The sequence below is a fragment of the Panthera tigris genome, chromosome B3, assembly GCF_018350195.1.
Source record: "Panthera tigris isolate Pti1 chromosome B3, P.tigris_Pti1_mat1.1, whole genome shotgun sequence".
Lineage (NCBI taxonomy): Eukaryota > Metazoa > Chordata > Mammalia > Carnivora > Felidae > Panthera > Panthera tigris.
The window spans coordinates 54844337-54988515 of NC_056665.1; the positions used below are offsets into that span (position 1 = coordinate 54844337).

The 144179-nt window shown below is 37.5% G+C and overlaps 1 protein-coding gene and 1 long non-coding RNA gene across 11 annotated transcripts; both read left to right on the forward strand.

Annotated features, from left to right (window-relative positions):
- Positions 1 to 355: 355 nt before the first annotated feature.
- On the forward strand, positions 356 to 91944 carry CEP152 (centrosomal protein 152). 10 transcript variants are annotated; one of them, XM_042988920.1, is made up of 29 exons: positions 857 to 949; positions 1107 to 1255; positions 6120 to 6213; positions 13957 to 14060; positions 14264 to 14336; positions 14417 to 14695; positions 16060 to 16225; positions 18527 to 18667; positions 19982 to 20121; positions 23704 to 23904; positions 27905 to 28052; positions 29685 to 29776; positions 30614 to 30777; positions 45234 to 45438; positions 53041 to 53169; positions 53760 to 53869; positions 54605 to 54733; positions 54880 to 55015; positions 59292 to 59477; positions 61083 to 61364; positions 63973 to 64104; positions 68692 to 69342; positions 71977 to 72118; positions 76415 to 76582; positions 79972 to 80068; positions 81277 to 81380; positions 83787 to 83943; positions 84193 to 84296; positions 90587 to 91944. In XM_042988920.1, the coding sequence occupies exons 3-29, from the start codon at positions 6127 to 6129 to the stop codon at positions 91621 to 91623; spliced, it is 5364 nt and encodes a 1787-aa protein (XP_042844854.1). In that variant the 5' UTR covers positions 857 to 949; positions 1107 to 1255; positions 6120 to 6126; the 3' UTR covers positions 91624 to 91944. The 10 variants fall into 10 exon arrangements, with proteins under 10 accessions (XP_042844856.1, XP_042844855.1, XP_042844854.1 ...); XM_042988922.1 differs by lacking the exons at positions 857 to 949; positions 1107 to 1255 and adding an exon at positions 356 to 415; XM_042988921.1 differs by lacking the exons at positions 857 to 949; positions 1107 to 1255 and adding an exon at positions 402 to 490.
- A 2228-nt stretch (positions 91945 to 94172) lies between these two features.
- Positions 94173 to 104089, forward strand: LOC122239227. The gene is made up of 3 exons (XR_006218182.1): positions 94173 to 94221; positions 99251 to 99359; positions 103979 to 104089. It is a non-coding gene; the product is annotated as an uncharacterized LOC122239227 (long non-coding RNA).
- Positions 104090 to 144179: the final 40090 nt, after the last annotated feature.

Here is a 144179-nt window from a genome sequence, read left to right on the forward strand (position 1 = left end):
GGGGAACCAGGTGGTGAAGGAAGGGGCAACCGGCCCCGGACAAGACCAGGTTCTTCCTCGCCAAAGGCCTGAGGCCAGGCGCCTGGGCGTTTCTAAGCAACCATAAGCCCGCCCGCTCCATAGTCAATCATTTCGTAATTGGCTCACGAATCCACCAATGGGAGCACAGGAGGAGCTTCCCGCCACCGCTGGCGCCCGCTTTCAAACAGCCATACATTTGCAACTGCAGGTGGACTTCTCAACTAAGCTTGAGAAAGGCGGAGACTTCCGCCTCTGCGCCCCGCCCCGAGCCGGCATGGCCCCGCCCACCAGAGCAGGTTCTAGCAGGCGATTGAAGGACGAGGCTGCTCATCAATGGCCTCAGCACTTCTGAGTTCGGTTGGGACGAGGAAGGAGCTAGTAGATTAGATCCCGGGTAAGGGGGTTTGTTAGAAGTCGGTCTTTGGCCGGGGCTAGGGTTTCCCCGTGGTGATAGCATCCGTGGCCTCTGGTGAGTTTCGCTTCTCAGCTGGGCTTGGAGCTGGGGTTGGAGCAGGTGCGGTGTCCTCAGGATTCTGGCTGAGGCTTTCCGAGGGCTGACCCGCCCCCTCCTCAAATCCGGTGGTGGTGGACTGTCCGCGGGTTGCGGGACTCAGGCTTTGACTCTGAAGTGTCATCGAGATCCCAAGTTCCTACTAATAAGTGGCGTGTGGGAAGCCCTCCTCGCGTCCTCCAGGCTGTTGGGGTAACCCTGAGACCCTATCCTGGGGACCCCCGCTGTGTCATCCTGGCGTCGCGCCTGGCTCACAGTGGGTGCCCTGTACACGTGTGTTGACCGAGTGCACGTGACGCTGGCAGCCAAAGCCAGCCAAAGCCTGCAGCCCCAAGGCGGCCTGTGCAGGCATTCTGCAGCTTCACTCTCGCAGTACCTAGTTATTGTGCTGTAATTGACCCTAAACGGAGTTCCTTGGTAAGGCCACTGATTTCTTGCGTCGTTCAGCCTGTTGGGTGCACTTGCTGCAATCTTCAGGCGCCCTGAATCGACTTGTCCAAGCTTCTGTCATTAGCACCGATCGCAGATTATTGCCATCATTTGTGTAAAAGCCTGTTCTCTTTTCCTCCACCAGGTCATGTTAAATTTTGTAATCTTGAACGGGGCTTGGCAAATAATTGTTGAATAAATGACTAGGCCTCTTAAGCCTGGCTTGGCAAGTCTAAAACAGGCTAGCGTGTTCTGGCTATGTTCATTCTTGAAAGGAAGCTAGCATCTAAGCAAGTAAGTAGATTTTCTTAGGGCATTTATAAATTCCCTTTGTGCCAGTTAACCTTTCCTATCTTATAGTCAGGAACTTAAGTCCGGTTTAAGCTGAATTTCACCATATCCTTCAATGAATGGCAATTTATATGCACTTGCTAGATATGTAAATGCACTCAACTAAGTGAGAGGCTGAAATTGAAGCCATAAGAAAAGTATAAGAAACATATAGTCTGGAAGTGCAAAAGAGTGACTAATGCCATAGGGGAACAGGAGTGGAAGGATATCTTCATCGGAGAAGAGGTTGCATTACTTGAAGTAAGGTTTCCCACAGGCTGCCCATTTACCTTTCTCAGAGGTACTGAATGGTCTTTGTTTAACCTCTTCTGTAGCTGCAGACTCCCATTCATCGGTGATAATGTTTTAATAATAACGAAACTGAAATGAATTGATTGGTACATAGTGCTAAGCACCTTATGTTCATAATTAGTGAATATTCATAATCTTTGAGGTAGGCACTATTTTTACCCACATTTTATTAATGAAACAATGGAAACCGAGTGCTCAAGTTTGCACAGGTGATAAATAGAAGAGCCAGAATTGAGCCCAGGTTGTCTGCACGAGTGCCCTTATTCTTAACCACTGACAGCAGTATTGTGCTTTGCAATCTAAAGTCTTTTCTTTCTGTGAAATTTCTCTCAGCCTTTCTTCCTAATTTGTGCTTTACACTCTCCTCTATTGTAGAACTTATTACTATGTATCATTGTAACTGTTAATTTATATCACTGTTTCTCTAAGGGACTGTAAGCTCCCCATGGCTGATATCATATCTTAGATACATCTAGGATATAAATGGGCACACAGTAGGTGTTGAGTAAAATTTTATTGAAATAATGAATCCTATAAGGCCACATGAATGTATCATTCATTCAACAAATATTCCTTGTGTGCCTACTATGTGTAAAACATGGGGATCAAGCATTTTATTCTGCTCTCAGCTTATAGGTTTTTGGATGAGACAAAAACAAGTGCTTTTGGTTTTTAATATTTTGTCCAACTAAACACTCATTGGTTTTCCTTCTCATTGCAAGGAGGGCAAAGAAAACAACCAGGGATGACAAAATGAGTACTGAGATTGAGACCTTCTGATCTGAGTGTTTAAAAAAAAAAAGAAAAATACAGAACATAGTCTCATAGTCTTGTTAATAGGTTCAGAAAGAGTGATCTAGGGGCGCCTGGGTGGCTCAGTCAGTTGAGCGTCCAACTTCAGCTCAGGTCATGATCTCATGGTTTGTGAGTTTGAGCCCCACATGGGGTCTGTGCTGACAGCTCAGAACCTGGAGGCTGCTTCAGATTCTGTGTCTCCCTCTTTCTCTGCTCCTCCCCTGTTCACATTCTGTCTCCCTCTCTCTCAAACATAAACATTTAAAAAAAAAAAAAAAAGGTGATCTATCTGGGAATAAAGTATTAACTAGTTTGCTATTAAAAAACATGCAGTGCACTTATTCTGCATCTTGATTTTTTAATGATCAGTCAGTAAATATAGAAATAGTTCATTATTTCTGTTAGTAGTATAGTATTGCCAAATTTGTTCAAAAGTATTTTACTAGGGCAAGTGTTATTTTTCAGTAGATTAATATGGCAGTTTTCAAGATAGTTTTTGCAGTTCATGCTTTTGACCAATCATGAAGATACCTATTTCCTACAAAATAGCCACCACTAGGTGTTATTAATTTTTTTTCAATTTAGTGGTTGAAAAATCATTTCATTGTTTAAATGACACTGTGAATTCTACATGAGCTTACACATCTTTTCAAGTTAATCGAGCATTTATATTAAAAAGAATTGTCATGTCAGTTGCCCATTTTAAATCGGGTTGTTTGTCTTTTTTCGGAGAGTTGTATGTTGGGACTTATTCATGTGTTTTGCAAATATTTTTCTTATACATTATTATCTTCTTTATGTTTTCATACATAATATTTGACTTGTATATGATGCCATATAAAAGGTTTTACTTTTTGTGGTTAAGTTTCTGTCAAGTTTTTCCTTATGGCTTTTGGGTATACTGTCTTACTATTTATTTTTTTCTTCTAAAGCAGTCTCTTATTGTTCTGACTATTATAGTATTCAGATATGAGTATTCTCTGATAGAAGTGGTAATTAGTAGTGATTAATTAGTTGAGGAAAAGCATTAGCTTTTATTTAAAATTTTAGTTAAAATACTATTTATTTATTTATTTATTTATCTATCCATCCACAGTAAGTTTACCAGATTTCCCTTTATGCCTAAAATCGTTTCTTAAGGTCTTCAATTGTTTGCACTTTTGAGAAGAAAAACTTATTTGTATCTTTTTTTCCCCTGTCTAAAAGATTTTGGTCTTTTCAGATATTTTCAGATTTCTTTAATGACTTGGTTTGGATTAAAAAAGCCATTCAGAAAAGATACACTTTGGTCTTTTACATTCTCTTCACCTAAAAATGAAAATACGTTGCAGAATTCACTATTCTCTGAGAAAAAGTAGCTCTTTATTTAAAATATCTGTTTTTAACAATAGGCTGTTGTAAATTTGAATGCTCTTTTTTAATATTCAATGGGAAGTGATGGCATGTTAGTGAAGGATTGAAAAAAAATCTCCTTTATTTGTCTAATACAGGAGAAATTAACCTAAATCCATATTTTGGCTTTAACTATAAAATATTGGAAGAGGTAGAGAATACTATAAATATCAGAAGTAGGAAAGATTTTTTTTGTAAATGTTTATTTATTTTTGAGAGAGAGAGAGAGAGATTGAGAGAGAGAGACAGGGCACAAGCGGGGGAGGGCAGAGAGAGAGGGAGATGAAGAATGTGAAGCTGGCTCCAGGCTCTGAGCTGTCAACACAGAGCCCGATTCGGGGTTCGAACTCATGAACTGTGAGCGAGATCATGACCTGAGCTGAATTCGGACGCTTAACCGACTGAGCCACCCAGATGCCCCAGGAAAGATTATTTCTGCCTGGAGAATTCAGGAAGATTCTTAAGGCCTGACTTAATCTAATTTCTTTTAAGGAACCAGGATTTAAATGGGCTGTTTTCATTATCTGTTGATTCTGTAGACCTGATGTTCACTTGCAATAGTGAAAAACCCTAGAGATGTGAGCTTGTGTGTTTCCCTCACTATTTCAGCTGTATTATAGGCTCTTTACATTCAGATCTCCACCTTACTTAGGTGCACAAGAAGGTTCTTGTAGCTCCTGGGTGGAGACAGGTTTAGATTCCCTAGGCTTATGTATTTTCCCTCTCAGTGAAAATGTGCACGTGTCTCATCCTCCTTTTAGCTCTGGCACAAGAACAGAAAGGAGCGGGTCTGGTCTAAGAGGTAGAAGCTGGAAGGGTTTATGTTGTAAGGAGTTTTATTTGATAAGAATCGAAAGGAATGGGCTGGTTGTAGGGACGAGAGAGGGAGGGATAAAAAAGGTGGACTGCAAATTAGAGTTTGGACAAGAAGCATAATTCAGTCCTTGAAAAATAAAAACTCGATGTAGGGGCATTTTCAGCATTAAAATTCATATCTGTGTTAGTCTGTAATGCCATGTTTCATCTATTCTAAAGTGCAGATTTTCTTTTCAAATTTTAATATCTACAGAGTCAGGCTGCAGTTTAAAATTAATGAGGTGTCATAATTTAATTGGCCATCTATTTTTCTTAGTGGTATAAATGGACCTGTGTGCTACCATCAAAGGTGCGTCAGGTTTGATGAAGTGGAACATCTTTTGCTTCTAGAGCTATTGGCTTACATAAAGGTTTGTGATCATAGTTCTCAGCTGTTAACATGAGGGAGCCGCGTTCTTTGTGGTCAAACGTATTTGGATTCCTGGGCCTCTGCTTCTTATTTCACTTCCAACTTAATGACATTTTAGAGCCCGAAAAAGTGCGGTGAATGAGTTGTGGCGCAGGCTCACCTCAAAGTGCATTTCCCTGGCATGCAGAAGAGTGCAGTGAATGGCAGGCAGCATTAGGCGGGTAGTTGATGACGCCCACCTACCTTCTCATCAGGGTCTTTTGGAGCTTTGAAATTCTGCATAGTTTCTGTGTCGTGTCGATCCCTCAGTATAATTCCAGTCATTGGCAGGCTTCTGACTGCGCGTACTTGAAAACCCACCTCCTGCTGCTCCTTCTGCCACAGCAGAGACTGTTCTCTAGAGAACTCTTGCTGTTGCTTTTGGAACGGGCACTCTACAGTGGTACAGCTTCACAGTCTTCACTTCCGTTTTTCCTGACTCGTTTTTGCTAGAACCCGATTTTACCAAGCTAAAGAGCGGCACGTTTAACGCTTATGTTCTGGGTGTGTGCTATATGGAGTTTCCCAGGTTGCAGATGGTTTTTGGGGGCCAGCTGTTAGCTCAGAATTTAGTGGCTCTCTTTTTGTTAAAACATGACCTTTGGATTCGTGATAGAGGACAAAACAAATTGTGGAGGATACTACCTTTGCCATATTTAATAAATCAAATTAGTCACTCTGGGCACATTCTTAAAATTTTTGTTTTGGCATATTTCTAGTTAATTATTTTGTGTGTGTGTGTGTGTGTGTGTGTGTGTGTGAACAAAAATCTTGCTGTCTTAGGTTATACTTTCCAGGCCACAAGAAATGTCTAGTCACAGGTTTATTAGCTTTTTGCACTTTGTTCTTTTCTATGAATTACTGCCATACAGCTCTTTCTGTGAGTCACAATTAATCTGTAAGCTTAGTCTTTATATTTGGTATACTAACCATTTGCCACGCGTGAGTTACATCCAACTTTTCCCTGGCCGCTGTCGTCTTTTGTGTGTGTGGCATCTCTTGGGTATTTGGCCTAGAAGATTTTTATGGGGTGTGTAGAAACCAAGCGTCTGTCTTTTTCTACAGGAAGACCATGTCACTGGATTTTGGCAGTGTGGCACTGCAGACGCAAAATGAAGAAGAAGAATACGACAAAGAAGACTATGAAAGGGAGAAAGAGGTAAGTTACTCAGAAAAACGACTAACCCAGTCTTCAGCGGTTTTCTTTCCTGACCAAAATTATATCACCTTGTATCATGTTGAAGGAGTATATGTTTTTTTTTTTTTTGGTCACCCCCTAAAAACCTGATGAGTATTTGAGCTTTTAAAAGGTGGTTGAGTGGAATGCTTCCTTTTCTGAGATAAGACTAAAACACAGTAAATGGTTAGATTCTTGAAGATCTTTTCATTTAGGAGGTACTGGTTGGCTTTGGAGGCAGACGCCTAGTTTCTAGTTGCTTGGAATAGTGCCTCGAACAAGTCCAGCCAGGCTCTTTGCTTCAAGTAAGTAGCTTATATCCTCGTGCAGGCAGACCATAAACAAGTGAATTAAGTAATTCGAGTGAGTGATAATTTAGCACCGATAAGTGATAGGTAAACAAAATAGAGTGATATTAAAGCAACTGGTAGGGCACTGATGAGGGAAGGTCTTTTGGAGGAGGAAATGCCTGAGCTGAGACTTGAGTCATGAGGAGCAGCCATGCAGAAGCCTGAGGAAGAATATTCTAGGCCAAGACACCCACAGAGCATAAAGCCCTATATCTCTGCAGAACAGCCAGAAGGCTGTGGTGTGGGGATTGTGGGACCGAGGGGTGAGGGTGCAGATAGGGTGAAGAGGTGAGCTAGGGCCAACTCATTGTATGTCATGGTAAGATGTTTGTATTTTATTCTAGCAGTGGGAAGTCAGTGGAGGATTTTAAGCAGGGAAATGGTATCTGACCATATTGTTCAATGATCTTACTGTATGCTGCGTGGTGAATAGACCCAAGGAGAAAGGGAGTAAAAGGAGGAGACTATATTTTATGTCCATATATAAGAGTTGAACAGAATTCCTGGCACATGGTAATGTTCAGGAAATGGTGGCAATAGTAGTAATAGCAATTGGTGAAAGTCAATTTGATAGGATTGTTTTTAGTTTGACTCAAATTTCTTGATTGACGATGATGATGGGCTCTTTTTGTATTGAGACTATGCTTGATATGATCCATTTTCTAATATATAAAACAATCCTTTTTAATCATTACTGTGAACCGTTAGTATTAACAGGAAGCAGAGAATAGGGTCAGTTGCCCATGTAGCTGGCAGTAAGTAGAGTTAGGATAGAGATAGAAAACTGGCAGCTCAGTGGATTTTTGTCCATAGACGATTTGTATTGTTTGGCTGCACAGTGTTTTTCAAAGTTCAATCTATATTTAAAGATTGGAATATTTCATATAACAACCCAGAGTTTCTGGCTTGTCTTGAAACGTCCTAAGCCCTGGCCACATGTGGCCTGTGTCTGCACATGGCAGCAGGCAGGCTGGATCTGAGCAGTGGCTGTCCCTTCCCAGCTGGTCACAATCCTCTCGCACCAGCGTGGGCTTATGCACTTGCAGGCTTCGCTCCTGTCAATTCTGTGCCAGGTCACGGAGGGCATTGGAGTCCGTGACCCTGGCCAGGGTTTCCGGATTTTGACAGGGTCCTTCCACAGCAGTTGTGGGGGTGAGGGTTTTCTGTTACTTTGTGAACTCACAGCATGAGGTTTTCATGACCCTGATGGCTTTGGATAGTTTGCTGGAATTTAGCTACTGGGATTCTTGAGGGGATCAGTTTAAGTAATTATTATAGTAGACTTTAAAGAAGAAGAAAAAATAATCTGACAGGTGAGTTTTCATTGGAAAAGATATTAGAGAGATGGTTAGGGTATTAGAGGGAACTAATTAGAGATGTATTGTGTGGTGACAGTTTTAAAGGGGATGTTAGTTACAGAGGAAATAGATTCTAAGTATATAGAAAATAGACATAGGGATCATTTCTTGATAGGTTATACCCTGAGATAGGGAATTTACAGAAAAAAAGGAGCTCTTAAGAAGTGACGTACCTAAGAATGAGTGTTTCTAGCAGAGTGGAAGAAAATACATAGCCAACTCGACTGTAACATGATGAATATGTTTCGTGTTAGTAAACAGTGTTTTTGCCTTTTTTTCTTTAATTGTGGCAAGGGTAGAAGTGAGATCACAGGCTGTAGGGTTTCAGATTCACCAACAAAATTCAGGGTTATTGATAAAAACTCAGCTCATGTGTATGTCATCACTGCAAGTTAAAATGGTAAAATGTCTGATTGAACCTAAGTTTGTTTGCATATCCAGAGTCCATTCCAACCTCCTTAGTCTGTCTGACCCTATCGTAGCAGAACTTTTCACAGCCTTGCGAGGTTTAAAGAAAAGAGTGGTCTTTTCCTGCTCCCTGGTTGATAGCTTTGGGATTGATAGCTGGGTTATAAGCGTTAGTAGTTGGCTAATGCATATTGCTTTCTCTACTTAGTGAATCACTTGGTATTCGATTCGCTTATGTAGGAGGAGTGTCTGAATCCCTGAGAATGTAGGGCCAAGCAGGCTATATTGGACTTATAGTCTTCTCTGCTCAGGATTTGTGAGATCCTCTTTGTAAATGGTAGAATAATCCTGATTTTGACCTTTTGGTGTGAATGATGAGTTCCTGAGTTTAATTTTGGTCCTTTGGGATCAGTTGGGATTTTGTCCACACTTGCCTATAAATCTGTGAATAAGCCATAGTCAAGTTCCATCTTCCATGCCGTCCAAATAGCAGCTCTACAATTATGATCTTGCCTTTTTCATTTCTGTTCCCTCCATTGGTTTGCATTGAAGAGCAAGGGGAGGAGGTCCATTTAATCTTCAAAAAAGGAAAGTATTTAGTAAAGTGACTCAGTAGTCAGAGGACGTTTAGACCAGTAGAACCTCAAACCACAGAGGTCTAAATATGTGATTAGACCCATATTTTTAAAAAATCTCCAAGAGTTTCACAGAAAAGTAAGGCACTATAATCATTTCTAAATTACTTCAGTTCCTAATGGTATAATGGTAAAAGTTTGGGTACTGTGGGCCAAGGCATAGCAGAGAAGAAGTGCATAACCTGTAGCCTCATCCAGTCTCTCACCCAAAACTCCATCTTCTACAGAGTAAACAGAGCAGATAACGGTGCAGCTGAGTGAGGGTGATGATACCAGGGAGATATGCTGTCATGTTAATTAATATTCATATCACTGATAGTTCTTACAACTTGTTGGATCACATTACTTTCTTGCTGTACGATTTGAGAATTAGGGATGTACTTGTCCCCCTTGCTACTAAGTGGACCTCATCCAAAGTATTCTAGGCAAACTTTTACTTGTAAAGCTGGAAAAGTGGAATTCAAAAGTTCTTCTGTTAACTCATTCATAATTGTAACAATGTGATTTTTCAAAATACTTGTCACTTAAGTCAGTGTGCTTTGTGATTTCATCATGGGTTATTATAGAGTTGTTATTGTTGTGATAGGAGTGGTTACAAGCTCCAGAGTTACTGGTAACCCTACAGCTTAAGGTAGATTGTCACTTGGGATCTCACAGGTTGCTGGAATACACGTGAACTTGCAGTATTACCAGAAACAGCTCTGTGATTATTGCTTTGTTCTCCGTATAGGAGTATGTATTTTGGAGCTGGTGGTTTGGGGAAGAAGTACTAGTAATCTGTGCTCTCAAGATAATACTTGCTGATGATAGTTCATTTAGTAATGTTAGATTTGAAGCCTGGAAAATGATCTTGAGTAGAAATGTAGGTGCTTTAAGAAGCAGATGGCAGAGAGAAGCTTGCACCTGGCCATGCTGATTTGAGTCCATTTGGTTTTTATGTCAGTGCTTCTCTAATAGAATAATAAAGCTCATTTGAGCTTTTTGAAATCCTGTGTTTTAAAGAGGTAGGGTTTCCACTGCAAAGCCTTTCTTCTACTTTCTAACTGCCTTGTTTGATGTAATTATACGAACAGTTTGACATTTTGTCCCCACTAGAGGGGGTTGTGAAGCCAGTATTTGTTTACATTTTATATTATTTGACGTATTTAGTGGAATTTTCTTGTCATCACCTGAGAAAATCAAAGAAACAAATGGTTCAGTATTCATATGGTAGATATTTTTCTTTAGCAGTTTCTTATACTTTATCTGGATTATGCCTTTGAATGTTTCTTATATAGGTATTTTTCAGGGACTGTCACAGTGGAAACAAAAACCTAAGTCTGGCTGAGTGTGGTTTGATCATATACAAATAGGTAGACATAAGTGTCTTCCAGTGACCAACAAAATGTCACGTAGAAGAAAATTGGAGTGGGAATGGGGAGATTCAGGTTCTGGTGTGGGCTCTGGGACCGTAACTCTTTTCCTGGGCATGCCCCTTACCTTCTCCGGGTCTTGCTTTGCTCCCCTTTAGAAGGAGAGATGTGGGTTGGGAGGAGCTCCAGTGTTCCTTCCAGGCCTGGAGTTTTGTGTCATCTGTAGGGCAGCCAATATTTGTTGAGGAAATGTTGCCATATTTCTTTTTCAGATATGTGGTGATCTAGACACAGTCTTTCCCACTAACATAAAATTTATTTCATTAATGGAATGGATTTAAAAAAAAATTCTGCCTGTAGTATAAATCATAAACTAAAACTCTGGTTGCCAAGTTATTTGGCCCTTTATCATTCCCACATTGGGCCATTTCAAGGATGCTTTTAACTTGGCTCTTAGGTTAAAATGAAGATTCTGCTTAGTGTATATCCATGAAAGCATTCTGTAATAATTCACATTTTAACATATCAGAATCTTTTCAGTGTGTTTGTGAGGTAACCTGTTCAAAAGGCATATGAGTGTTGGCTGTTCCATTTGTTGCTTTTCTCCTGGGAAAAGATGTGAAGATGTGTGGCAAGTAATTCATGCTTTCATGAATGTTGAAGATTACAGTCTCTGAAGACAGTCTGTTTAGTTAGGTTGAAAACCCTAGCAAAAAGTTTACATGTTCTCTGTTTTACATTCCCCCTACACATAGGCTGTTTGGGTGTTCTGCATGACTTATTGCAAAGTGTTTTGCTGCTCAAGTTCTTTGAGTAAAATGCCCTCAGGTTTTTCTTTCTTTTTAGGAAAGAAAGCTGTGAAGTAGCAAAGAGAGAGGAGTTTATGGAATGGCTTAGAATGCATTTCAGTAGAGGCCTTAGCAATGGCAAATTATCTTTTTTCTATGGGAAGGTATCTCTTTAATGATTAAACTCAGTTGACACACAATAATATCCCACTGAAAAGATTACATTTGCAACCCAAAAGCAATCTGTTGAATTTGAAAGTAATGAGTGGAATTAAATGTTGTAATTTATAAAGAGTGTTCTCTTTGCCCTTGAATCTGTATTTGGTAGCTAGGTGGGTTCTTTAATGAGGAAAATTTATAGTTTATAAAATTCTCTACTTGGTATCATGCTAAGTTGATCTGGTAATTCTGTGTTTTATGGCGAAAGTTCAATGACCGAAAGCAAAATCTATTTGACAGTGTATATGAGAAGGGCACACTTTGATCCTGGGAATGGAAGCCTTGGGGGTGGGATTTTTGTTCCCAAATGCCCTTATTAGGGGGACTCACCTCATTTAGCTTCTTTCTGTCCTGAAAGTTATGGAAGCCAGGAATATGGCCCAACTATGCCAAAGAACTTCAGGGAAAATTTTTTTGAAGGTGAATGAAACGGTTTCAAAGTGTTAGCATATCTGTAAAATATTTTTTAAGAAACTAAATACTATAGGGATGATTTTGCTAGTTGTTAAGTTCATCTATGGATCCAGAAGCATTTTGATGAACTTTCTACTTGTGCTCAGATTAATTTTCCTCCGTGGATGCCAGTTGTGTTACTTTTGTGGTGTCACAAAGAACTGCTTAATTATTGTATAGCTTTTTCTGTCTTGGTGAGAGGAAAAAATGTACTATTCCGATGTCCCTGTCAAGGTTCCCCTTAATGATAAGGCTATGTACTTGAACCTCACTGAAGGTTTACAAGAAAATATTCTTTCTGTACAGGAGTCCTTACTTGATGTAAGTATAAGAGATTTATTTTCTTGGTATTTTTCTCTGGGTAGTGTGTGGGGGTAGTCTTTTTCCTTAAAGCAGTGGTACATAATTATAGACAAAACAAGTTTGACTACTTTAAAAGACATCATATATGATTTTTGCTTAGTGAATTTTGTGTCTTTCTCAAATCACTTTGCTACCTTTCACTTGAGGCATGCATGTAGTATACTAATAGATTGATGTGTTTTGTTCCATTTTTAGTGTTTCTTTTTCTTTATGTCTTTGGATCAAGTCTGATATGGCTAATTCTCAAAAAGGTTTTTCAATTAGCCAGCATGAGCAGGTGGCCAATAAATCAAGGTCTTGGTTGTTCATACTAATATCGAATAAATTTTGGGACAAAGTTAACTTTTCACTGGAATAGAATAAGAATGTTTTTCTCATGTTTCATTTTTAAAGAACAACATGGGTTCAGAAAATTAAAAAAAAATAATACAGTGAATATTAGAAATATATGTGGGGTGAGGAAATATCCCCCTCCCCTCCTCATATACCCCATTTCCATTCCCAAATTTGACTTCTCCAAAATTCAGTTAACAATTGGAGTATTCGTTTGAGACCTTTCTTGGAATATTTTTATTTAACTTTATACATATGTATTTTATTTCAGAAGGTTTTTGATTATAAATGTAATACTCAGACATGTTTTATAGCTATATTTCATTCCTTCTATTCTAAGGACAGAGAAATGGGGAAAAAAACTTGCTATAGACTAAGAAGCATCTTGTTTTGTTTCCTCCAAGGTTTTACAGAGTATTTAATATTTTTAAAACACACTCACATTACGTAATTTTATGGGATTCATTTATGTGCTGCGGAGGACTCAGTCAACTTGTTAATTTAACCAGTGCTTAATTTTAATGAGAAATCATGATGATGATTTCAGTTTTCTTCTATTTAATAATATTTGAATCTTCTGATTGTTATTACTTTTAAGACATTATATTGGAAATTGAAGAAAGACATTTACAGATACTGAAATTCAACAAATTAGACAGTTTATTCATCTCTTAATCACGGTTTATTTTGAAACTTAAACGAATTTGTTTTTATCTAGTTTTTATAGACAGGATGCTAAAGGTGTGATTTATCTAGAAAAACATTACAGAGTGAGGTCAAATACTTTTATGTCAGTTTTGGAGTTATGCTTTTGAGAGTGCTATCTGTGGAAAAGTGGACTTAAAACTCTTGTTTTTATTCAACTGTTTTACAAGAGCTGAAGTATCATGTATCTTTTCATCATTGGAATTAGACACCAGTCTGCTAATTAATCACTCTCCAAGGGGTTTCTGTCACATTATTAGAGCTTTTAAGGCTTCTGGGCCACCTGCCGCTGCTGCTGGAACTACTGTTTTCACCACCTGGCCCAAGTAGAGCTGGCTCCTCAGGCTCCCATGGGGAATGTGTGATTCTCAAGTCCCCACCTTCTGATTACTGGTCAAACAGGATTCTGAGACTCAAGTCTGCCCTGTGGTAACATAATACGGTGATTGTACCATTGTCATGACTTCCTGTGTGTCTATAAAGAAGTTTTAAAATTCTTTTGTAATGTATGTGTGTTTTCATCTAAGACTTCTGTAGGAAAACGTGTAAATCCTTCTAGTGTAAATCCTGATATTACGCATTCCCCTGTTCCCCACATGAGATGATGAACATAATGTGTGTGGAATTTAAAACGCTTATTAAATGGAGAAATTAGGAACTTCTTTGTCTTCTAAAGTCAAAATCACGCTTTCCAAGGCAGCTTTGGCTTGAGTTTAAATGTTTAAGTCAGTGTGATGTTGATGCTGGCTCTCCTGTCTTAGTTGCAGCAGCTACTCACTGACCTACCTCACGACATGCTGGATGATGACCTGTCCTCCCCTGAACTCCCCTACTCGGACTGCAGCGAGGACGGCACAGAGGGCGAGTAAGGACCGGAAATCACTTTCACTCGTATATTAGAAGACCCTAAGACTCTTTCTTTTGATTCTCTGTAGGCAATAATGTACATGATTATAAAATTGTAAACTGATTCTTAGAATTTTAGGTGAAGGTTGGAGGGAAAACATGTTAAAATCTTGGGAGTTCTCTGTGATAGGCTCTAAATCTAAAGTATCGATTTTTCTCAAGACCGCATCGCTCTGAGCAATTGGAGATGAACTGGCATGAGCATCAAGTGCTGCCTAAATCTCAAAGTGGAAATGTAAGTATCTGGTGGATGATGACTTTGGTGAGGGCGGGACTAGATCTTAGTGCCTTTGTTTTACTTTTGTTATCTACTAGGACTATAATGAGATTCGTGATGTATATACTGGAGAGAAAAGTGGCAATGGCTGGGAAGACAATCAAAGTAAAGCTGACGACCAGCATCCTGGGTACCATCCTAATGAAGTTGGAGATGAAGGCGGAAGTGGTTACAGTCCTCCAAGTAATTACGAACAGACCGATTTATATCACCTTCCTGAAAACTTTAGGCCATATACCAATGGTCAGAAGCAGGAATTTAATAGCCAACCAACTAATATAATTAAATTTTCAGATCCTCAAAGGAATCATTTCCAGGTATTGTAAGAAATGGACTTTCAGGAATTCATGTGTATGTGTGTACACATTTGCTTGTGTGTGTTTATTTTTAAAATGTATATAAGTGCAATGGTAAGCTTTAAGTACAAAAAGTCCCGAGAGTGCTTTTATTCAGGCTCGTGCTGAATTAGTCATGCTGTTTTCTGTTTACAATCCATTCATGATCTGAAGGTAGAATTTTAAAATAAGAGGCTTTATAGAAACAGTTAAATATTAAAAGTTAGGTTTGCCAAAGAATCACCTCACTTACTGCTGCTTCTGGCTTCTACTGTGTCACCGTGCTTCAATGAGAAGCTATGTTCAGGTATGTTGATGTAATTTTAAAGTGGTAAATCTATGTAGGTGACACCATTTAGTTACCTTGATTTTCTAGCTCACTGCCTCTGTAACAGATTTTAGGTTGAACACTTCAAAGCTGATACCTGTTTTGCAATGGTACGGCAGTAGACAGGATGAATCTTAAGGAAAGGAACACTTTTTTTTTTCTTTTTTTTTTCTTTTTAGCCCTGGGAGAGTTTAATGAGATAAGACCTTAGGATATAGGTAGCTGCTTCTTAGATTTTCTCAGTGACACTGATTTTGCCAGTAGCTTTTCCTCTTTTTGCCAACAGCTATTTTATGTCACCCAATGAGAGGATGACTTTTTGGTCCTTTTAACATGGTCATTTTCTCTTCTATTTCTATGGAATGTTAATTATTCCACAAGCATTATTGAATATTTATTACATACGAGGTATTGTATCACATGTTCTTGTTATTGAATGTGTACATTTTTATGTTCCCCGGATATTGGCATCATCTAAATCATTCTTAAATATTTCTATATGATCTTACTGGAATTCTTTTTTTTTTTTTAATTTTTTTTTTTTTTTAACGTTTATTTATTTTGAGACAGAGAGAGACAGAGCATGAACGGGGGAGGGACAGAGAGAGAGGGAGACACAGAATCGGAAGCAGGCTCCAGGCTCCCAGCCATCAGCTCAGAGCCCCATGCGGGGCTTGAGCTCAAGGACCGCGAGATCGTGACCTGAGCCGAAGTCGGATGCTTAACCGACTGAGCCACCCAGGCTCCCCATCTTACTGGAATTCTTGAGTGTTATTTATGGAATTGGCCCCATTATATTTTCAGAAGTGCAATTAAGATACATAAAATTATATATTGCAGACTTTGAGTTAACACTGTTAAATAACTCTAAGTGGTATTTTTAAGCAAAGATGTATGTATAAAGTTTGTAATTGTACCACAATTAAATTTCATGACAAAATTGAGGTGTTTGATTCAGATCATTTTCAAAGAAAAGGCCAAATCATGATTGTCAATTTCATTTATCATCTTATAATAGCAATTTGGTATATCACAAGGCCCCAGTTGTCAAGCCTTGGAACCATATAAAGTGACATATAAACCTTATCAGCCTTCTGCCCAGAATGATGACTCACCAGCCCAGGAGATAGCGGGAAGTGACACATTTGAAGGCCTGCAACAACAGTTTTTAGGAGCTAATGAAAGTATGTATCAAGTTTATATTTATTTCTTAACATAATTGGAGAATTTTTGAACACTTTGGACATGCTCAAGAATTGTTTTTTTTTTAAATACGATAATGGAGTTGTGTGTTTTTTTTTTTTTTAAAGTCCCCTTATTTTTAGAGATCCTGAAGAATGTATGAATAAACTGATATGAAGTCTTGGATGTACTTTAAATAATATGTTGTTTGGGGTAATGTTGGGTGGAGATGTAGCTGAAGGAAGACTGGCCATGAGTTCATAATTGTTGAATCTGGGTGATGGGTCTATGGGATTCATTGCACTCTTCTCTCTACCTTACATATTTGAAACTTACTATAATGAAAGATTAATAGAAGTTCTTCTCAACTGTACGTTTCAGTCATTCTAGTTGGTAAAGACTTTTCATTAGATACATATTTTTCTTATTTTTCTTACTGAAGTCTAATTTAGAAAATGAACTATAGTTTTCTCTTCAATCTAAGATTTTTTATTACCACACAGAAATGTAGTTTAGTAATCAGCCATTATCATCTTTTTTCTTTTAATTTTTTAGAGTTATAGTGTAATAATTAGACAACTCTGATATAAAGTACTTAATTGTTCAGAATTTAAACTGGAGTTATCTCAGGGTTAGTCATGTGGCACTTGCCAAAAAAAGAGTTCCTCGTATATAGTGCATGTATAAATATGAGAGTGAGAAGTGTGACTAGAGAATGTTGAGGAGATGAAGCCTCCAAAACCAAAAGGCAGAACTTACGCCGCGACTGAAACACCCGAAAGAGTGTTTCATACGCTTCGCTTTTATCGTCACACTCTCCGACATGTGAGATAACTTCTAGTTATTATGCATGTGGAAGAGCCAGTGTGATTCTAAGTGTGACAGCAAGTTTTTCGTTTGTTGTACATTCGAGAAGCAGGGGGAAGGTCATTTTGGCTATTCTGGGTTCCCTGGGCTACACCAAGGAAATTGGACTTCATGCCCCACCTTCAGAGAGCTATGTCCACCATACACGTGGGCTGCAGGACAGTTCCAGGGGGAGCCAGGCTTCAGTTTCCCCCGAAGGCATCCATGGCAAATATGGGGACCCCTTCTTTGTTCAGAAGGTGCTGTGGAATGAGGAGATGAGGAAGTGGACAGCGTGTGTGGCATAACTGGCTTGGGCTGGGTAGACACGCATCAGGCCAGTGGCCTGACATCTTGGTATTTGCTCTTCCAGCTGCACTGTGTTCAGTTACATTTCTGTCTCTCGGCCTTTCTGCACATATAACCTTACATCAGTTTCTTAACAGTCCGCATTTTATGAAGTCGGTTCATTTATTTATTTATTTTTGTATAAGTAAGTTACACGTTTGCCTAAATTTGACATTCGGAAGTTAATGAAATAACCTAATGGCATGGTAGTGCTGAATTTAGTGATTACAGTTTAGCAACAGTAGTTAAAAAAAATGACTTTGGAGAGAGGTGTGGCCTGTAGATTGCTAATTCCTGAGCTACCTCCGTTTTTTAGTCTGACTTGTAACAAAGTTTCCAGTCTTCAGGGTTTTCTTTTGGTCTTAACCATTTTTCTTTTAAAAAAGAAGATTGTGTTGGTTGTTAGCAAGTAGAGGCATTGTTCTAGTAGAAAATGAAGAATGTGTGTCATTTTGTTGTTGAAGTACTATCCTTCTCCTACACGTCATTTTTTTCTTTTTCCCCCAGTCATTTTTAAGTGGTCCCTAAAATGACTTGAATCATTTCTGAAAGAAGACCTCAAAATTCTTTATTAATCTGTTCATTTATTAACACGACAGTTATGTGTTGCCATGAACGTGAATACAATTTAATTCCCACTCCTGTTTAAAATAAATTTTGAGAAGGATGTCTAGAAATTTTCTTTAGAAATGGCTTTATAGAAGCTGATGTACTTTTTTTTTTCAATTTTATGAGAGCATCGAACTCTATTCCATTGTAATTGGTATATGCATATCTTTAATTAGTCAAAATGGTAGTGATTCAGGGTTCTACTCTAGACCAGACTTTTTAAACATGTCTGGCAGTGACCACAGTAAGAAGTACCTTTTTTACATTGTGTTGAGGTCTTATAATATATACCTATGTAAATAAGTATCTATAACTAAAACACAAGTTTCACAAAATAATCATTATTCATACTACATGATGCACTCTGATACATTATCGTCTTTTTTTTTTTTTAATGCTAGTTGCAATCAATTGAATTGATTTCATGATACTGAGTTGTATCCACAAATTTACATTTGTGTTTGCTTTTATCTAATAAATTGTCTTTAATTTCAATGCAGATTCTGCAGAAAATATGCAGATTATCCAACTTCAGGTTCTTAACAAAGCAAAAGAGAGACAACTAGACAACTTAGTTGAAAAGTTAAATGAAAGTGAGCATCAAATTAGATATCTGAATCACCAGCTTCTGATAGTCAAAGGTAAGATGACACCTGTTGGGTGCTGTCATTTATGAGGTGCACTAGAGCTACAGATCTTGTTTCTGAGAGCCTCACTTTAAATATGAAGCTTAGAGGGGCGCCTGGGTGGCTCAGTCGGTTGAGCGGCCGACTTCGGCTCAGGTCACGATCTTGCGGTCCGTGAGTTCGAGCCCCGCATCTGGCTCTGTGCTGACAGCTCGGAGCCTGGAGCCTGTTTCGGATTCTGTGTCTCCCTCTCTCTGACCCTCCCCCGTTCATGCTCTGTCTCTCCCTGTCTCAAAAATAAATAAACGTTAAAAAAAAAATTAAAATAAATAAATATGAAGCTTAGAGAGTGGACGCCCTAGGTCGGAGGGCTCATAATGAGTCAGAATGAAACAAAAACCCAGGACTTTTGACACCTGGCCTTGGATTACTTCTCTCCAGAACATATTATTTCGAGATCCTCATTTTCTCCCTCTTACTCTTCTATCAGGCTTTTAGAATCAGTGAACATTCTTTATGCTGGTAGCATTCTGTCCTAATAAGTTGTTGACTCCTTATGTAGTTTACCTTGGATGAAGTATTCCAATTCCCAAAGAGACTTGTGTTTAGTTTGCAATACATTTTCTAAGCCTACAAATTAACATAAGATTTGAGTCCAAGTAAGAGTTAGTGATCCTGAACTCCTTTGGAAGTGCCAAGGAGAAAATGGAGTCATTGCTGGGAAAAGCGCATAGAGTAAACACAGATTCAAATTATAATTGCTTACTCTTCATGATTTCTGTAGTTTTGGTCAATGTTGAACTTTTCATTTGTAGAATAATTTTGTGACTGAACTCGAACTTGTTTCAAACATAATTGATAGTGAAAAGGTCTTTTTCTGTAATGCTCATAAAATTTCTTTTGAGAGAAGAACTTGTGAACGGTTACAGTAAAGTATGTGGGAAGAATTTAAGATTAGGTGAATTTAAGAGTTCATTGCAAGTACATATAAAAAGTTAATAGTCCTCAGATCCCTTCTTTGATTAACAGAGATTTGTCACATCTATGTAGTTTCTCAAGTAAACAAATGCTGAAATCATTATTAGGAAATCTTGTGGTTCCCAAAGGGAAGATTTTTGAAGGAAGTGGTTGTGTTTCTCTCAGTTTTTTTGGTGTCACTCAGGCATTCTTTTTTGGAGCTTTCCTGGTTTTCTCTAAATCCCCTGAAGTTCACTATCTAAACGGAACAGAACATTTGTATGATATGGATCTGATATTTGATAGAGATTGTTACAGTCGGGGTCCCTGTACAGTAACTTACTATTTATGTAAACATTTTTAATGTTCTAGATGAAAAGGAAGGTTTGACCCTTAGCCTCCGAGAATCACAGAAACTCTTTCAGAATGGAAAAGAGAGAGAGCTACAACTTGAAGCGCAAATAAAAGCACTGGAGACCCAAATACAAGCGTTAAAAGTGAACGAAGAACAGGTAAATATTTTATCATGATTATTTATGGTAAAAGGTTATTTATTAATTGCTTAGCTTTTGGTATCGTAGGGCTAAATTTAGAAGAACCTTGAAGTTGATACCTTCTTCTACCATAAGCTTGCTTTTGTTTCCCTTACCTCGGAGGAATGGTGCTCCCATCCACCCAGTTATCTGTGTACCAGATAGAAGTCTGGAGGAGACCTCAGGTCCTCTGTCCTCTTTCATGCAGTCAGCTACTATGTTCTGTTGAGTCTCCTCATTTCTGTCTGCATGTCCCTGATTCAGGATTTTTACCATCTCTAGCAAAAATCTCTTAAATAGTCTCTAGTCTTTTACCCCTTCTCCATATTCTCTCTTATGGCCCTCTGAGTCATGTTTCTAAAATATGATCATCTTTCCTTTGCTTAAAGCCTGTCAGTGACCTCGCTTTACTTGTGGGATGAAGTGTGACATTGAAATGGCCATCTGATCCTTGCCTACCTCTTTCTTTACTCTCCTCAAACTCAGCAGTGTATTTGTTGGTTTTTTTTTACATTTTTAAAAAGTTTTTATTTATTTTGAGAGACAGAAGGCAAGTGGGGGAGGGTCAGAGAGAGGAGACAATCCCAAGCAGGCTCCACGCTGTTCATGCAGATCGCAACGCGAGGCTCAAATTCACATACTGTGAGATCATGACCTGAGCCAAAATCAAGAGTCAGATGCTGAACTGACTGAGCCATCCAGGCGCCCCTGTTTGTTGTTTTTATGTTCTCATATATACCCTCTCTCCTCTCTGGAAGGTCCTTTCTACAACACAGTGCTATTTGATTAATAAGCTCCTTCTTTTCCTAAGTTTCCCGTGTCTTCTTTTTGCCTGGCACATAATAGGTGGTCAGTATATGTTGAGTGAGAGTTGTTGAACATTGACGTGACCTGTACATGTTTTTTCTTATATATTTCTCTGTTCCTGCTCTGATACTAACACAACTATAGCGTTACAGTATGTCTTGAAATTTGGATAACAAGGGCTACTGGTGTATTCTTTAAAAATTTTGTAGCTCTTTTTTACATTTCCTTTTCTAGATTTTGCATATCAACTTTTTATGTTTGTAAAAAGATCTTGTTGGGATTTTGATTAGTGAGGCATTGTGTTTACTTTATAGATGAGTTAATCAAATTTTGGAAGAGGTCAAATTACTTGCCCGAGATTACAAAGCCAGTTATTGACAAAGCAGCAAAACTGAAATTTCCTGACTCCAGTACACGTGCCTTTAAAGTTGTGGCACAGAGGCACCTGGCGAATTCTGTCAGTGGAGCATGTAACTCTTGATCTCGGGGTTGTGGGTTTGAGCCCCATGTTGGGTATAAAGATTACTTAAAAATAAAATCTAAAAAAATTAAATAAAAAAAATAAAGTGGCAGCACATTTTTTGATTAATGAACTAGATAGCCATTTAATGGTTGGAAATGGTCAGAGGTTATTGGTAGCCAAGCCTGGTGGAGGGTGACTCATGAGAGAGAGTCAAACCATTTTGGAGAGGGGGAAAAAGGGTGGCTAAAAATGAAAGTGACTATAAAGTTGTGAGCTTGGTTTGGATGAGATTTGTAGCTAGTTCTGAGGATGGTTTAATGAAAGAATTTAAACAGTGTTGTTTCATATCTGGCTCCTTATCCTTCAGGTGTGAGCTAAAACAAGCCACTTTATATCTGAAGTTGCCCAAAGCCCCGCATTTCCACTCTTCTTCATCATACCATATCCTATGAAGGGCACCTCGGGGGGCTCAGTCAGTTAAGCATCTAGCTTTGGCTCAGGTCATGATCTCACTTTTCATGGGTTCAAGCCCTATGTCGGGCTCTGTGCTGACAGCTCAGAGCCTAGAGCCTGCTTCAGATTCTGTGTCTCCGTCTCTCTCTGCCCCTCCCCCACGCTCGCTCGTGTGCACGCTGTCTGTCAAAAGTAAACATTAAAAAAAAATTAAAAACGAAACTGTCTGAAATGATCTCCTTTGTTTACTTGTTAAGGTCTGTCCCTTCCCAGCAGAAAGTAGTAAGAGTCTGGACCTTGCCTGCCTTTCATCATGTCCTTCAGTGCCTAGAACCCTGCCTACTACAAAGTAGTCACATTATTTATTGAGCAAATAAATAAATGCCATAAGCACTTCACACAGTATTGGAATAAATAGTCAATCTCTGGACTAGAAATGAAGGATAAGCCTCATTTTAAATTTTAATTTTTGTGTGATATAGACTATTAGCATTTTAACTTTTTGAAAACTGATAGTCCTTAGGTTAAAAACCTGACTTGCTTTTATGTAGTAAAAGGTTATAACTTTTTAATCTCTTTATAAGTTAGAAATTGCATTTTTAAGAAATAAGGCATAAATGAAAACATAAAAGCAACAGAATCACCACGTGTATTGGGTTCCTATTGTTGTTATAACAGATTAATATAAACTTAATGGCTTGAAATAGTGCTTCTGTCTTACAGTTCTGGAGGTTAGAAGTCTGATATGGGTCTCATTGGGCTAAAGTCAAGGTCAGCAGGGCTGTGCTGCTTTTTGGAGGCTCTGGGGGAGAATCCATTTTCTTGCCTTTTCTAGCTCCTAGAGGCCACCTGCACTCCTTGGTTTATGCCCATTTTCATCTTCAGGGCCAGAAGTCACTGGTTCTGACTTTCTTGCCTCAGTTTTTCTCATTTAAGGATCTCTCTAGATACATTGGACCCCAGGTGATACAGGATAATCTTTTATCTTGTAGCATTTTTTTTTATTTATTTTGAGAGAGAGAGAGAGCACGAGCAAGGGAAGGGCAGAGAGAAAGGAAGAGAGAGAGAATCGCAGGTAGGCCCTGCACATCAGTACGGAAGCCCAACGCGAGTTCAAACTCAGGAACCGTGAGATCATGACCTGAGCCAAAACCAAGAGTCAGACAGACGCCCAACCACCTGAGCCACCTAGGCACCCTCAGGTTAATCTTTTTTATTTTAAGGTCATCTGATTAGCAATTTTAATTTCATCTGTAACCTTGCTTTTCCCTTGTCATATAACATAACATACTCACAGGTTTTAGGGATTAGGACATGGACATCTTTTGGAAGCCATTATTTAGCCTAATATACCAATATTTTTCAACAGCTGTACAAACATAGTTTCCAAAACTTTTTTTTTTAGTAAGTAATCACTGATAGTTTTATCAGTCTTTTGAAAAGAAACATTTAAGAAACAGTTGTCATTTTTCTATGACCTAACAATTGTGGTTCCCCCCCCCCTCCCCCAACCCCCACTGGGCTCAGAGAGATGCAAACAGTACTGGGACCACTGTTGTAGCCACAGACTCCTTGTCTGGTACCCACATTGCCATCATGCTAAGCAAAATCCTCTGTCACTCTCCTCAGGTAACTATAGGTTTTTTTCTCAGTGAATGATGTTTCCAGCGATCATGGGCCTGGGGAGTCCCAGCTAGGGAAGTTTTAAGGAACTAGAGCCACCATAGGGAGACCCTTTCTTCTCTATTCTCCTTAAAGGATGGTTGAGTTTTAATGTCCATAAAGAGAGCACAGAATCAAAATATTGTAAACGTGGATGTCCTGTGTGTACCTTCTAGATGATTAAGAAGTCCAGAACGACGGAAATGGCTCTGGAAAGCCTGAAGCAGCAGCTGCTGGACCTCCATCATTCTGAGTCACTCCAGCGTGTGAGAGAGCAGCACGACAGCATTGTTACGGGCCTCACGAAGAAGCATGAGGAGCAAGTGTCGTCCTTGCAAAGGAAGCTGGATGCTACAGTCACTGCACTTAAGGAGCAGGTTGGGATGATCTCAAATGAGCCACTGTCATTAACAAGTAAAACTGGTTATTTTTCATAACTGATACTTTGTGGTTCTTCATATGGAAAATTTGGATGTTTGCAGTAGGTGTTTGTGAGTAAAAATTAAAAGCCAAAGATTTTTAATCTATGAAGATGTCCTGTGGGCATCATTTTGGAAATTTTTTTCTTTTATAGGATTGGTTAGTACTTTCTCAGTTCTCCTACCTACCGGTCCTTTATTTGTAGAGTATTTATACATAATTATTGCCCTAGGGTAAATCCAGACTGAAAAGGCTAGTGCTCTAGGAGCTGGCCTGAACTTTCGAGGTTGTCCTGGGAGTTTAACCAGTAGAAAGCCTTTGTTGGGTAGTTAACCTGTGAGTAAACATTGTCTACAAGTGGTTCTTGGGAGAAGAGTTAATTTTTGAGAGTAGTGTAATAAACAAAATAAGGAGGAAAGTCTCAGCATCTCTCACAGTTTGAATTATTTTTGCCCCAAAGTGAATAAAATGTAAACTAAGGGTGAGTCAGGTCGTGGGTTTGCTTATGCTCCCAAACCCCAGGTAATCATTTGAATAAATAAAATTTCAGAGTGCACTTTTCTTTTTTTAAATTTTTTTAATGTTTATTAAATAAATTATAATGTTTATTTTTGAGAGCAAGAGAGACAGAGCATGAGCAGGGGAGGGGCAGAGAGAGAGGGAGACACAGAATCCGAAGCAGGCTCCAGACTCTGAGCTGTCAACACAGAGCCCGACGTGGGGCTCGAACTCACGAACCAGGAGATCCTGACCTGAGCTGAAGTCGGACGCTTAACCAACTGAGCCATCCAGGCGCCCCAGAGTGCACTTTTCTTCACTTTCAGATAAACCTTTTCCTGTACTCCATTCAGCATATTACCGAGAAAAGTAAAACAACTCTTGGAAAATAGTAGCGAGGTACAAATAACTGGATAATTTAGCAGATGAACTTGAGTAAGCAAACTTATTCACGCAGTTACGTACAGCTGTGTCCCTGTGTACTTTGTACTGTATGTGTACAGTGGCAACAGAATAGATGTTCACACATAGTACGTTGTGTGAGTTATACAGACTTTTAATCTGGCGTCCCCTAAGGCAGTTCATGACTAGGCTCCATGGCTTTGAGGAATCTCAAATTGTGGGTATGGTTTTCTTTTGGATGTTGGCATATGCATTTTTGTTTTTGAGAAGACCCACAAACTCATTCAGATTTTCCTTATAAGAGGCTCATGCTTCTCCTTGCAAAGGTTAAAAATTCACTGTTTTATGAAAAACTTGTTTTTGGTGGGAAAGGACTACATTTGTGTGCTAATCGTATTATTTCATCTGTTAAGCAAACATCTTTTGAACAACAGCTAAATGTCAGGATGTAAACAGGCTTTAATGTATATTTATTTATTTATTTATTTATTTATTTTTATTTATTTTTTTCAATATATGAAATTTATTGTCAAATTGGTTTCCATACAACACCCAGTGCTCATCCCAAAAAGCTTTAATGTATATTTAATTATATTTTGAAAGACCAAATGCAACACAGGGATTGATTCATGTAGTGGGAGGAGTAGCAATCCATGATGTGGTTGAGGTTTTTTTCTTAAAATGCCTATGTAGCTACTATATTTTGAGAAATATATAGCTTGTAAAATTATATTATTCATCTAGTGCTTTCCTGAAGCCGTCATCTTTTGTAGGTAAAAAGGATTGTACACACTGTCAACATATAACAGTTCTTTTTACTATGGCTGAGTTCCTCTTAGGTTTTCTAGTGTGACAGAGTGGATGAGGGAGAAGCTTCTTGAGCTCAGTGTTCCTTCAGGGACAGACCTCTCTAATAGCAAGCAAACCATCTCTTGGACCTTCCTGTCTTCTGTCTCTCCCGTTCATGGAAGTGTCATGTTCTGAGATCTCTGAATATAGGGTTAAGATCTGGGATTATCTCCTTGATTGTATAACACCCTTCTTCATTTCAGTCTTCTTGAAATTTTCACCTTTAGGTGAAGTTGTGGACTTTGGTTTCTATGTCATGACTTTCACCTGGTCTACTTTCTAACTTTCCTTTAATGTTAGATTTAAAGGCTCCAGTTTAAACACTATCTTTAGCTAAGAGGTCCCCACAGACCTATGTGTGTGTGGCCCAATCCTCATTTTTCTGTGTATTAGAAACCTGTTCAATTCCATTTGCTTCCAAAGATAGATTCAGCTACTATCTCTTTATCACCACACTTGTCTTGGTCAGTCTTAGGGGATGTCTGCCTTTACCTGTCTGGAACTGAATGTTCTTACTCAATCTACTCATGGAAAACATAGAACCATGTTTTGTTCGTTTCTTGGTATTTGAACTGCACAGGTTTCTGAGTGTAATTGGTTCCCTGAACTTGTTAACAGGAAACAACATGGTTTAGTTGATTGTTGCATATAGTCAAGTTATTGCTACAGTTGGCCTTTTCTTTATATAGTTTTTTTCATACCTTTTCTTGAACTAACTTTTTGCCAGTTCTCAGTCTCTCATAAGAGTGATCGTAGCCTCCCCAGCACATAAGTAAATGTTGGTTGTCTCCCCACCCCTTCTCACACACACATTCACACTGTCATTAACGTTAGCCCATTCATCGTGTTTGCCATGGTATTTTGGCACTTCGGAGCCACGCTTTTCAAGCTGGCCTGGGAATTAGCAGCCAAGAGCCAAGAGGTTTGCACTGTTGAATAAACATGGAGTAGTTTCCAGAAGCTTCATTTTGCTCAAAAATTTGGTAGAGAAAATTTAAAGCAAACATGACTACATTATGAAAGAGAATGCAAAATTCACATGAATTTTTAAGGTAAAACAGGAGACTTGAGAGTCTCTTTCCTCTCCTTAACGATACTGTCACTATCCTTAATGAGGTGTCCCTTGTGGTAGTATCCTGAAAGCATTATTGGGCTTTACATTATCCTGTGGATCAGGCCCTAAATGCCTTCTGTCTGCTTCAAAGCCCTTATTACAACTTATTTTCTTCAGGCTTTTTCAGGTGACTTTAACCATTTACCTTAATATACTCCTGGCTGTCTCATGTTCTGCTACTTGTGTGGAATTCAGCCTATATAGGCTTTTTTGAGTGAGAAGTGATGCTTTCTTCTACCTAGGCTTGGGACTCCTGTGGCTTATTACTCCCAAACACATTTTTCTTTTTGAAGAAACTTGAGTATATTATATACGTGCTCTGCATTTTCTACATATCCCCGTACGGCTACACACATGAGTGCATGCGTGTGCCTGCACCCACATACACGCACACACACATTTGTCCCATCTGTTTTTTTTGTCATTTGTTTTTCAAGGTTTTGTTTTGTTTTGTTTATTTGTTTGTTTTTATACCTCACTTTGTGCAAGGCACTGCATAGGTACGTGTAGAAGTAAGAAAAAGAAGGAAATAAGACATGTAAAAGGTAGAAAGAAAAAGAGAAACCGTATAAAAGAAATTCAGAAGAGAGAGAGATTTTTTTTTGGCTACTCAGAGTAGAATGAGCTTTTGGCTGTTCAGAATAGAGTGAGTTTCCATTTATGTGTCTGTATCCTTCCTGTCTTGGGATACAGAGTCCATGGTTCAAAGTGGTCTGCCTAAATATGAATACATACACTTCTACTGACAGTGTAAAATGCAGATAGAAGTGTAATATATTTTCTTTGGCTTGGATAAAATCTAATTTTAGAATATCAGTGTCTTGTGATTATAGAACAGAAGGGACTTTAGAAATCATTGAATTTAACCTTTATTAGCATAATTACAACAGAAAAAAACAGATGGAGAAGTTGATGACTCACCCAAGATCATACAAGTTTGTTCTAACTTCCTCCCAGTCCTGTGCACTTAACCTTGTAAAAGAGGTGATGCTGCTGTGTGATTTTATATTTGACTTAAAATCCAATTGTGTATCATATTTGTTTAATGTTTAACAACTGATCATGAAATGACTTCTTGAATACTTTCTATTTAGGAAGATATTTGTTGTCATTTGAAAGACCAAGTGAACCAATTGGAAAGGAATCAAGAAGCGACCAAATTAGAAAAGACTGAGATCATTAACAGATTGACAAGAAGTCTAGAGGAGAGTCAGAAGCAGTGTGCCAACTTTTTGCACTCAGGTGGGTGCCCGGGGTGGGCTCTTGTCTCCACAGTAGGCTAGCATAATATGCAAAGAGAATGTAGTAGGATCCATGAATTCTAAAACTCGAGAAAGGCAGAAAAGACCACCAGTGACCATTTTTCAAGTGTTGCTATTATATGTGTTTAATGTGCAAAGTAACAAATAAAAATAACCAATAATCCTACCACACAGAGATAACTGTTGTTAATGTTTGAATATATTTCCTTCAAGTGAAATTGAGCTCACACACATAGGTAATTCCCTACTTCTGCACATAGCGCATTTTTGAAAACATACCAAAGCTGAATGTGCAAAAATTGAACGAGATCTATGTTAGAAGGTAGATTCTATCCATGAAAAGTAAAAATGACTATGAAGTCCCATTATATTTTGCTTTTTAAGCTCAGTCTGAGCATGTATTTCTATTGTTTTGTAAAACTCCATTGATTTTTTTTTCCTCTCTCATTTATCTGGCCAGTTGAAGCTAGTGAGTTATATTCTTGTCATGCTTCAAATTACTCATTTGGTTTTCATGGTGTTAAGTTTGGGACATGCTTCTTATCATTAGGTTCAGCAGTAGTTTTTTTTTTGTTTGTTTTGTTTTCTTATTAATTTTTGTAGAATATTAGAGTAAAAGGCAATAGAATAATCACATGTTTATGCAAACACTACCATACAGACAAAACTGCCCTGTTTGCTGGTGAGTAGCTCCCACTGTGAAAATAGCTCAGTGGTTATTCATTACCTGATATGCAAAAGTCACACTTTGGCACGCAAAGCCAATTCAGACTGTTAGTACAATGTGTATAAGAGTAGCTTATTCAAAAGTTGGAAGTACTAAAGTCAAAGACTCTTAAAATATGTGTGTGGGTATGTTTTGGTGGGGGCAAAATTTGGCTCGTACTCTGGGTCCCTCCTCCCTCTTCAGTTTTGTATCCTTTTTGTTTCACGTGGCATTGTTTAGTGAGCCTTTTTCCTTGCCATTAAAGGCTTTGAAATATGATTTTCTTTAGTTGCATAATATGCCATCATTACTTTGCCTAACCATTTCCCAGATGCTCATTTTCTTTTGAGGAAGCCCAGTAACGTCCCTTTCAAATGGGAGCCTCCCCTAGTACATTTAAAACATTAGGTTACCAAAGTTTCTGAAACACAGCCCTAAGATGCTTTTTTCACATGTGGAGGTGGGGGTGGTGGAAATAAAAGCATTTCGAAAGAAGCTAAAGGCAGCAAGATGTAGTTTTCTTATTAGAGGGTAGCAACGGGTTCCAAAGAATTTTTGTTTTGGCTTTCTGCGAGTTGGAACATTATGCTCCTATTAAAGGGCTTGTGGAGTGTTAAGGTCTGTAGACGTGGCTGATTTGATTCATAGCAAGGTCACAGTAGTCCAGGTCTTCAACCTCCCAAGGACATATGAGGAGCCACACTAAATGTGTGGACATGTCTCAGAGATGTCTGGACCTATGCCTTCCCGGTCCCACTGGCTATACCTCTGTCCTCCTAGAAAGGCAATAACAAGGTAACAAAGCAGGACTCCACCTTCTGTAGCCTCAGCGGATTCAAGTTCTTCTGTCCATCGTAGGTTCTTCATCCCTTTACCTTTGGTGCATTCTCTGATTTTCCCCCCCAGGCTCGGTACAGGAGGTGGCTCAGCTACGGTTCCAGCTGCAGCAAGCACAAAAAGCACATGCTATGAGTGAAAACATGAACAAGGCTTTGCAAGTGAGTGTTGCCACTTGGAAGAGACTCCGTGGGTAACTGAATCAGGCAGTGCTTACATCACTTTTCTGGACCTTGGATTTCTCTAAAGGAGCTGGTTGGAGCTGGTTGGACCGTCTCCAGGCCAATGAGAGTTGTTCACGGTCTCACCCACACAGTGAGGTAGTCGAGCCCAGGTCTGTCTTGACTGCGGAGCCAGGGCCTGGCACCCTCCTGTCCGTCTGCCTGTCACCTCCTTCACACGGCATGTCCTTTCACTTACTGGTGGTCGCAGAGATAAGTGTATCCGCAGGTGTGGGAAACCCGCAGTGTAGCTGCAGTTCCCTCACATCCTCCCCCAGCGCGACTTACATTTTCCACTGGAGGAAGAGTTCCAGTATTACCTCTGCTGGAAAGACGTATTTTGCCTTTTCCCACCGGCAGAGTCAAGTACAACACGTTCTTGGCAGACCAGGCCGCTCTGAGCTCTAGAAAGCCAAAAAGTGCTGCCGTCAGTTTCTCAGCTCAAGGGACAGACACTTTTTGTGGAGGACCTAATGTAAGCACAGGAGGCGTGAGAGAAACCACTTAGATTTGCTCTCTCATTCATTTACACATCTGTTCTGTCCGTGTGCTTGAGAACCTGATAATGTGCTGGCCTTTCTAAAGTTGCGGACATCTATGTTTTCATTGTACACCTGTGTTCTTAGCAGCATTTATTTTAAAGTTATTTGTAATGTAAATAAGGTATGTGAAGAAGTATTTCTGGTTTCTGTTGATCGTTAAGATGAATTTTGAAGCACAGAGGGATGACTGATTCCTTCATATTGGAAAATAATTTTCAATAATTTTGTGTTTTAGGAAGAATTAACAGAACTAAAAGATGAAATTTCACTCTACGAATCTGCTGCAAAATTAGGAATACTTCCAAGTGACTCAGAAGGAGAATTAAATATAGAACTCACTGAATCATATGTGGATTTGGGTATTAAAAAAGTCAACTGGAAAAAATCCAAAGTGAAGAGGTATTAAGAAAATAGTTTACCGTATGAGGCGCCTGGCTGGCTGAGTTGGTTAAGCGTCCAGCTCTTGATTTTGGCTCAGGTCATGATGTCATGGTTGGTAGGATCGAGCCCCATGGCGGGCTTTGTGCTGACAGAGTGGGGCCTGCTTGGGATGCTCTCTCTCCCTCTCTCTTTGCCTCTCTCTCTCTCTCTCTCTCTCTCTCTCTCTGTCTCAAAATAAATAAACATTAAAAAAACAGTTTACATAGAAGAACCTGCGTTAATAATACTGATGATACGAGTAAATAAGTGGCACGAGGCATGAAATGGTGAGCTAACTAGGGGTTCTTGAATGTGGGACAGTATGCTTCAGTCGTTTCTAATGAAGTGTAAATGTCTGAAGTCAAAATGAACAGAAACTTCAACTATTGATCTTGTACTGTCTTCAATACCAATAGGCACATCAGTTTCAATAAGGTGGAAATGATTAAAGTTAAAACACACAGAGTAAATTCTACAACTGAGGTTATGTATCTGCTCTGTTATTAAGGCAAGGACATATTATTTTTATTCGTACCGTGTGTTGAAGGCGGGTACGTGGCATTTATCAATGGCATATGAGAAAATTAAGCATTAATTTTCCCTAGGAACGTTACTGAGACCTTAATCTTAAAATAGGGATGCTGTCTTTTATACTTCCGCTTAACACAGAGGTATAATACTTTAATACTTGGCAAGGAGTGTCTTATCATCCCTTCCAGGAACCCACGTGGGGAGGGAGTGGGTGGTAAAAGAGGAACACATTTTGGTACCTTTAAACGCTTCACAAATGAGTGGAGGACAGGATGTACTTTCTGGAGGTGCTTGCGGTTTGGGAAGCGCTATGCAAGGCTCTGGGAGTAGAGCATAAAAGATGAGGATGAAACCCTCCCTGACTCCAGGGAGTTTACGTTTTGCCTGGATGAGGAGAGGGAGACATACTTGTGGGCCACTACGTGCTGTGTGCTAAATGTTATCCTTGATGTACAGAGAGGCATTTATCCAGTCACTCCTTCTCCTGGGTGTGGGAAACGGATGAAACGTGGGTATTTGGAAGAGATTGTATTTAGGCTAAGGAAAGCCTTCCTCAAATGCATCCAGATGCCGCACCGTCACTGTCCAGTTTATAATTTCAGACTAAGTTTCGTGAGAGTGTTTACTACCTGTTGTGTTTCAGGTATCCTGCAACTAAATACAGGTGTACGTATCTCCTGAAGGGTTTGCTCTACAATAGGTTTTAGAAGTTAAGTATGTTCATAGTATGATCTTTTCGAAACAAGATGACATTTAGAAAATTGAAATCTAAAGTGATCAGGAAGTAAGGTGAAACAAGATGTTGGTTTAGTTTAATAAGGCTTCATTTGTTTGGCGGTCAGTCTTTAGGGACTCTCACCTTGACAGGTTACAGCTACGATCCAGAAGGAAGCTAAGAAGCAAAGAACACAACTAGAATATGTGGTGTGTTTAGCAGGAACCACCTTCAGGCTCTCATCACAGGGCCTTACTGACTTAGAGTTGTTTGGATCCCAGGAGTTATCTGAGTTCCTGGCTGCCGAGTAGCTGGGGAAGGGGATTGGGAGAGGTACTACCAGTGTTTCATTCAGATAGCTCAACCTCAGCAAGGAGAGGACGACAGCAACTATAGCTGCGATCTGCCTCAAAATGTCTGCAATCACGATCTTGAGTTATTGAAGAAAAAGGATGTGTGTGTTATATTTTTTAGACAGATTTACATACAATTTTGAAGTTAAAATGTGGTCATCTGGAAATTTACTGCTGTGAATGCCTCATTTCCTGTTAATGCCAGATTAATTCTGAATGGCTAGTGGAAAGGGCATGGTCTTGAGATGCAGATTTTGTTCTGATTTGTAGTTTTGCCATTCAGCACTAGCTTTGTGATCTTGGGCAGGTTCCTTGGCTTTTCTGAGCCTGTTTTCTTATCAGGTTTTTTCTCTTAAGTAGATTATAGATATCTCTTGGGGGTTAAAGTGAGGATTAAGATAAATAACGAATATAAAGGACCTCATATAAAATGTTCTTGCACTTAGTAGGCATTTAGTCATTGATAACTATTGCTATTATTATTTAATAGATGATTGGTTAAAATATACCATTGATCCAGTTTTCATATTAATTCTCTTTTAACTCAACATATATCTTGTAAAAAGTTTTGATTCTCATCTCACCCTTGGGGAAACATCAGATCTGTATTTTCATTTCAGGGTTGGGAAAACCAACCAAAGCCGAACTCTTTTGCCCAAGAGGACACGCTATATTAGCAGCAGAACCATACTTGAGCCCCAAACCATACAGTCCTGTAAATCTGTCCTATTTACATGACAAACCTTTTTGCTTTTGACTTCCTTCTTCTTTCTGTCTTGCATTTTAGAGGATTAATGATTTAGTTCATGTCAAAAAAGATTTTTCTCCGGTTGTAATTGGTGCAATAAATAGCCTGGGAATTTGGAAAATAATACATATATATGTTATATAAAAATAATGTATACTTTTTCAGGTAGACTTAATTCATCATGATGTTTAATGTGTTCTGCTTCTGCCCTTTGTATTTAATTCATGCTCCTAACCAAAACCCTACAGTAATTTAAAGCACATGCCTATAGATAACCAACCTGAGACCTCACATCACTATCATAGTCATGTCACTGTCACAGTAAAAGGGTTGCCACTCCTAAGCACAGAGTGAGTGGTCACTGAGATTCAGCCTGAAGACGTTCAGTGAAGCGCACGATATGCGGAAAGAGGTTTAGCTTGTAGCCCTCCCACCCACCAGCAGTTTAATAGATAAGAATCTGAGCAAAAAGTAAAAATATTTATTTTTAGGTCAGAGTGAGAGGAGGTATAGGAGAGAAGAGATTTGTACTTTTTCTCTGCTGTATTGTGATTCTTAGAACGAGAGGAAGCCACAGTTTTCCCAGTGTCGAGAATTTTAGTCCTGTGTTGACTTGAGCTGCTTTCAAATCACTGACCCAAATATTAGCGGCTCCAAGCTTTTATTCTCAGCTACCACCTCCCTCAAGCTACTGCCTAGTAAATTTTAAGGGTTTAGCCTCAGTGTTCTATTTCACATTCATGGAACTTGAGTAGCTAAATCTGCATGCAGCTTGCAGACAGCTTCCCTCTCCCTTATTATAGTTGGCTGCGAAGCTCAAATAATAAACATTTAACAAGTGGAATGCCTTTTCCCTTTGGTCTTCTCAGCAGGCTTCATAAGGGACTACAGTTTATTTGGACTTAGGGGAACCAACTTCCACAGAACTCAGCAGGACTGGTCACCACTGCTGATTTTTTTCCCTTTTGGGAAAGAAGAGAAAATTATTTTAGCAAGCGCTTTTCTCTGCTCTCTGACTTGGCTCTCTCTAGGAGTACATGATGTGCTATTTCAGTGGTCAGCATTCAGTAAGAAAAAAAATTAGGGATGCGTAATTTGTTAACTGAGTCAAAATAAGCGTTCTGCTAAAAGTGCACATCTTATATAGCTTAGAAAAATGCATTGTAACTTATTTTATATTTCTTATGTAATTATATTTCTATTTTATTTTACATCTCTTTCCATAGGAGTGGTTTAAATAGATGAGATCTATACAGACATGTTTACATTATATAACATATACAAAAGTTGTGTGTATTGATAAATATGTAGTGTATTGCAAGGAACTCCTTTTATAACGCCTAAAAAAGCCTAATATTTTGTTCATTCTTCGTCTCTCTGTATAAGTGTGTGTGTGTGTATACATACAGTGTATATGCATTCTAACCTTTCGTTTGGAATCACCAGAAACCGAAAAACAGCAAAAAATTAAACTCAGATACTGTTATTTATTTTTTTTTAGAACTACCTTTAGTGTTTTAGAACAGTTTTAGAGAACCAGAAAAATTAGTACAGATTTTCTCTATACTCCATACTCATTTTCTTCTGTTAACATCTTATACCATCATGGTAACTTCGTTACAATTAATGAACTAATAGTGATACATTATTAGAAACTAATGTCCATACTTTATTTGGATCCTCAGTTTTTACCTCATGTCCTTTTTCTGTTCCAGGACTGCATCCAGGATGCCAGGTTAGGAGTCATGTTTCCTTAGGTTCCTCTTAACTTTCCTTGTTTTTGATGACCTTGACAGTTTTGAGAAATACTGGTCAGGTCTTTTATAGGAAGCCCCTCTTGGAATTTGATGTTTGTTTTATGATTGGTTTTCTCGGGGGTTTTGTGGAAGAAGACCACAGAGATGAGGTGCCATTTTCATCATATCATACTGAGGGCACATACTATCAACTACTTATTTTTTTTTAAAAAGTAACTTTCTCCTTTATTATTGAAAAAATGGAAAATAAAGATTAAGAAAACAGAAGAAAATTAAAAGCAACACAATCTTACTTCACCTCCCATGAAGAAAACAACTTGTGACATTTTGGTGTATAACTTCCACATTATCTGTGTTGTATATTTCTAAAAGATAAAATAATATTGAATGTATTTTATAATTTAGCATATTTAGCATATTTTGAAATCATTTTAACATATTCTGAAATCTTTAGATGGTAATGTAAATATTTACTAATGGATATGTGGATGAATGAACTATGTTTTAGTAATACACTTTAATTTTTTCATTATAAGTAATGCAATATTATTATTATCACAAGCTTGTTTGTAGTCAAGTCTTTATTGACATCTTTACTTCCTTAAGATTTGGGTGTATATCCTTGCTAAGAGGTGTGCACATATTTGAGGTCTTTGATACATATTGCCAAGCAGTCTGTAGTTTGCTTATTACCCATGTCATGTGGCAGTGCCTATTTCTGAGCATCCTAGCTAGTGCTGAGAGTTACCACTTCTACTGTTTAAAATTTTTATGTAGTTAGACCCATCATTCTCTCTACCTGTCTGATTTCTTGATGGTATTTCTCTAGTAATTTTTATAATTTTGTTTTACTTTTTAAACCTTTTAAAGTTGAGAAAGTGCATGAAACATAAGTGTATAGCTTAACGAATGATTTTAAAGCGAATGCCCATGGAGCCACTACCCAGAAATAAACATTGTTAGCAACTGTTCATATGCCTCTTCCCAGTCATAATCTTGAAGTTAACTACTCTCTTAACTGCTAGAGCAATTGTTTTCTGGGTTTATTGTTACCTTGTAAGACCTAATTATTCATACCTAAACACTATAGATTCAAATTGCCTTTGTACAGAGGGAACTCATACATTAGATGTTATTTTTTTCTTCTATAATTGTATTAAGATATATTTAAAGTACCATAAAATTTACCCATTTAAAGTGTGCAGTTCAGTGGTGTTTCATATATTCAGAGTTGTGCAACTGTTACCACAACCTAATTTAGAACATTTCAGTATCCCCAGAAAGAAACCCTGTAGGTATTATTAGTCATTCCCCATTACTCCTTCTTGTCCTCACTGCTCAGGCAATCACTAACCTACTTTCTATTTATGGATTTGCCTATTCTGTACATTTCACATAAATGGAATCATGTAGTATGTGAATGTATAATGGAGTCATGTAGTATGTGGTATTTTGTAACTGGCTTCTTTTACTTAGCAGATGCTTTCACGGTTCATCCACATTGCAGCATCTATCAATACTTCATTCCATTTTGTAGCCAAAAAATATTCCATTGTGTAAATATATATCATATTTTACTCATTCATTCATCAGCTAATGGACATTTATTTGAGTTGTTTCTACTTTTTAGCTATTATGAATAATTCTGCTAGGAACATTTGTGGACAAATTTGTGTGGGTATAGGTTTTCATTTCTCTTAGAGGTACAGTTGACCCTTGATCAATGCAGGACTTCAGGGCTCTGACCTGCTGTGCAGTTGAGAATCTGCATATGACTTTTGACTTTCCAAAAACTTAACAGCTAATACCCTATTGTTGACTGGAAACCCTAGCAGTAACATAAACCATTGGTTAACTCATATTTTGTACGTTATGTGTATTATATACTGTATTCTTACATTAAAGTAAGCTATAGAAAAGAAAATGCTAAGATAATCATAAGGAAGAGGAAATACATTTACAGTTTTGTACTGTATCAAAAAAAAATCCACATGTGAGTGGTCCCGTGCTTTCAAACCTATATTATTCAAGGGTCAACTGTATATCTGGGAGTGGAATTGCTGAGTGATGTGATAAATCTACGGTTAGCATTTCAAAAAATGGTCATACTGTTTTCCAAAGTGGCTGCACCATTTTACATTCCCTCTAGCAATGTATGAGGGTTCTAATTTCTTTATATCCCTGCCCACACTTGCTGTTTGGCTTGGATTTGTGAATGATGTAGTTTTTATTTGATGGCTAACTATGTTGAATGTCTTTTACTATGTTTATTGGCCATTTGTATATCTTCTTTGGGAAGATCTCTTCACATCTTTTGCCCATTTTAAAATTGGGTTTCCTTTTATTGCTTTTGAGAGTTCTTTATATATTCTAAATACAAGTCTCTTGTCAGATATATTATTTGCAAGTATTTTCTCCTGTGGGTTGTCTTTTCACTTTCTTGATAACATCCTTTGAAGCAAAAAAAGTCTTTAATTTTATGAAGTCCAAGTTACCTATTTTTTCTTTGGTTGCTTGTGCTTTTGATTATTTAAGAAGCTATTCTCTAATCCAAGGTCCTCAAGATTTATACCTATGTTTTCTTCTAAGAGCTTTATCTCTTACATTAGGTCTTAGGTTCATTTTGAATTAATTTTTGCTGTATGATATGTAGAACTTCATTCATTTGCATCTGGGTATCCATTTGTCCCAGTACCAAAATTGTTTTGACATCCTTGTCAAAAATCAGTTGACTGTAAATGTGAGGATTTATTTCTGCACTTTCAATTCTGTTCTACTGATCTGTATGTCTGTCCTTATGCCAGTGCCATACCGTCTTGATGTAGCTTTGTAGTAAGTTTTGAAATTGGGAAGTATGAGTCTTTCAGCTTTGTCTTTTTAAAGATTGGTTGGGCTATTCTGGGTCTCTTGCATTTCCACAGAAATTTTAGGATCAGTTTGTCATTTTCTACAAAGAAACCAGGTGGGATTTTGATTGGGGTTGCATGCAGTCTGTAGATCAATTTAGGGGAATATTGCAATCTTAATCCATGTTGGGTTCTGATTCCTGAACATAGGATGTCTCCCCCCCCCCTTTTTTTTTTAGGTCTTCTTTAATTTCTTTCAGTGTACTACTCGTGTTTTGTATTTTTGTGGTTTTCAGTGTACTAGTCATATAGTACTTCTGTTAAATTTACTCCTAGGTGTTTTATTCTTTTGGCTATACTTTTGTTGGATTATTTTCTTAATTTTATTTTCAGGTGGTTAATTACTAGTGTACAGAGGTACAGTTGATTTTATATATTGATCTTGTATCCTGACCCATAGCTGAACTTGTTAATTTAGTTCAACTAGTTTTTTAGTGGGTTCCTTAGGATTTTTTGTATATAGGGTCATGTCACCTGAAAATGGAGATTATCGTACGTCTTTCTTTCCAATCTGAATGCCTTTTATTTTTTTCTTGACTAATTGCTCCAGCTAGAATCTCTAGTACAATGTTGAATAGAAATGGTAAGAGCAGATATTCTTGTTTTGCTCCTCATCTTATGGGGAAGCATTCAGTCATTCTCCATTTAGCATAAATGCTAGCTTTGTTTTTTTTAAAGATAAAGGTGTTCTTTAGACTTTTATTCACTTAACATTTTGTTGAGACTCAAGGTGTAGCATGTAGCTGTATCTTATTCATATATATACATATACATATATATGTATATATGTGTGTGTGTGTATGTGTGTGTGTATCTTTGATTTGTATGAATATTCCAGTTTATTTTTCAATCTACTGACCATAGATTTTTAATGTTACTTCCTAGTACAATGTACATATATTTTTGTTGGATATATATACTTAGAAGTGAAATTGTTTGTAGTATATGTGTTTCAACCTTAATAGGTAATACCAAACTTTTCCAAAGGAATTGTGCCAATTTACATCCCCACCAGAAGTATATGAAAGTCTTAATTGCTCTGTCTCTTTGCTAACACTTGATATTTTCAGGTTTTTGCTTTTAACCATTTAATGTGTAATGATAGTTTATTGTGATTTTAATTTACATTATCCTAGATTATTATTGAGATTGAGCTCCATTGAAAAACCTATCTCTATTGTGTTTATTGGTGTGTGTGTGTGTGTGTGTGTGTGTGCATGTGCCTGTGTGTGTGTGTATGTGTAGGACTTGCTGATGTCCCTCCTTAGTTTTTAAATGACTGTGTGTGTGCATGTGTTTTGTTGATGTGTTGGATTTTTTCCTTTTTTAAATATCTTTTTGTATATAAATTCTTTGATGGTTATGTGTATTGTACTTATCGTCTCACTTTTTTTTTTTAAATCAGTTAAAAAAAATTTTTTTTAATGTTTTATTTATTCTTGAGAGAGAGAGAGAGACAGAGCATGAGCGAGGGGCAGGCAGAGTGAGACAAGGACACAGAATCTGAAGCTGACTCCAGGCTCTGAGCTGTCAGCATAGAGCCCGATGTGGGGCTCGAACTCACGAGCCGTGAGATCATGACCTGAGCCGAAAACAGGCACTGAACCCACTGAGCCACCCAGGCACCCCTCGTCTCACTTTTAACCTCTAAATTTGTCTTTTAATGAATGGAAGTTTTTTAACTTTAGTCAAATTTATCAATCTTTGTGGTTAGTGCTTTTTATGCTCTCTTTAAGAAACCTTCCCTGTTATCCTATGCTGCCTTCTAAAAGCTTTAATGCTTTGTCTTATACTTTAACCATCTCTCTGGAATTGCTGTCTTGTTAGGGTTTTTCTGCTTACTCTTTCTTGTTTACACCTTCAAATGAATTTTATAATTAAGCTTGTTTTATTCCAGAAAAAAAAATCCTGACAATATTTTTATTAGGATCACGTTGAACATATACATAAGCCTAGGGAGAGTTGATATTTTTATGATGCTGAATTCTTTTATCCAAGAATATAGCATGTCTTTTCATTTCCTTAAATCTATTTTAGTCTCTCAAGATTGGTTTGAGACTAGCTTGTTGTTGTTTTTGTTTTTTTTTTTTATCTTTAGGTTTTTGCACAATTCTTGTAAAATTGATGCTTAGGTATTTTATTTTTGCAATAGTAAATAAGGTATTCTTTTTCCATTATTCTTGAGCACTGTTTTGTATATATGACTTCTACATTTTGTGTTATAACCTGTTTTCTAACTCTCTGTTTGTAGTGGTTTTTCCATTATATTTTAGGCTTTCCGAGATATAATTATATCATCTGTTAATGGAGATAATTGTACCTCATTTTTTTCCACTTATGCTCCAAATTGCTTTCTCTTTCTGGTTACATTAGAGTTCCTCTATCTTATTTAGATGTTGATAGTTTAAATGCCGTTTTCAATGTGACTGTACCATTTTGCATCAACAGAAGCAATGTCTGAGGTGTCAGTTGTTCTACATTGTTGTTAAAACTTGGTGTTGTTAATCTTTTTTAATTTGAATATTTCTAGTGTGTGTAGTGATACCTTACTGTGGGTTTAATTTTTATTTACCTATTAACCAGTGATCTAAGCATCTTTTGCTGTGTTCTTCTTTCCCTTTCTTCTTCCTCTTTTCTTCCTGATGTGGTTAATTGCCATTTGTATATATTGTTTGGTCTTCAGAAATTTCGGGATATAAGCCCTTTGTCTGATATGTATGATGTGAACATTTTCTTCCAATCTCTCGTTTACATTATCATGTTCTTAATGATATCTTTTGAGGAGCAAAAGTTTAAATTTTTATGAATTTAGATTTATCAATGATCTCTTTTATAGTTCATGGTTTTGGGTCCTAATCTGTCACACAGATTTTCTTTTAGGATTTTAAAAGTTTGATAGTTTTACCTCTTACATTTATATCTATGGCATAAATAAATCATTATGGATTAGTTTGTTAGTATGATGTCCATTTTATTCATACCAATATCCAATTGATATAATACCATTTGTCAAAAAACTTTTCATTGAGTTGCCTTGATATCTTTGTTGATAATCAATTGGTCATTTGTGGCCCATTTCTGTACTCTCCATTCTGTTCCCCTGCTCTTTTTTGCTGTTCATATTCTTGATACTGTAGCTTTACAATAAGTCTTGAAATGTGTTGGACAAGTCCTTCAGCTTTGTTTATTTTCAAAATTGTTTTGGCTATTCTAAGTTCTTTGCATTTCAAAATAAATTTAATGACTGGTTTGTCAGTTTCCACAATAAAGTCGGATGGAGTTTTGATTGGGATTGTGTCACATCTATAGATCAATTTTGGGAGAATTGACATCTTAAGAAATTACTATTTGTCAATTATAGCTAAATAAAGCTGAAGGAAAAAAAATTGTCTCCCAGTTTCAGAACATGCATGTTATACCTCTCTGTATTCTTCAGTTTCTCTCAGTAATATTTTGTAGTTTTTATACAGAGATTTCTCTTTGGTAGATAATATTTCCCTTTAGATTGACTTTAGATTGAATTTAGAATTGAAGTTAGATTGAATTCCCTAATTTCCTTTAACATTTCTTCTAGAGTATGTCTGTTGGCAACAAATTCTTAGTTTTCTTATATGAAAATGTCCTTTTTTTGGCTGATTATAGAATTCTGGATCAACTCTTCTTTTATTTCAGCACTTTAAATATATGTTCTTCCCCTGTTTCTGGCCTTGGTGATTTCTGAAGAGATATCTATTATTATTTAAATCCTTATTCTTGTGTGTAATGGTGTAGTTTTTCTTTTGTTATTTTCAAGATATTTTTCCCCTTTACATTTCAGCACTTTATGATGTGCCTAAGTGTTTTGGGTTTTTTTTTGTTTTTTTGTTTTTTAGTTTATTTCATTTGGGGTTCACTGAGCCTGTTGAAAATGTAAAGTTATTATGCCTTTAGTAAATTTGTGAAATGTTGACCATTATTACTTTAAATACCTTTTCTGCTCATGTCTCTTTCTTCTCTCCTTATAGGTCTACAATTACACAACTTAATTTTTTTTTTATCTTCTCATAGTTCCTCACACTTAACTTTTTTCCATCTTTTTTTCTGTTTTCAGATTGGATAATTTCTGTTGAGCTATTTTCAAGTTCACTCATTCTACTGTCATCTCTGTTTTATGAAGCCTGTATAGGGAAGGCTTTTTATTTCATTTTTTTTTTAACTTTCAGATACTGTGTTTTTCAGTGATAAAATTTCTATTTGGTTCCTTTATAGTTTTTACTTCTGTGTTAAGAATTCCTAGTTTTTCATTCACTTTAAATATGTTTCCTTTTACTTCATTGGACACAGACATAATAGTTGCTTTAAACTTTGAAAACTCTTTGTGATAGCTCCAGCATTAACATCTATAGATTTTTTTTTTCTTGCAAGTTAGTCCATTTTCTTGGTTAGTTGTGGGTCGAGTAATTTTAGATTATATACAGACCCACTTTGCAGATACTGAGTTTTGTTTATGAACTGGCAACCCTCTCGGTGCCATTTTGCCAACAATATTTGCTGATTTCATGTCTCTGTGTCACATTTTGGTAATTCTCACTGTATTTCAAACTTTATTATATTCATTATGGTGACCTGTGATCTATGATTAGAAATCGTTAAAAGCTCAGATGTTGGTCAGCATGTTTTAGCAATAAATTATTTTTTAATTAAAATTTATATATTTTTTAGACATAATGCTATTGCTCACTTAATTGACTCTTCATCTGAGTAGCTTTATTGAAATATTTGCTTTACTGTAGTGGTCTGCAATCAAATCTGTGATATCTCTATGGTATGCCTGTAGTAGACATTATGATTTTTACATTGTGTGGAAACTTGTATGGGTGTTTCAGATCTCAATTTATTGGTTCAAGCCTTTGCTACATTGGTTTGAATCCATTCTTGTATGCATACCTCAAGAGTTAGTCACTGTGAGATATGTGTGTATGGTTCATATTTCAGTTAAATTCTCTAAATATTTGACCTGCTGGTTTGTGGGTTTGTTCTGTGCGTGCACAGTTCAGGGCCTAGACTGAGGCTTGCATACGTTTATGCACAGAATTCATGACTCCTTTTTCTGGTTTTCTTCTCTCTCGGAGTCTTCCTGCTCTCTCTCTTTATCATTGGTTTTCAGCAATTTGATGTTAATACAACTTATGGTTTTTCTTCATTTTTCTGTTTGAGATTCATTGAGCTTGTAGGTTTTAATGGGGTTTTAGTTTTCATTGAATAGGAAAATTTTGGTCATTAAAAAAATTTTTTTATTATGCCCCCTTCCTCTCTCCTTTTCTGGGACTTCAGATATAGTTGGGTTAGATACAACTTAACATGCTCAGTATATTTCTGTTTTAGTCTTCTTTCTCTCTATTTGGTTTTGTAGAGTTTTACTGCTGTGTTTATGTCCGCTGATCTTTTCTGCAGTATTAACTAAGCTGTTAATCTCATGCAGTATATTTTTCATTTCAGATGTAGTTTTTGGTCTAAAGTTCAGTTTAGGTCGTTTTTGTATCTTCTGTTTCTCTCATTGTATTCATGTGTTTTCTCTTACCTTCTTGGACATGCACAATATATTTAATTAATTTTACCACTGGCACCATTGCTGGGTCAGTTTCTATTGATTGATTTTTTTTTTCCTGGTTGTAGTTGATACTTCCCTTTTATTTTATTTTTTTTTTAATTTTTTTTTTAATGTTTATTTATTTTTGAGACAGAGACAGAGCATGAATGGGGGGCGGTCAGAGAGAGGGAGACACAGAATCTGAAATAGGCTCCAGGCTCTGAGCTGTCAGCACAGAGCCCAACGCGGGGTTTGAACTCACGGACCGCGAGATTATGACCTGAACCGAAGTCGGCCGCTTAACCGACTGAGCCACCCAGGCACCCCACTTTCTTCCCTTTTATATTTTCTTTGCTTATTTGCAGGCCTGGTAAGTTTTGATTAGATGCTGGACATTTTGAATTTTATATTTTAGATGTTAGATTTTGTTGTATTTTTAAAAAATATTGCTCTTTTTTGTGACACACTTAAGCTTCCTGGGATTCTTCCAAGGTTATTTATTTATTTATTTATTTATTTATTTATTTATTTATTTATTTATTTATTTACTGGGTGGTCTTAGGAAAATATTTCTTCTTTTTCTAATTTAAATTTTCAGTTAGTTAACATATAGTACAATATTGGTTTGGTTTCAGGAGTAGAATTCAGGGATTCATCACTTACATACAACACCCAGTGCTCATCACAAGTGCCCTCCTTAATACCCATCACCCATCTAGCTCATCTCCCACCCACCTCCCTCCATCAACCCTGTTTGTTCTCTGTCGTTAAGAGTCTCTTGTGGTTTGTTTCCCTCTCTTTTCTTTTTCTCCCCATTTTCCCATAGGTTCATCTGGCCCCATTACTGAGGCAATATTTGATATTCTGTGAATTAGGAGATCTTTTCACTATGGTTCCTTGGAACCCACAGTATTTCCAACCTTATTCTTTTCCTGCAGTTCTTTCCCTGGACTTGCAGTAATTTTCTCACATGTATACACAGATCTCCAGTGCTCTCTTTCTGTGTAGCTTCCTTTCCCATAGTGTTTCCCTCCTTAAATTCTAGCCATTTTGACCTTCCCAAACTGAACTCTGCAACTTGGTGAGATTGCTAAGCTGTCTTTGGCCTTTCTCTCCCCGTGCCGCAGGCTGGAAACTTCCCAGGGAGATAGCAGCAGCAATCATAGGGCTCACCTTGTTTGTTTTTCTTTTTTCAGGGATCATTATGGTGTGCTGCCTGCTGTCTAGTGATTGAAAGCCATCCCTTAACATATTTTATTTGGTTTTCCAGTTTTTTTACGGCAGGAAGATAAATCTGGCATTTTTAATCCATTACGGCAAGGAGCAGAAATTCTCCAGTTTTGAAATTTATTGAAACTAAAGTTGGGATTAAATTAGCATGGCTTTTATTTTTTTTTATTTTCCCCCCTAATTGCTCAGATATCCACTCAGACTGGTGTTTTAGTAAAAGAGATACAGAAATTGTTAGTTAGGATGACTAGTATTTTACTTTTCACTTCCTCCTTTATTTTCATGTTGTTTCTCTTAGAGTCATAAAGGGCATGTGTATACAGCACACAACTTACCAAAAACCAAAAAAGCATGCCATATTGAAGTTCACCTGGTTTAACTCCTTTCAGTGAGGCAGATGGTCTAAGCATAATAATGGCCTTCTTATGAATAAACTCACTTCTATATATGGGGACATAGCAAAGGTGACAAAGCTTGTATATGACAAAGCTTAAAACTGTTTTTGAAACACCAGTATATAGTTGTATAAGTCACAAAACATCTTCACAACTGCAATCACTTTCAAGAAATAACCATGCTTGATTTGTTACTCGATTTCGTATTCGACATGATGATTTCTCCTTTAGCATTGTACAGCAAGAAGACCCAAATGAAGAGCTTCCCAGAGACGAGGTCGTCCTGAAGCTGAAAGGACAAGTGCAGCGTTTGCTGGGGAGCAACTCAGTGAAGCGTCATCTGGTGTCTCAGTTACAAACTGAGCTCAGAGACTGTCATAAGAAAATTGAAGATCTCCAACAAGCGGACAAAGATGAAAAAAGCATCAAGGTTGAGGTTTGTAGAGTTAAAAAGCCATTTTTAAAAGACTTTAATGAAAAAAATGCTTACAGTCTTCACATTTAAATCAAGCCTTTGTCTTTCAAGGTCTCATTTGATTTTATTTAGAAGTAAAGTGTAAAGAAGGGAATGCCACATAAAGAAATATATTTTCTGGTTCCTTTTGCAAAGCACCTCATAAATGAGATGTTAGTTAGGCAAAATTCCTTTACCACAAATCCAAGGAAGGAGTCTACGTAAAAAAGTATGTGCATTTCCTCAAGATTGGCTTGTATCAACAGTGTTCTAAAGCCTTAAATTCTCCACAGCTAAATCCCTTAGCATTTTGTCTATGACATTTCTCTCGCCCATGTTCCTATAAGAAGAGTCTTTCTATATAAGGAAATTAATTATGTAGTGGTGGCGTTGTAAGTGAGAAAGGCACAGAAACAGGTTATGTCAGAATCATTGAATCTACTTTTATTTATATTTTTTATTTATTATTTAAAAAAAATTTTTTAGTGTTTTATTTATTTTTGAGAGCGAGAAAGAGTGGGAGCGGGGGAAAGGGAGAGAGAGAGACACAGAATCGGAAGCAGGCTCCAAGCTGTCATCACAGAGCCCGATGCAGGGCCCAAACCCACGAACCGTGAGATCATGACCTGAGCCAAAGTCCGTCACCCAAGTGGCTGAGCCACCCAGATACCCCCGAATCTACTTTTATATGCTTCAGTTGGCTTCCTTACTTCATAGATGAGGAAGATGAAGCTGGAGGAATGTGACTTCATAGATGAGGAAAATGAAGCTGGGGGAATGTGTGACATTTCTGAGGTTAGAGTCCATCTTTAGGCAAATTGAAACTAAAACACTTGACTAATAATAGTCAAGATTATTTCCCCAAGATCTTGCTATTACAGAAATTCTTACTCTTGCCCTCATTTAACAGCTTCCTTTTCTATTCTTCCATATTTCCAAATCCCAATGGAAAAACAAAAAACAAAAACAAAAAACCTAGTAATGAAGGGAAGGGGGAAAATGAATGTAGGTGGTGTATTCCTTTTCCTTCTGGAAGGAAATAATATTTTACTTCCTACTTTAGTACTGTTTTAGCTCCTGATTCTTTAAACTAGGAGTTGTGTTCACTAAAATAGTCCTATTAAGGTATGTAAGATGTTATATGGTACTAATTATTATGGAATTTTGATTGTATATATTTTCCAAAAAATAATAATAATGTGTTTTCACTGTTTAAATCCTGCCCAGTCGGGCAATATTCCTTCTTCCGAGTAACTGTATTTGACGAGCATAACGCTGATTTCAGTGTTAACAACCAAATGAGAAAGAACCCCCAACCTCCAGCACATTGAACATCTTTATGTCAAGCTGTCTTGTTTACGCATTTTTTAAAAAGGATGAGAATAAATGCGCATGTTTCAATTTGTGTTAGATTAGAATCAATTGGTTCAAGTATTTTGGTGAGAGTAGCCTAGGATTTAGGAACGTGGTTTTGAGTCTTGAACTTTAGCTCAGGTATCCACGGTTCTTGCTCTGTTCTGTACTGAAATTACTGATGGCATTTGCCATAGAGGTACACTTCCACATATGTGGCAGTTGATGGTGGCCATGCCTTATGTTTAACAAAATTTAATCTATACCTTTGCCTCTATAGATCAAAGGGAACGATCTCATTGTTGAATACTCTTTTTGTCCAGCTACTCTTGCCATAGTGATTTCTCAGCAGTCCATGTTTGGTTTTTCTTAAAAGTGTGACTTACCAGCCTGTGCTGCTTGTCTGTCCTGCTTGCACTTACTACATACGAATTTCTTGAGACTCTTGTCTGGATGATTCTCTGCATGTTTGCTCAATAAATATTTGTTGATTCAATATACCTATTAATCCTTTTCTAGATGGAGGAAAGGGAGAGGAAGTAGTAATTTAACCAACAAGTGTTTTTATTTTTTTATTTTTTTAAATTAAAAAAAAATTTTTTTTTTTTGCATTTATTTTTGATAGAGAGAGGCAGAGCACAAGTGGGGAAGGGGCAGAGAGAGAAGGAGACACACAATCCGAAGCAGGCTCCAGGCTCCGAGCTGTCAGCCCAGAGCCCGACGCGGGGCTCGAACTCACAAACAGTGAGATCATGACCTGAGCCAAAGTCAGACGCTTAACCTACTGAGCCACCCAGGCACCCCATCCAACAAGTGTTTTTATATAAACACTCAAGTTCACAGTCATCTGATTAGCCCATGGACACCTTCAAACTTTGCCTCTTACTTACTTCCCACATCTTTTCTAATGATCTTTCTAGTTAGTGTATAACATCAGAAAGCAAGGTTGGGAGGTATATGGAGGAAGAGCAAATCATTCAGCTTAAGCTTTGGTTTTGTTTTGTTTTAAAGCTACTCTGTGCAAGGTCTTATGGGATTCAGTGGAAAGAAACAATGGCCATTCCTTGAAGGAATTTAGAATCTACAACAGCACTATCCAATAGAAATTTGATGGAGCCACATATATAATTTAAAATGTCCCAAGTATCCCATTAAAGTAAAAGTAATGGTGAAATTAATTTTAATAACATATTTTATTTAACCCAATAAATATCTTCTCAGTATGTAATCAGTGTAAAATTATTAATGAGATGGCTTGCATTTATAATAATAATAATTATTATTATTATTATTTTAAATTTACATCAAAGTTAGTTAGCATATAGTGCAATAATGATTTCAGGAGTAGAATCCACTGATTCGTCCCCTACATACAACACCCAGTGCTCATCCTAACAAGTGTCCTCCTTAATGTCCCTTACTTATTTAGCCCATCCCCAACCCACAACCCCTCCAGCAACCCTCAGTTTGTTCCCTATATTTAAGAGTCTCTTATGTTTTGTTCTCCTCCCTGTTTTTATCTTATTTTTGCTTCCCTTCCCTCATGTTAATCTGTTTTGTATCTTAAATTCCACATCTGAGTGAAGTCATATGATGTTTGTCTTTCTCTGACTGACTCACTTTACTTAGCATAATACACTCTAGTTCCATCCACATTGTTGCAAATGGCAAGATTTCATTCTTTTTGATTGCCTAGTAATATTCCTATACCACATCTTCTTTATCCATTCATTTATCAATAGACATTTGGGCTCTTTCCAAACTTTGGCTATTGTCAGTAGTGCTGCTACAAACATTGGGGTGCATGTACCCCTTTGAAACAGCACACCTGTATCCTTTGGATAAATTCTTAGTAGTGTAATTGCTGGGTGGTAGGGTAGTTCTATTTTTAATTTTTTGAGGAACCTCCATACTGTTTTACAGAGTGGCTGCACCAGTTTGCATTCCCACCAGCAGTGCAAAAGGGTTCCTCTTTCTCCACATCTTCGCCATCATTTGTCGTTGCCTGAGTTGTTAATGTTAGCCATTTTGACAGGTGTGAGGTGTTATCACATTGTGGTTTTGATTCGCATTTCCCTGATGATGAGTGATGTTGAACATTTTTCATGTGTCTGTTAGCCATTTGGATGTCTTCTTTGGAGAAGTGTCTGTTCATGTCTTTTGCCCATTTCTTCACTGGATTATTTGTTTTTTGTGTGTTAAGTTTGATAAATTCTTTATAGATTTTGGATACTAACCTTTTATCCGATATGTCATTTGCAAATATCTTCTCCCATTCTGTCGGTTGCCTTTTAGTTTTGCTGACTGTTTCCTTTGCCATACAGAAGCTTTTTATCTTGATGAGGTTCCAGTAGCTCATTTTTGCTTTTGTTTCCCTTGCCTCTGGAGGCATGTTTAGTAAGAAGTTGCTGAGGCCGAGGTCAAAGAGCTTTTTGCTTGCTTTCTCCTTGAAGATTTTGATGGCTTCCTATCTTTTGTTTAGGTCTGTCATCCATTTTGAGTTTAATTTTGTGTATGGTGTAAGAAAGTGGTCCCGGTTCATTCTTCTGCATGTCGCTGTCCAGTTTTCCCAGCACCATTTGCTGAAGAGACTGTCTTTATTCCATTGGATATTCTTTCTGCTTTGTCAAAAGATTAGTTGGCCATACATTTGTGAGTCCATTTCTCGGTTCTCTATTCGGTTCCATTGATCTATGTGTCTGTGTGTGCCAGTACCATACTGTCTTGATGACTACAACTTTGTAAAACATCTTGAAGTCCGGGACTGTGATGCCTTCTGCTTTAGTTTTCTTCTTCAGGATTCCTTTGGCTATTTGGAGTCTTTTCTGGTTCCATAAAAATTTTAGGATTGTTCGTTCTAGCTCTGTGAAGAATGCTGGTGTTATTTTGATAGGGATTGCATTAAATATGTAGATTGCTTTGGGTAGAATCGACATTTTAACAATGTTCTTCCAATCCATGAGCATGGAATGTTTTTCCATTTTTTTTGTGTCTTCTTCAATTTCTTTCATAAGCTTTCTATAATTTTCAGTGTATAGTTTTTTCACCTCTGTGGTTAGGTTTATTCCTAGGTATTTTATATGGGTTTTGGTGCAATTGTAAATGGGATCGATTCCTTGATTTCTCTTTCTGCTGCTTCATTATTGGTGTATAGAAATGCGAGATGGTTTGCCTTTTTTGTCTCTGTGCCAAGTCCTTGAAATCTGACATGTATTGTCCACTTACAACACGTTTCATTTTGGACAAGACACATTTCAAGTGCTCAATAGCCATGTGTGGTTAATGGCTACCATATGCAACAGTGCAGATCTATAAGGAGAGGGACATGCATAACTTTGTGTAATAAGGATGATATTGGTTGCAGAGTGTTTTGAGAAGGAATAATTAACCAGAGCTGGTTGTAGGGGAGATGATAAGGCAAACCTTAGTGAAGTCTTTAAGGAGGGAATATCTGATCTCTGTCCTGAAGGATAAATGCAGGAGGGAAGGTGGGAAGGAACATTTCAGCCTTGAGCAGAAGTATTTAAAGGTTGTAGCAAATAAGCTGGTGTAACTAGGGAATAGGGCATGTGAATAGAAGTCTATATTGTATAGGCTCAGTCTTTCTGGAATCTTTGAGGCCAAAAACACATAGATGTTACATCAATTTTTAGGATAATACCGTAGCTAGCATTAAATCCTGAGGTTAATGAAATACTGTTGAATGTCTCTGCTTGCTATCAGCTTGTTAAGAGACAGAACATGTCCTTGGATATCTTTTTAAAGAGAACTGGGTCATTGAAATCCTCCCCTAAAGCCTTTCTAAATATTGAAAAGGCTAACAAAAATATTTACTATGTAATCTTACTTGGCATGTTTCTTTTATGAATATTTAAAAGTATTGATATATTTATTGCTCTATAACGTTGTAGTATCTTATGTTTGTGTGTATCCTTCTTATATAGAACAATTAAAAATTATTTCAGAGTCTGTTGTTTTTGCTTTCGTGTCATTTGACTATTCATAGCAGTGCTGCTTTATGATATTTCCAGGATAATATGTGATAAAGATTAGGAATTTGTCTATATGTAGCACTGTGCACTGATTGAGAGTGCGTTGAGTTCTATACTGTTCATTCTAGTTGAACAACTGGACCATTAATGTAGAATGTAGTAAAGTCCTTAGGAAAATTAGTCTTGCAGTCAGGGCCCACATCTACATTGATTTTTTTGTAAGCATAATGAATAAAACACAGAGGCCTTTCTGTATCTGTTACTCAAAAGAAATCATTACCTAACCACAAGTTGTGGTTAGAGCCATTCTTTGATTTCAAGGGACCCAAGGCAATGTCGAGTAGCCAACTCAGAAGGTTTCTACCTGGAATCTTTTTAGTTATAGAAATTAGGAAGATAATGTGAGAGTTGATGTATTACATGCCTTGTTTTCTTGAAGGTAATCTCTTTAGTATTCCAACTTCAGAAATTTTGTTATGGCACCTATGTGGTCCTTTTCTTTTTAAAATTGTCCATAAGGATTTTGTGCTGACAGGTTCAAGTACCTAGTCCCTGAGTGCCTGCAGTGTGATGATATGTCAAAGCTGAGTGTCATAGCTAGGCATGAAAATTGTTTTTCCACGTATCAGTATGATGTTACTTTCATTCATTTTATTTCATAGTAATAAAAACTTACCAGTGGGAAAGAATGGACAAATTAATATCACAAACTTTAAAAAGTGGAGGCCAAGTTAAAACAAAATGAAAATCACTCTAATGAGTCCATAGAATCCCTTAAAATCTCATTAGTATCCCCAAATCTGGAGAGAAGCTAACAGAGTAGGTATTTGTCATTCTCTTCTGATTGGAGTAGAAGCAGTGGCTTCTGGGAAATTACGGCAAGTGAAAAGGGGAAAGTCAACAATAGTCTCCCTGTAAAGGAAGTGAAGGCTATGAATTCAAAGACTGAGCCAGAGCCTTGGTGTTCTGTCACCTCACATGTGAATGAAATACAAATACCTCCCCAATGAGGAGAATGAATCTTGGTTTAGGATATTTTTTAAACATTGTGGAAGAGAGCTCAGACTTCAGGTAAACACATAAACCAACAAGTCAAATAAAGTAGATATTTAAAAAAAAATCTTTGTGGCCCCATCAATGAACAAAGAATTCATAAAGATTAGATAAGGAAGATACTTAGATGGTAAGAGGGAAATGCAAAGTTGTATAAACAGATCTGGGAGGATGAAAAACAAATGAACAGTGAAGGTATGTAAGAAGTTCTGCTATGAGAGCAATGCAAGAAATGCAAATGAAAGCAACTATTGGCTACCCTTTCCCCATCAAATACAATAATTATTTCAAGGCATTCCCTGCCATTGGAGGTAAAGAGAGTTGGACACATTTGTTCAGACTACCTGACAATGTACATTTGCATGACCTTGTGGGAAACAATTTGCCAATAACTGTCATGAGTCTTAAAAATTGTACCTGTTGAATAAAATATAGATCTATGAGGTAATAGAGATTATATAATAGAGATTATATATAAACAAATAAATGCAGAAATAGAATAGATGTTAAACTTGGTGTAAGATAAAAAATAGAATATTTGCGTTGCATAGTCTCAAAGTATCTCCTCATAAGATACTTATTCTAAATTACAAGTAGGAAATTGTAGCTTTACAGTGATAGTGCCTGCAGATGCTACCTTCATTTATTGATCATCACCAGTGATGAACCACGTTGATCTCCTGTGTCTCCTGAAGAGTGCACATAGCATTTCTGTGGCATTCATGTAAAAAATGGATGACTTGAATTTAATAATAAAGTGACATCAGAGAAGCCCAAATTGAAGGCCATCTTACACAATAACTAGTTGATACTCTTAAAAAGTGTCATAGATTTGAGAGACAAAGCCTGAAGAACTGTCCTTGGATTGAAGGAGACTCATGAGCCATGACAACTCAATGCAATGTGGAATTGTCGATGAGATCCTGAACTACTACAAAAAGGACGTTAGAGGAAAATGGGAAGATTTTGTATAGGGTCTGTAGATTAGGTAACAGTGCTACATCCTAGTTAACTTCCTGGTTTTGATAATTGTATGGTGGTTATATTTGGGGATGATGATAAAAGTTACATGGAAGTTATTTGTGATGTTTTCACAGTTTCTTTGTAAGTATGAAATTATTTTCAAAACCAGAAGTTAGAATTTCTTAAAAACCTGAAAAACTTTTGATTTCTTTTTAACATTTAGAGTAAAACAGATACCACGGAAAAACCAACTGATCAATTATGGCCTGGGTCTTCTACTTCTGATACAATTGTGAAAGATGACATTCTGCGGCTTAAAAATGAAATTCATGTTTTACGACAACAAAATCAGGTGATGAAAAAGTTTCCTATATGTTGTGAGAATTCTTATGACCTCATTATATTCAAAGGATATAACCGACTTTTCAAAAAAAAGTTGCAGAGGCAACATGAGTTTGTAGACAGGTTTATTAGTGGGTGAATAAGGATTCCAGTTATTTCCCTTTATTGGCCATAAGGTCATCGTTTTCTCAAAAGGTAGGTTAGTGGAACTCCAGGCTCCTGGGTCTGTAGGAGCTTGGCTGCTGGAGGTGTTCTTCTCTGGACCAAAAAAGTTAAACCTTGTTTATACGGTTGTTAAGATTATTGAATCCTAAGACTTACTTTAAGAGATCACTTAGGGAATACCTCTCTGGCTAAGTATTTCTATTTCATGTAGTTCAAAATGAATACAAAATTCTTAACTCTTAACTCCTGTCATAAAGCTACTTGTCAAATAAGTGAATCTTACAAGCCATAAGGAGTCTTTGTAGAATTATGAAAACGATACATCAGTGCTACAGGGTAGAGATAAAGCATGGAAGATAATAAAAAAAAAAAGATTGGACTAATCAGTGAATATGATGTTTATTTTCTCTAACTGCTTTATTCTTTTGTATCTAGGAACTTAAAGAAACGGAAGAAAAACTGAGAGATACAAATCAAGACTTATGTAATCAAATGAGACAAATGGTACAAGATTTTGACCATGATAAACAGGAAGCTGTGGATAGGTAAAGTCTATGCAGAGGTCTAATGCCTGACTCTGCCCTTCACGGCCCTGCTCTCCCACCCGCCAGAAAAGATTCAAGAAAAATTATGGTGTGAACCTTCCCTACTGAGATCTTACTGAAGATGAGTCTGTGGCTTCTCAAATTAGAATTTAGAACACATTTTCCATAGAAATGATGTTATGTAGTGGGCTGGGTTCTATAGCACCATCAAAACTGCAGTTCATTGAGATAGTATAGCTTAATGGTTTTCATAAACTAGTCTGGGAAACTAGTCTTTATAAGGAAGAAATCTGTGGGAGGGAGTATGTCTTCCAATTACCAAATCATAAACTTGGAAACAGAGTTTTGGAACATAACATACTTGTGAGTTGGGTACTGCTAGTATCTATTTCTAATATAGATAACTTGGAATTTTGGAACTCTACCCTATTATTTCAATTAATTTTTTATAAACAAGTCCTCAACAAAGACTATTATCTTCTTGAAGGACTGGGGCATTCTCATATCCAAGTTTCTCATTTTTCTCTGGAAACATTTAAGGAGAGAAAATTTTGCAGAATTTAAGATCATCCACTAGGAATTAATTATTACTTTTGGTTGGGGGGAACCAATCTGACCTTAATTATAATTTGCATTAGAGAGAGGGAGTGGGAAAGAAAGGAAGCCAATTTATCCTGGTGTTTCTAATAATGCTGGGCATTTCTTTAGATTCTATTGTCCGCTTTCTGTTTCTAGGTGTGAGAGGACTTACCAGCAGCACCATGAAGCCATGAAAGCCCAAATACGTGAAAGCCTGTTAGCAAAGCATGCTTTGGAGAAGCAGCAGCTCTTTGAGGTTTATGAGGCAGCTCGCTTGCAACTTAGGTGAGAATGAGAGAGTTTAGCTACCCTTCAAGCTCTAGAGACAGCTTTCTCCTGTTCTGTAGCTTAGAGGAAAATTGTTTTGCAGCCCTTGTATTTTTTTTTTTTTTTCCTGGTGGTCATTTGGTTGCTGGTTTTGTGTATCCAAGGTCTGACTTAGATAACATGAATAAGGAGATGGCTGCTGTGCAAGAATGTTACCTGGAAGTGTGCAGAGAGAAGGATAATCTAGAATCAACTCTGAGGAAGACCATGGAAAAGGAGCAACAGGCTCAGGAGAAGAAGGTACAGTACAAGTTCATGTTGTGTTTGTTTCAGCTCTTTTCTCTGGCCTCACTATTGTCATGGAAACCAGTATACTTGTTCTCTTGTGAAACAGGGAAGGCCTATGGAGAAGTCTCTTTATTTTTGGCTATCACACTCTGATAGCTCACAAAATACAGTAAATATTGAGATGATTTTTAAAACCTCAGTAGAAAATGGCATACATATAGGAGAAAATGATTCTTCCTTATATTTATTCCAAGTGGCAAAACAGGGTTCTAAAAATAAACGAGAGTAGACCCAAACACTGTGAGTCTGAAACCCAGGGATTCTTGCTTTCCACTTTTGCTGGCTCCTTAGTTGAACCTACATAGTCCCGTGGGTGATGCACAGCATATTCCCTCAGAAACATTTTCCTCTGACCCATTTCTGTCTCAGTACCCAAGTGTCATTTTATTCTTCTGGGGAGAAGGGCAGGAATTTGAACTTGGGACTTAGCATAGGGAAGGTGGAGAGCTTTTCAGGGAAGCTCTCATTTTTTTGGGAAGCTGGAGGGGCTCCTATACTTTCCCCTCCTGCCTGAATCTTCCCAGTTGCTGTTGGTGAGTGTCCAGGAGTAAAATCACATGTAAACAGTCGCCCGTCTTTTCTTCCCTGTCCTGCCTGGAGCCTCATCCAGACACACGTCTGACTCTCCCTTCCACTTTGGACCAGCCTGCAGACCACAATTTGAAAGCCACCTGCGTCAAGATTAGAAAATATTTTTAAAAGCCTGAGTAAATGTTCTATATACAGAGGTTTTCTGAACAAAGTTATATTAAAGCAGGCTCTTGCTACTACAGACTTTAAAAGAATAGAAAGAGCAGGTGAGGAATTCAGCTCTTTTAATGTTTGTATTTTTTTGAATAGATTAATATGGTGAAAAAACATGCCATGTATACATATCGTCTAATGGAAAAAGAACTTCTAAAGCGAGCTCTTTTACTTAGTGCTGACAGTATAAAAGTTAGAAGGGATCTTAAATTACTTAGAAACTAAGGACTTAGCTTTTCATAATGTATAAAAAAATTAAAATAGGGAGAAGATCTCTGCTGTGATTTTTTTTCTTTTTAAATACGTAAATTGACAAGAACAGAAGAGTAATTCTCTCAAAGAGGTCATTCTTTTCAGGAATATATTTTCTGTTACTTTTCAAAGAATCAGTTTGGCTATAAAATTAGATCTCATATAATCGGTCATTTGGAATTAGCAGCTGCTGCTGACCAATACTGGCTCATGAATGCTTGTGCACCAAAGCAGGGAGGAAAGTTAAAACTGCTATTTGGCCCTTCCAAAAAATCTTACAGGTTAAATATTTTTCTTTAAAGATTTTAAGTTGTCATACAGTGAAATTGACTTTTTCATTTGGTGTTTGTTCTATACATTTTTAACATGTGATTTAACACATGTATAGAGTGATGTGGATACAGAAGAGTTTTATCACCCTGTAAGACTGCCTTATGCTATCCCTTTGTAGTTAATACCCAGCCCCACTGGAAGGGCCAGTGTACTTAACGCATGAGAAGTGTAATTCCTTTCTTCTCTGGAATTGTTTAGTTTTTTTTATTTAGATTTATGTAAATCCATTACAAAATTTAGTAATTTTTATAAGCCAGTCATAACAGAACTTTAAACTTAAGAGAATTTATTTAATCTTTTCATATCCTAGGAAATGTTTCACACTCACAATGGAAGAATCTTATTAAACTCAAGCAAGCTAGGGAACTTTCATGGAAGTTCTCTGCAGGCCATAAGGCATTTTCCCTGCAGTTGACTTTCCGGTCAGTTACTTAGTCTGGATACTGAATTTAAAAGATAGACAACAGCAAGAGTCCTATGGTGTATTTTCCTGTTCCGTATGTGCTCTTTTCTGAAACAGTTGTTGAGTTAGACCATGGGTTAAGTAAGAGCTCAATGCCAAGTTTTAAAACTTTTATTAACACACGGAACTTTCCTCACATGTCAACCTGGCTTGTTCAGAGAGTGGGAGAAAAGTCATCCACACAGAACCCCTTGGACTCTAATAATCATTGGAGGTCATGAATTTGCAGACAAGGCAAAGATGGACAATATTCGCATTCATAATGTCATTTCTGTATACGTTAGTCTCATCTGTACAATTGTAATACATGCTAAGTCAGTCCTTAGAAGTTAGAGGTTTTTTTTTGCTATCGGGGGCATGCAAATCAAGTGTAAATGTTTTAAAACTATTGAAAAATTTTCTTTAATGATAAAACTTTTAGAATTAGATATTTCTGTAGTATGTTCAAATGGCAGACCCCTGTGCTCAATAAATCTATTACTTCTGTAAAGAGAGGGTAGAAAGGTTTTCCTTGCTGTGGTAGACTGCAAAAATGGCTGCACATTCTTCCCATCACCGAATGCATGCCCCTTCGGAGTGTGACTTTCTAGCAGTTCTCAGTAAGAGGTCATCTGTTTCTCATCCCTTGGATCTGATTTTGGCCAATGCGACATTAGTAAACATTAGGCAAAAAGAGTCTTAAAAATAATTTATGCATTGGGACTTACAAGCTTGATACTCTCAGGAACTCTGTGGCCACCACTGTGTGAATGATCTGGGATAACCTGCCGAGTGATGACACATGTGACCATGTCATCTTTCTAGCAGACGTCAAGCTAACCCCCAGACGTGTGAGTGAGGCCATCTTAGACCATGTGCTTCAACTGCTTGCAGAGATCAGCTAAATTGACTCAGATCAGAATCACCCCCCAGATGACCAGGGAATCCTGAGAAATAATAGATGTTTGCTGTTTTAGTTTAGTTTTGTTGTTATGGTCAAGTTTTGGCTGGCTTATTATGTAGCAAAGCAATTGATATATGCACAAACATACAAACACACAGAAAATTGGTAGCAGTTTTCTGTTCTGGGTCAAAAGGAAAGTAGATACATATGGAAACAACTCCTGAAGCATAGATATACACAGGTAAGACAATGTGAGGATTCCTTTTAAAGTCAACAAAAAATAACTGTGATATGTGACATGACACTGGACAACTTTCTCAGCCACGTGATAGTTCGATTGTTTTAGTACAACTACAGTTTCTATGACCTGATTGTGAAGAAATGGGTCCCTTAGTCATTGGAGATTTTCTGAAATCATATAGCACTGACAAAAATAGATAGCATCTTTTTGGTATGTGCCATTGGTGGAGAGGAATCAGATGGGAATTAAGACCAAAATAAGCCAGGTCAGGTGTGAACCAGGAAAGAAATCAGACAACCAGGTAGCATGAATCAGAAATAATGGTAAAGAGACACAGAGCAAAAGCTCTTTTGCTGCGTGGCAATAGGTATGTGAAGTGTATACTTCTCTGGCATTATATTTTATGAGCTTCAGTGGGACCACCAGAAAACCGTTTCAAAAATTTTCACACTGGGGCCACCTGAGTGGCTCAGTCGGTTAAGCATCTCACTCTTGGTTTTGGCTCAAGTCATGGTCTCATTGTTGGTGAGTTCGAGCCCCGTGTTGGGCTGCGCACTGAGTACAGAGCCTGCTTGGGATTCTGTCTCTGCTCCTCCCCAACTCACCTCTCTCAAAATAAATAAATAAACTTAAAATAAAAATTTTCACACAAAAACCCTTATAGGTGATTTTGATCCCTGAGTAGAGTTTTGTTAGAGTTTTCAGATCAACTGGATTCCTAAAATAAACAGAGAATAGTATATGAATAGTTCAAATTATTAAATTTGTATCTGATAGTTGACAGTTACTATTTCATAATGCTTTAGCTAGTTTTGAGAAAAACAATTGTCTTTGGTAATGAAAAAAATATGCCAGTCTGAATTTATTACAGGATGCATACTTTTAAGATAGAGCAATAATTTTTGTTTTATATCAGAATATATGTATTTCAGAAACGTACTTTTTTTTTTTTTTCCTGGCCTGTGATACCTAATGAGTCCCATGGTGGGTGGGGTGTAAACATAAATGTCAGTTAAACTCGTTAAAAAGTGTTCTTCATATATTGAAAAAAAAAAAAAAGTTGTTCTTCTAGTAACATATTGATTGTGTTAGACGCTTTTTCTTTTAATATAGCCACCTGTAAATTTTTTATCCAAATATTTGAGATCCAAGCAGGTCTGTACAAGACAGTCTATTAAGCTGATTGAGTTAGCATGTAGGAAGATCATTTGTCTCTGTTGCTGCCAGTACCTGCCTATGACCAGTATTTTATAAATTTGCCTTGGAGAGTATTAGTATAATACAGAGATATTTACTTGAATTTTGTTTAAAGAGACAGCTATTGGAGGAAAGAGAAGAATATGTAAACAGACTGCAGGTGGAACTTGAAGAAAAGTACCAAGACACCCTTATGATGGAGAAGAGCAAGTGGCTGAAAGAACAAGAAACTGATATTAAACAGCAGGTTGACAATGAAGTGATGTTAGCCAAATCACACTGGGATGAGGAACAGACAGAGGTGTGGGTTAAAATTTCTTTTCAGTCACCATGTTTGGAAACTGTAGTATTAACTATAGGGAGACCGTTCTTCCTGAACAGACATAATTTTTCATTGCCAAGCACCTATGTGATCATTCATTTCACTTCTTGGGATTGGGCTTTGGGCAGCTTACAGTAGTTTTATTTCTTAAAACTTCTCCCCTCTCTTGTCCCTTCAGTGCAATTCAGGATATAATGGTTTTTGGAGGGGTACTTTTTGATTCCTCAAAATGAAACCCTCCTCTAATTTCATATTGTGGAATGAGTCAGATGACTCTAGACCAGTCTATAATAACAAATAGATAACCCATCCTGTGGATTAGAAGGAAGAAGTAATGACTGGGCAGGCTCAAAAGCACAAAAAATTACCTTTTACCTAAGTAGCAAATGAAATTACTAATAGTTTTCTAGAAAATTAAGAACCAGATTATGATCTTGAAAACTTAGCTGGAAGGGAGATCAATTTTCAAGCTTATCGAAACTAGATTCTTTGGTCTGCAAGATTGCTATTACCTGGGGGTGTGGCTACCTAACGGTGGATAGTAGACCACTGTCCTGTCTTTCAGCATCCCTCTTCTTCATCTCCCACCCCCACCCTCTGCAGCAGTTCATTAATCTAGTGCTTGCACCTGAAATTCTTTTACTAATCATTTTTTAATACAGAAATATGTATTCTGGAATATATACATTTATGCCTGTAAAATCTGGCTAGCACAAAACAAATTCTCTATTTTTACAATGTTGCACATTGTTTTATATTTGAATCTGCTAACCATTTATTTACCAGGAAGATGAGATAGAGAAGTAATGTTTTTGTGAGACTCTCAGGAAAGCATAAACTGCTACACAAGATTGCCATTTCAAATGCAGCAACATAGCCTGGGACTGTGGTAGCCAGGGAAGCAGTCTGAGAACTCTGGATACCCAGGAGGTGGGAACCAGGAACAGAGAAAAGCAACTTTTGCTGTTTCACAGTTTTGCCTCAGACTGACTGTGTTTTGATCCATCCCACTATCCTGTTGAAAGCAGAAAGTTGTCATTAAGACATCCTTCTAATGATGCCCCTCCTTCAATGCACAGTAGACTCAGTAGAATTTAATACCCTAACAAACAAGAGTCTAATGTGTTCAAGTAAGTAAAACTATTTTTAGATCGTGCAGTTTTAGGTTCATTATTTAGACTTAACCCAGTGCCTGCTTTGTGGAAAGCCTGGTGTTGATGGAAAAATACATATTAATAGTATAAATTTTCCTCTTAAAAAAAAAAAGAAATCATGCCACCTTTGTAGTGGCAATGTCAAAGCTTCCAGAAGGTTGCATCTTGAGAGCAAGAAAGCCTGACCTATTGCGGTATACTTCTATCTCCCATGTGATTTATGCCACGTACATTAGGGTCCAACAGTAACTTTCAGGATTTACTTGAATATATTTTCATTGACTAAGCTTCTAACTCTCATGTAATTACTACAACAATGTCTAGATGGTTTTCAAACACAGCTGTGGTTGCTCTTTTGGCTAGCTATTAATTCTGGGTTTTGCTTATTTGAGTGTTTTTTCTTTTCATACAATTTTTCTTCTGAAAACAGATCAAACAAGAACTTATTCAACAGCTCGAAAAAGAGTGGCAGTCTAAGCTGGATCAAACTATAAAGGCAATGAAAAAGAAGACCTCAGATGGTTGCAGCCAGACTGACCAAGTAACCACCAGTGATGTTATTTCCAAGAACGAGATGGCAGTCATGATAGAAGAACAGAAGCGAAAGATCCAGCAAGATTTAGAGCAAGAGAAAGAAACAGCTGTCAGTGGGGACCTGAAGAAACTCGAGGTGGAATTAGAACTCAAATATTGTGAAAATATAGCCAAACAGGTAACAGGTTTATTATAGTACAATTATTGGAACTGCCTATTAATGAAAACCTGTAAAATGCTACCATTGAACTTGTTCATAACTTTATACTTTGAAAATTTTGTGCATTCTAGGGTAGAACCTCTTGGGTTGTTACAAAAAGTTTCTTCCACTGTATTTCTGTCACAAAGCTGTTACCCCTCAGTTTTTCCATGTATTCTTTACGTTTACAGAGTGTTTGCTCCTCTGAGTTTGGTCTAAGCGTTACGGTGCTTGAGGTTAAAGGTGGCGGTTTTATAACTGGATGAAGCACATCTTAATTAAGAATCTTTCATACCTAACTTTATAGAAGGTACTCCACTGAAGTAGTTATACATAAGCAAACTTAAAGCAAGTGAGATATTAGACAGTATTTGCACTGCAACTCACAGAGTTGAATCTGCAGGCACTCCCCTCACATGGGACTTTGTCTGTAAATCCCATACGCTGCCAGAAAGCGGGGCCATTGCCTCCCCTTAGAAGCACTCAGAAAGCTAGCTTGCTTTTAACTGGGGCATGTTGTTTGGTTTCCAAGAAATGTCAGCCTGAGTGAGCTGTGTTAATGAAATAGCTCTGTGTTAATGCAATAAAGAGTTTTTGTTGGTTTTATCTACATTATTATAGTGATTCTCAAAACTTTTTTGCTTCAGGATGCCTTTAACACTTTTAAAAATTCAAGACTCTGAAGAGTTTTTCTCTGTGTGGGTTATATCTATTTACTGTATTGGAAAATATAAATCTAAGGAACTTTTAAAAAAATAAGAATACTGGAGCACCTGGGTGGCTCATTGGGTTAAGCGTTTGGCTCAGGTCATGATCTCAAGGTTCATGAGTCTGAGCCCAGTGTCGGCTGTGCGCTGGCCATGCAGAGCCTGCTTGGGATTCTGTTTCTCCCTCTCACTCTGTACTCACCCACTCTCTCTCTTTTTTCTCTCTTTTTCTCAAAATAAATAAATAAACTTTAAAAAATTAGGAAAATAAAATCTGTAAAAAAAAAAAACCAAGGATACTAAACTTGCCATTGGCTGTCAGAGCAGTGATAAATCACATAGCATGACACCATTGTATTAGTTACACATGCAGGACTGGGCGTGAAAAAAATAAAGTGTGAATATTACTTTGAAAATAGTTTTGATCTCACAGACCACCTGACAGGGTGTTTTGTCCCATAGAGGTCCCTGGACCTTAATATTCCTTATTTTGTATTTACAAACGAAATGCTTATTATGCAGTCTTAAAATAATACCTGAAGTAAAGTTTTAAAAAAATGTATTCAGCTTTTGATAAATACTTGGAATTCTGCCTATTTGTTAAGTTGTTCTACATGATTTAAAAAAAATTTTTTTTAACGTTTACTTATTATTGAGAGAGAGAGAAAGAGCATGAGCATGAGAGGGGCAGAGAGAGGGAGACACAGAATCCAAAGCAGGCTCCAGGCTCCGAGCTGTCAACAGAGCCCGATGCGAGGCTTGAACTCGCAAACTGTGAGATCATGACCTGAGCTGAAGTCGGATGCTCAGCCGACTGAGCCACCCAGGCCCCCATAAGTTGTTCTACACGATTTTAGAGAGAATCCTTATAGTATGGAAACATAGCCAAATCTGTGTAATTGTATCAAAGGCATCTTCAGTCAGTTAAATCATTTCCTGAAATGTTTAAGGTTTGAACAGAGTTAAGAAAATGTTCTGTGGACAAAGAGACATGTTTAAGGGTGCTGTTCTGGTATATATACAATTACAGATGTTGTGAAGAAAAATAACATCATGTAGTAAGAAAGGAAATATTATTAATAACCTTTGGAAGAATATAAATTTCTATAGGGGCTTTATCTTTTCCCCATATTTGTAACTCCCTAGGTTTTACCTGTAAATGTATTTAGCATTTTACAAAAAAATTCAGCCCCTTATGTCAACTCTAGTTTTGTATGTTTATATGGATATAGGTACGTGTGTATTTATATTTCAATACAAGGAAATAAGGAAAGGTTATTTAATAAGTGACCTTGTGGTAACCTGTGACAGATTTACCAACAGATCACCCTCATAATTCATCAAGTCTTATATGTTTGCCTGAATTGCTGTATCACCCTCATTCTTTAGTTGCAAACTCATTACAGACAGCAGGAAAAGTTGCTTGGTACAAGGCTCTAAGCTATATTGGTGCATGCTTGTGTGGGTTCATGTGTTTATATGTACGGCATGAGGACTGTGGATATGGTGGGTGTACTGATTGGGCAGCCCTGACCCCAAGCAGCCTCTCTGCATGTCTTCTCCTTTTTCTTAAGATAAACAGGAATTTCTTGGAAATGGCAATTGGTACTTTGTATGAAGCTTTCCAGTAATGGTATTGGCTATCAAACATTTATAGATTCCTACTTTTTGTGCTGGCATTTGCATGGGACAGTATGGGAAGTTTAGAACAGAAGGATTAGAATCTACTGTTTGGGATCAGGTGGGCTGCTTGAGGTCAGTGTAACGTAGTGCGATATGATGTAAAATACACATGAAACCATAGTTGCTAATTGCGAATGGGATCTTTCTGAAATTTTATACCTCACTTTACTGCCTATTCTTGCAATATCCAATTGCAGGTAGAAACAGCTGTGCAAAATGCTCGTCATCGATGGCTGGAAGAACTACCTGACCTTGCAGAGTATAAAGCACGTGTAAGAGCAGAACAGAAGAAGTGGGAAGAGCAACAAGAGATCACTGTGGCAAGACGGGTAAGTGCTCTCCTGGACAAAAGCTTGAGGAGGGCCTCTCTCCTGATGTCTCATCTTAGTCCCGAGAATCAGTATCTCCTCACAGTGTTGTGGAAGGATTAAATGCAATAATGCATGGTAAGCATTAGCTCAGAGCCTGACTGATGGCATCTGTTCTCATCATCAGGATGCTGAGGGAGAAAGAATGTATTTTAGGGTCTTGAAACTCTCATAATCAGGAAGGTAACCTTAACTATGAAACTAAATCCTGTTCTGTCTTGCCCTATCTTTAGGGGAAATTGAGAACAGGTGTTTATCTGTTTATTAATAGCTACATGGTATCCTTTTGCATGCTGGAAGTTTGTTTTCCCTGCTTTGTCAGTAGTCTTATAATCTCCTTGGAAAATAGCCAACTCTCCTTACCAGAGAGGTCATGTTGTTTGACCAGAAACATAAGATATTATAATCATTTGCATTCTTTATTAGTGTAAACCAGTTCTAATCAAAATGCCAATAAACTGAACATGGTTTGAAATTTGACCCTAATTCTAAAATTTACTTGGAAAGGACTAGGAATTTTTTAACTGTTCTGGAAAAGAAATAGTCGTCCAACCCTAACACATAATAGAGTATGTTGGAAAGCGACAATTCAGTGTTGAGTCACAAAAATAGAATTTTTCATTTTGTATTACACAGACTTCAGAGATAGGCCCAATTATGAATAGAAATGTAATTGTTTCAAAACAAAGGAATAAGGAATTATTCCATAATAAATGGTCTTAGGATAGCCAGATAGCACTTTGGAAAAATTAAGGTTACCTGTGCTTGCATCATAATAAAGTCTAAGTTGATGAAGAAGTTGAACATTTTTACATGAAAGTATAGAAGAAAGAAATTGAATACCAACATCACTCAGTTTGGGGACAATAGTTGTAGTAGCAAAGATGTATGAATAGGATATAAGAGATACAGTTAAAACATTTTTGCTTTTGTAATAAAAAAAAGTGAGAGGATAATAAAAAAAAAGGAAAATAAATGAATTAAACATAAGAAACATTACTACTAATATGTGGTAAGAAAAACAATACAAATTTATAAGAAAACAAGGAGCTGTAGATAAGTACACCAACAATGTCCAAATATGACAAATATGTACAAATATGAGAAGTCCAAATAGCAAACTTAAACTGCTATTTTATGCCATATGTATGTCTTCTTAATTATAATACAAAAAAAGATAATAGATTGCAGTGTTAAGTGTATACTATTCTCCCAACATGACAACTATTTTCAAAATAGTATAGGTGACAGACATTGTAAATGACTCATATGTTGTATTCATAATCTTATTCCACAGAATACTTAAATAATTCAGCATAAATAAATCTATTGTAACAGTTTTCTTAAGTTATGTGGTAGTACACAGGTGTTCACTGCATTATTTTCTATACTTTTTAAGTATGCTGAAATAGTTTAAAAGGAAATTTAAGAGGGAGAGAGAGGAAATAATATGATGTACATGTGACTCAGCACTGAAGTCAAGAAGAATAATAAAGTTGGTTAGTATATAGAAAATAGGCAAGAGATTTTAAGTTTTTATTTTGTTTTTTATGTTTTTGAGAGACAGAGTATGTGAGCATGTCAGGAGGGGCAGAAAGAGAGGGAAAGAGAGAATCTTAAGCAGGCTCCACTCTCAGTGCAGAACCTGACACGAGGTTCTATCTCACAACCTTGAGATCATGACCAGAGTCAAAATCAAGAGTTGGACATTCAACCAGCTGAGCCGCCCAGGGACCCCAAGAGATCTTTCCTTAAGAACATAGAAGACCTGAATGTATGTGAATGAAGAAATACAGGAATGAGAAGACAGTGTGTTGCTTCTCAAACTTTATCAGGCATGAGATTCACCTGGAGGGTTTGTTAAAGCAGATTCCTGGGATTTATTCCCAGAGATTCTGATTTGGTGGGTCTGGAGTAAATCCTGAGAAATTTGCATTTCTAACAAGTTCCTAGGGGATGTGACAGTGCTGGTTTTTAGACCACACTTGGGTGTGAGTAGCACTATTCTAGATAATTATTCAGCCACAGAACATAATGTTAACATGTTGTGAATCCTTGGTCCAAACCAAAGAAGGTGACCTAGGGCCAGTTTCAGTGCATTGGTGGGAGGGTTCTTGGGAGATTAGAGTGATCCATCAAGCTCCGTGAAAATTTAAAGCCGGTTATCCAGAGTCCAGAAGTTGTCAATTGGTTCAGTGGTTCTTAAACTTTGCTGCATATTAGAAAAACTTGAGGATCTTTTAAAAATTACTGTTGCTTGGGGTGCCTGGGTGGCTCAGTCAGTTAAGGGTCTGACTTCGGCTCAGGTCATAGTCTCAAGGTTCGTGGGTTTGAGCCCTGTATCGGGCTCCAAGCTGACAGCTCAGAGCCTGGAGCCTGCTTCCCATTCTGTGTCTCCCTCTCTCTCTGCCCCTCCCCCACTCATGCTATCTATCTCTCTCTCTCTCTCTCTCTCTCTCTCTCTCTCTCTCTCTCATAAATAAATAAACTTAAAAAAAATTACTGTTGCTTGACTCCTAGCCCCCAGGCTTTATGTTTTAATTGGTGCAGGATATGGCCTGGGTATTAGGATTTTTTTTTTTTTAATTTTTTTTTTTAAACGTTTTTATTTATTTTTGAGACAGAGAGAGGCAGAGCATGAACAGGGGAGGGTCAGAGAGAGGGAGACACAGAATCTGAAACAGGCTCCAGGCTCTGAGCTGTCAGCACAGAGCCCGACGCGGGGCTCGAACTCATGGACCGTGAGATCATGACCTGAGCCGAAGTCGGATACTCAACCGACCAAGCCACCCAGGCGCCCCTGGGTATTAGGATTTTTAAAAGCTTCTCAGGTGATTCTACTGGGCAGCAACTATCAGGAGCCCCTGAGTTGATTAATGCTGTTAAATTCTCCTCCCACAACTTCATGTGAGAGGATGCACACCTTTGGAGAGGATGGGCAGGTCCTCCCGATTCCATGGGATCTGCCACCTCCACCAAGTCACCTGGTAATGGTCTCCAGGCATCCATTGTGACAAGACTATTTTCCCTGAAGGTACTCTTTAAGCATGTTTCACATCACTACTGAATTATTCTGCTAGTAGCGAAAGAATTTTGCTGTGCATTCCTTTGTAAAGCTCATCTTAGTGGGTTCCCTTAGTAAATTTGAAATAGAGTTCAAAATTTGGATTTATGTGCAACTATTCAGGAGCACTTATTGAATAAAGGTGTATAACATGTTTTAGAATTTTTACAGTTGAAGGTGTTTGCTAAGATGATATAATAGCTGGAAATTTAGGAGACAGATACCCTATCTCAACATCCAGAGCATATATGTATACAGTACTGACTTTCAGCAGCCACCGCTGTCCAGGCCAAGCTTTTGGAGATGCCCACTTCTTTCAACACTTACATCCTTGTGACTTGTTTGAATTTATAAAAGGGATTCAAGGTCATTATCCAGTCTGCTCATTATGTAGATAGAGACATTAAGTGTGAAAGAGATGAAGTGACTTTTCTAAGGCCATTTAGCCAAAAGTAATAACCATATAACATTTATTGAGTCCTTATCTGCCAGGCTCTGGACCAAGTCCCTTAAATGGATTTTCTTTTGTCATTTAACCCTAATGCAATGCTATCAGGGAAGCTTTATAATTATCCTCATTTTATAGATGAGGAAATAGAGTCTCGAAAGAATTGAGGAATGGGCCTGTGGTCCCACAGCTGGTAAGTTGACTCTAGCAGTTCTATTCTGTTAAGCACCTTGCTGGGCTGCAGTCAAAGGTAGGATTAGAGTTAAGCCTAGGTGTTTTGATTCCCTGTGACATTTTGGTTATGTACTATTACTGTGTGTGATCTGCGAGTCTTGTTATTCTGTTATAAAAGACAATTAGATTAGTGAAAAAATGACTTTTTCTGTCTAGTATTGTCATTTAATGAACTGCTCTAACCACTGTGATGCCATTAAAATATAATTATGTTTGTCAGCACGTTATGCAGATATGTGTTATATTTCTAAGTAATAGTAACATTTCTTTATGAGGCTGCTTTCACTTCCTGTAAAAGATACTTCATTTGTCCTGGGCTTAGGTAAAATTTGAGGCTCTGTGTAAAACTAATATGAATTTTTCCCCTAAAATTAGTTTTGGATAATTGTCTAATTACAATTTTTTGGAGTCAGTTTAAATTTCTAGTTCTCCATCAAGAAATGGATGTCTTTTACTTATTTATTTTGTAAGTTTCTTTAATTATTTTGAGAGAGAGAGGGAGAGAGAGACAGAGAGAATCCCAGGCAGACTCCTCACTGCCAGCGTAGAGCCCTATGTGGGAGCTCAAACTCAGAAACCATGAGCTCATGACCTGAGCCCAAACCAAGAGTTGGACACTTAACTGAACCACCCGGGCACCCCCAAGAAACTGATGTTTTTAAAATACCATATGACCTAAAATACTAGGTGATCTAAAATGGAGAGGATCTTTGAGTATAGTATATTTTAGGACAATGTCTTATCCCAAATAGTTATGGGGAGATCATAAAGAATTTTAAATGTACATTGTTCTGCCTTTTAGATATCATTTGCTATTTCTGAAGCTAAAGAGAAATGGAAAAGTGAGCTTGAAAACGTGAACAAAAATGGAATACCTAGGAGGGAACTGGAGGAGAAGATTCATTCTCTTCAGAGAGAGCTTGAGTTAAAGAACGAGGAAGTCCCTGTGGTTGTCAGGGCTGAGTTGGCGAAAGCCCGGAGTGAATGGAACAAAAAAAAGCAAGAAGAAATCCACAGAATTCAAGAACAAAATGAGGAAGATTACCGGCAATTTTTAGATGATCATCGAAATAAAATTGATGAGGTGCTTGCGGCAGCTAAAGAAGACTTTGTGAAACAAAAAACTGAACTCCTTCTTCAGAAGGAGATGGAATTGCAAGCCTGTCTAGACCAGAGTCGTAGAGAATGGGCTACGCAGGAAGCCAGGCGGATCCAACTGGAAATCTATCAGTATGAGGAAGACATCCTAACTGTACTCGAATTTCTCTTAAAGGACACCCAGAAGGAGCATGTCGGTGCTTCAGAGAACCAGCAACTTTTGGAACTCGTGTCGACTTGTTCTTCAAAATGGGTGTCTGTGCAATATTTTGAAAAACTAAAGGCCTGCATACAGAAAGTATTTCAAGATATCCTCTCCCTAGCTACAGAAAATACCGGCTCAGAATGGGAAAAGGTATGTTCCTGATAAGTGGAAAGAGCTCTTAATAAGCATCAGAGATGATTGTAGCAGTTGCCTATGGTTATTTTTTCCTTTCTTCATTTTACAGTCTAGTAGACATAAAACTTGTGTTTTTACCAGTGGCTTAACAACTTTTTGTAGGAAATCCAAAGGATTTCATTTCTTTTTGCCAAAAAAACTTTGCTTCTTCATAGTGCCACAAATATGAAGCAGAGCTTTTAGACTCTAGACATCTTTTTCCTAAAAAATATATGCTGTTCTTTGTAAGGGCCTGAGCTTTGAGAAACTGAATAACTCTCATTCCTATTTTTGTTTTTTGGGCATGACCACTTCAAGAAATATGCATCGTATTAAACTAGAGTTTCTTAAGAGCTTCTAAAGAGTTTGGAAGCATATTTCTTGCCCTCAAGGAATTTATGTCACAAAGGCAAAAGATGCCAACCAAGTACAAAAAAAGATGTAGAAACAAGCAGTTAGAGGTATGGCTCACTCACACGATACTCTGAAGCCAGTTTACTTGGTGTACTATCTATGTGCATGTGGCATGAGTGAATTGTACTCTTTTAGTTGTCTAAGTAGTCTCTGACACCAGCTTTTAGTTTCTGTGGAAGATCTGATAAAACCAAAGTCTTCCTAGCTTATGATTAAAGAAATGAGGTATGCATGAAAAATCCAGAATAATATCGTAGGTATTGTGTTTAGCCAATTTCAACATTTGGAATTAGAGGTAGAAAACATTCCCAATATTATAAGGTTTGTCTGAATGAAGAGACATAAGAGTTAAGTTTCATTAAGATATCATGATTAAAGATTTTCAAGGCCAGGATTGAACATTTGGTATTAATACTTACTGGAATGTGTTATAAGCTGGGGGGAAAAAAATCTGAGTTCCACTCCCCACACTTGAGGATAACTAGTCTGTTACCTGTGTACCTCATATACTATAGTTGCTTGTCTGAAAAAGAAGCTGGGCCTTTCCACATCCTAGATTTGAGATAGTACAGAATTTTACAGCCATAGCTTACCCAAATGATTAGTCTACTCCACCCCAGTCCCCCAAGTAGATACTGTTATTCTTGATTTCACAAAGATGTTACTAGTTAAGAGTTGCTTTCTATGTAAAAATAACTGGGCAAGATCACTTCCCATGAATAATGCTTATACTACTTTACTGAAAATTTTTGGAAAAAATAATTAAGATCAGAACTACCTACAGCAGGTTTTAAGCATGAACAGTGGTGGGGAAATCATGTTATATGCTTTCAAGTTTGCTTTCCTGAAAAGATCATCTCTGCTGTAAAAATCAGGAAAATATGACAGCTTTCTTCTATTAGTATATAATCAATCCTGCGGTCTCTGTAGAGGGCTTATTATGATTGTGCAAGCAGTGTCAAGGTCATCTATATGACTTAATGTAGTTCACATGTAGGGACAGAGTCACATAATTTGGCTAAGAACTTAGACTTTTGCAGCCTTTGTTGGGTGGGTTCAGATTCTATTCCTGGGGAAAGGGAATAGTAGGCTTTGAAATGCCTACTCTGGCATTAGTCACCGAAGAATTCTTGATCTTCTGCTGTTTACCTCAGCTCAGGACCTTGAGGTAAAGCGATGATTTTAGGCAATGGTGGTAAGTTTGCAATATAGGTGCCATAAATATGAAGAACTGTGAATTGTAATTGGTAAAATTTGTCATTTTTAGAACTGCTTATACAAATTAAAATGGGAAAAAATGATCAATAAATATAAAACAAATCCTCATTAAAATAACTAAGATGATCAAAAGTTTCTTAAAATGGAGAGGATACAATGAATTAAAAATGTATTTCCAAGAAAATGAATGCCTTATCGGGATACATTAATATAACAGGTCATAATGGAAAAGAGAAAAGAGAAATACCAATTGGAACAGAATTTTCATACAAGTTTAAGGATGTGTGTTCTGTCTTTAATTACCATCAAAGTCAAGTTAGAATTAAGACAAGAAGGTTGGTGTTCCTGCGTTTTCTGTCATCTTGGTTTTTCTCCAGTTATGAGCAGAAACTGGAAACACCGTCTACCTTAGGGTTCAACTTTTATTACTCCTTCTGGCCTCAGCGTCATTGCCTCTTGGTGTTCACATTTTCTCTGTAACTACTCACCTCTGCTTCTGTCACATATCGTAGGTAGGTTTCCTAACAGTCAGTTAAATAAGTTTCTTATGATCAAAATCAAGGCTTGAAGGATCAAGCATGTATGGTGTGTTTTAGGTAATTAGACAAGGTAGCTTACTCAAGATCACCTGCTCTGTTCCTTTAGGATTTAGTATGTCCTGTGATTTGATCACATAAACTATTAAAATATCTTAAACTCACATATATGCGTACAAAAACTATATCTCCTATCTGTCTCCTAGTCGGCCCACCAGTCCTCTGTCAGATAATGGTCTAATTTGAAAATTATGGCCACAGCAGACTAGTTCATAGTAATGACAATATTCATGTAACACCCTAAGAAAAGTACTGGTGATAGTTTAGGTAAGAGTTTTTTTCAGGCAGTGTTTCCTTTTTATATTTTTAATATTAGCATTCTAAATAGAGAATTGCTTGAAGATTTTTACATGGCATTAACTAGGAAGATTATCTCTTTCAGAAAAATATGGCCAGGATCTCTAAGGATCCCGTCACAGAGGTCACTGGCAGAGGAGACCCTGGAGTCCTGGCAATCCTTCCTGCACCTACTTTTGGACACTGCGCTCAGTCCTTGGCCTTGCAAGAAACAGAAGCAGAAGCTGGTAATGGGATTTTATTCCTACTGGTCTCCGTAACATTCGTAATCACAGTTCCAGAGGGTTACTTTAAGAATAAAAGGAAATCAAAGATGTGTATAGCTTTTTTGAGTGAACAAGTGGGTGATATTACTCCTACCTAATCTGTGTCTTCTCCCTAGATTTAATTTTGCATTTGGGAAACAAGGCCACTTTAGACCCTTTTAATTCTATCTTTTCATGGTCTTCCCCCCATTCCTAAGTAGTTCTTATTATAAGGAGAATAATGAGAATTTTAATAGAATAGTCATGTTTTTATTCTCTGGCTTTATTGAGAAATCACGGGTTTCACATTAAAGAATTGCCAAATAACTGAGACCTTTTCGTTCAAATTATTGAAGCTTATTTCAACCATTTTTTAATCGAAATCTTTCTGAAGAGGTGTTTGCTGATTTATTTGTGAATTTCTTGAGTGTAGGAGTAGTGTTTTATCTCTTCCTCTCCAATACATGGCAGAGTGAATGGCACATAGTTTGTGTTCCTTGAATGTTTGGTAAATTAAGAGTTTAACGTTTCCATGATGACTTAGAGTTTATTACGAGAATGAATTATTGTACTGTACCCCCCTGACCTATTCACAGCTCACTAAGGAATACTGATTGGGCTTACCTTGCCTCGTCACTGAGAATTTTGAGCCAGGAACTGACATACCCTTTATTCGCTCCATTCCTTTTTAAGATAATGAGATCTTGTAGCCTGCTCCTTCCCTCCACCTACACACACCCACTCTTTCTGTTTCTTACCTGCTGTCTCCATTGCAACCTGGAAAAGAACTAAGAATTACCAGAACAATTCATATGTACTGGGTCAATGAACTTAGTTTCCACAGTTTTTAATTTAGTAGGTAATGTAACCAGAATCGTAGAGGATTTCTGCCTTTCCTAAGAAGTCAGTTGACTGTTATTTTCCTCATCGTCCATAGACCCTTTTTCCTTTCTAGGTTCTAGGTGTTTGAGAACATCTTATTGTTAATTAGGTGTATGGGAATACATCCTTAATTTGTAATTTGTATTTTGTTTCTTTTCAGTGTGATTGTGTGTCTCTTGTTATATTTAGAAAAACCAGAGAATTCTTAAACATTTTATAAAATGGGTAGAAACAAGTTTCAGATATTATTTGGCTTTGGGAAGTCCTATCAGCGTGAAAGAAATTAATTTTTACTTAAGACAATCAGACTACAAAAGTTTTTTTTTTCTTTCTTTAGTCTTTGTTCCCTAAAAACAAACACATTAACAAATTCATTAGAGAGGACTACCACCATTATTAACTGTTTGGTCATAGCCTCCTAATATCTTATTTTTTTAAAGTAAGTTCAATATTATGAAATACTTTATACATGCAAAGAAAATATGTGATGTGCATGCAAGTTATGAAGCCTAGCAACCAGGAACCCACCCATTTGGCTTAAGAGCTAGAATATCACCAGTACCATTGAAGACCCCTGTCTGTTTGACCACAATCCCATCCCTGTAACTTCCTTACAATCCAAGGTAACAAATATTTTGATTTTTAAAAACTATTCTCTTGCTTTTCTTTATGTTGTGACCAAAGGTGAGTATCCTGAAAAAGTTGTTGTTTTGTCTTTTAACATTATAAAAATGGTTTACTATTTATTGTAGTCTTTGTAACTTGTTTTTTTTCCACTTAATATCAAGCTTCTGAGATTTGTCTGTGTTAATGCATGTAGCTCTAGTTTATTTATATTGCTGTGTAGTATTCCATTCTGTGAACATACTATAACTTATTCTGTTGTCAATGGTCGTTTGTCTGGTTTCCAGTTTTACAACAGTATCTTAAATGAAAAATATAAATGCCTTGTATGGCACCAATGTGATGCTTTATGAATTCTTTGATGCTCATGGACATAAATGGCACCATTTAAATGCAACTAAGTCAGAAAAGAGCTAAGAATAATTTTGTTGGACCAATGATTTTACATCAACATTTGACCCTGTGTCAGTTTGTGTTTGTGTTCCTACTTAATTATATCAATTGCGGTAATAGTAATCTATTTTTTGTATCATTTTTGTGTGTTATTTAATTTTAAGAATTCTTTGTATTACTAATAGCAATAGCTGTTATTTACTACATGCTGACCTGTGCCAGGTACTGTGCCACACAATTTTTATAAACGTATACATCCTGGCAGTTTTATTCTTATTTTTTTAAAAACTTACTTACTTGGAGAGAGCAAGAGAGAGTATGTGCGCACATGTGAGTACAGGAGGGGCAGAGAGAGGATCCTAAGCAGGCTCTGCACTGTCAGTGTGCAGCCTGATGCAGGGTTCGAGCTCATGAGCCGTGAGATCATGACCTGAGCCGAAATCAAGAGTCGGACACTTAACCAACTGAGCCACCTGGGTGCCCTGTCCTCCTGACAGTTTTACATCTTTTTTTTCATTTGGAGACAATTTTAAATTTACAGAAAAGTCACAAAGTAAAAATAGTTGCAAATAGCACTCACATACCCTTTACCTAGATACATATGTTGATAATGTTTGACACTATTTTGTGCTCTTCTGTGTGTGTGTGTGTGTGTGTGTGTATGTGAACATTTCATTTTTTTCCTGAACCATTTGAAGATGTTCTATATATTGTGCCCTTGTACCCCTAAATAATTGTGTATTTTCAAAACATGTAGTAAATTTAACATTCAATGAAAATATTGTGTCAACCTGTTCGGACTTTGTCTGATTTTGTCAACTGACCCACTAATTTTGTTGACTGACCCAGTAGTGGCTTTCATTATTTTTCTCTCTACAGTACAAAAATCTGTCCAGGGTCAGGTATTATCCCTCCATGTCATGTCTTTTTAGTGTCTTTTAGTCTAGAATATTTCCACAGCCTCTTTTTGGCTTTTCTGACATTGACGTTTTTGAAAGACTTACTCTCCCTTTCCCCAGTGCTCCACCCCACCCCTCGGTTTTTTGGAACTTTCCTCATTTTGAGTTTTTCTGATGTCTCTTCATAATTAGGTTCAGGTTGTGTCTCCTTGGCTGATGCACTGCATAGGTGATGTGTTATCACATGTGGAGGTGCCCAGTGTCCATTTGTCTTTTATTGGTGAAGTTCTTTTGAGCACCTGGTCAAAGTGTATAGTTTCTTCACTGTATAGTTACTGGGTTCCCCCACCCCCATAACTAATAAGCAATCTGTGTGGAGACACGTCTAAGACCATGAAAATGTCCTTTTCATTAAAACTTTCCCTTATGTTTAGCAATCATTGATGATACTTGTCTGATCCAGTCTTTACTGTGGCGGTTGCAAAATTATGAGTTTTCTAGCTCTAGACTTCCCTCTACTTTAACCAAGTTGGAACTTGGCATGTAATAATTGCGCATCCTCCTGCTAGTTTGTATAGTTATTTATTTGTCTTTTTGTTCACTTACCAGTCTGCCCATCAATCCATCTACCTACCTCCTTACTTACCAGCTTAACCTACTTAACCATCTATCCATCCATTCCATTATGGAATTATTGGTATGACTCATGAATTCCTATTTTTTTTAAAGTATAATTCATTAGTATACTTAGTGTTCAAATTGTCCCATATTCAGGGGCACCTGGGTGGCTCAGTCGATTGAGCGTCCGACTTCGGCTCAGGTCATGATCTCGCGGTCTGTGAATTCAAGCCCCGCGTCGGGCTCTGTGCTGACAGCTCAGAGCCTGCAGCCTGCTTCGGATTCTGCGTCTCCCTCTCTCTCTGCCTCTCCCCCACTCACGCTCTGTCTCTCTCTCTCTGTCAAAAATAACTAAACATTAAAAAAAAATTCAAATTGTCCCATATTCAGCTAGTGGAGCCCTTTCAAACTGGCTCCTGTGTTCTTGTGACATGCCTGTGTTTTTTAGGAATTTCTTTCTGGCATTTGTCTTGTATATACCTTGTCCGAGTACTGGAGTTACTGGATCCTTGAAGATCCTTGGTTCCTTGTCATGGGAAATGGTATTCAATACTAAGAGTTGAGCATTATGTTTCATAGCAATTTTTAAAACAGATGGTATGATTTAATTTTACATAATAAAAAACTAAGTCTCAGGTTATATAATATACTCTGAGGTACACTGCCAGTAAATAAAGAAGATTTAAACCCAGGTCTCTCTCTCTTAAGCATCATGTTCTTTTCAGTTACACTGTCACCTTCAGTCCCGTCACCTGGTTTCCTTCCTCCCCTCCTTCCTTCCTTCCTTCCTTCCTCCCTTCCTTTCTTTTTTAGTTCTTAGTCCAAATTGATATAAAAGTTTGCTATCATTTAATTTTTACAGATAAGAAAAAGATCCTTGAAATTAAGGATTCATGCTGTGGACACTGCTTCCAAGAACTTGAAAAGGCAAAGCAGGAATGTGAAGATCTGAAAAGAAAACTGGAGAAATGCTGTAGGCATCTTCAGCATTTAGAAAGGAAGCACAAAGCTGTAGTGGAAAAAATTGGAGGTTAGCATTCAAAGTAGCACTACTACTGGCATAAATCTCACTGATCCTTGAAATATTCAAATGTGACGTTTTAGTTAACGTAGGCACCGATTCTCTGAGGATTAAGGTAAACTAATTTGGACCTTATTTTTACTAACCAAATTGTTATTACTGAACTACAAAGAGGAAAATTGGAGCTCTGATTAAAAGGTCACATTCCTTTCTTCCTTTTTGGGCTGAATAGATACTGAATGCCCAATATGCGTCAGGCATTGTTCTAGGTACTAGGGACACAGCAGTGAATGCATCAGACAGAACTCCAGTTCTGATATAGATGTGTAAGACTCTTTCCTTCCTTCAAGAAGCTTATCATCAAGTGAAGAGAACTAAAAGCAGATTAATAAGTAATTGCAGCACTGAGCGCTCCTGGTGGTATGTTTATGTAAACTTGGGAGAAAGGATGTTAATTAACTCTTCCTCCTATTAGAGTTAAGGAAGGCTGATTAAGCCTTGAAAGATGAAGACATTTGCTAAAGAGGACGTCATTCCAGACAGAGGGGAAAGTCGCGCACAGAGACATGTGGGCATCCTTCACAGTGTTGTCAGGGAAATTGTCCGAAAGGGGTATCCTCTGCCATCTTCTCTTGCCCTTCTGAAGAAGGGAGGCTACTGGGCTTCTGAGGTTGCTCCTTCTCACCTTGTGCTAGTCACTTATATTCCTGTGCTCTATACTCTGTACATGCGAAATATTCAGATTGCCCTGCTGGTCAGGAATTTTACTGCTGGACCCCACATACAATGTTGTCACTCTTTCCTACACTTTACCCTTTCACTCTCATTTTGGCCTAACTCTTCCTCATCCTCTAGGATTCAACTGGGAGGATGCCTTATCTGCAGAGCCCTTCTTGATTTTTTCTAGTCTGGATGAGGTGGGCCACTTCTGTGTGGCCCCATAGCACTTAGCTCCTCGTCTATTTCCATTCAGTATTTAATTTTTTTGGTTACTTGCCTGATACCCTTTTCCAACCTGTATGTTCCCTGAGGATAAGGAATATGTTGTATCTTCATCATTGTAGTCAGGATGCCCATTACATGTCAGACGATAATAAAGGTTTACATGAATGAAGGATTGAATGCAAGTGTCCCAAATAATTGTGTCATCCAGAAAAGACCAGGTGGATAGGTTCACTTTATTTCTACATTTCAACTCTATTGTTCACCTGGATGGCAGTCACTTTCTGGCTCTGCTTCCTCTAATCCATTCCCCATTAGACAGCATGAGTATCCTTTTTTTTTTTTTTTTTTTAAAAGTTTATTTATTTTTGAGAGAGCAAGAGACAGAGCGTGAGCAGAGGAGGGGCTGAGAGAGAGAGGAGGACACAGAATCCGAAGCAGGCTCCAGGCTCCGAGCTGTCAGCACAGAGCCCGATGCAGGGCTTGAACCCACGAACTTTGAGGTCATGATCTGAGCTGAAGTTGGACGCTTAACCTACTGAGCCACCCAGGGGCCCCAAGAGTGACCTTTTAAAAAAATAGATTGGATCATGCTGCTCTTTTGTTTGAAGTCCTTCCATGGCTCATCTGGTCCTCAGTAGGGAGTACAAACATTTTATTTAACATTGTTTAAGAAGCCTTTTATGATTCAGCATCTGCCAGCCCCTTAGTCTCGTCTTGCCCCAGCCTCCTTATTCTCTCATTATCTCTTTTCTCTCTCATCTGTTTTCATCTCCCTTTACCAAAACATCTGTCTTTCCATCCTGATCACATTGCCGGGCTAACTCCTACTCCTCTCTCCCCAGTATACTGTTTCCTCAGGGAGGCTTTCCTCACCACCCCAGACTTAGTTAGCTTTTTTCTGTTAGACATTACCCACAGCATCTATGATTTTTCTAACATTTATCATATCATCCTTGTAATTAATTTTTGTCTGTATTGTCCTTTGGAGGGTAGCCTTGACGGTGACAAGGATCAAGTCCTGACCCAGCACTTAGCACAGTACCTGGCAACATAGCACGCTCTGTGAATACTGTTGACTAAGAGAAGCCATCCGCTTCGCTTCTGCCTACTGCTTACCAAGTCTGTTAGAGATAGATAATAATTACCTTTAAGGCAAGAATGGATTTTAAGAATTTTGAGATAAAAATTTTAACAACTGTAATTCCTATGGTGATGGCTTAGGTCTTTGGTATAAGCCAGGAGAGTTAAGGAGCTCTTGTGAAATTTGATGAAAGTTAAGAATATTTGTTTTACCTAGTAAAATGACAAAGGCAGCTGGATAAGATTGTTATTCATAAATAATGTTTAGCACCGTATGTTGTGATCCTAGTTATTCCACATAGTGCTTTTTGAGGCTATCTTCTATAATTTATAGACTTAGAAATAATCCAAGAAGTTGGTACTTAGCTCAAAACAATGGACTGATAAAAGGGGTTGGGGGTCAAAATTTAAGTTACTTGATAGTTTGATTTCAGTGTTTGTCTTAATGTAAATCTATTAGTTGATAATGTTTTTGCTACTATGGTTGCTTCTTTTCAGTTTCTTAAATTCCACTTTCCATGGTGTTGGTAGCATTTATTGAAAAGTGGTTGGAGTAAGAGGAAGTGATTTAAAAACATACCAGTTATGTCAATCGCTAGGAGAAATAGAGCACTTTATTACTCAATTGACAGGGTGTGTTGAGAGAGGAGCATGGCAGGAAACATGGTGTGCCGTGTTCATATCTATTAGACATTGGTATTGCCAGGCTTTATATAAGATGCACTTATTTTATTTCTATTATCTTCAAAGTAGGTAATACTGTCTCCATTTCCATATGAAAAAAACTCAGGTTCAGAAAATTTAAGTAATTTGCCTAAGCTCATTTAACTGGTAAGGAGCAGAGGTAGGATTTAAACCCATGTCTCTCTCACTCAGAAATTCATGTTTTGTTCTCCGTTCCATGTGGACTCCATCGGTTTCCTCTCATCCTCTTTTTAAAAGTTTAAAGAATTGAAAATCTTACATTAATTGTGAAAGTGGCACCTACTTAAGCTCAACTTTCTTTTTATTTTGTTTAGAAGTGCTTGTTCAATGTTCATGTATAGGAGCATAAGGATTGTGAAATTACAAGACCCGGTATGTTTCTAGGGGGCTTCAGTGTAGCTGGGAAACAAAACAGATGCATCTGAAACGGTTGGAAACCTATTCCAGGGCAGTGTGTGACCCAGGCAAGATGAGGGTGGAATCCAGATTTCAAGCACTGAGGAGCCAGAACAGGGAGTGGTGACATTAGGATTCATCAGGGAACGAGTGATGTGGGGAGCAGCTGGAATTCCCACAATCTTCTCTATAAACATTTGCTCTGGGAACTTAAGGGAAAGGAAGACTGAAGGAAAAAAGGTTAATTGACCACTATTAACTTTCCTTTTTAGAAGAGAATAATAAAGTTGTTGAAGAACTAATAGAAGAAAACAATGACATGAAGAGTAAATTGGAAGAACTGAGAGCACTTTGCAGAACACCACCAAGGTAGACTTTTACCATTAAAAAAACACATTTTTTTTTTTAACATTATTTGTTTTTGGGAGACAGCATGAGCAGGGAAGGGGCAGAGAGGCAGGGAGACACAGAATCTGAAGCAGGCTCCAGGCTCTGAGCTGTCAGCACAGAGCCCAATGCGGGGCTCGAACTCACAAACCGCGAGATCATGACCTGAGCCGAAGTCGGAGGACGCTCAACCGACTGAGCCACCCAGATGCCCCAAGAATGATTTATTTATTTATTTATTTATTTATTTATTTATTTATTTATTTTTTAATATATGAAATTTACTGTCAAATTGGTTTCCATAAGAATGATTTATTTAAAAAGATATCCAAAATATATTATTAAATTTAAAAAACAGGTTATAGAACAATATTTATAATACAGTCCCATTTTTATTTCATTTTATTTATTTTATTATTACTTTTTAAAAAATATTTACTTTTAAGAGAGAGAGAGAGAGAATGAGCGGGGAAGAGGCAGAGAGAGAGAGGGAGGCACAGAATCCGAAGCAGGCTCCAAGCTCTGAGCTGTCAGCACAGAGCCTGATGTGGGGCCCGAACTCATGAACCGTGAGATGATGACCGTGAGATGATGAACCGTGAGATGACCTGAGCTGAAGTCGGAGGCTTAACTGACTGAGCCACCCAGGTGCCCCAGACTTATACTATTTTAAAGAAATTGTTTATTTCTAAGTATGTTTAATTTTTTATATAAATTATATTAATAATATCATACCAAGAATATAAAACTTGTCATTGTTATATAGCAAGAAGTATAAAAAAAGAAAATCTTCCAAAACCCTATTCTCAGCAGATACCCTCTGTCAGCCTCTTGTTTTATATCATTTAAACCCCTTTGTACACACGTGTGCATGTTTTAAAAATAGAGATTATTATGGAAGCTGTTTTGTAACCTTTTATTAACTGAACGTCCTAAGATAAACATTTCCATATGTCATAAAATATCCTCCCATAATATGCTTTTCAGTTGCTGCATATATTTTCATCATGTGGATTTATCATGATTTATTTAAGTAACCATAACATTTGTTTCCGTTTTTCTTTTATTTTAAATAACTATATAATAAAGACCTCATATATGATTTTTTAGCACATCTCAATTGGATGTTATTGGAATATATAGATATTTTTACTTAAAATCTCTGTTTGCAATATTTGGTTCATTTTTAGGTCATTGTCAGAAGGGGCCATTGAAAATGCTTGCCTGCTGTGCAGTGGGAAGGCCTTGGAGGAACTTCGTGGACAGTACATTAAAGCTGTAAAAAAAATTAAGCGTAAGTTCCTAAGGGGAGTCGCAGGATTTTAAGGTTGTCTGAACCATTTTTTTACTCACTAGTACTAGTAATTTGGGGGAATTTTCCAAATTATTTTGTTCTGAGATCTTACCTGCTTTTAGAAGAGATTAGTGACTCCTTTTCTAAATTATGCAGCAATGGGTAATTTTGCCTAATATCTTTTGGAAGTGACATGAGGGTAGAGTTATTTTACCTCATTAATTATTATTAATTATCCTGTTCCTTTTTTGGGCACTAATGTCAAACTAAAAATTTCATAATCTTAAAACTTAAATAACTAAAACAAAATGTCATGTGAGTTTTAAATTAGCAAGTCTTACTTTCTACTGTAAACTTTTTTTTTAGTTTTATATTGTTCAATGCCAGTGTTATTATTATTTTAATTTATATTCAAGCTAGTTAACATGTAGTGTAGTCTTGGCTTCAGGAGTAGAACCCAGTGATTCATCTCTTAAAACTGACACCCAGTGCTCATCCCAAAAAGTGCCCTCCTTAATGCCCATCACCCATTTAACCCACCCCCACCCCGTCTACGCCCCCCTCCAGCAACCCTCAGTTTGTTCTCTGTATTTAAGAGTCTCAATGTTTGGCCTTCCTCTCTGTTTTTATCTTATTTTTTCTTCCCTTCCCCTATGTTCATCTGTTGCGTTTCTCAAATTCCACATACGAGTGAGATCATATTATATTTGTCTTTGTAAAGATCATACTAGTTAGGCATTGTTCTGTTGTTTGTCGTTATTTTTATAGTGGATTAAATCATACATATAAATTTGTTCATCAAGTCCTTTGCAGTAAGAGGTGATGCAGCACACCTGGCAGAGCATTTCTCTCGTTTATGTTTTTTCAGTAGAATATCTCCTGTTTTTTAATTACAAACAATATTGCATAGATTCCATGTATGTCCCAGAACAGTAACCAGTGTTGATACAGGAGAACTGTATGTTTACCTCTTAAAATTGCGTTTATTTTTTTAAAATGTTTTTTAATGTTTATTCATTTTTGAGAGACAGAGCACGAGTGGGAGAGGGGCAGAGAGAGCAGGAGACACAGACTCCAAAGTAGGCTCCAGGCTCTGAGCTGTCAGCGCAGAGCCCGATGCGGGGCTCAAACCCACAAACTGTGAGATCATGACCTGAGCCAAAGTCAGACGCTCAACTGACTGAGCCACCCAGATGCCCCCAAATTGCATTTATTTTTAACAGAATGAATGGGAAAGGTCTTAAGTTCCAGTTGTAATTGGTAGATCATCAGCATCATGTTGGATGTTTGGAAAAGCCCACTTAGTGTCAATAAAGAGAATTTGCTTCTCAGTTTTTGCCAGTGCCAACAGAGGCCATATTACTACAAATACAAAGCAACTTTTTATTAACAATTGTATCAGTTGGGAAGTGAAATTTTAAGCGTTTTTTTTCATACTGGTGTGCTAACTTGTATGTATATGTATTTGTTTAATATTTTAGACATTGGTTGGAGGTTTTGTGTTGACATGTATTCCATTTTAATTTGTCCCACTTCAAATAATGAGAAAGAGCCTTCCAGTTAGTATTTTTCGCATAGAGCGTCTAATCTTCAGGAAGAGCTTACTGATATTGAGGGAAATTCCTCTATGAATTGAATCTTTAATAGGAATGGTGATATATTCTAGAGGTAGGATGTAGCCCTAGATTTAATAAAAAAAAAAAAAATGATAACCTTAAGTAATGGTAGTCTCAATCCAATATTAAAAAGAAAACTTGCAAGCAGTGAATTATTTTTAAATGTAAATTCCAGAAGGTGATATAAGTCTCATCCTTCTCCCTGGCATTTTATACATATCTCTCATGGATTGTAGTATTATATTTACTTAGATACTTTTAACTGCTGCCTAAAGAATTGAATAATATTGAAAAATGGATTTTTCAGAGCATAAGTGATAGGAATCTGAGTCTCTCTGGTTCATATTGCCTCCTTCTGTCCTTCTGTGTCTGGTTCTTCCTTCCTTTCTTCCTCACCCTTTTTGTGTATTTATTTTTCCTTTCTTAATCAGACACGTTATACATAATCGAAATGTGTAAGTTTCTGTATCTAATATTTCTTTTCTTGCCTTAGTGTTTTAGAATATGACAAAGTTTTCCTAGGGAATATGCTATTTCCTTACCATATGTGGCTATCTTCATTCTAAAAGGACTTGTAGATTATTTCTCCTCTGAGTCTCCCAAAATAGTGATCTGAAACATTCCATTTTAATGATTGTGGAAAAGTATAATGTTTATACCTCTAGTCACTTCATCTCCCAGAAAACTGATCTGAAGTTTGCCTCCCCTATTTGTGAAAAACTGATAGTAAGCTTGCATTTTTGTGGGGATTCCTGTCTCACACCAACTCCCTACCCCACCTCCCCTCTAGGTGATATGCTTCGTTATATTCAAGAGAGTAAAGAAAGAGCTGCGGAAATGGTAAAAGCAGAGGTATTGCGAGAACGTCAAGAAACTGCCCGAAAGATGCGCAAGTATTACTTGACTTGCCTCCAACAGATTTTGCAGGATAATGGAAAACAGGAAGGGTAAGTTCAGTCTAAACAAATAGCGTGTCCTGAGCCTACCAAGACATCATGTTGTCATTTTCTAAACATTTTCCTTAACCACAAAATTAACTATTTCTACATGATCAGCCATTAGGGGTTAAGAGAGGCTTATGTCTGTACTACCCTAAATATTGGCAGAACTAATAGGAAAACAGAAATCCTGGGGCTAAGGAAACTCATTTTTTCCTTTAAACTATTATTAATTTAATATTCTGGAATTCCCCACAGGGCTGAGAAAAAGATTATGAATGCTGCTAGCAAACTTGCTACAATGGCAAAATTGCTGGAAACGCCTATTTCTAATAAATCCCAGAGCAAAACTACACAGTCAGGTATGTCAAAATGAGTCACTTGAAGGGTTTTTTTCTCCCTTGCCTCTTAGATGTTTAATATTTTTAGTATGAAAAAGAGTAAGGAATGTAAGGAGCGAGTTAATTTATAAAGTTGTAGCTGTGTTTTACTTAAACTGGAAACTTTCAAAAAAGAGTATAGAATTTCCAGCTCAAGTAGACAGACTAAACATATTCATCAGCTTTCTATTGTTACGTCCATTCCTAGAAATGCTAGAAACTCTTTTTAAAAAGTTAGTAGAAGGGAGAAAATGATAAAGATCAGAACAGAAATAAATGAGAGACTAAAAAAAAAAAGTAGGAGTGATCAACAAAACCAAGAGCTGGTCTATTAAAAACATAAAATTGATAAACCTTTAGCCAGACTCATCAAGAAAAAAAGATAGGACTCAAAACTAGAAATGAAAGAGAAGTAGCAACTGACACCACAGAAATACAGAGGAATATAAAGGACTACTATGAAAAATTATATGCCAACAAATTGGACAACTTAGAACAAAGGGATAAATTTCTAGAAACATACAATCTTTTAAGACTGAACTAGGAAGAAATAGAAAATCTGAATAGACCAATTACTAGTAACAAAATTGAATAAGTATAAAACTTCCAACAAACACAAGCCCACAACTAGATCGATTCACAAGTGAATGCTACCGAACATTTAAAGAAGGATTAATCCCTGTCCTCAAACTATTCCGAAAAATATAAGAGGAAGGAAAACTTCCAAATTCATTTCTATAAGGCCAGCATTACCTTGATACCAACCTAGAAAAAGATACTATAAAAAATAGAAAACTATGGGCCAGTATCTCTGATGAATATAGATATAAAAATCCATGACAAAGTATTAGCAAAACTAATCTCAACAGCACATGAAAAAGGTCATTCACCATGATCAAGTGGGATTTACTCTAGGCATGCAAGGATGGTTCATTATCCACAAATCAATCTACATGATACACCACATTTACAAAATGAAGATGACAAACCATACAATCATCTCAATAGATGCAGAAAAAATATTTGATAAAATTCAGCGTCTGTTTATGATAAAAATTCTCAACAAAGTGGGTTAAGATGGATTACACCTCAACATAATATAGACCAACATGACAAACCCACAGCTGACGTCATACTCAGTGGGGAAAAAGTGAAAGCTTTTTCCCTAAGATCAGTAACAAGACAAAGATGTTTACCCATCACTTTATTCAACATAGTACTGGAAGTCCTAGCCACAGCAGTCAGACAAGAAAAAGAAACAAAAAGCATCCAAATTGGTAGGGAAGAAGCAAAACTGTCACTTTTTGTAGATGACATGATACAGTACATAGAAGACCCTAAAGACACCACCAAAAAACAACCAGAATTAATAAATGAATTCAGTCATGTTGCAGGATATAAAATTACAGAAATCTGTTGTGTCTGTATAGACTAATAAAGTATCAGAAAGAGAAATTAAGAAAATAATCCCATTGCATCAAATAGAATGAAATACCTAGGAATAAATTTAATGAAGGAGGTAAAAGACCTATACTCTGGAGACTTTAAGACATGGATGAAAGAAATTGGAAATAACATAAAGGAATGGGAGGATATATCATGCTCCTGGATTGGAAAAATTAATATTGTTAAAATGCCCATACTACTCAAAGCAGTCTAGCGATTCAGTGCAATCCCAAACAAGGTGTCAAAGTATTTTTCCCAGAATTAGGACAAATAATCCTCAAATTTGTATGGAACTACTAAAGACCCTGAATAGCAGAAGCAATCTTGAGAAAGAAGAGCAAAACTGGATGTATCACAATTCTAGACTTCAAGCTATACCACAAAGTTTTAGTAATCAAACAGTGTGTACAGGCACAGAAACAGATACATAGACCAATGGAACAGGATAGAGAGTACAGAAATAAAGTCATGGTTATATGGTCAGTTAATCTATGACAAAGGAGTCAAGAATATGCAATGAGGAAAAGACTGTCTCTCTTTTTTCTGTAAATGTTTATTTTGAAAGAGAGAGAGAGGGTGGGAAAAGGGCAAAGAGAGAGGGAGAGAGAATCCCAAGCAAGCTCCACGCTGTCGGCACAGTATCCTACATGAGGCTTGATCTCACGAACTGTGAGATCATGACCTGAGCTGAAATCCAGAGTTAGATGCTTAACTGACTGAGCCAACCAGATGCCCCAAGACAGTCTCCTTAATGATGGGAAAACTGCATAGCTACATGCAAAAGAATGAAACCGTATCATTTTCTTAAACATTTTCTTAATACAAAAATAAAACGTATTAAAGACCTAAATAAAAGTAAGACCTCAAACCATAAAACTCCCAAAGGAAAACATAAACAATAACCTCATGGAGATTGGCCCTAGCAACTTTTTTCTGGATGTCTTCTCAGCCAAGTAAAACAAAATCAAAAATAAGTTATTGGGACTACACTGGAACAAATAAGTTTCTGCACAGCAAAGGAAACAATTAACAAAACAAAAAGGCAACCTCCTGAATGGTAGAGGATATTTGCAAATGATACATCCGGTAAGGGGATATCCAAAATAAATATAAAGAACTTGTACAACTCAACACCCACACTGCAAATAATCCAATTAAAAAATAGGCAGAAGACATGAACAGACATTTCTCCAAAGAAGATGTGCAGATGGCCAAGGGACACATGAAAAGATGCTCGACATCACTCATCATCAGGGAAACACAAATCAAGACTACAATGATGGGTTGCTTGGGTGGCTCAGTTGGTTTTGGCTCCAGTCATGATCTCATGGTTCATGACATTGAGCCCCACATTGGGCTGTCCTCTGGCAGCATGGAGCCTGCTTGGGATTCTCTCTGCCCCTCCCCAACTCATGCTCCCCCCTACCATCTTAAACTAAATAAATAAACATTAAAAAAAAAAAACTACAATGAGATATCATCTTATACCTGTCAGAACGACTAAAATCAAAACACAAGAAACAACAAGCGTTGGTGAGGATGTACAGAAAAAGGAACCCTCTTGCACTGTTGGTGGTAATGCAAATTGGTGCAGCCACTGTGGAAAACAGTATAGAGGTTCTTCAAAAAATTAAAAATAGAACTACCTTACAATCTAGTAATTGCACAACTGGGTTTTTACCCCCCAAAATACAAAAACACCAATTTGAAAAGATATATGCACCCCTATGTTTATCGCAGTATTATTTATAATAGCCAAGATATGGAAGCAACTTAAGTGTCCATCTAGATGAATGGACAGAGAAGACTTGATACGCACACACATACACAGAAATGTTAGTCAGCCATAAAAAAATGAAATCTTCCATTTGTGACAACATGAATGGATCTAAAGAGTATTGTAAGTGAAATAAGTCAGACAGGAAGACAAATAATACATGATTTCACTTATATGTGGATTCTAAAAAGCAAAACAAACACGTACACAAGCAGTAACAGTCTCACAAATACAGAGAACAGACTGATGTTTGCCGGAGGGGAAGAGGTGGGGGATGGGTGAAACTGGTGTAGGAGATTAAGAGGTACAAGCTTCCAGTTATAAAATAAGCAAGTCACAGGGATATAAAGTACAGGATAAGGAATATAGTCAAGACTATTATAATAACTTTGTACGGTGATAGATTGTAATCACACTTACCGCAGTGAGCAGTGCATGTTCATAGAAGTGTTGAATCTATGCTATATGCCTGAGACTAACATAACATCGCATGGCAACTGTACTTCCATTTTTAAAAATATATAAATAATTAAAAAATAAAAAGTTAAATAATCGATGGACCAGAAGCTCTGAGAAATCCCTGAAAGAAAGAAATTCGTATAAGCCTGAAGATGGAAACCTCAATTCAAAACTGCCAGAAGAGGAGAGCTACAGGCAGGACCAATAGCAAAACTGTGTCACATATGAAGGCAGTATGTTGCAGGAGAAGTAGTATGCCTCGGGATCCCAGTGAGGTAATGAGTTGGTGTTCTAGAGTAACAGTAACCAGGTGAGGTCACCCTCTTTATCATCCTTCTCCTTTCCCTTTTCCAACCCCAGTATTGGGCTAGAGTAAGGGCAGCAGGAACAGAGTCTCAGAACAGGGCAAGGCTCTAGATGGCTAGTTATACTAAGGAGGAACTTACAGTCCACATGCCCCAAGTACCAAGCTATTAGGTTTTTCTACCCTGCAGCTTCTTCCTTCTACTGCACTCTCAACTATTTTAAACAACCAGATGCCATACTCAGAACATCTAAAAGATAAGCAAGCATTCAGGGGAGCCTGGGTGGCTCAGTTGGTTGAACACCCGACTTTGGCTCAGGTCATGATCTCACAGTTTGTGGGTTCGAGCCCTGCATTGGGCTCTGTGCTGACAGCTCGGAGCTCAGAGCCTGCTTCAGATTCTGTGTGTGTCTCTCTCTCTCTGCCCCTCCCCTGTGCATGCTCTGTCTCTCTCTCTCTCTCTCTCTCTCTCTCTCTCAAAAATAAATAAATGTTAAAAAAAATTTTTTTAAAGATAAGCATTCAACAAAGAATCACGAAATATCTATAGAAAGCCAGCACCATGATAAGATACCTAACTCAAAAGAAGACAAGGCACAAAACCCAACAGAACTTATGCCTTTGGAGACAGAATTAACAGAACAAACTAAAGTGTCTGAGAGAATGTGAGAAAAGTATAGTATTCTCAAAAGGATGTAAGAGCATATTGTATAATATGCTAAGAAGTTTACTATTTTTAAGGAAAAGATATAGTTACTGTTAACGCCAGCCATTGCTAGAAAAATACAAGTTTAAGTATGTGTATTAAAATTTAAGGCTAACCAATAGAGAAATAGAATATATACCTTTCAAGGTAGTAGGGGAAAAACTCAGAATAAAAGGTTTTCAATCTAACAAAATCACGAAAGAGGCAAAATACAACTAGAAAGCTTTGGTAAATAGAAACTTACTGTAGCGTAAAACATCAGTGATCACCCTAAAGGTGAATAGTTTAAACTCACTTATTAAAAGACCATAATTTTCATTTTTTAAAAATCCAGACAGGGGCGCCTGGGTGGCTCAGTCAGTTGAGCGTCTGACTTTGGCTCAGGTCACGATCTCGCGGTATGTGAGTTCAAGCCCCGTGTCGGGCTCTGTGCTGACTGCTCAGAGCCTGGAGCCTGTTTCAGATTCTGTGTCTCCCTCTCTCTCTGACCCTCCCCCGTTCATGCTCTGTCTCTCTCTGTCTCTCTCTGTCTCAAAAATAAATAAACGTTAAAAAAAAAATTTAATAAAAAAAAAAAAAATCCAGACATATGTTCTCTCTATGAGAACAACATCAAAAATTCAAAATGAAGGAATGGAGACTAATTTGCCAAGCAGTGATATGTTGATAGTAGATAAATTATAGAGTTAAATAGAATATTAAGCACATTATAGTTCACATTGAGAGGGATTAAAGTGACAGTTGATAATGGTAAAGAAGACTCCCAAGAACCTACAAATGGGTTCTTTCTGCTCATGATAAAATAGCTTTAGAATATATAAAGCAAAAGCTGATGGAAATGGGTGAAAAAATTGATAAATTTCCAGTCACACTGGGAGATTTTGAACCTGTGGGGAAATGGGGTTTTTGAACTTCTGGAAAGCTTGAAGCAGAGATTGTTCAAAAATTCACAAGTCTGATATTGGTAGTCATTCTTCAAAACACAAAGATTGTTTGTGTAAATTCGAGAATGGTGATGTGAACCTTGGGTATTAATGATTTGGGGCAATTGTGTGAATGTCCCCAGTGGAAGCAAACCCTTTCCATGCTGTAGGGACCAAGGTACACTTTTCTGAGATATGCCTCTGATTTTATGCTATGTGGCTGCTTTGCCTCTGGTCAGATTTAGTGTCTTAGCTAGTGTGTGTGTGCTGGGGGGAAGGGGGGGTGGGGGGCGTGGGGGGGGGCAGGGGGGTGGTATGCTTATGTAGTTGTTGAGTATTGGGGTTTCTTCTAGCAAAATTTCTTCATCAGAACAGAATTGGAAACTTGCAGTTGGCTCCTGAAATGCTAGAATATCTGTTGCAGGAAATAATAGATCAGATGTATAACAATAATGTCAGATTTCAATAACAACTACCTAACTTTATTCAATGCGGATTTGTAAAACAATATTTTTAAATGTCCAGCATTGATGTATTTTCTTTGATGAAAATACATACATTCTTCGGAAATACATGAAAACATAATTTTTTCCTCCCCTTTCAATGTTAACTTTATCCTAATTTTGTTTTCCCCTAATTTTGTTCCTTCGTATGTAGTAGTAGTACCTCTGACTTCGGAGATGATGACGGGAGTTGAAAGATCAAAAGGAAATGATGTGAATCAGAATACAGGGCATCATACTGAAAGCAAATCAAACAGTATACAAAGTATTCCCAGGAGTACATGTGACCAAGTTCCTAAGAGAAGGGCTGCTTGTAACCTACGACGGCGGTTAGCGGATGCAGAACATGGCGATGTAAAGCACATGGGTTCCAAAGAGTCACAGTCAGACTCTCAGTTTGGGGAAAACACTTACAAACATCTAGACATTTTGCCAAATGATGTTTCTCCTGAGTTTGTTCCATATGAAGGTGAAAAAGGCTTTGTTTTGCACAAGAAGAAAGACCGCAGTGATACTGGCTCTGACTCACTTCAGCATTCAGCTGCATACCCCTTTCTTGGATACTTCGGAAGTAAATCGTCACCTAGGTACACCCCTAGTCTTTCTGAATCTGGATCCACACATACAACTTTTCGAGGTCCTAATGAAAGACTCGGTTTAAAAGTATACAAGTGCAATCCACTAATGGAAAGTGAAAATGGTGCATCTGAGAAAAGTCAACGTTTGGGTGTTTGGGAAACTCCAGTAAAGGATGGAGGGGACTTTGATGACTCCGTGGGCTGGCGTTCCAACAGTGCCACTTTGCCCTGCGACAGTCACGAAGTGTCATTTTTACATGGTAGACCACAAGAAACTCTGGATATACCAGCTGAATCTGTTAATTTCCAACACTCATCAGCAGCCGGTTGTCTTTCAGATACAGAGAAAAATGGTATAATTTGTCAACCAGTGAAACGTCAGAGTGGTCACACTTCAGACCTGTCAGAAGAAACCCTGTGTTCCCAGCCAGAGATCAATATGACTCTGAGACACACCCCTCATCATAAGGCTGATCTAGTAAAGTCAGATTTCCAAAAACTGAGCAGTACAGCACCTTCATCATTGTGTCGGCAGCCTTTGAGAAAATTGATTGCTCCTCTGTCTAGCCAACAAGATAGTGGTTTTGATAGCCCCTTTGTCAATTTGGACTAACTGTTGTACAGTATTTAAGAAGAATCATTGATATATTGACAAGAAAACTGGAAGGGAAGACTTCGTACTGGAAAAATTGTGGGCTCTATCTATTTTGAGATGTTTTAATAACATCTATCATATGAGCAAAGTATTCTTATAAAATTACTTGAGATATTAATGGTGCCTCAATCTTCCAAAGGCCTGATGATGTATGTGTAATCTGCTTCTGTGTGGTGCTTTATATGTGGTTGCCAAACCATCTATTTTTATACTTACAAATTAGCTTTCTGTGCAATGTTATATTATTTAAATAAACTTGCATATGGTCTATAGAATTGTCACGGATTCTTTTGTAATTATAGAAACGTTATATTGGCATGTTTGAAATTCACCCAGAATAAGATATGAATCTGGATGATTTGTATGTATGGCCAACGAAATTTAATGTTTGTAATGAGCCACATTTAATGGAGCTATAGATCTACTCAACATGCTTTTGAGTGGAAATAGCTACTCCAAATTTTGATCCTTGCTTGCAGTTAGTGGAAAAGAAGTATTTCAAGAATTGCCACAAAACATAATTCTGTCCTGGTTTCATTATTTAAAATATTAATCTGAATTTTTTTTAGCTGACATTTGCATTACTTCAAATCTCCCGTGACAGCCAGAGACTGTCTTTGTCTTTTATGGTTTTACAGCCTTTCTTTCATCTGAAATATTACATTTTAAAAATCAAAATAAACATCGTCTTCTAGAAAAAAATTTCAAAGTTTTAGATTTTTATGTTCATTTATAGTACAGAATTGGCTAACTTATTAATGCTGTGGGCAGAAAGTTGTAATTTTTTTTTAATTTATTTAAATTCAAGTTAGTTGATGTACAGTGTGGTATTGGTTTCAGGAGTAGAACCCAGTGATTCATCATTTACATACAACACCCAGTGCTCATCCCACCAAGCGCCCTTCTCAATGACCATCACCCATTTAGCCCGTCCCCCCATCCGCCCCCCCCCCCAACAACCCTCAGTTTGTTCTCTGTATTTAAGACTCTCTTATGGTTTGCCTCCCTCTCTGTTTTTATCTTATTTTTCCTTCCTTTTCCCTGTGTTTATCTGTCATGTTTCTTAAATTCTACATATGAGTGAAATCATATATTTGTCTTTGCTCTGACTGACTTATTTCACTTAGTATAATACACTCTTATTCCATCCATGTTGTTGCAAATGGCAAGATTTCATTCTTATTGATCGTTGAATAGTATCCCATTGTATGTGTGTGTATATGTATGTACACACTACATCTTCTTTATCCATTTGTCAGTCGATGGACATTTGGGCTGTTTCCATAATTTGTCTCTTGTTGATAGTGCTGCTATAATCATTGGGGTGCATGTGTGCCTTTGAATCAGCGTTTTTGTGTCCTTTGGAAAAATACCTAGTAGTGCAATTGCTGGGTCATAGGGTAATTCTATTATTAATTTTTTGAAGAACCTCCCTACTGTTTTCCAGAGTGGCTGCACCAGTTTGCATTCCCACCAACACTACAAAAGGGTTCCCCTTTCTCTGCATCCTCACCAGCATCTATTTTTGCCTGAGTTGTTAATTTTAGCCATTCTGAGGTGTAAGGTGGTATCTCGTGGTTTTGATTTGTATTTTTCTGATGATGAGTGACGTTGAGCATCTTTTCATGTGTCTGTTAGCCATCTGGATGTCTTCTTTGGAAAAGTGTCTATTCATGTCTTTGGCTCATTTCTTCACTGGATTATTTGTTTTTTGGGTGGCAAGTTTGATAAGTTCTTTATACTTTTGGATACTAGCCCTTTATCCAATGTGTAATTTGCAAATAACTTCTCCCTTTCTGTCAGTTGCCTTTCAGTTTTGTTGATTGTTTCCTTCACTGTGTGGAAGCCTTTTATCTTAATGAGGTCCCAATAGTTCATTTTTGTTATTTCCCTTGCCTCCAGAGACACGTCTAGTAGGAAGTTGCAGCAGCTGAGGTCAAAGAGGTTGCTGCCTGTTTTCTCCTCTAGGATTTTGAAGGTTTCCTGTCTCACATTTAGGTCTTTATCCATTTTGAATTTATTTTTGTGTATGGTGTAAAAAAGTGGTCCAGTTTCATTCTTCTGCATGTCGCTGTCCAGTTTTCCCAGCACCATTTGCTGAAGAGACTGTCTTTTTTTCCACTGGATATTCTTTGCTGCTTTGTCAAAGATTAGTTGGCTATACATTTGTGTGTCCATTCCTGGTTTCTTTTTTCTGTTCTATTGATCTATGTTTCTGTTTTTGTGCCAGGACCATACTGTCTTGATTAAAGCTTTGCAATACAGCTTAAAGTCCTGAATTGTGATGGCTCCAGCTTTGGTTTTCTTTTTTAACATTTCTTTGGCTATTTGGGTTTTTTTTCTGGTTCCACACAAATTTTAGGGTTGTTTGTTCTAGTTCTGTGAAGAATTCTGGTGTTATTTTGATAGGGATTGCATTGAATGTGTAAATGGTTATAATTAAGCTTGTAATACTAAACTATGCAGAAATGAATGACCACCTAAATACTTTTGTTTCTATATGAATTTTTTTTTCAGATTCCTAGAGATGGATATGCAAGTTTTCAGTGAATGCAAGTACGTCTTGAAAACATTTATTACAGCTTTCCTTCATATCTCTTACCCTGAACTGTATTCTGGACTGTGTTTGTGGGTTGATTGCGTGCATTTTTTTTTTTTTTTAACCAGACTAAGTTGGGTAGTGGTTGGATGGATGGATGGCAAGGTTTATCATCTTCCTGCTTATAACCATCTCTAAAAGCAAGAGCCTAGAAGTGAACCTTCCACAGGGTTGGAAAGCACTGTCACCTGAATTGCTGACCAGATATAGATAAGCCTCCAAATTAGTCCCGGGTTTCAGAGCTTGTGTTAACATGAGCTGGAGGAAGGAACACACCATCTATTCAAAGTCTCACTTGTGTTCCTGGAGACCCAGTGCCGTTTTTCCAACAGTTGGGGTGTCTCCTTTCTCATTCTGGGAAAACCCCTAAACCATGTTTCATGTAGATTTGTTTGGTGATTGATAGTTTTAAACTCTGGATATAATTGAACTGAAAATCTTGCTCATTGCTTACCTACCTTTTCATCTTGGTTTTAAAAAAAATTTTTTAACGTTTATTTATTTTTGAGACAGAGAGAGAGCATGAACAGGGGAGGGTCAGAGAGAGGGAGACACAGAATCTGAAACAGGCTCCAGGCTCTGAGCTGTCAGCCCAGAGCCCAACGCCAGGCTTGAACTCACGGACCGCGAGATCATGACCTGAGCTGAAGTCGGACGCATAACCGACTGAGCCACCCAGGCGCCCCTCATCTTGGTTTTAAATCATTGTCACACATCTCCATTCTCAACATCAAGGTTGGAATTGGAAATCTGCTTGGTTTCTGCTTCTTTCATGGTATCCTTAAACTTTTTGATGTCCATAATTTCAATAGGATTAGGTTATTTTATACCCTCTACACACAACCACCAATAAAGGTTTGTATTGATTAGTATGCAAATGAAGGGACTACACAGCCAAGCTATGACTGTTAATTTACATTAATCTGAAGGGTGATGTCAGAATATAGAGGGCGTTGGAGCCTCATAGATGTCCTACTTCTTCGTGGTGCTTAATCTGTTTTATATGTTTCTGGATTTTATTTGCTAATAGTGACTTAAGGATTTTCATGTGAAATCTCACATGGGATATTTGTCTCTAGTTTTCTTGTGATATTTTTGTCTTGCTTTGGTCAAAGGGTAATAGTGGTCTCAGTGAATGAGTGGGAAAGTTATTTTTCCCCCGGTTTTCTGAAAAAAAAATTGTGTAAAATTGGTTCTTCTATAATCCTTTTAATTTGGGTTGTTGTTGATGTCGCCTCTTTCATCCCTGTTTTGGTGTTCTATGTCACCTTTCTTTTTCTTTGCTTAGCTATAGGTTTACCAATTTTGTTGATTATTTTTCCCAAAAAACTTTTGGTTTCTTTGATTTTCTTAATGTTTTTCTGTTTCCTAGTCCATTGATTTCTTTCCCCTCTGATCTTTGTTTCCTTCCTACTGCTTGCTGTAGATTTAATTCATTCTTTGTCTACTGTTAAAGTGGAGACTTAGATTATTGATGTGAAACCTTACTTTTCTAATATAGATATTTCAACTTCTGAATTTCCCTCTAAGCACTGCTTAAGCTATGCCTCATAAATTGTGATATGTTGTGTTTTTGTTTTCATTTAGTCAAAATATTTTCTAATTTCTTCTTTTTTGAAACTATGGGTTATTTAGGAATGTGCCACTTTGTTTCCACGCATTGGGTATTTTCTGAATTTATTTGTTTATTTTTAATTTATTTGTTGGAGAATAAACTCTGAATGATTTGAGTCCTTTCAAATTTTTCGAGACTTCTTTTATGGGCTAGCATATGGTCTTTGCTAGAGAACCTTTCTTTCACATTCATCTGAAAAGAATACATATTCTCTCATTTGGTGGAGTGTTAAAAAATGTCAAGTCAAGTTGGTGACAGTGTTACTCAAGTCTGCTATAGCCTTGCTGATTTTCTGCTTGCTTGTTCTGTTAGTTACTGAGAGTAGAACACTTGTAATTTCTAACTATAATTGTTAAATTGTCTGTTTTTTCTTTTCAATTCTGTCAGTTTTTACTTCATGTATTTTGGGGCTGTTTTTAACCATATATACCTTTATATTTGGTTTGTCTTTCTGGTGTATTGACCTTTTATTATTATAAAATGTCTCTCTTTGTCTCTAATGATATTTCTTGTCTTAAATTCCATTTTGTCTGGTATTAATACAGCCTTTTCAGTTCTCTTATAACTGCTTATGTGGCGTATATTTTTCTGTCCTTTTCCTTTTAACCTATTTGTGTCTTTGTGTCTTTCAATTTGAAGTGGCTCTTTGGTAGTCTGCCTGTTGTTAGATCTTGCTTCCCGCCCCCCCCCCCCCCACACACACATATAGTCAGATAAGCTTTGCTTTTGGATTCGAGCTATTTCAGTCCATAAAATTTAATAAAATTATGGTTGGCTTTACATGTGCCATTTTGCTATTTGCTTTTCTCTATATCTTATGTCTTTTTTATTATTGGATTACTCCTGTACTCCTTATTTTGTATTAAACATGTTTATTAGGGCACTCACCACTTTAATTACTCTTAAGTTTTACTATTTTTTAAGTCATTTTCTAAGTGGTTGTTGTAGGTATTACAATAGGCATCTTAACTTATTATAGACTACTTCAGATTAATATTGACTAACTTCTGGTACTTTGTTCCAGCATAGTTGTATTTCCTTACCCTTCTTTTGTGCTATTAATTGTCATATATATTACATTCACATTTTATTTCATATATATACATATACACACACACACATACATATATTTATATCCACACACAATATAATTATAATTATTGCTTTATACAATGTCTTTTAAAGAATTCAAGAGAAGAAAAGAGGCTATATATATATACATGTATACACACACATATAAAAGAATGTATGTATGTTTAATAATATTTATTGTTTCTGTTGCTGTTCATTTTTTCCCACGGATTCAGGTTACCAAGTCTGTCGTCAACTCCTTTCATCTAAAGGACTTTTTTTTAGTGTTTCACATAAGTATGCCAACAACAAATTCTCTCAGCCAGTCTTTATTTTGGAAAATACTTCAAATTAATTTTTGAAGGATAGAGTTTGATGGATTTAGAATTTTTGGTTGCCACCAGCACTCCTCACGTCCACCCCACACTTTAAATAGTTCTTTTCCCTGCCTTAGGGCCACCATTGTTTTCCTGTTTGTGATGAGTTGTTTTTCTCCTGCTGCTTTTAAAATTTTCTCTTTGGCTGTCAATGGTTTGAACACTGTATGTCTAGGTGTGCATTTGTTCTGTTGAAACTACTTGGGGTCTGTTGAGATTCAGGGATTTGTATATTAATATTTTTATCAAATTAGGGTTTTTTTTAATCATTATTCTTTTTATTATTTTCTCTGCCCCTTTCTGGGGTTCTTAGGTATATTGATACCCTTGGTACTGTGCCACAGGTCTTGGAGGCTCTGTACATATTTCTTCAATTGTTATTATCTTGTGTTTTAAATTGGATTAAAAATTCCTGTCTAGGAATTTTCAGTTACTGTTTTTGACTCTAGAATTCTCATAGATTCTTTTTAATAAGAGCTGGGTTTTTTTTTTTTTTTTTTTTTTAGATTCTCTGTTGATTCACTGTCATATTTATTTCCTTTAAAATTTTTTTTAGCATTTTATTTATTTTTGATAGAGCACAGGTGGGGAAGGGGCAGAGAGAGAGGGAGACACAGAATCCGCAGCAGGCTCCAGGCTCTGAGTTGCCAGCACAGAGCCCCACACGGGGCTCGAACTTAACAAAACCGCGAGATCATGACCTGAGCCAAAGTTGGACGCTTAACCGACTGAGCCTCCCAGGTGCCCCTGTCATTTCCTTTTAAGTCTTTAATCATTGTTCCCTTTAAGTTTTTAAACAAATTTATAATAGTTGCTTTGTAGTCCTTTTTTCTTATTGTGGTATGGACATTTAACATGAGATCTATGAACAGTTTTTTAAGTGCACAATACAGTATTAACTATAGGCACAAGGTTCTACAGCAGATGTCTAGTACTGAATCATCTTGCATAACTAAAATTGTATACCCCTTGAACAGCAACTCCCCATTTCTTCCTCCTGTCAATGACCATTCTCTCTGTTTCTATGAGTTTGACTGTTTGAGATATCTCATCTGTGTAGAATCATGCAGTATATGTTCTTCTGTGAGTTATAGTCTTTACTCATTATATTCAACATCTGAACACAAACATAGTTTCTCTTGATGGTTTTTTTCTTGAATATGGGTCACACTTTATTTTTTTTTTTATATGCTTCACACATTTGTTGAAAACTGGAGATATTATGTAACATATTATAGCAACTCCAGATTTGACATTAGTTCCCCTGACGGTTGTTGCTGCTTTTGTTGTTATTGTTGTTAATTTGTTTGCTTTGTAATTTGCCTGGACTTAATCTGAAAAATCTCTCTCCTGCCATGTGTCTGCTGATTTCTCTGCTCAGTTATTTTAGTTTGTAGTTTTAGTTTTTGAGCCTAGCTCTTTTAGAGGATGCCCCTACATATCTATAGTTGAGTGGTCATCCAATGGTTAGTCAGAGATTGTAGTCAAAAGCCTTAAGTCAGTAGATCTGTCCTCTCCTGATGTATCTGTAGGTGTATGAGGTATGCATTCCAAGTTCAGGCAAGTTTTTTTTGGTCTTCCCCCACTTTTACTCCCCCCTGAGCCTTTCCAGGTCTTGTGACATGTGTTCACCCTCTCTGTCAGCCCAGGGATATGTGGAGAGCTTGGGCCCTTTAAATCTTCCTTATATATGCATGCAGCCTCCTGCTCAGGCACAGATGTGCAGAGAGCATATTTAGCCCCTCATTTGCAGTCTTCTTGCTAATTTTTTCGTTAGTCTGCTGGATTCAAGTCTCACATGGGACCATAATCTCAGGCAAGCTGAATTATACACCTTTTTTTTTTTTTTTTTTTTGGTCCCTCTAACTTTCCTGTTTTTACTAACAATACCGCTGGGTATGCACTTCTTGCCTTCCACTCCAGATCAGGTGAGCCCACCCTGGAAGAGGAACTGTTAGTTTTCACTGCCATCCCTGTCCTGTTAGCATTACCTACCTTATCAAGCTGTAGAGGAAAATGGAAATAGCCCCAGGTAAGAATGCCTCAGAGTCTCCTTTTCAAGTTGTTATTTCCCTTTTGTTTATTTCCAGAGCCCTGAAAAGGTGGTTTTTGACTATCTTTTTTTCTAGTGTTATAGTTGCTTTGTGGGGAGGAGAGGAACTGTTGGTATCTTACTCTCCCAGAAGTTCTCTTATTTTTATCTATTCTGCTAAGTTCTTTTCTATGTACTAATTTTTCCTTAATGTTATCTTGAAAATTTGTTATCTTGAAAAACTTTATAATCCATAGAAAATAAGCACCTGTATATTCTTCATTTATATTTACCAATCGTTAAGTTTCTACATTTGCTCTATATTTATTTGTAAATATACACACATGCATGTGTAATTTATGTTTTTTCTCTTAACTATGAAAGTTAGTTGCAGACACCATGACAATTCATCATCGAATACTCAAGAATGCATCTCCTAAGAACAAAGACATTTTGCTACATAAATACAGTTGTCATATTTAAGAAATTGTATATTGATAAACATAAACACTATTTAAATTCAAACCGCTCCAATTGTCATAATAATGTGTGATAACATTTTTTAGGTTTTTGTTGTTCACCTTCAAACCAAGGGCTCGCTGATTTTCTTCCATTATGAAAAATATTCAGCCATTAATTTTAATTCACTACATATTTACGATGTGTAACAATTGCTTTTTTAATGTTCTAAGAGAATATAGCACTTACCAAAACAGATGAGTTTTATCCTCATAGCTCTCATATTGTAGTCGGGAGAGACAGTTAATATACATAATTTATGGAGTATGTTAGAGGCTGGTAAATGCTATGGAGAAAACTCAGGTCAGGTAAGGGAAAGGAGGAGTGATAGAGAGGTGGTCACGAGTTTAAATGGAATAGTGGGGGTAGATCACACTGACATGGTAACATTTGGGTGAAGAATTGAAGAAATTGAATATAGCTTCACCCTTTCATATATTCTCTGCTTCAGGAACTCTCATTAAACATAACCTCATTCTCTGTGTCTCTTAGTTGTTCTTTTGTATATTTTTATCTGTGTCTCTCATGGAATTCCTCAGGGTGGTCTTCCGGTTTGCTAACTCTTTGTGCATTCCATTTATGGAGTTTTTAATTTCACGCCCAGAATTTCTGGTGTATGTACCTATACTTTTTGTGTAATTTCTGCTTATTTTGTTTAGAAATCTTTTTAGAGAGAGTACATGTGTGAGCAGGGGAGGGGTGAGGACAAGGGAGAGAGATTGAGAATCCCAAGCAGGCTCTATGCTCAGCACAGAGCCTGATGCGGCGCTCAATCCCATGACGCTGGGAATCATGACCTGGGCTGAAACCAAGAGCCGGAGGCTTAACCAACTGAACCACCCAGGCACCCCTTGTTTAGTAATTTTTAAAAAATAGATTCTATTTCTATTTTTAGGACTTAAAAATACTTAAGGTTACTTCTAGGGTAGTTATTGATGTCACTTGGGAGTGAGGTTCTATCCAAATTGTTAACTTTTATTACCTTTCATAGAATTAATTTCCCCATGTGTATGTAATTCTAGCTTGTGGTATAACACTGAAGATGACTTTTTTTTCTTCCTTCTGAGTTCTCTCCATCCGCCCTGTCTAGATTTTTGCGGTTGCCTCTGTCTGGCCCCGTATTTCCCCAGTTCGGGAGCAGGTGTTACATAGGTGGTTTCTGGTCCATTAGGGGTATCCTCAATGCAGTTACTGAGCCAGCAGTCAACTTGGCCACAAGGCTATGTCTGTATCCTCTAGGCTCTCTAGGTACATAGTTTGTATATAAGTGGTAGACTCAGGCAATGATTGTTGTTTTCAGTCACCCTGGGCTAAGGGAGCTCTCCCTGGGTTACTAGTTTAAATAGTTAGCTTTACCTTTCTCCACTTTAGGTAGGACACTTGTAATCCTTGATACTCTGGAGAACTCCTGGCCACCTGTACTACTTTTGGATCCGGAACAGGTGAAACCTTACTTTTCAAGTCCTCAGAGATACATTGGTTTTTAATATCTTGTCTTTTGATTTTTTTCCATTGCTGCTGTATGTTGGCAGACGTTGAATACTCCCCACATATTAATTTACAATGCCATCAATGACTGAAAATCTGCTTTGCTATAAATTCTGTGACCTTTGGCTATTTTCTTAGTGTCTCTGGGTCTCAGTGTCTGCTATTAAGATTCAGGCATGTCTCACGACTAGTTGATGATTTGGGTAAATTAGATCTAAGGGTGTATGAAGGGGAGTAGTGGGAAAAACAGCTGGAAAGGTAGATTGAGGCTAGATCATGGGTGGCCCTGAATGCCAAAGCAAAGAATGAGAAATTCAGTTCATTGAAAATGGAGAGTTACTGAAGGTTAGGTAGCATGATGTAGAGAGATTAGTGAGACCATGCTGCAGGAGGGCTTGGAGGGACAGAGGAAATAGGCAGGAAAGCCAGGAAGATGATATCTTGGTACAGATAGACAGGAGCCAGTGGTTGGAATGAAGAGGTGACAAGATTGAGAAGAGTACGGCAGTAGGTTTAACAGGACCTGCTGCCTGATTGAATGCAAGATCAAGGGAAAGAGAAGCACCAAAAGGGGTTTTAGAACCTAGGTGATTGTGAAGATTATTGTTCCATCTACACGTATTGAGAAGTCAGGAAGAAACGAGGACACGGTGCTTTTTAGTGGTTGTGCCTTCCATTGAATACTGCAATGCCCAGCCCTTTGATGGGCACACATTAATGATGATAATTACTTTGCAGACACTAACTTCATGCTGAGTGTTGTGTCCAGCACTTCATTAGCTCATTTAATCCTCACTACAGTCTTTTGAAGTAGGCTCCATATGGTCATTTTTTGGATGAATGAAATTTGAGGCTTAGAGGGGTTAAATATTTTGCTCAAGTTTAACACAGTTGACATGTGGAAGAGCCAGAAGGGTCACATGCAGGACTTTTTTTTTGTTTGTTTAATAAATTTCACTTAAAATAGTTACAAATTTACAAAAAAAAAAAAGTTGCAAATATAGTATAGTCAGTCACCATATACCCCTCACTCAGATTCCTCTATTGTTAACATCTTCCATTTGCCCCACCTAAGGAACTGATTTCATCTAGGCCTTTTTACTTTTTTTACTCGAGAGTCCAAACAGTCCTAATCCCTCTACTGTCTTTATTTCGCTTGGCTTATGGGTGAGCTGGAATTTATTGTAAAGGAGATTTCTTTCCTTTTCCCTCTACTTCTCCTCCTTCCCTATGCTCCCAAGAAGGAAAATGAGTTCAGCAGGCTTCTCCACATGTGAAATCAGTTTAACTCGCCTTCTTCGTAGGATGTAGGGAAAAAAAAAATAGATTTTATTCTTTTTTTTTTTTTTAATATTTCTTTTTTTTTTAACGTTTATTTATTTTTGAGACAGAGAGAGACAGAGCATGAACGGGGGAGGAGCAGAGAGAGAGGGAGACACAGAATCGGAAGCAGGCTCCAGGCTCTGAGCCATCAGCCCGGGGCTCGAGGCGGGGCTCGACGTGGGGCTCGAATTCTCGGACCGCGAGATCGTGTCCTGAGCTGAAGTCGGACGCTTAACCGACTGAGCCACCCAGGCGCCCCAGCTTTTATTCTTTAATGGAGGTTTATGGAATAGGACATTATGTGGAAGTTATTTTGCAACCAGGAATTCACCAACACAACCGAAGAACCTATAATACAATAGGACCATCTTTTGTAATTTTAAAATTCAACCAGTAATGGTTCATCTAAAAAGAAAAAAGACATTTAGGGATTTCCTAGCAGTAAATATGCCATTCTAAAACTTCTTGATATTATTATAACATTTTTCCTCGAGGACCAGGACAACAAATTAATTAGAAATCAAAATGGCAAATGTCATTAAAGAGAAATTTGATTTTTAAAAATAATATAAACGGAATGGCTTCTATAAAGTTTGGCAATAATACAGAAACTTTGAGATCAAATTAAATTTTGTATTTAAAATGTCTGATGAATAAATTGAATAGAACCGACAAAAATGTGGTTTTTAAAATTATTTTTGTTTTGATTCAGGCATAGTCCTTGTTTGAAAGATTTTGTCTCCTCACAACAAAGTTGATTTCACAGTTTCATTAATCATGTTGTGTACATAATGTACTAGACCAAATTCTGCTTCCTGTATTTCCCCAATCCTATGAACTCCAGGAAGAGTTCATTTTATAAGAACAGAGGGTGAACCCAGTTCATGCATGATCACAATGGCTCTATAGGTATTAATGGTTTCATTGACTGCAAGTTTTTCTGGGTATTTTTGTACAATATGATGCAATTTCACAATCTACCCTGCAAAGTCTCTAGCAAGACTTTGTTCATTAAACAGTTGTTTTGGTACTTGGATGCTCAACTATTCACATAATGATGCTTTCTGATCTTCCCATGAGTTCCGATCTCTGTTGTAATTGGTTAAAAGTTTTTCCAGATTCTCACCTGTCAGTTTTCTTAAGGTTTAGGCTATGTATAAACACAAGTAATAGCATATGGTTTTTGGGTGTCTATAATGGGCCAATTATCATGGTACTCTGTACATATACTTTTGTCCTCATCCTTCCAACAGCCTTTCAAAGTAGATGTTCTTATCTTCATTTTACAGATGAGAAAGAAGTGAAGGGACTTACGGAAGGACTCTCGTGCAGCCGAGCAAGTATCCAGAGTGGCGGTGGGATTACTTTAAGGTGGCTATGAACCCAGATGTTCACCAAGCATTGTCCATAAACCTAAACCATATATATCTCTAACACTGATGCTGCTTCTTTCCCTGAAAATATATGCAGATGCTGCTGTATCATTGATAAGAGGCCTGTGTACTAAAAGTGGTTAGGAGTTATTGCACTGTCCTAAAGAAATGCCTTTTTAAAACCAGATTAGGTCTGTGCTGCATAGCCCCAATCCAGTTAGTGCAAACCATGCTTTTCTCAGGTTAGAATAATGAGGAAGTGATTAGGATACAAGATGGTTTGAATCTATTGCATCACTTGCCAGTGAGCCTAGATTCCACATCCAAAAAATAGGGATATGTTGACTGTGTGCACAACATTATCACCCACTTCTTTTTTGTTGGCAGAATGTGTCTGTTCCTTTCCCTCAAGACGCTGTCCCTACTGAAGAGCTAACTCATGTTTAGCATGAGCTAAGTACATTGGCCCCAATTCCTATTGCCAGTGATTGGTTTAGGATGGGCATATGACTCAGTTCTGGACAATATGATAAGAGAAGGGCTGGAGGGCTTTTGGAAAATGTTCCTCCCTAAATGGTATCTCCTACGTTGGAAAGAACTGATGTACAATGACAAATATGTAATGTCTAGATCAGTGATGAGAGCCACTTTGTAGATGTCCTACCTAATAAAAGCAATTTATCTTCTTCAAGTCACCTCCTGAATAAATATTGTATGAAGTTTATTTTCAAAGCCCTTTTCCTTGGAGCAAATCAAATTATTTCCATGTTTTTGCCCACTCCAAAACAAAAATGAATAACAGAAGAAATGCTGAACATGCCCCAAATCAGAATATGTAAGGCTAACCTAAGAGGCTTCCTTAGAAGAAATGAAAAATTTTGTTGTTCTTGGAGGAAGTCTTCAAAGATTTTAGAGCCAAACACATATGGGTATGGGCAGTGTTGGGGGGCAGGCGGGGGCGGGTAATGGAGTACAATGGTCAAGGAAGAATTCTTGAGATGTATAAACTCAGTAAGTTTGTTTAAGTAGCACAGGGACTGGACCCACAGGCAGAAAAGGCTGCATTTTTGCTGTGTGAAGCTGGTGGTTATATGTTTAGTGCTCAAGGGGGAGGGAACATGCAGGGAGTATCAGAACATAAATGTCTTCTTCTAATCTCTACTCATAAAACTACTTTCGCAAGATTTTTCTGGTGCTTATCACTTAGTTCAATATTAACTATTGGTGAGATGTACAGGCAATCACGAGACCCTTTAAGAATATAGCAACCAGCACATATTTGACACTTATTGAAACTATGCAAGCTATAGGTCAGCCTTTGGAGCCAGAGGTGAACATTTTTCTGCTTCTGTCCCTCATCAGGCACCATAAGACTTAAAAAAAAGAAAAAAAAAAAAAGAGGTTTGTCTGTAAGTCCCTCAGAATAATTAACAGGTTGCCTTTTCTGACAAAATCTATGGCCAGATAGAAACTTGCAAGTTGAAAAATTTGGAATCGTCTGACTTCCCACAGCTGCCCAAGACCTCGAGCAAATAGCTGCTCTCCTCCCTCCTTCCATTAGCCTTTTTAGAAAGGTTGGGTCACAGTCTCCCAGAAAAGGTACAAAGATAGGTGACAGGCCAAAATTCAATGCCAGACCTAGCTCTCAAGATGTCCCCTCTACTGGAGGCTCAATTCAGAACACTCAGCTGGCCAGAGAAAGGCTTCTAGAAATGGCAGAGTGATTGACATTCTTCAGTGCTCATTTTCCAGCAAGGACAAATATTTTATTATATAATGAAGAAGTTATGTCTCCTGGCACCCAAAGAACTGATCTACAGTGACAAATGTGCAACTTATTAAACAAATTCCACTGAGCCTGCAACACATACTAGTTGTTTTGTCAAGACACGTAGTTGCTTTACCACCAGGAGCCCTTTCCTCAATAGTTCCAGCTGGCAAATCTCACTCTCATTCGGATCTGTTACTTTGTAATCACACAAAGCTTCTCTGTGGGTTTTTAAAATGCAAAATAATTTGATGTACTCTCATTCCCTTTTGCTGCCGTGATTCTAGAAACCATAGCTAATTGTTGAAGCTCAAACCCATAATGCGAGTTTCTTTGGAGGAAAACAGAGAGCCCCTCCACAACGTCCGTCACATACTGCCTCCTCTGCACTGGTTGCAGCTTGCTTCAGATGCACATCCTATTCCAGATGGCCAACAGGCACATGAAAAGGTGCTCAACGTCGCTCCTCACCAGGGAAACACAAATCAAAACCACACTCAGATATCACCTCATGCCAGTCAGAGTGGCCAAAATGAACAAATCAGGAGACTATAGATGCTGGAGAGGATGTGGAGAAACGGGAACCCTCTTGTACTGTTGGTGGGAATGCAAATAGGTGCAGCCGCTCTGGAAAACAGTGTGGAGGTTCCTCAGAAAATTAAAAATAGACCTACCCTATGACCCAGCAACAGCGCTGCTAGGAATTTACCCAAGGGATACAGGAGTACTGATGCATAGGGGCACTTGTACCCCAATGTTTATAGCAGCACTCTCAACAATAGCCAAATTATGGAAAGAGCCTAAATGTCCATCAACTGATGAATGAATAAAGAAATGGTGGTTTATATACACAATGGAGTACTACGTGGCAATGAGAAAGAATGAAATATGGCCTTTTGTAGCAACGTGGATGGAACTGGAGAGTGTGATGCTAAGGGAAATAAGCCATACAGAGAAAGACAGATACCATATGTTTTCGCTCTTATGTGGATCCTGAGAAACTTAACAGAAATCCATGGGGGAGAGGAAGGAAAAAACAAAAAAGAGGTTAGAGTGGAAGAGAGCCAAAGCATAAGAGACTGTTAAAAACTGAGAACAAACTGAGGGTTGATGGGGGGTGGGAGGGAGGGGAGGGTGGGTGATGGGTATTGAGGAGGGCACCTTTTGGGATGAGCACTGGGTGTTGTATGGAAACCAATTTGACAATAAACTTCATATATTGAAAAAAAAAAAAAAAGATGCACATCCTAAACAGAGATGCCTGCTTTCCATTTAAATGGGTATGCACTCCCTTTGGTCTGCAGTGCTCACTTAAGCTCGTCCAGAAAACTTGGCTCTATATGTTATTGGAGTTTCTCCTTTTCCCATAAGGCACGTGAGATGGATGGTTGTGCCAATATTGAGCATAATCACCACAGCCATTAAATTAATTGGCATAAATGATGTGTTTGCTGAGGAGAAAAAGAATCATAAGTGGAAATACCTCCATGGAGAGTATCACATCACTGGACTAATAGGTTAAGCTTTGGAGAAGCTTAGGAAAGAGATAAGGATAGCAGTGGCTGCCTACTCTATGTATTTTACTTATACTCAAAGACATGTTGCAGGTGTAGCAGATAGAATGATCAATATATCTGGTGAAAATTCCTAAGAGGGTTTATATTGTTCTCGGATTTTTAATGTATACAAATAGTAAGTTAAACAGTACAAGAAGATGTACTGTGAAAAGCCTTCCCAGCTCTGATCCCCAGATCCTAGTTCTCTAACTTTAAAGCAGAATCTGTTATTCTGATCTGTGCACACAGGTGTATAAGTATATATAGCCCTTATTTCACATAAGTGGTAGCATATATACCTGTTGTTCTATGCCTTACTTTCATATCAAAAAATTTAAAGCAAGTGTACGAAAAAATTGTCATGCTTTTTTTTACTAGTCAAAAACAGTGAAAACTGGATAAAAAAACGGGTTGTCACTTACAAGTATGGGGTGGTCCTTCACAGATAATTTATAACTGAAGTGTGAGGTGACCTTCTAGTGGGGACAGTCTTCCTTACCCGAAGAAGATGCAGACAACCTGGCAAAGAAGGACAAAGCTAAACATGGGTGTCCCTTGATATCTTCTCCTCCTTAGTGTCTCCTTCTGTCTCTTCCTCCAGATCTTTCCCTCTGTGCCTTCCCCAGATCACCCATCCTGCCTCCCTACCCCTCTTCTTTCTCTCCCTTTTTCTGTAAATCACTCTCTCAGTTCCCTGAATACTGCTCTTCCTTGCCTTTGAGTTCTTCCTTCTTTAGTTGGAATGGAGGAGCTACCTGTGGTATAGAGCGTCATGAAAAGGACAGTAAGGGTCACAGCAGGCTGGGTCTGGAGAGGATGACACCGAGCTGGTGATGGTGTGGAGAAAGTAGCCCCGGGGCTGGAATCAAGACCACCTTCCATTGCCTTCTTTACCTGCTCAGCTGTAAGAAGTAGTGTTATCAGTCAGGGCTCAATCAGAGAGACAGAATCAGTAGGAAGCATGGGTAGGTAGATTGGTAGGCAGATATTAAGGGATTTATCACAAGGAATCTTCTTATGCAGTTGTGGAAGCAGGATAAGCAAGTCCAGAATCTATACAGTAGGCAGTCAAGAAGGAAAGAACACAGGTGGGGCTGGAACTCCATGGGCACAGGCTAAAGCTATTGTCCACAGGCAGGGTCTCTGTTTCTTATAAGGCTTTCCAACCTATTACCAGAATAACCTCCCTAGTTTACTTTTCTGATTAGAGACTCCACTTAAATTTGCAAAAGTCATAGCAGCACCTAGATTAGTGTTTGATAGAATGACTGGAAGGAGACATGTGAATGCAACAAAATTTGGCTATTTTCATTCTCCAATTCTTACACGAAAATATGTCTTAGAGCCCACCTTATCCAAAAACATACTAGAGAGGGAATTCTGGCTAATACAGTTTAACCCAAACAAGTTGAAACACTACAAAGTCATCACAAATAGTTAATATACTGGGTAGTTGCTGAGCAAATGCCCCAGTTCTTGCCAGGCCAGACTCATCTTGGAAGAACTCACAGCTAATTATTGCTTCACTGCTGCTTTTGTAGTGTCTTTAAGGAATGACACGACTGGAAGTAGAACATTCCACTATGCCTTTACTCTGCCTCAAGAGCTCCTCAACTCTTTGACATAGCTCAAGGATCGCTTATTGAAGGGGAAGAGAACTTCTGTTAAAAATACGTATTTTCTTTTCCATGCTGGAATTGGGATACAAGCCAAAGCAGAGACATTACAGAAATAACTTCAGGTCTCCTTGTACTGGAAATCTTTGGTTTGCTCCCCCAGACCCCCCTTTCATCCTTCTCCACCTGTTCTACTTTGGGGCTCAGACAGGTTTGGGCAGGTTTGAACTGTATCAACAGTGATTCCTTCCAAACTCTTTCTGGCTTCCAGTTGGGTTTGGCCAATGGGTGGCATTTGCAGGACACAGGGGAAAGGGAATGAAGTCCAAGTGAATTAAACCCTGGCTCCACTCCTTACTTCACCCTGGGGCTGCTTGTATCTCTTAACTAAAGGGAATGCTCACCTCAAGGCAGCTTCTCTCCTCGTGCTTCTTAAATCATACATGGTGAAGGACCAGGTATGAGACAATTAGAATTTAAATTTGAATTTCAAATAAACAGTACTTTTTTAGTGTAAGTATGTCCCAAAGTTTGCTTGAGACTCACACTAAATATTTGTTTGTTGTTCATTGGAAATTCAAATTTAGCCGGGCTTCCTGTGTTCTAACTGGTAATCCTAGTCATTAATATTTTCCCCCTGGCCAACACTCAAGTTAGAGCAATTAGAGTCTCTCTCTAGGATTTTATATATAGTAGTTGAAAGACAGAGATACTGTCTTTCTGGGATGATGTCAGTTTTAAGGTCCTTCATTAGCCAAATGAAAGAAACAGTATGCTATTAGGATTAAATATAGGGACTCTGAGATAGGAAGTAAGGAAAGGAGACTTGATGATGTATATACTTAACCTAATTTGAGTTGGATTTCTGTCTCCTAACCAGAGTCCTACAACATATATTGTGACTTTGGAAAGTACATAAATAGCTCCAGGTCATAAGGAAGTCAATTCATCAGTCTAGGATTGGTCCACCTGACTCCACAATTAATGATCTTCCTACTTTATCATTCTGCAACCCCTGGGAAGTTAAAAAAATATGAAACCCTCAAGATACAGAACTCAAAGAACAAGTGGATGACTGGTTTCTCCTAATACCTGCCCTCTGAGCTGATTCTCCACTGAAGCCCCACCAGGGCATCACCTTTCTTTTGCCTCTGTCTTTTCTTCCCTTCCCCTGAAACTGGCTTCCTGAGAATAAGAACCAGAGGCCCAGATCTCCTTTTAAAACTTTACTCTGAAAGAGAAGAACATGAACTAATTACATTAAAATTGTATTTCTTCAAAGTAAAAGTGGTCTTCTTCTAAGTAAAAGTATTAAACCAGCAGGAGAGGGGTCTCTAATCATCTGTACCCTCACCTACGGAATCTTTCCCTCAGCCTTCAGGGTGTAAAGAACTTGAAAAACAGACAAGATTCTGAGGTCTCTTTAAATCTTGAACTACCCAAAGGATGAGAACACTGCGGTTCCTTTGGCCTTTCAGTAAGAATTAGTTGTCAGAATGAAGCATCTCTTCTTAATTAAGGATTAGGGAATCCTTTTGGTCACTGTAACTCAGTTGTAAATAAAAAGAAAATTAGAAATGTAATGGGCATACTTGTTATAAGGAACTTCTTTTGTTCCATTAGCTGTGGCCTTAAAGAGCACAAGGACTCCCTAGCCACAGCTTGGACTTTATTCCACAGAGCAGAAGATTACTACGTGGAAATGGTGATTCCCTCACATCTTTGTATTTTAAAGCCATTAAGGGAGATTGCTTGGAAACAATATGTATTAGGCAACAGTTGCAAATATAATTTATGCAGGATACCCAAGTTGAGTTGTGGTAAGCCCACGTCTAATGTTTTACTCCCCTCTAGTGGATTTTTTTTAATAGCACATGATACCCCGAGTTTGGTATAGTATAGCAGGTTTTAGAGGAAAGAATTTAAAAATGTGTTTAAAGCATGTTCAGGTTCTGTAGAATTTCTGTGCAGTTTTGTAGAATTTCAAATATTAAAAAAAGTTCTGTCCGTTTCCTCATTTTGCAGGTGAAGAAACTAAGATCCAGAAAGGGAAAATGACTCATCCAAGATCACACAACTGGTTTCTAATAAATAGATCATTTCATCACTAATGGCAATATTGAATGTGTAACCTTTGGTTCCCATGGAAATAGAAAGCCTATACTTGTCCACTCAGATGTTAGTCAAATGAGGAAAGACTTATGCCTTAGAGGAAATTGGAAATCAAATTCAATAAGTGTTTTATTGACAATTAGTACTCTAGGAGGGGCAGGACTTGTACTGGGAAAGGAAGGCTAAGGGTTAATAAGGATGCCTGCTGATGAAAATAGTGAACAGGCAAGCTCTGGTTTGGCTTCCTCTTGGTGCTGCTGATAGGTGCAGTAACCTGCTCAAAGGTGTCTTTTGGCTTAGAGACTTGACTGTTTTGTAGTCTGCATTCTTGCTGTGTGTTCCCACTTCATTCTCCTAAAACATTCACTATCATTCTCCAAAGCATTTCTACTTCCCCTTGTTCTCCATATAAATTTAAAGTCACATTTTGTTTTGTATGAAAAGTTTTGATTTGCGATAATGTGCTAACATAATTTAAAAATCCTTTCCCAATTATTAAAGTAACTCTTGTTCAATGCGGGCAATATAGGAAAGTATTAAAAAGAAAATAACAGTTTCCCATAATGGGTGTTCATTTCAGGAGTGTCTGATTAAGCACTTGCTACACTGGTCCCCTCACAGACAACCACTATAAACTCTGGGCAAAATAAAACAAATAAAAAAACAACCTGGAGGTAATGGAGGCTGAATAAAATTAAACAGATTATGGAGAGAAGTTGGCATTTGGAAGGAGAAAATGGCAGAGTGTGAGTTTTTGTTATTTATAGCTTTTAGCCTCAAGGCAGACCACATTTGACTCTATGGAGCAATGGCTATAGAAATGGATGTAGAAAACCCATAGTGTTTCTGGCCTGAAGAATTAAAACAGAGTTTGAAGCAATGAAATCCACTGGAAAGTGAGGGAAGGGCAGAATCCTGGCAATGAGAAAGCCAGAGTAGGGAACCAAAAATTCTGCGTAAAAATCTGTTAAAATCTTTGCTGATTCCTAAACTTTGTATATGTGGACCAGATTTTAAGTAGCTTAATTAAGGACAAAATAACTGAATTGAGATTTGGGCTAGCACCTAAGAGTTTACAGTTTAAGTCCAGCTAAGTTACTTACCTGCTAAAACAAAACAACAACATCAAACAAAAAGTAATACTCTTCAGAGAAATGTAACAGAATACAGTCTCCTCAGATAATGTTTACAACCAGGGTACAATCCAAAATTATTCAGCATAATAGAAACAAAAAATTTATGATCTATTTTGGAGAAAGATGACAATAAACAAAGATAAAATCCAATATGATCCAGCTGTTGGAATTAGACAGTTTTATTTAAGAATTTTTTAATGTTTTTTAAAAAAAAAAATTTTTTTTTGAGAGTGAGAGAGCACGCACAAGTGGGTAGGGGCAGAGAGAGAGGAATACAGAGGATCCAAAGCAGGCTCCATGCTGACAGCAGAGAGCTCGACGCAGAGCTCAAACTTGTGAACCTCAAACTTGTGAACCTAAGCTGAAGTCAGGTGCTTAACTGACTGAGCCACCGAGGCACCCCTGGACAAGAATTTTAAAGCAGCTCATTATAATTATGAACAGTGATGTAAAAGAAAATATGCTTATAATGAATGAAAAGATAGGATATTTCACCAAGGAAATAAACCATGAAAATCAAACAAATTATTGAACTGAAAATTAAATTACCTGAACTACAAAATTTACCTGATGGGCTTAACAGCAGGAGATGAGAGAAGAAAGAACCACTGCACTTGAGGAAGGATCAATGAAATGATCGAATCTGAAGTACAGTGAGCAAGAACACTTAAACAGAATTTCAGGGATTTGTGGTTTCAATGCCAAAAGGTTTAACATATGTATTATTGGAGGCCCATAAGAAAGAGGAAGAAGCAAAGGGGACACAAAGAATTATTTTTAAAAATAATGGCCAAAATACTGCCAATTTGGTATAAATTATAAATTTACACTTCAGAAAATTTCAACAAACCCCAAGTCAGAGCACAGTCAGAGCAGCCAGAGAAAAACAGTACATTACATATAGGGGAACAATGATTTTTTGAGCACTCAAGTTTCAGAAACAATGACAGAAGAAAACTGACATCTTTAAAGAACTGCAAGAAAAAAAATTATAATCTGTGAGCTCCAAATTTATAGCAACAAAGATATTCTTTAAGAAATGAAGGCAAATAGAGACATTTTCAGACAAAAGAAAACTAAGGAAATTTAGATGTATGCATTTTTCAAAACTCCATGAATATACATTTTAGATTTGTACACTTTACTGTTTATGAATTTTACCTCAAAAGGAAAGTACTAAAATAGTATTAAGCTCTAGTTAATAATATTTATGCTGAAAAATTTAAAAAGTGTACTGATGTCTGCTATTTATTGTGAAATACATAAAAAGATTAATGTATAACTAGAGGAAGGAATAGATACGTGATAAAGCAAATATAGTAAAATATTATTGGTATAATCTGATAGGTACATAGTTCACTGAAAAATTCTTTTAACTTTGCAATACATTAAAAGTGTTTATAAAAAATGTTGGAAATATGATTAAAACTACACTTAAAAGATTTACGTTAAGTATGCTCTTATTGATTTTTTTCAGTATAATGATATTTATTGCTGGTTTAAAGAGGACTTTACTCATGGCATAGGAACACTTTTCCAAATCCAACTGTAAAAATACAGGTTCTAGAAATATTCTTGACATAGAAGTGTCGTAGCTTGGATTGCTATAACAAAATACCATAGACTGGGTGGCTTAAATAACAATTTATTTCTCACAGTTCTGGAGGTTGGGAAGTTCAAGATTAAGGTGCTGGCAGATTTGGTTCCTGGTTTGCAGACAGCTGCCTTTTCCCTGTGTTCTCACAGGATGTGGAGAATATGAGCTTTAGTCTCTTTTCTTACAAGGATTCTAATCCCATTATGGAAACCTAGCCTCATGATCTCATCCAAACCTAATTACCTCCCAAAGACCCTAACTCCAAATACCATCACACTAGGGATTAGAGATTCAACTTATGAATTTTTGGGGGTACACGAACATTTAGTCCAGAACAAGAAGTTACAAAAAAAGGAAACGCCCCAAATTTCATCATACATCAAATGTCACTTTTGATATTTTGATGAATTATCTTTCAGTATTTTAAAACATATATCTTTTATCAGTGTGATCTTATGACATTAAAGATTTTTCTAAAATATGATTTTGAATGGCTCAATTGCATGAAGATATTAAAACTAGTTTATTATTTGACATGTAAATTGTTTTTGAATTTTCACATACATGTTCACATAAAATGTTTCACAAAAATGTTCACATAAAAAGAGATCACAGGATAAGAATCAAGAACCAGAAGGGCATCCGACCTCTCATTTGCAATGAATAAAATTAGAAGACAGTGGAACAGTGCTTTTAAAATTCCAATGAAAGAGGCCCGTGGGTGGCTCAGTTGGTTAAGAGTCCAACTCTTGATTTCAGCTCAGGTCATGATCTCACAGTTGGTGGGACTGAACCCTGCATCGGGCTCTGCACTGACAGCATGGGGCCTGCTTGGGATTCTCTCTCTCTGCCCCTTCCCCTGCTCATGTTCCATCTCTCTCTCTCTCTCTCTCTCTCTCTCTCTCTCTCTCTCTCTCTCTCTCTTTCTCTCTTTCTTTCTCTCTCTCTCTCAAATATTTTCAAAAAATAAAATTCTGATGAAAAAGATTTTCAATTCATACTTCAATATTTAGCCTGTTAATATAATGAATAATTCAATATCTTTTAAAATTTACTTTTCTGAAGAAAACTATTATGGAATGTGCTTCACCAAAATAAGATGGCAGGTGAAGAAAGTGGAAGACAAAGGATCCAGAGAAGGAGTCTCCAATGCAATATAGTAGAGAAGGAAGGAAATGCCCAGGATGATTATGAAGGCAAGTGCCAATAATACAGCGAACCCAGAGTGCACCCAATCTAAAATAATGGGAATGGATGGAAATACCCAGGAGAGGGAGTTATTCAAGAAAAATTAAACTTGTAGAATACCTGATGAGTTTGAACTTGAGAGAATATTTTTAGTCCTGTTGAATTGTGGATGAAGTAGTGAGAAGTATATAAAAAATTGAGAAAAAAAGATTAAAAAATTTTTTTTAATATTTATTTTTGACAGACAGAGCATGAGTGGGGGAGGGGCAGAGAGAGAGGGAGACACAGAATCCGAAGCAGGCTCCAGGCTCCGAGCCCGACGCTGGGCTGGAGCTCACAAACCACGAGATCATGACCTGAGCCGAAGTCAGATGCTCAACCGACTGAGCCACCCAGGCGCCCCGAGAAAGATTTTTAAAAAGCATTATTTCCTCTAGAGAAGACAAAATGTAGCATGTGGAAAGAAATGTTATCATTGTATACTAGATGCTCATCCCTAAATAATATTAATTTTGTTATAATAATGTAAACACTGTATACCGATTTAAGAATGAAAAGCTATATTGAGGTTATCAGAAAAGAAAATGTGTGTGCATACACACACACATATATATGTGTATATATACACACACATACACACATACATACATAAAGGCAGGTTATATAGGAGCTAAATCTTTTTACTTATTTTTAAGTTTATTTATTTTGAAAGAGAGCAAGAGTAGGGGATGGGCAGAGAGAGGAGAGAGAGAATCCCAAGCAAGCTCTGTGTTGCCAGCATGGAGCCCGACACAGGGCTCAAACCCACAAACCATGAGATCATGACCTGAGCCAAAACCAAAAGTCAGATGGGTAACTGAGCCACCCAGGTGCCCCAATATAGGAGCTAAATCTTTACTTTCGGGGCGCCTATGTGGCTCAGTTGGTTAAGCGTCCGACTTCAGTTCAGGTCATGATCTTGCGGTCCGTGGGTTTGAGCCCTGCCTCGGGCTCTGTGCTGACAGCTCGGAGCCTGGAGCCTGTTTCCAATTCTGTGTCTCCCTCTCTCTCTCTGCCCCTCTCCCGCTCATGCTCTGTCTCTCTCTCTCTCTCTCAAAAATAAATAAATGTTATAAAAAAATTTTTAAAAAAATCTTTACTTTCTATAGTTGGAAATAAATAGATGAAACATAAAATTTTAAATATTAAGAAAAATTAGTATGAACACATTATTTAGAAATTTGGAGTTAAATAGTGGCAGACAGAGCTAAAGTAATTGAAAGTTGTCCCTGGAGGACAGGAATTGGGAATAGGAAAAGATGGGGCAGAATTGTGCTGTTTTTCATTATGTGCATTTTTATGTATGTTTTTAAAACTCTTTTTTTTTTTTTAAATCTTTTAATGTTAATTTTTGAAAGAGAGATACAGAGACAGAACACAAGTGGGGGAGGGGCAGAGAGAGAAAGAGAGACACGGAATCTGAAGCAGGCCTGACACGGGGCTCATACTCTCGAACTGTGAGATCATGACCTGAGCTGAAGTCAGATGCTTAACTGACTGAGCCACCTAGGCACCCCAGTTTTTAAAACTCTTAATGGGAGATGTATATATATTCTTCTACTCTAAGCTGGGGTACTTCAAGGTTGCAAGGAGCTCTAAGTGGGGCTTATGAAGTCTAATTACAGTATCCTGAAACTCCACATAATTGCCTTTCATGGTTATGTAACCGCTTTTAGTAATCTCTGTCTCCTAGATCTAATATCTGGATTCTAGGTAGAATTTTTTACATTAGCACCAGACCCATCCTATCACACAGACTCTAAGGTAATGACTAGTTAGAAGTATGGTTGAATTATTTCTGTGAAAAAATGACTCATTTGCAGGCATGAGAGTTTGTGAAAGGCTGGGTGGGGCTGTACACAATAGGACTTCTCAGGGACTAGCACAGTTTCCCATCATGGAGAAGTTAAACAGAAGCTAGATTAAGGCTTTAGGGGAATGGTGTGGAGTCTTATATTAGGCATAGGGTTGGAATAAATGAAGTCCCTCCATTTTGAGATTGTCTGACAGAGTTTCATTCTTATTTAGAATGGCTACTAGTTAGTATTTAGAGCAAAGATTAGACCCCAGGAAGTGTTAATTATCTCTTTACTTTTTTTTCCTATCAGCATGATTCACACTCAGTGTTTTCCTATTTTTTGTCTTTGTGTATTTTAAAAGAATATATATTATCCATTTTGGAGGTCCACATTCCATATGTGGTCATTTGATTAAACTTGACAAATGTGTGCCTAAATTTTCTGTGTTCTTAACAATTTCTTGTTCACTCAATCTGTCAATTAAGAGGTATGTGGGGGCGCCTGGGTGGCTCAGTCGGTTAAGCGTCCGACTTCGGCTCAGGTCATGATCTGGCCGTCGGTGAGTTCGAGCCCTGCGTCGGGCTCTGTGCTGACAGCTCGGAGCCTGGAGCCTGTTTCAGATTCTGTATCTCCCTCTCTCTGACCCCCCCCCCCCATTCATGCTCTGTCTCTGTCTCAAAAATAAAGGTTAAAAAAAAAAAATTAAAAAAAAAAAAAGAGGTATGTGAAATCTCTCACTAAAACAGTGAATTCATCAATTTCTCCTTGTAATCATCTCAATTTTTTAAGTATATTTTGAAGCTGTCTTATTTTTATAGACATTTAGAATTCTTATTCCTTCCTGGTATATTAAAGCTTTTTAAAACTACCTAGTGGTCTTTATTATCTTTAATAATGTTTTCCCCTTCCATTTGAAATTAATATAGCTATTTCAGATTTTTTTCATTAGTATTTGTCTGGTATATCTCTTTCATCCTTCTACTTTCAACCTTTTTTTTTTTAATGTTTATTTTTATTTTTGAGAGAGTGTGAGTGGGGGAGGGGCAGATAGAGAGGGAGACAGAGGATCTGAAGCAGATTCTGTGCAGATAGCACAGAGCCTGATGTGGGGCTCAAACTCATGACCTGAGCCAAATTTGGACACTCAACTGACTGAGCCACCCAGGTGCCCCTACTTATGACCTTTCAGTTTTATGCTTTTGGTGTACAGAATTATAAGTCACTTAAATGGTAATCTCACAAGTTATGTTATTATTGTTTATAGAGTTATTTTTGAAATGTATCCATATTCTTATTATTTTTCTCACTAGTATTTCTTTTTGTATTTCAAAACTTCCTTTTCAGATTGTTTTCTTTGCAATTTACTCACTTCTGATTGCCTTTAGTGAAGATACGTTGGAAGTTATTCTTCAGTTTCTTTGAAAATTTCTTCCTTTTATTTTTTATTTCAATATTAAAAGAGAAATTCTATGAATTTAGAAATTGATTAATTTCATTCAGTGTTTTGAGACAATATTCCAATGTCTTACTGTTATTGTTGAGAAATCATCTTTTGGTCTAATTGACGTTCTTTTGAAAGTAATCTGTTCTTTTTCCATTCTAGCTGCTCTTTTTTTGGGAGGAGTAATTTTAAAACCACTTTTAAAATTTAATGTTCTACAGTGTCACTACAGTGCATCTAGGTGATTTGTTTGTATTTATTCTGCTTGAGATTCTTTGGAGGTTCCTGAATATGACAATTCATGAGTTTAATAGATTCTGGAAAAGTCTTGGATAAAATCTCTACAAAATATTGCCTCTCCTATTATCTCCTTCTGGAGCTCTGGTTAGGTGTTGTTCAAACTTCTCAAACCATGATCTACGAATCTTGATTTCTTTTTCATATTTTCTATTTCTGTATCCCTTGAGTTGCATTCTAATTAATTCCCTCAGCCCTAGTATTCACTTCACAAAATCTCTTTTCAGCTGTGTTTAATCTGCTGTTTAACCTATCATTGAATTTCTAATTTAAGTTTCTAAATATTTTGTATATTTTTCAAAAAAAATTATTTCTAGGTGTTTTTGATAAACCAATTCCTTGCAATATTTTTGATAGCCTTTGTTTTTCTTTCAGCATATTAAACAAAGTGTTTTTTTATATTAGTTTTTGATTTTTCTATATTAGTTTTGATTTTTTTTTTTGGCATCTAATAGGAATTCAACCACAAACCATGCTTTTTGCTTAGAGATTTCAGGAGACAATTTTTATTTTCTATTACCTGAAGCAAGGATGAAATAGTCATGCTCCTTTACGATTTCCCTCTGTGGGGCTTTTGTATTTTCGTTTTCTATTTTGCCCACTAAGAGTGTTACCTTCCAGTAGGCTCACTTTATGTGGGAGAGTCTGATCGGACTCACCTTGCATGGGCCCGGTGCTTTCTCTTCTATGCTCGTTTTCCCGTAGGCTATCACAGATTGGCAGGTGCTTTTCTAAATGTTTATTTATTTTTGAGAGAGCATGAGAGAGAAAGCAAGTGGGAGAGAGGCACAGAGAGAGGAGGACAGAGGATCTGAAGTGGGCTCTGTGCTGACAGCAATGAGCCGATGTGGGCTCCAACTCACAAACTGAGATACCGGTCTGGAACAAAGTCAGACGCCCAGCCAACTGAGCCATCCAGGAGCCTCTGACAGATGTTTTTCATGCAAACTTTGGTTTCAGTGCTGGCTTACCCTTTCAATTCATCCTTTCTTGTGATTTGGGGCCTTTAAGAATCTTTCTAACTTTGTTGCCATGTCAACTATTCATTTAATGAATTGTGGGTTAAAAATAATAAATAGGGGCAACTGGGTGGCTCAGTTGGTTGAGTGGCCAACTTCAGCTCAGGTCATGATCTCAAGGCTCCTGAGTTCAAGCTTCCCATCTGGCTCACTGCTGACATTGCAGAGCTCACTTAGGATCTTCTGTCCCCTGTCTCTCTGCCCCTTCCCTACTTGTGCTCTCTCTCAAAAATAAATAAATATTTAAAAATAAATAATCTTTGATTCAATACTTTAAAGTACATTGTACTAAGAAAATTTAGGGCTATATAGTTGTGCATATTGAAGGAAATAGAAACACCTAGTTTCCTTTCACTCTTGATTGCTTTTTTGACTTTTTTCTCCCTCCCTTTCTTCTTTGTTGCCTTTTCTTAGTTTCTAAAATTGCTTTTTCATTATTCTATTTTTTTTGTCATTCTATTTTGCTTTTCACTTGTCCTTGATATTTTCTTATACCCTTTTTGTCTGTTATTATGTTTCTTTTCTTTCTTTGCTATCTTTCTTGCCCCTCCTTTCCTTTCTCTTTCTGTCATTCATGTAATTTTTTAACAAAGGCAAAAAAATTATTCTTGGCCTACAAATAATATTTTAATCTCCTTTCAGAAAATTAGCTTAGCCATCACTAATTAGAACAATGAGGTTCTAAGTCATTGGAATGAAATCATATTTATAGTGCCTTTCACATAGTAAGCACTCAATAAATGTTTTTGCTTTTGAATGAAACTTCATTAAAGGATCTAACTCTACTATGGTGAACACATTGTGAGATCAAAATGTTGCCAAGTAGACTGTACCTGTGACTCAGTGAAGCTTAACCCAGACCGACAGAGAAATTGATGGAATGTTAATTGATAGCAGCTGGATGACTGGCATGAGTGCAGCCACAGGAAAGGGCCAAGGATCTCTCAGGGAGTATAAAATTTACATTTACTAAAGACCCCAGAGGCTTTTTAATGAGAATGACCTCTGGTTAAAATTAGAGTGAAGGGGAAATAAAGATAGTAATTTGGGGACTTTGGGTCTTAGCATATTTTCCACTTAATAGCTAGTGACTTAGAAAATGAAACTCACGGAATTCTCATAATAGTAATGACTTGGCCTTAATGATTTCAAAAGCCCCATTAGGTGGGTTCACGACTTGTTGGTTAGCAACACTGGAAAATATACTAGGTGGAGAAAACAGGGATAAGTCCTCAAATTTAAACACTCTTATCAGTGTCTTGGCTGGTAGAAAACAGGCTGTGTTGATCAGGCCTTGTAGAGTAGACCGAGAGGGTTTGTTTACTCCTTGGAATTGAGCTTGAGGTAGATAAGATCAGAGTTTCGGATCACTAGCTGGGTGTACATCTATAAAGATCTCCCACTATGTGAAAATTCCTGAGTTGATATCTGAATAAAGTGACAGGGCCAAACCTTACTACAGCTTCTAAGATATGTTTTAGTGGAAACCCCAGATGATCTCCTTTCCTCAAGAGAAATTGGTAATCATCCTGTCTACTAAATGAGGCATTGGTTTGTTAATATAAAGTTGGTTGATGCACCTATACTGAAATATACTAGTTTGACTTTGGGAATGTTTGAAATGTTAAATATGGTTAGTGCCTAAATCTATAGTGATGGGTTCTTTTATTTTTTCCTCCCTGACACATACCTTTATTTCCTAGAGCATTTTAAAGCAAATTCCTGACATTATAGTACTTCATCTGTAAATGCTTTAGAATTCTGGCTACTGCTGAAAAGGGTCAATATTTTACGCAGCTGGTCCAATAAAGGAAGCCACAAGACATGAACCTACTCCATGATAATGCCTCCTCACCTACTGATGGTAACATGTGCATAGTAATTTCTTTGTGTTTGTGTGTGAGTTGACACCAGAGGGCCTCAGGAAGAAAAAGGAGGGAAAATCATATATTCAGCTTACATTGGAGTGTAACTCTGAGGGAGATGAGATTTACAGCAGTGATACCCTTTTTGCACTGTTTTCCTAAATCCGTCTGTGTGGGAAAATTTCTTCTGGAAATCACTGATGCCTACAGATTATTATCTCGGGTGGAGTAGGGCTGAGGGAGGAGATACTGTATATAGAAGGTGAAATTTTCTGTAAACAGGTGGGTATCAGATGGTTCTGAAGTGGGAAGGGCCATGTGAGAATTTGGCATGGAGCTGGCAAGAAACCACACAAAAGAAGAGTGGGACTTTTCTAAAAGGTTCAAGAAATATCAAACAGGAGACTGGATCTCTTACAATTACCTGAGATGGAGGTTTGAATTATTTTACTTGCACTTTTCTTTTTTTTATCTTAGGTGCTTATCCACGTGCATATGTATTGCAAATATTTTCCTCATTTGTTGTGTACCTTTTTAATATTTATGGTGGCTCTTGCTTTTTGTTCTTTTCTGGCTTCTACCTTTGGGGCATGATTACTATTTATATTTTTTCCAGATAAAATTTTTAATCATTTGGTTAAGTTTTTAAAATGACATTGGAATTCTCTGGCATTTATGATTAATTTAGCTAAAATTGACATTTTTACAGAATTGAGACATACTATATCTGTCCTTTTAATTTTTATGTTTTTCAGAACTGTTTTTGCTTTTGTTTTCTTTATATAGGTCATGCATATTTCTTAACTTCTAGGTACTTTATTTTTTGTTCCATGCTTTAATTTCCAGTGAACTAATATTGGAATATAAGGGACTTGTTGATTTTTGTATATTAATTAGTTACAGGATAATTTCCTATTAGTTTTAGCAGTCTTCCATTTGTTTTCCTTGGTCTTCCAGAAAGGCAATCATCAGCAGTAAATAATAACAATTTTGCCATTTCCCTTTCCAAATATACATATATACATATGCATACATATATGTATGCATATGTATATATGTATACATATGTATATATGTATATGTACATATGTATATATGTATACATATGTATATATGTACATATGTATATATGTATGCATATATATGTATATATGTACATATGTACATATGTATACATATATATATGTATATATATATATATTTGGAATGGGAAATGGCAAAATTGTTATTATTTACATAATGTTATTATTATACATTAATATATAACATGAATATATATATAATAACATTCATATTATACATATATATGTATATATGTATATATATATTTAGAAAAGGAAATGGCAAAACTGTTATTATTTACTGCTGATGATAACGTATATATACTGTTTTGTTAGCTTCTCTGATTGTGCTGGTTAGTACTTCTAGAGTGATTTTATATCATAATGGTGACAGGATCCATTCTTGCCTTCTATCTACTTGAAAAGAGAATGTTCTTGTTTCAGTGTTTCTCAAAGACCCTTCTGATGTACTTAAAAAAAAGAAAAAAAAAGAGTTCAGTAGTAAAATGTGTTCTGCAAACACATTAGTATATTAAAGGCTCTGAAATATCTGTAGTAAATAGACTTGGTTAAATTTGTTTAATATATGCTTACCATTTCCTAAAAGTATTTAGTAATGAACCATAAACATCTCGTCTCCCCCCTTTTTTGGTAACACAATAACTATAATCTTATCCAACTAGTGCTTTACGTGTTTAAGCATGCTATTGGGTGTTGGCTTGAAATAATTTTTAAGAAGCCTACTTTACATAAATCCTTTGATTTATATTTTACTAGTAATTGAATAATAAATCTTATCAAATACATTTTAGTATTTAATTCAGATGATTGAAATGCATTTTTCCTTTGATCAATGCAATAAATCATATTACTAGATATAAATCTATAGATATTAATACATACTAAACTATCTAAAATAAACCATTCCATGACCATGGAGTTTCATACTTTGGTGTTCTGTATTTTATTTGCTAATATTTTATTTAATAATTTTTGAGTCTGTCATTACAAATGATATGGATTTCTAGTTTTCTTTGACATGACTAGTAATCAACCTTATGCCAATTTAATAAAATGAATTAAAGTCTTTCCTACTTTCTCTGCTCCACAGGCCATAATCGTAGCATAGAAACTCTCTGTTCCTCAAGTATTTGAAAGAACTGCAGGTAGGACACATTGGGTCTGATGCATATTTTGGAAGTAGTTCATTGACAACCTTTTCATTGTCTTTAATGGTATATCCAGATTTTCTCTTTAGTTTTTGTGGTAGGTTGATGGCATCAATTGGCCCAGTTAATGACCCTCTCATATCCATGTTCTTCGCAGTGTGGTTTTGCAGCTCTTCCCATCAAGATGTGGATTCATTTTTTCTGCATCTTGAGTCTGGGCTGCCCTTCTGACTTGCTTTGGACAATAGAATCTAATACAAATGACACTGTGTCATTTCTAATCCTGGGCCTTATGTGGACATGTGTAACTCTGCTGGTGATTTTTAGTACCTTCTATGTGAATAAGCCTAAGCTAGCCTGCTTATGAGAGAACATACAGAGGAAACTGCAGTGTCCCATCCAAGATCATCCTAGACAAGCCTGTAGCCAGTCATCTTTTTAAAAAAATTTTTTTAATGTTTATTTATTTTTGAGAGAGAGAGAGAGAGAGAGAGAGAGAGAGCGTGAGCAGGAGAGGGGCACAGAGGGGAGACAGAGAATCTGAAGCAGACTCCAGGCTCTGAGCTGTCAACACAGAGCCCGACATGGGGCTCAAACCCATGCAACATGAGATCATGACCTGAGCCGAAGTCAGACACTTAACTGACTGAGCCACCCAGGCACCCCTGTTTTTTTCTGGATTTTGGGATTAAATGCATCCTTCATTTTTGTTATTCTTTATTTTATGCTATTAAGACTATGAATTTTCCTCTCAGTTTAGCATTGGCAGAATATGTTTTCAGATGTAATTTTGTCCTTGTCAGATCTTATTATATCTAAATTGTTAATTATTACCACTTTTATTTCTTGTTTTACCATAAAATTAAATAGAAAATGAATATTTTATTTTTTAAGTGTCTTTGACTTTTTCTACATATCCTTTAGTTATAAACTTCCAATTTTATGGCACTATGATCAGGGGATATGATCTTTATAATTCTGAGAACTTTGATTTGTGTGTGTGTGTGCGTGTGTGTGTGTGTGTGTGTGTGTGTGTATGACCTGAGATAATATTACTTTCTGAAAATAAACACCTTAATTTTTAACTAAAATAAATCCCTTGATTTTGCTTATGGATTAATAAAATGTGAGACTTTATAGGTTGAGTGTTCAACAGTACTTCAGGTAGTTAATATTATATAGGAAAATTACAAAACCAGAAAGAGATAATAGGAAATGAGCATAAGAAATGTTGGGGAATTGCCATATAAGCAGAAAGAGAAAAGAAATCCTGGGTAGCTTTAGTCTTGGTTGATAGTATAGTCTTAACTGTTTTCGTTTAGTTAAAGAAGAAAGTGAGAGCAGGCTTTTTGTTTTGTTTTGTTTTATTTTCTGAGTGGGCTTTTATGCAGAGACCAAAGACTTAAGATTGTGTAAATGAAGACACCCTGAATGTTGTCCCATCCCCCACTCCCACTTCCATTCATTCCTAGTCCATGCACATATAAGGCATATTCTTTTTGTCACTTGGGGAAAGACAGCAATTTTGCCACTAGGTACCAATAGGTATTACAGTCATGGAGTGTACCTTCATGTGGGTTCTGTCACCTGGGGAGAAAACTGTGGGGTTCCCCAACTGGGTGGCTAATTGAGAAGTCATGGTTTATAATGAGAACAGCCAGGCACTAATGATCCAGGATGTGTAGGTACAAGTAACCTACCAACCATTTCTAATGGTATTACCAACAATAAACAAGACATCTATGCCTGAATTCAAACTGCTACATTATATTCAAGTTGTGTTCTTGATTTATGCCATGGTCTCAGTTGATATTTTGGCTGCTATTCACATCTTTTTCAGCAACAGCCTGGATATGAATTTGATCCAAAAATCAAAAGGAATTTCAGGTTTCACGATTAAAAATACAATTGCTTCCTTATTTCTGTCTCTGACATTAAAAAAATACATATTTTATCTAGTTTTGTTAGGTTTTTAAATTGAAGATTAGGAGAAGAGACGGGAACTAATTATGGTTTGTTAGTAAGCATGGGAATTAGTTATGGTTTGTCTGATGACTTAAAGAAGGAAAAGTACTTTGGGAGAAATAAGTATTGTGTAACAGTAAATCCTGACTAGACTCTGAAATAGATAAACAGAAATTAAATTATTCAGATTTCTTTTGAGGAGGAAGAAAAGCTTTTTAGAACATTCATGGAGGAAACCACCAGGGGGCCTGGTGGTATACAGGCTTGGTAAATTGGAGTTTGCGGTTAATAAGCCTGCATCCTTCATTCAACCATGTGTTAGGATGCCAAGATCCCTTAACAACTGCAGATGTTAGGGTGTTTTTTTTTATTGTTTTCTTGCTACGTATCTGTGAAAATGAACAACAACAACAAAAGCCAACAAATTTTAACGAATTCCTTTATCTGAGGTAGCAAATCTGAAGTCCAAAGGGCTGGATCTAGGCCTTTGCTTCATAATGATTACATATATGACAGCAACTCTGCAAACAAACCTATTTTACTTGCAGGTTCAACTTTAACAGCATTTTTGCACAAATAATTACAAACTACGTAACAGTGAGTATAAGTGGTTCCCCCACTTTCTATAGGCCTTTGCTTTTAACTACTCATACCACTCCAGAAGACTACCCTCATGTTCCTTTGTCTAGAAGCACAGGACATCCTCGGTACCCCCACAGACTGGCTTATAGCCAGTGACCGATGATATGAGGATTTGAAAGCCCAGATGATTTGCCTCTGCTTGGGTCAACCTCTGTGGTGTGACTTACCCCCTGAACACTTCCATGGGACCTGGCCTAAGACCCTTTCTTAGCTTTTTTCCCTTTCCCAGTCCCACTTCCCCTGCCACCTTAATGGTTTCTCCTGGAAGAACTTCCTTAAGTCACTGGCATGTAAATCCTTATCTCTTGGGCCTGCTTCTGGGAAACCTGACCCAAGACACAGCTTAAGTACTTTAAGAAAAAAGAAATTTAGGGGCACCTGGGTGGCTCAGTCGGTTGAGCTTCCGACTTCAGCTCAGGTCATAGTCTCGCAGTTTGTGAGTTCGAGCCCTGTGTCAGGCTCTGTGCTGACAACTCAGAGCCTGGAGCCTGCTTCGGATTCTGTATTTCTCTCTCTCCCCCTCCCCTGCTCATGTTCTGCCTCTCTCTGTCTCTCAAAAAAAAATAAATGTTAAAAAAAATTAAAAAAAAGAAAAAGATTTAATACAGGGAACTAGGCATTCTCAAAATCATTGAAAGGGTGTAGGAATCAGAGGCCACCATTAAGTTTAAAAATATACTGCCATAGTCACAATCTAAGGGAAGCTTCTGTCACCACAGGCACAACCACCTCTCAGCAGCCAAAGATAGTGACTAGACAGTAGAACACTGTATCTGGCTACTGTCATGAAGACACCCTGTATTCAAGACCTTGCATCCAGCTGCAACCATCTGAAACCTATAGCAAGGTAGGTGTGATTCAATTCCAATGTCCTAATCATGATATTGCAACTAACTTGCAGAGCCTATTTCAAATATAGAACCTAGCTGCAAGGGAGTCAGGAAAATTTATTTTTTTATTTCCGAGTCTTTGCAGTACAGGAAGTCACCCTAGAAGGGGTTGGAAATGGAAGCTGGTTGCCAATTGATCATATTCACAACACTAGAGGTTAGAGGAAATGAATTGGTAGGCATTCATTTCAGAGACCTTGTGTATTACATTTTCTTGCCTGGAACATGTGTCTTCTCTGAATCCCTACTCTACCCAGAGCTTGCTAATTGATACTTATTTTTAGTTTTCACTTTAGATCAGTGTTTTCAAACTGTTGATTATCACTAATGAAAGGATCATAAAATCAATTGAGTATGTATTTACCAGCAAGGGGGAAAAGTATAGAATTAAGTGAAATAGAGTAGAATAGGAAAATGTGTTGTTTCATGAAATGTCTGTTTTGGTTTTGCGTACGTGTGTGTGTGTGTGTGTGTGTGTGTGTGTGTTGCTTGCACTGTAAATTTTATTTCTTAGTGTGGGTCATGGTCAAAAGGCTTGAAAAATAATTCCTAAATATAACTCCCTCATTTCCCTGGCATTTTGAGTCTGGGTGTGGTAATTATCCTGTATATTGCAGAGAACTCTGTAATGTAATTCACTTATTACAGTTCTTGTTACCCACACATACACACACACACATGCACATTCAATATCTGTACTCCTCATTAGACTTCAGCTCCCAGAGGAGGGGTCAGATACTGTGTTTCCCTTGCTTTCTGTTACCTTGGCATGAGGTTGGTCACATGGTAGTTTTTTACACATCTGTTGAATGAATAAAGAGAAAGGGATTATTATGGACTCTTGTATCACTTAGCTACTCCTAGGTTTAATAGAAGACTCAAGACTCAGAGAAAATTTGAAGAAGTGCATAAGCTAAAAATAAGATGAACAGGAGAATTGATGCAAAGTAAAAGATATTCTACCCCAAATCAAACAGTAATATAGAACAAGAGCATCAGGGAACCCACAGAAGAGAAACTCTGGCCAGATCAACATAGAGATTTCTCCTCTAGCCTCACTGCAAAGGCTTGTCACCAGCTCCTTAGTGCAGGGGAATAGGAGACATACAGGAAACATATTTCTAAAGGGTATAAATAGTTTATTGAATAGAGATCTCATCCGAGTGTCAGTTCGTTTATTCTCAATGGGTCTTTATGTACTCCTCAGCAAATCTTGAATTAATGAACCCCTTAATGGTATTATATGTAGATCTCTGTGCTGGGTGTACCTACCTAACCATAGAGTGAAGAATCTTGTGAGTAAAGCCAATAAACAGTCCCTTACCCCTTAGAGAATTCTGCTGGAGGACGTGTATGTGCAACTGCTGTGTTACTTAATGAAATGTATGGTTGATGAGTTGAGTAGTAGTATAATAATGTATTAAAAATAATAAATGAACACAACCAGTATGTATAAAATGCATATTATGTGCCTGGGAATGTGCTCAGAACATTATGTCATGCAACTTCTACAACTCTGGGAGGTTTTAGACATATTTTATAGATCAGAAAACTCAGACTCAGTGACAGCAACTAACTTGCTCAAGATGGGAGAGCAAGTGCATGGCAGTGAGGACTCAAACCCAGATCTGTCTCCCCGCTGAGCCTATGTTCTCAACCACTCTGGCAAAGCAAGTGGTGACTAATTGTCTAATCCTTTTTTGAGCCCTTAATTATTGCTTTCTGCTTCTTTGTGGCCTGAGATTTATTTTAATTTTTCCTGTGGTTGATGGCCCATGGCATAAGATTCTACATTCATATACTATAATTGCAAAAACCTTCTGTGGATGGCCAAGAAAAACTTCCTCTTCAGATTGCAATCACTTGGAAATATTTGCCTTTACTCTCTAAGCTTGCATTTACAGTTGGAATGCATAAGCATTTCTAGTTATTCTGCTTGTCCATTTAAAAAAAATTGTTAGGTACTTACTATGTGTCAGGCAGAGTTCTACACTGGGGATAGTGATAGACATTATCTCATTGGAGGAGATAGACAACTTAAATTTGAGGTATATAATATCAAAAGTGGTAATAAGTACCAGTAAGAGCACGCGGAAGGTAGAGAGTGACAAATGTGTATGCAATGTATTTTTTCTAGGATTCTCAGGGTAGGTTTTTATGATAAGATGACATTTGAGCAAGGATATGTAAAAAATGAGGGAGAGTCCTATGGATATGTGGGGTAGCACTTTCTAGGCAGAGGGTCAGCAAGTACAAAGGCCCTGGGGTAGAAGTGACTTGACCTGTTTGAGAAATAGCAAGTATGACTTGGGTGTGACAGCAATGGCATGCATGAGGGGGAAATTGTAGAGATAAGAGTAAGATAATATAGAGTCTATTGGGCTCTGCTAAGGACTTTAGCTTTACTTAATAAGAAACATTATAGAGCATTGATCAGTGGAATAATATGACTCAATTACTCTTCAGAAGGATCTCTCCAGCAGCTGGATGAAGTCTTTGATAAAGGGAGGCAACAATGGAGGCTGGAAGTCAGACAAAAAGAGGCAGTACCTGAGGTATGAATTGGATTCACACAGCAATGGTGAGGCTGGAGAAAAGAGGTGGAAACCTTGATATAGTTTGAAGATAAACTTCTAGGATATAGCGTCCAGGTGAATGGAGAGGGCTGGAGATACTTCAAAGGAGTTGTCCGCATAGAGATGGGACTGAATGAGATATCTGAAGAGGGAATGTAGTTAGAGGGAAGAAGAGGTCCTAGGGTTGAACTCTGGGACACCACAGTGTTTAGAGGTTGGGAAGAGGAGGAAGAGCCACCCAAAACAATGGAGAAGAAGTGAACAGTGATGGAAAAGGAAGACCAAAAAGTGTGGCGTCCTGGCCAAAGCCAAGTGAAGGAAGTGTTTCATGAAGGAGTGTAGCATCAACCACATCAAATGCTGTTGAGAGAATGAGTAGCATGGGTCAGATGATTGAGGATTAACCATTGGATTCAACAACATTGCAATTGTTGACAATTTGGCAAGAGTTATTTAGGGGAGTGATGGCAATTAAATGAATGAGAAAAGGGGGTGTGGAGATAGCAGGTAGAACTAACTCTTTCTGGGAGTTTTTCAGAGAAGTGGCCTGGAGAAGGATATTGATAAAGAAATTTTTTATTTTATTGAGACAGAGTGCGTGCATGTGCTTGCAAGTGCATGAGTGGGGAGGGGCACAGAGAGAGAGAGAGAGAGAGGAGAGAGAGAATCTTAAGCAGACTGTATGCCCAGTGCAGAGCCCAAGATTAGGCTTGATCTCATGACTATGAGATCATGACTTAAGCCAAAATCAAGAGTCAGGTGCTTAACTGACTGAGCTACCCAAGTGCCCCTATTTGGTTTTTAAATATGGAAGAAATGACAGTATGTTTGTTCATGTAAATAATCCAGTAGAGAAGGAAATTAGCCTCGAATAACAGTGTGATTATCCACCTTTGAAATGGGAGGCAAGGCAATGCATAGGGACACAGATGCAGGATAGTGGAGGGATGCATGTAGATTTACCCATCTGATTGCTTTTATTTTCTGAGTAAAATAATAACCAAGGTTAGCAATTAAGAGTTAGGAGGAGAGCAGAGTATTAGAAGTTTGAGTAAAGAGGAGAAAGGGTGAAACTGAATTGAACAGGAAAATGTAGGAGTTCCAGGCAGTATGGGGGCTCATTTGAGTTTTGTGGCTATGAATTCAAATGGAAACAAGTCAATATGTAGTGGGATTTTCTCCAGCCATCCTCAGCTGCTTGGGTGCAGGCCTGGGGGAGTATATGGAGAGTTGGATTTGCTAGGGTTGTGGGTTAGCCAGGCAAGCACAAGAAATTTTTTCCAGGCAGAAAACTTACAGAGGAACAGAAGGGGAAGGGAGTTGGGTGAATGAAAGGGGAATAGTTATAATGATTATTCAAGGTGTCTAAGCTGGGTAAAAGAGGAAACAAGAGTCAGCAAGATTTATGGACAGTGAAAAGGCGACAAGGTTGGATGTCCTGGTGGGGTCAAAGAACTAACTGTGTTGAGGTGCTAAATAGAGATATCTGGATATATGGGTATGGGTATGTGATGGTCACAGGGTGGAATGCTGGACACTGAGTTTATAAAGATAGTCAGGTATTGGCAATGACACATACTTGTGTACATTGCAACTTGGTGGTTCTTGAAAAATGGCTCTGTAATGTACAGAGGGAAATAGGCATTCCTTGGTTGCAGATAACCTACTATTGGTTATTAAAAACTGTTTTTTTAGGGTCGCCTGGGTGGTGGCTCAGTGGTTAAGTGTCTGACTCTTGATTTTTGCTCAGGTCATGATCTCATGGTTCGTGACATAGAGCCCCACATCGGTCTCTGCACTGACAGTGCGGAGTCTGCTTGAGATTCTCCCTCTCCTTCTCTCTCTACTCCTCCCTCTCTATCTCTTTCAAAAATAAACAAAAAAAAACTGTTATTTTATGAAATATTGTTAAAATGTTAAAAGAACATGAACTTAATATTATTGTATTATTGAATCATTTTTCCAAAAGAAAAGATTTGTGTTTTCTTTAGATTTTTTTAAAAGTTTATTTACCTATTTTGAGAGACAGAGGAAGCATGAGTGGGGGAGGGGCAGAGACAAAGGGAGAGAGACAGAATCCCAAGCAGGCTTTGCGCTGTCAATGTAGAGCCTGACGTGGGGCTTAAACTAAAAAATGTGAGATCATGGCCTGAGCCAAAATCAAGAGTCAACATTCAACCAACTAAGCCACCAGTCACCTCTCAGAAAGAATTTTTCTTAAAATAATTAAGAAAATATGAAGACTTACTTCGGGCCTAGGAATTCCACATCTAGAAGTTAATTAGAGATGTATGCTAAGATGTATTTTCACATTGTTCATCACAAAGTTAGATATAATAGCAAAATTGGGGGGGGGGGGAGTTTATGGGAGCATTTATTGATTAATTGTGGAATATTTATACGGTGGAATACTACACAGACATTGAAATATGACATGGAAAAATATTTTTTGGCATGGAAATATATTCATCACACATTGCTAAGAAAAGTGGTAGATATATTATGATATGTTTTGGTAAATAGCATAGGTGTGTTTGAATGAAGAACGACTGCACAGAAATATAGCAATAGTTAACTTTGGTTGGTGACATTGTAGATGATCTTTTTTCCTCTTTGTGGAAGAGCTTTTCTCTGGTTTTCAAGGTGTTTTAATTGAGCATGCACTGCTCTTGAAAGAAGAAGATAAGACAAACAATAATTGCTATATTAAAAATTCTACCTTTTCTAGTAACCTATACCTTTTAACAAATATTTCCTGTTTATAACTTGGTTCTTCCCTTAAACATGAGCAGAACAATTCATCCCAAGTTATTCTTAGTTTGATTAGGGCTCCTAGGCTAATAGGTAGCTGAACTTGAAATTCTTAGAATAGTTATCCAACTTCTGTTTCATCTGAGGGATTTTTAATGGCCATAAATTTTTTTTTCACTCTTTTCACTGTATCTATTTCCATTTGTCACTTCACATGTAGCCTGAAAAAATAATAAAGCAGTACCAATTTCAAGTAAATTCTGAAGACACATCTAAAGAAAGAAATTCTCTTGCTCCTTTTGTAGTCATAAAAAGCTGTTTTTCTTCTTAAAAAAATCATTTCCCCTATCAACAGACATTTAGCTGATCAGTGGTTCCCGATTGATTTCTCAAATGTGACTACAACTGGCATCCCTTGCCAGCAGTGACTGCAGGTTTCCACATCACTTCCAAATTGGGTGGGCTCTTTTAAGAGATATCTGTCCTATTGTCTTTTCTGGAAACAAGCATTTAAAAAGCATGTTTAATCAAAACCAACCATAGTTTTATTTTTCATTAAAGAAAATCTAACAATTTCTTAACATTCTCATTGGGTTGTCATAAGGATTCAGTGTTTTTTGTTAATGGCCTGGTTTGTTTCTGATTTTTCTGTTGCTTAATCTTCTGGGGCATAGAGCCAAGTGCATGTTTTCAACATTCAACTATTTTCTCTACACCCCAGGAAATGTGAAATGTGTGTCACATTCACTGAAAGATTATGCCTCCACAATGGGGTCTTCTTCATTTAAACATCTATTTTTGTTTATCAGTGTTAAAATTCTATTTTCTTGCACAATCTGAAGTGACCAAGTAGTTCTTCTGAGTCCCTTATTCTATTCTTATTCTAATACTGGATTTTTCCAAACTGAACTTTCTCTTACCAATGCATACTTCTAGATTTAAATATGATATACAAACTTTACTATCTTTGTGGCTTGGCTTGATATTTTTTTTCTGTATTATAAGCAAAATTGAAATAGATATGCATATGTCAGAATTTTCTTCATATCAATGGCTCATTGGACAAAGAATAAAACTAAATTTATAGAACATTTACTGGAAAGCCATCTACAATAAGACACTAAATTTTTTATAAAGATGATGTCAGATTAATACTTTGTTTGATTTGGCAATCTAACTTTGACTCTGTGTGTGTGTATGGCTACCTGTGTGTTTCTGTGTGTGTGTGTGTGTGTGTGTGTGTGTGTGTGAGATCTCTACCACCAGCTATACGTGCTTCATTTTTTTTAACTATAAAAAGGATTACTAAATCAACACCCATTTCATTTCTCTGAATTCCCTTTCAATACTTACCCAGATTGATTAATTTTAGCAGAGCTATAATCATACACATACACCTTTTCGGTTGAATGTACACTATGTCATCACTAAATGAAAACAAACTGTGGAAAACACAATTCGGAATGAATGGAAAGTTTGAATTGCAGGATATTTATGGAACTTGTTTCAGAGGCATTGAATCAAGGCTGCTTAGTGATGCTTCCCAGAGGTTTTGCTTTACTGAACAACCAAGATGGTTATTTATAATCAATTTCTCAAGGACTTATTAACTGGTCTCAAAGTAAGGAAAGGTGATTAAAAAGGCTGTATGTCTTCACTAGGAATCTGCTGGATCTCTGAAGTATTTATTAAAATGCAGCTTCTATTTCCAGTTTTAGCTCTGACATGTAAAGAGCTTGGAAGTTGTCACTCCTGCCTTTACAACAAGAAAAAGCTGAACAAACTGAAAATCAGCCTTATTTCTGGACCCATCAGAGAATTGAGGTTGCAAAACAAATCACCGCCCTGAAATCTGGAGAGACCAGCAAATCTAGAATCCTAGCCGAGATCTGCTCGCTTGGAAAAGAACTCCCGGAATCATAGTATGAACACTTAAGTGGTTATTTTGATGAATTAGCTGGAAGCTGATTTTGTATTAACTTGAGAGTGAAAACCTCCTTGGGGCTATCGTCTTGGAAGTGTGTGTGTGGGGTGTCTGCATTTCATGGGTTTACCTCCAAGAACCTTACCACATTCTCATGGTGAAGACCAAAGAAATATCCCTGCATAGCTCTGGCAGGGAAAAGGGAAAAGCAACTATTGTGAAATATGACTAAGCATTCTCCATCACAAAAGCCTGTTCTCTGTGGGGGAAACAATACCACTCTTAGCCCACCTAGAGGAAGGGTATTTCTCTGACTATAGCTCCCTCCTCCCTTCCTGTCTCACCTAAGTGGGATGGGGGGAGATAGGAAGCAAACACTGGTGAAGGTTGTAGCCCAGGGATACAGGCCCACTAAAAGACAGATTTAATCACTTGGCCGCCACACAGATGGGGCTCCAGTACCTCCAGCTGGATTACAGCGGAAAGAACTGCAAGATTCAGACTCCCAGTGGGAGTTCTCAGGGAAACCCAAGGGCAACTGGGGAGATATAAACAAGGCAGTAGAGGAATTTGAAGTCATTGGCACCTTTGGCTACAGTAACATTAAACACAGCCCAGCTCTTAGCCAGATAAATATAAAAACCTCACACTAAAGGCTTATTTACCTCAATTCCTATTAACCAATATAGTATACTGTCATCGAAAAATTACAATGCATGGGAAAAGGTAAGAAAAATCACTATCCGAAGAGACAAAGTGGGCGCCAGAACTAGACTCAGATATGACACAGATTTGAAATGATCAGATAGGGTATTTTAAATAACTATGATTAATATGTTAATGACTCCAATGGTAAAAGTAGAAACCAGGCAAGAACAGATGGATAATGTAAGCAGAGAGAAGAAAACTCTAAGAAAGAATCAAAAAGAAATGTTGGAAGTGAAAAGTACTGTATCAGAAAAGAAGAATGCCTTTCAGGGGCTTATCAGTACACTAGACACAGCTAAGGAGAGTCAGTGAAAGGAGATGGCAATAGAAATTTCTCAAACTGAAATGCAGAGAGAAAAAAGAATGAAAAAAAAAAATCCCCCAAACCAACAAGAATAGAATATCCAAAACCCATGGGACAATTTTGAAACGTATAACATACATGCAACTGGAATATCAGAAAAAAAGCAGAAGGAATATTTGAATTACTAATGGCCAAGAATTTCCCAAAAACTAATTACACCAAACCACAGAATCAGTAGCCCAGAGAACAACGGGCAGAATAAGTAACAAATGACCATACTTCTGCATATTATATTCGCACTGCAGACAGAGAAGATTTTGAAAGAAGCCAGAGAAAAAGAACTGCTTCCTATAGAGGGACAAAGATAAGAATTATAACAGACTTCTCGTCAGAAACCATGCAAGAGTGAAGTACTTAAACTGATGACAGAAAATCTATATCCAGTGAAATTACCCTTCAAAAGTGAAAGAGATATCAAGCTTTCTCAGGAAAACAAAAGTGAGGGAATTCTTTGCCAATGGGCCTGTCCTGCAAGAAATATTAAAGGAAATTCTTTAGAGAGAAGGACATTGATAGTGTCAGCCACTGAGATAAATAAAGGCATATTAAAATTATTTATTTTTCTTATTCGTAATCGATCCAAAATATAGCTGTTGGTTTTAATTAATGACAATAACAGTGTACTGGGTGATTATATCACATGAGAAATGAAATGCAGGACAGTGGTGTCATAAGGGACAGGTGGGAGGCAGTGGGCAGTGGGTGAAAAGACCTGTGCTACATGTGACGGGGAATAGTGTTATTTAAAGGTGAATTTAGATTAATTATAAATGTGCACTGCAAACTCTATGTCAAACATAAAAATTGTTTTTAAAGGAGGTATAACTGATAAGAAAAGAGATAAGATGGAATTATAAAATCTTCGATTGATACCAGAGAAGGCAGAAAAAAAGGGGGGAAAAAGGAACAAAGAACAAATACAATGAATAGAAAACAGCTACAAATGGTAAATACATTTGCATCGTGTATCTTTGGCTAAAGTAGAATGTCTTGGACTTGTGCATGCCATGACCTGTCGGAGGATGTTTTCACGACTGCTCAGATCACAGCCCCAACAGGTCAGGTGTGAGGGCACCCACTGCATTTGTGGGACACTGAATGACAGAGTCCTCAGTTTGGCTTCCTTCGCCTATTCCTGGGCCTCTTTCTCCTTTGCTGCCTCCTTCGTGAAAATAACTTGAATGGAACCCATGGAATGTTAGGCCAGAGGAAAACCCAGGACCAGTTTTAGGGAAGAGTTTTTTCTGCCAGAGGGAGCCTGGGCTGATTATTCTTCTCATTTCTCTGCCCCATGGAGCACTCAGGAAAGATCTCTCACACAATTTGTGGATAAGCAAATGCAGGTACCGATGACAATAAACCCTTGGGAGAAATAATCATATAATTTATATTCCAGAATTCCATGACACCATCAAATGATGAGAATAACAAGAAAGTTCTGGCTCCAATTTCGCCCACTGGAATAGTCTCATTTCCAGGTAGATTTATCAAATATTAGTTTTGTAAATAAGGCAAATACCATAAAACTTAAAGACTTGATATTGATCTAATAAGTAGTCATTGGATATAGTCAACTGACATAATTGTTAAAGTTTGGGATTCTATAGAGTAAGAAAAGAGCCCTCACCAGTCTATGGCCTTTAGAAATGTTGCTATGCTTTTTCCTATCATGCATATCCTTCCCATCATGCCTTTCTACCTCATCTTCCTCTGTTCAAATTCTATTTTAATCTTTATTTTTACTGTAAAATTAACATGCTCATTTTGTCACATTAAAAAACATGCAAGTGATTCACCCTCATGTTTGCCACCAAATTAGGTCCTTTCTGCAGCCCCTACATAGAATTAGCACTTACCTTGATCACAATAAATATGCTTTCTAGCACTGATAGACAGTTGCCTAGGGTTACAACATTCCTGAGTGACAAATGATCCAGTTTTCATCATTCAGTTTCTCCTAGGGATTCCAAGAGTATCTGTTAGGCAAAAAATAGGATCTGCCTTGACTTTCCATACTTCACAAATACTGGTCAGTTTATTTGCCTCAGAGGTTCATCAGATGTTTATCATTGTAAATTATTGTTATAAATTACTGCAGCTTCAAGTTCCCAAGAGGACATTTAAAATATTTTCCATATTTTAGTGTATTCAGATGCTTTCATACAATTAGACTAACATATCCTGAATTGATGTCCCATGGATGTTAATAGCTTGCAACAAAAGTTTCTTGCTGAAATATTTTTGAGAAATTGTGTTAAAGTTACTTTAAAAGATTTTAATTTTTTAATTTTTTTTAATGTTTATTTATTTTTGAGAGAGAGAGACAGACAGAGTATGAGCAGGCAAGGGGTAGAGAGAGGAGGAGACACAGAATCTTAAGCAGAGTCCAGGCTCCAAGCCCTCAGCACAGAGCCCGACTTGGAGCAGGAACTCACAAACCGTGAGATCATGACCTGAGCCAAAGTTGTATGCTTAACCGACTGAGCCACCTAGGTGCCCCTACTTTATTTATTTATTTTTGCTCACATATTTATTTATTCATTTGATTTATAAATATTATTTATATTTTATATTAAAACTTTATAAATATATTTAAATTTTTTACTAAATATAATTTATTGTCAAATTGGTTTCCATACAACACCTAGAGCTCATCCCAACAGGTGCCTTCCTCAATGCCCATCACCCACTTTCCCCTCTCCCCCACCCCCATCAACCCTCAGTTTGCTCTCAGTATTTAAGAGTCTCTTATGGTTTGCCTCTCTCCCTCTCTGTAACTTTTTCCCCCTTTCCCTCCCCCATGGTCTTCTGTTAAGTTTCTCAGGATCCACATATGAGTGAAAGCATATAGTATCTATCTTTCTCTGTCTGACTTATTTCACTTAGCATAATACCCTCCAGTTCCATCCATGTTGCTGCAGATGGCCAGATTTCATTCTTTCTCATTGCCAAGTAGTATTCCATTGTATATATAAACCACATCTTCTTTCTCCATTCATCACCAACAACCAATTTGACTCCAATTCATCATCAACAAGTTGATGGACATTTAGACTCCTTCTGTAATTTGGCTATGTAATTTTGTTGAAAGTGCTGCTATAAACATTGGGGGTACCTTTGCCCCTATGCATCAGCACTCTTGTATCCCTTGGGTAAATTCCTAGTAGTGCTATTGCTGGGTCGTAGGGTAGTTCTATTTTTAAATTTTTGAGGAACCTCCACACTGTTTTCCAGAGTGGCTGCACCAGTTTGCATTCCCACCAACAGTGCAAGAGGGGTCCTGTTTCTTCACATCCTTGCCAGCATCTATAGTTTCCTGATTTGTTTATTTTAGCAACTCTGACTGGCGTGAGGTGGTTTCTCAGTGTGGTTTTGATTTGTATTTCCCTGATGAGGAGTGATGTTGAGCATCTTTTCATGTGTCTGTTGTAGGTGCCCCTACTTTAAAAGCTTTTTAGTACACTAAATCACATTGCTAGAAAGGGGTTTATTGTTAAATATTTGAACAGTGTTCTTTAGAACACTTCTAGAAATCCCTGCATGGTGAATTTAGCAGTTAACAGACAATTTTATTATTTTGAGTAGACATTTTCAAGAGAAACCATGAGAAGTTTGAACACACACACGAAACATACCTTAGCAACCTTTTTCACGTTGATTTGTTTTTGTGCATGAGCCAATCATGTGTAGGCTTGATGATAAGGTGATGTTTATGATGCAACCAATATTCTGGCTTATTAGAAGAGATGAAGAGATTCTTAGGACAGAGTACTTAAATAGGAAGCCAGGGGTGGGGGTGGGGGATTCTTGATAAAGGACTTTGAAACATGTTAAGGAGTTGGTTAAAGAAAGAGAAGAAGAAAAGAGATGACATCTTTGAAGCTATACAAAAGATCAGAGACACTGGATCTATAGAGAGGACATCCAGAAATGAAGCAGTAGCATTCCCTTCTTGCTCCAAAATACTAAGGAGGCTTCCCAGGTGTTGGCAGTTATGCCATTTTATGCCAGCCTGAGGAGGAAGAGACACATCTGTGGTTGTTGGTGCAGACTTCTTGCTGAGAAAAATGGAGGAAGGCCAGAGATAGCTCACACATGGTAAATAGGGAAGAAAGCATTTCTCCTGGAGTATATTTCCCAAACAAGATGGCCAATGCTAGCCCAAGTTGCTGCGATGTACTTCTGCAGGTTCACGTGGAATGAATTACGTTGCCTCAGGAGACATGGACTGTTTATCTAGTGGTTGCATTCCTGAGAAGGAAGCTAAAGGGCATGTAACAAAAAATAATGAGCTTTGGAGTAAAAAATCTGGATCCCGATCCTAAACTGTCGCTCACAAGCAGTGTGATTTGGGACAAGTTAGGCTTCCCTAATCTTAGTTTCTTTTTTCATTTCTAAAACGAGAATGATGTCTGCTTCATTAATATGCCCAGAATAAATTTTTCACATAGAAGCAGAAGCATTTTTTAACATTCCAAATATATTGGTTTGGCGTTGATTGAAATGAAAACTATAGATACACAAGTTATTTCAAATAAGAAACTTTAGAGACCAAGAAGAAATACGTTTTTTTTTTAATCAAAACAACATTCTGGAAGAGGGAAAACTATGGAGAAAGTTAAAATATCAGTGGTTTCTGGGGGTTAGAGAGGAAGGAGAGGTAAATAGGAGGAGCACAGAGGATTTTTAGGCCAGTGAAAATACTCTGTATGATACCATAATGATGGCTCTATGCCCTTGCATGTTTGTTCAAAAGATGTACAACACCATGAGTGAACTGTAATGTAAACTATAGACTTCTGATGATAGTGTCCAATGTAGGTTCCTTAATTGTAAAAAACATACCACTTGGGGATGGGGGGAATGTTGATGATGGGGAAGGCCACTATGTAGGAAATCTCTGTACCGACCTGTTGATTTTGCCATGAACCTAAAACTGTTCTAAAAAATAGTCTTAATTTAGGGGGGCCTGGGTGGCTCAGTCAGTTGAGTGTCCAACTCTTGGTTTCGGCTCAGGCCATGACCTCATGAATCATGAGCTCCAGCTCTGCATCAGGCTCCATACTGACAGCACCGAGCCTGCTTGGGATTCTCTCTCTCCCCCCCTCTCTCTGCTCTTCCCCTGCTTGTTCTCTCTGTCTCTCCCTCAAAATAAATAAATAAACTTAAAAAACAAATAAAAATAATCTTAATTTAAAGAATCAAAGCACTAGGCTAGTCATTAAAGTTTGTTTAGATGGAGAAAATGAACAAATATTTATATACCAGTTACTTTGAAATTCATCTTAAATCTGTATCTTGTCATCATAACATTGAGTTTCCATTTAAATGTTTGCAAAAATAGTATTGTTTTAATAATTTAAAGACTATTAAGTTGTGACTATGGATGCTTGCTCTAGGAAACTACAGCTGTTAAAATGTATAAGTGGAAAACTGTTCCCTTAAAATGTTAGCCATTTCTTAAGAGGTTGATTTCCCCCACCAACCTAGTGAAAATTAATCCCCTAACTATTCTTTGAGTGGTTTATTTTATGAACTAACCACTATAAAAAGATTGTACGACCCTCAAAATTATAAACAGGTCTGAAGGGATTTTTTTCTTGAAAAAATATCTTACATATAACAAAAAAGTGGCTAAAATGCATTAACTTTAAAATACAATGCAGAAACTGAATTTTCCTCAACACATATAAATATTTGTCCTAATCAGCAAGGTCTGCAACCTGTTCCCTATTCCTTGAAAGCTCATATTCCACATAGCCCACAGTCTGGCCAAACCTCAAAAATTCTAAATTAAATATTTTAAGTTAGAGAAGGACAACCCCATCTTTCCTCATTAGGACCTTGCTTCCAAGGGGCTAACCCACCTGGAGGCATGTTTGCTCGTTTAAGAGCCATTCTAACTTAGCTGGGAGATGAAGGACAAGGGAGATATGCACATCTTGGCAATGACAGCTGTCCTACACTTTCATAAAGTTTTCATTATCTCTGGGTTGGCTGCTGACTCTGTTTTGATAGCAGCCTTCTATATCAGCTGGCGGGTATGTGAGCAAGAGAGAAAGAAAGAGAAAGAGAATGATAAAGCAAATTGGCCAAAATATTAACAATTAGTAAATATAATGTATATAGGTGTTCTTTGTACTACTCTTACAATTTTTTTTAACATGTAAAATGATTTCAAAATAAAAAGTTAAAAATAAAAAAGAGGCATGCCGTGAGTTCCGTGTAAGAATCTCCCCAAACATCTCAAGCTGATTGGGAGGTTGGTTTGTACACAGAAAACCTCTAAACGATGGTGGTGCCTAACTTCCTTTTGTCAGCTCTGACTCAGGTAATATATCATGTTCTATGTGGATGAAAAATTAGTAACCTAAAAGGAAAGATGATTTGTCTGAGAAGACATACTACATCCCTGGTTTTCAAAAAAGTTAGGGACATAATCTAGACTTCCTGACCCTGACTCTATGAACGTATAATACTTGACTAGAAAAATCTGAGAAAGCCAAATGGGCTTTTGCCATCCAAATTCAAACCCTAGTACAGGTGTCTTACAAGAAAGAGAAAAGTGTGTGTGTGTGTGTGCTGGGGTGGAGGGTGGGAACGGGGTGGCCTCGACGGTTTTTCCATACCAAGGCTCATAGTCCCAGTGCTTTCCCCCAGCCTCCTTCATCCCTCCCATACGCCTCTTTTAGGAATGGTTCCTGGCCCTGGAGGATTCCACGCCAACCTGGCTCAGGTCCTTATACTCTGAATAGTTATGAAATTTCATTTAGGAGCAAGAGTAAGCCAAGGCCCAGAAAGGAACATATGTTGCAGCAGCTCTGATGCTGGAGCCTGGGTGCAACACAGGGAGTGAGCCAGTAGCCCAGCAGCAGGTGGCCTCGTGGGCCATATGGATGTTCTCCATATGCACACCCTTCTCAGCACCCTGCCAGGGGAGCTTTAGGCAGGACGACCTCCTTTCTTCGACTGGCAATCAAACTTGGGCTCAACTTTGACCAAAGCTTTAAAATATAGTGTATTAATGGAAAATTGGGGGTATAATAAGACCAATATATCAGGAAGTAATTGCTGTAGAAAAGATCATTTATCACTCACAGTTCCCAGGAGGAGGGAGCAAGCCATGCCACGGGGTGGGGTGGGGATGAAGATACATGCGGAAGCATCATGGTCATTTAAGAATCAGAGGAAAAGGGAGGAACTGTTGTTGGCAAGAATCTTTATTGTAATTTCTGCAGGGCTGGATTTATAATTTGTATCACAAGCATTGTCACACACTCCATCTAACTGGACGACTGGACGATTTATGTTATACTCCCATTGCATCCACTGGTTTCTTGAGGCACCAAAATATTAAAAATAATGTAAAGGACTCTAATAGAAATAGAGGTAGCAGCAAACCCAGAGGCAAAGGCAACTGTGATATAAAAAGTAGGATGGTTTCAACTGTTCAGAATTGGCATAATGGCTATGCCAGTTGACTATGAAGAGAACTCTGAGCTTTCTGTGAAGTTCCAGGCAGGTAGAGTTCAGACTTAAGATGGTAGACTTGATACATTTGTGGTCCCTAGAGAATAAAGCTAGATGTGAATGAGAGTTTGAACTAAATGAACTCTATACCCTATCCAGCTCTAGTACCATAAAATAACATATGGAACAGTTCAAGGAGAAAAGACAGTAGGCCAGCAGGATCCCCAGTCCAACCAAGTCTTGGTTCCTATCTTCTGAACCCTAGACCACAAAGAGCTAGGCACAACTTCTGGTCACAGTAGAGCCAGAATATTTGCTGTCTCTCTGCAGAGACAAATTTCTCGTGATGTCCCCACTCAACATGTCTTAAATAGGGTGTTCAAAGGCCCCCAGGACAGGGCTAGCTGGGAAACTGCGTGAGGAATGGGGCACACTACGAAGGCAGAGAAGCAATAGAGGAATACTGTAATAGAAAAGAGGATCCATGATGAAGAAGATGGTTATGTTGGTGTCCCTATACACTATGGTTTTCTGTCATTATTTTACTGCTTATAATTCTGTGCCATTTTAGAATGAAGAGAAAGCTGAATGGGATGGTGAGTACCAGTCTAAGTGTTTGCAGGCATGACCTCTTACTTCTGACTTTGTGAATCCTTGCCTTGGATCCTTGCCATTTTGCCTTCCTAGGCTGCCTCCTAATGCTTCCCAGTTCCTCATATTTCCTTAATAATATCTGACTCATAACTGGCTCTCTAGAGAGTTTGAAAAGGCTTTTATATTGAGTGCCTGCATTGGTCACAACTATGAAATCAGTTGGGGGCTTTGCTCTATTGGATCATTTGTTTTTATGCTGGGCCACCTAAGAGGGCATTGGCTATAGTGATATCTAAATTTTCCTTTTCCCCTGTGATGTCTGGTTCCAACCTCCTTGTGGCAGTATTTCAGGGTATATCTCCCTTAAATGTGTTTTGACCACCCAACTGCCAGCTAGAACCAGGACTTAGATATCCTGGGTGGTAAGATTTAATGAGTGACTTTTATTAATTCCTAAGTAATAAAATTTAAAAATAAGTCTTCAGATGCATTTAAAAATGTGTCATGTATTATTTTAGGCATGTGAGCTATGAAATAATGGCAATAATGATGTGTTTAAGCCCATTAAAT

Bases quoted from the DNA above. Each gene is read 5' to 3' on its own strand.
- CEP152 (XM_042988922.1), top strand. From the start codon at position 6,127: ATGTCACTGGATTTTGGCAGTGTGGCACTGCAGACGCAAAATGAAGAA. The intron at 53,170-53,759 runs GTGATGAAAAAG...TTTTGTATCTAG, and splicing joins TTTTACGACAACAAAATCAG to GAACTTAAAGAAACGGAAGA. The intron at 61,365-63,972 runs GTAACAGGTTTA...ATCCAATTGCAG, and splicing joins GTGAAAATATAGCCAAACAG to GTAGAAACAGCTGTGCAAAA.